Below are 144179 nucleotides of genomic sequence, written 5' to 3' on the forward strand. Positions count from 1 at the left end.
CCGGGGCTCAGCCTGGGCTGGGGCTGCCCGCACACTTGGTCACTTGAATTTGAAAACAGCAATTTTTAATTTTTAAAAGCAGTGTTTAGAATCGGCTGCCCCTTAGATTTTGTGGACTCGTTTGTATAAACATGGGCTATCAGTATAAATACCTGACACCGAGATTCCTGGGGCTCTTCTGGAGAAACACTGGCCCCCAGAAATTGATCATCCGAGGCCCCGCGGGCCTCCTTCCTTCGGCCCAGCGTGTAGGCACATCCTTCTCAGAGAAGTCAAGTTCAGGCTCTGCACAAAACACGTGCTAAGTGGTTTGCCTACATTATTAGCTTATGTCCCCAAGTCTTACAGGGGTTAAACAATGGTCCAGCTGTCACTCACGGGGGCATGGCAGGGCCAGCTTCCAATACAAGTAGGTGGGCCTCATGTTGCGCGCGGGGTGTACGCTCCCAACCCGCCAGCTTGCTGTGACAAGCGCCTGGCCATTCCTGGGAACCACAAAGAAGAAAGAGCCCCGCCAGGCACTCAGAATCCAGTAGCAAGAACTTTTATATTTAAAAATAATAATAATAGAAAAAGGGGAGAATGCAACCTAATACTACCCTCTCAGTTCAACAGATAAGGAGTAGAAGATGATTTCTTTAAAAAGGGCAAACTTTTCATGTGCGCACTGTGCTTTCGCCAAGAGCCTAGGGAAGAGCGGAAACCACATCGCGGACGCCGAGACGGGCAGCCTGCCAAGCATCACAGCGACTTCTGTGGAAAAGCAGAGCCAAGACCGGGGGGGGGGGGGGGGGGGGGGGGGAGCGCAGGAAGTCAGTGGCCCGGTGGGTTTAAAACTCGTTCTGTGCATCTGGAGATAAAGGGCCCAGAAGGTCCGAGCGAAGATTAATGACCCACGTGGCAGTCACCTCCCAAGACTGGCGAGTGGCGGCTGCCGTGGGGAGGACTCGGACGCTGAGAAGTCGAGAAGGAACCACTAACACCAGAGGGCCCTTGAAGGCTGCGACCTTCTCTGGGTTCATTTAGTTTTGCTGTAAATCATTTACTTAATAAACGGTCATTCTTAGGACAGTACATTCTATCCTCATTTATGACTATCGGGTTGAGAGAGAAAACAGAAAGTTTGTATACAAGAGAAAAGAAAAATATCTCCCAAATTTCAGGTATCTGACTGTGTGTGGTAAATCAATGCTAAGACTCACTTTTGGAGGGTTGTGCTAACTCGTTGTGCTAACTCCGACTGCTTTTAGACGACTCCAAACCCCAGTCAAATAGGCAATGGTGTGGTCTCCCTCTCCATCCCCACCAATAACCGACTTTTCACAAATGTCTATCCATTTTGACTTTACCGTGTATTCAGCAGTTTGGGAAGAACGCAGTGGCATGGTGGGGGAGCTGTAAGAACTTGAACTTGACCCTCCCCAATATATGTTCATCAAAGATGCTGGTTTTTGTTTTTTTTTAAACAGGAGGACATTTATTCTGCCAGTTCAGCCTCTGCGTGCAATCATACCTCTTAGTTGGGACACTCCATGGGATGGGAAAATGCATTAATACTTTCTCAGAAAAAAGAGTTTGTACTACATTCAACCCTTAAAGGTTATTTGGTTGTGTTTATCTTTCTCCCAAACAATCTTTTTTTTTTTTTTTGTATTTTTCTGAAGCTGGAAATGGGGAGGCAGTCAGACAGAGTCCCGCATGCGCCCGACTGGGATCCACCCGGCATGCCCACCAGGGGGCGATGCTCTGCCCATCTGGGGCACCGCTCTGTTGCAATCAGAGCCATTCTAGCGCCTGAGGCAGAGGCCATGGAGCCATCCTCAGTGCCCGGGCCAACTTTGCTCCAATGGAGCCTTGGCTGCGGGAGAGGAAGAGAGAGACAGAGAGGAAGGAGAGGGGGGAGGGGTGGAGAACTCCCAAACAATCTTGCTAGAACTGCGGAGTCCTAACCGAAATTGGTGTGGAGCCATCAGACAACGGCAAGCAGGAGGGAAAAACAGCGAGTGACTTTGAAGAGTATTAGCATACATTCCAGCACATTCCAAGCAGGGAAAGGCATTCCGTGGGATCTGAGGGAAAGAAACACTTCATGGTACTACTCCGCGTAGAGAACGGGAGCAGACATTGCAGGCTCAGACACAGTGTTCGTGGACGACCCCGTGAGAGAGAAGGGCAAACATCCACCAAATGGCTACTTCTCGTAAGAACATGCCTTGCAATTTGAGCATTTTTTGAGCTTGCAGTGGAATTTTAAAGCCATCCAGAAACAACAGATGTTTGAACCCAAATGATCCAACTTTCGATGCCAAAACGAGGGCTCCGAAGAGGAATGTTAGAGTTGTAACATATGAAGAACAACTCCAGTAACCCTTCTCCAGGCAAGGAGCTGAAAGAGATTTATTCTGTGGCTGGCTGACCTATCCTTTTATCTGTGCCCATCCATATTCTTGGCGATAAAAATTTCTGTCAAGTGGAAATATTAATGACGAAAATGCAAGCCTCTTTTCCAGGTCTGACTCCAACCTCCTTCCTGTCCCCTTGGCGCACTCCACCTCTAAACTGAATTATGAAACCAGGAGGAGGAACCTCCCGAACATGATTTATCCCCAGACCCTTACATGTGAAAACAAACCAGCAATAGGTTATGCTCGAACCCACCCAGCACGGAATTATCCAGCTCGTTTAACAGCTGTAAGCAGCAAACCAGGTATTTCAAGGAAGCAAACAAAAACCAGCCAATGCCAACTCCCACCAACAATAAATAAACACTCAACTTTGCAAGCTACCGCGCCCTCCCCCCACCCCCCGGATTAAATACAGTAGGCAACAAGATAAATGGTGAATCTCGGCTTTACTTGGTTGAAACGGTATATACCAAGGTTGTTGCTTAATTCTAAAATTGGGTTTCTTTTCATTAACTTGTCAGATTAACTGTCCACCCCCACCCTCCCTCCACCCTGCCTCTCTGTTAAACATATCAATGCAACTGAGACATCAAAGCACTTTATTCACTTTTCAAAGAAATTTCTTGTGCATCTCATTTCGCAAATAGACTTCTCAGCAAGGAAGCAAGGGTTATTGGCTGTTGACATTTAATTGTCCCCGCTTTCAGCCCAGGAATACTGCGAACCAGCGCCTGCGAGGACAAAGTGGCAGTATGGTCATGGGTTTAGAAGGAAGCCTGGAACTCGAACTGTAACTGCACTTTAAAAATAGCACCGCAGCTATGATTATAATTTAGCTCTCCAGCACGTAAGCGCGGTATGGACAGGAAATGGGAGGACATCTTCTGAGCCTGATAAGATTCTCTAATGTAAGACATATGTTCTGTTTCTCAGCTGAAGGGCTAGGCCCAGCCAGAAAGAAGACAAGCATTTTTATGTTTATCTTTAACCCAAAGACCAAGCTTACCAACCTTGGAAGACGTTTCGAAGTGCTATTGAATTAAGTGATGCAGTCGATTCAAATGTGGGAGAAAAGTACCCTCATTGGAAAAATTAAAATTCGAAATACCTTGCAGAGGAGAATGAATTGAGTAATCCATGCATCTCTCTGGCCTGTGTTATCTCAAGGCAGCCTCCCGGCCCTGAGGGAAATCAGGGCTAATCAAGGGGACATTCCTGACAAAAGAATAGCTATTGTCCATAGAAGGCCAAAGTTGAATCCACCAAGGATCGTATGTTTGGAGAACATTCTACAGAATCAGCAATTTTTCATAATTCTACTTATAGGACAAATAGAAACGTGACAACGTGCCCTCTAGACCACCCTTATATTTTAGGTAAGGGACTTATGGTTCATCCATTTCCAGGTTAGTGTTTAGAGAAAGTGTGATAGAGCAACATGGCTCAGCAATGGAGACGTGACAGTATCATGTCACCTAATTTTATAGTTCACATTCGGGACAATGAATTTGGAAACAGGAATATACCCTGTGCTACTGGCAATAAAAGTGAGCTAAGATACCTGTGAGTCTTTTGAAAGAGCACTGTGAATTAGGGGGAAGTGTTTATACTTATCAGGTGTCAAACACTCAGAGAAGTTTCTTAACTTGCCCAATGTCAGATAGCGAGTCAGTGGTTAAGCCAGAATTTGAGTCCGGCCAATCTGACTCTAGCATGTAGGCCATTAATCTTTACACTGTGAATTGTATTATTTATTCACCCCTCTGCCACTCAATGATATAATGTTGTAACCATCTGATGAATACATCCTATCAACCTAGCATTGAAAGAAAAACTGTATTTCCAGTAGCAGCCAAATTCTTGGGGGGAAAAAAAGTGATGCCACCTTCATATCAATGTTCCTTATTATTTTTTAATTTTTTTAAATGAAAATTTTGTTTAAATTAAAATTTTGTTTCTTACAATTTTCATATGTTTAATAGTCATACTATAGATTTGCCCCATTTTATCAAAGCTCTTTTTTTTCGGAGTAGGGAAGTATAAGGTGAGTCCGGCTCACCTTGTGATGCCGAGACAGTGAGGATGTGCTCAGAAAACAATGACAGCACATCAACGAGCCATCCAGGCCAACCAGAAAGTGCTCCCAGTGGCCATGCTGGACCAGCTGGAACAAGAGGTAAGTAACAATCGCATCGGGCTACAACCCACACTGTAAAACAAAATATCCGTGAACCGTACTGATATTAATAAATATGTAACTGAATTAAAAATAAATGGGGGAGAAAAGACAGTCCATCTTGCATAAAAACGCAGTGAGTAAATGTGGGAGAAATGAGGGAAACAGGAAACCGCAGACAGAGCACACAGACAGTTGTTGTAAGTGGGATGCATCAGTGGACGCTAAAAGCAATAGAATAGGAGAGGGCATTTTCACAATCTCAGAGTGTCTTCCCCAAGTGTTTATTAATTATACCAGTGCAAGAAGTCACGTTAGAGTGGAGAAACTTGACAAACAGCATCTTAACCGAGTGATGGGCGTCAGTACCACTAGTCATAAGATACAATATTGTGAACTGGATTATGATGTCCTGAGGAGGACAGACACATCACTTCTGTGCGTTCTGGTCAAAATACATATGCTCAGTTTAATCACGAGAAAACAGCGAGCACAGCACATCCTACAAAACCTGGACCAGTACTCTTTAAAAGTGTCTAAGTCATCAAAGACTGAAGGATGGTCCACGTCGTCAAACATGAAAGGGACCTGACAATGAAATGAATGCAAGGCCTTGGCCAGTTGGCTCAGTGGTAGAGTGTTGGCCCAGTGTATGGACGTCCCAGGTTCAATTCCCAGTCAGGACACACAGGAGAAGCGACTATCTGATTTTCCATCCCTCCCTCTCTCATTTTTCTCTCTCTCTATCTCTCTTTGCCTCCCATAGCCATGGCTCAGTTGGAGTAAGCTGGCCCGGAGTGCTGAGGATGGCTCAATAGCCTCATCTCAGGTACTAAAAATAACTCGGTTGCCAAGCAATGGAGCAACAGTCCCAGATGGGCAGAGCATTGCCCAGTAGGGGGCTTGCTGGGTGGATCCTGGTCGGGGCGCATGCGGGAGTCTGTCTCTCTGCCCTCCCACTTCTCACTTAAGAAAAGAAAAAAACGAAGAAATATAATGCAAGGCCCTGGATGGGAACGTGGAAAAGGCTGTTAGGGAGAACAGTGGACTCCAAACAAAGGCCGTAGATTAGTTCGTCACAGTTGTATACCAATGATCATTGTTAGCTTCCATCCCTACATCATGGGCAGGGAGCTGGGGCAGGGACTCTCTGTTCTATTTTTGTAATTTTTCTATAAATCTAGGAGTATTTCAGAATAAAAAGTTAAAAACAAAAGCCCTGATCCTGCATTGTTTTAAATAATTGTTTAAGCAATCTATTCTGATATTTCTCCTAACTCGGTCATTTAAATAACAATTTCAGGACCTTTGCCCAGCTGACCAACATTTCCTGATTCCTCACACTATTTTATAAGGGAAGAAATTGAGGCGCAATGTAATAAGCAACTAACTTAGGGTCACAGAACTGGCAGGTGACCAAACCAGGATTCCTCCTTAGGTAGTCTGATGCAGAATCTGCCTAAATTTCTTCCTAAATCCCTCCTGTGCCCAATACTGCTATTACCTGTATCATTATTTACTTACTAGCTTTTTAAAAACTGACCCCATTTATTTTCATCTTAAAAAAAAAATAATTAAACAAATAATAAACTATGTAATAAGGTCATCGGGATGGGGATTTTTGTTTTATCCATTGATGTACCACACATCTATTGAACAGTGCCCAGCACACAGAAGGTACTCAACCAACATTTATTGAATGAATGGATTCAAACTTTATTTATTTATTTATTTTTAAACAGTTATTTTTAAATTTATTTATTCTTTTTTTTTTTTTGGTTTTTTTTTTTAAACACTTATTTTTAAATTTATTTATTCTTTTTTTTTTTTTTTTTAGAGAGGAGAGAGAGAGAGAGACAGAAAGAGAGAGCAAGGAGAGAGAGACAGAGAGAGAGAGAAGAGGGGAGGAGCTGGAAGCATCAACTCCCATATGTGCCTTGACCAGGCAAGCCCAGGGTTTCAAACCGGCGACCTCAGCATTTCCAGGTTAACACTTTATCCACTGTGCCACCACAGGTCAGGCCAGAATTCAAACTTTACATCAGAACTGACTGTAAATGAAAAGCCAGCATCATTTGCCAGAAATAGAAAGTAATCTTCAAAATAATTACAATTGAAATAATAGAGTCTATTAAATGCTTTTGCTTCCTGAATGCTCTGAGGCTCAATATCTCTATATTTAAAAAGTAATGCAAATGTTAGAAGATACATATTAAAAAAAAAGATATCGCCTGACCTGTGGTGGCGCAGTGGATAAAGCGTCGACCTGGAAATGCTGAGGTCGCCGGTTCGAAACCCTGGGCTTGCCTGGTCAAGGCACATATGGGGGTTGATGCTTCCTGCTCCTCCCCCTTCTCTCTCTCTGTCTCTCCTCTCTCTCTCTCTCTCTCTCTCTCTCTCTCTGTCTCTCCCTCTCCTCTCTAAAATGAATAAATAAAAAAAATTAAAAAAAAAGATATCAGTTACATTTTCCTTGATTTAATCACAAGGATTTAAAGGGAATAATTTTCCAATCCAAGTAAATCGGTTTTATTTAAAGTTGCGTCATGTATCAGTAGGCCACCTAAATTATCACATGAAAGACAAACAACATCAGGTGCCCTTCTCTGGGGAGATAAATGACCAACTGAACCACTCAGGTAAGATCAGACAGGTCGGTCCCTCTCTGTCTTCCGCGCTGCTCAGAGGTCATCTCACCTTTTCTGTAACCTCTGTCTCCTCTCGCACTCCCCTCACTCCTGTCTCCAGAGCCCTGCAGAGTGACTCCTCAGAGGTCACCTCACCTTGTCTGTGACCTCTGTCTCCTCTCGCACTCCTCTCACTTCTCTCTCCAGAGCCCTGCAGTGACTCCTCAGAGGTCACCTCACCTTGTCTGTGACCTCTGTCTCCTCTCGCACTCCCCTCACTCCTCTCCCCAGAGCCCTGCAGAGTGACTCCTCAGAGGTCACCTCACCTTTTCTGTGACCTCTGTCTCCTCTCGCACTCCCCTCACTCCTCTCCCCAGAGCCCTGCAGAGTGACTCCTCAGAGGTCACCTCACCTTGTCTGTAACCTCTGTCTCCTCTCGCACTCCCCTCACTCCTCTCCCCAGAGCCCTGCAGAGTGACTCCTCAGAGGTCACCTCACCTTTTCTGTGACCTCTGTCTCCTCTCGCACTCCCCTCACTCCTCTCCCCAGAGCCCTGCAGAGTGACTCCTCAGAGGTCACCTCACCTTGTCTGTGACCTCTGTCTCCTCTCGCACTCCTCTCACTCCTCTCCCCAGAGCCCTGCAGAGTGACTCTTCAGAGGTCACCTCACCTTGTCTGTGACCTCTGTCTCCTCTCGCACTCCCCTCACTCCTGTCTCCAGAGCCCTGCAGAGTGACTCCTCAGAGGTCACCTCACCTTGTCTGTGACCTCTGTCTCCTCTCGCACTCCCCTCACTCCTCTCTCCAGAGCCCTGCAGTGACTCCTCAGAGGTCACCTCACCTTGTCTGTGACCTCTGTCTCCTCTCGCACTCCCCTCACTCCTCTCTCCAGAGCCCTGCAGAGTGACTCCTCAGAGGTCACCTCACCTTGTCTGTGACCTCTGTCTCCTCTCGCACTCCCCTCACTCCTGTCTCCAGAGCCCTGCAGAGTGACTCCTCAGAGGTCACCTCACCTTGTCTGTGACCTCTGTCTCCTCTCGCACTCCCCTCACTCCTCTCTCCAGAGCCCTGCAGAGTGACTCGTGGTCCCAGGAACACTTCCTTGTGCACAGCACTCAGAACATAAATCCATCTGCATTTTCTCTAAGTCTGTCTCCCGCACTTAAATTATAATTATATAGGATGTCAGGGAGTGTGCCATGGTTTGTTTATATCCCCAGAGCTCTTACCAGAATTTAACAAGATGGTAGGCCCATAATAAACTGTAGAATTATTAAATTAAGGAAATTACAGAAGTTAGAAGAATTGTGTGATTTCCCCCATCTCTGAAGCTGTGATGTTGTCAGCACCTGTGTTTAAAAAGCTTATTCTTGAGATCATTAATTAGATCTTCCCAAACACACATGAGGGCTCTTTGTGAAGACGGAAAAGTAGACAACTACTGCTTCCTTCAAAATCTCTCAGGATTAATTTGCTTCCTAGAGCAATTATAATGCATCATTCTTCCTTTGCAGAATAAATGTAAAAACCTGGATTGATGCCTCCCTTGTAGACACTGCTGCCACATTTCTGTGCTTTGCTGATAAACTGAGGATGGTGCTGAGGTCACTTCTCTATACTTGGACGATGAGCCCTGCTGTCCACAGAAAGCACGATGGATCAACACAGCTCCTAGGTTACGAAGGGCTAAGATGGCAAAGAAAAGACACTGCAGAACATTCTTACTGAAAGTCAGAAATGTCACCTGCCCTGAACATCTCTTGAGATGGTTAACAACAGTTTCTTAGGAGTGTGTTGTTATGTCTAGATAGAAACCAACCTATTCAGTATTGCATTTGAGAATAGAATTCAATATGAGCACAAGATCTAACGTCGAGGCATACGACAAGCATTCCTGGGCTGAAATAATATCTAACTCATGAAATTATTAGACCAAAATCAATAGTGTTATATACATGAAAAATGCTTCGGAACTATAACTGAAGAACATCTATTGACAGGAAGCAATTATATATATATATGTTATATATATATGTTATATATATAATAATTCATCCTCATTTATAATAAATGTTATTAAAAACTTGCTGAGATACCAATTTTCTCCCATCAGACAGGTAAAAACCCGAAAGTTTTACAACACACTCCGTTGGCAAAGCTGTCAGGAAACAGGCACTCTCCTACATACAGTATAAACTGACACAGTTCTTAAGGAAGGCAATTTGGCAATGGTGTCAAAACTACGACTGCATTTCCCATTTAACCTGCCAATGCCAAGTGTGGGCAGTTGTGTTTTATGTGAAGCGGCTGGTGGCCGCATCCCAAAGGCAACATGGGAGGTGCGCTGTTACTCCCTGGAGCATTCAATTCGGAGAAAACGCAAGCATTTGTTTAAAGACGTCTTTGTGAAAAATATGTTTGGACAAAAATTAATTGAATAAATCTCAATGGAGGGACATTGTACAAAATACCTGATCAGCACTCCTCAAAACTGTCAAGGTCAACAAAACCAAGGAGTGTCTAAGAAACTGTTAGAGCCGAGAGGAGCCTAAGGAAAACATGGTGAGTACTAGCATGGGATTGGCTGAAACAGAAAACAGTAAAGCTAAAGCAATCTGAACAGGATATAGACTTCAGTTAATGACGACATAGGAATATTGGTTCAATAACTGTAACAAGTGGACCATACTGGAATCAAATGTTAATATAGGGGGAATCAGGTGTGTTGGAATTCTCTATACTATCTTCACAACGTTTCATTTATGTTATAAATTTAAAACACTTCTTAAGAAATAAAACTTAGTAAAAATACTGTATAGAATAGCCATATAATGGAAGAGTTCTATGCAATGTTCAAGAAAAAATAAAGAAGCTCTCTGAATTAATAAGGAAAGATTTGCAAGGCTGTTAACCGAAAAAAAAAAACAACAACAACAACCAACAGTCGTACAAGAACCTATATTTACCTAAAGAAACCTGCATGCACACACAAGCACCTAATAACAGTGGTCATCTAGCAGGGTTAGAGCGGGAAAAGCAGAGTGATGGAGAGTAGGCTGGGAAGAAAACAAAACCACACACACACATAGTAACTAATTTTGTTAACTTCTACCTATTGGACCCTCTATGAATAAGCAATGACATGGACCCCTGGAGTAAAATGTGATCACTGTTGAAAAACAACCCTCTTCCACAAATGATGACTTTTTCTGTGCCCTACATTGCTGTGGATTCATTTAAAAAATGACTACAAAATGAAAACCCAGCTGGTGTCAGCCTGCCAAACTTCTGTGGACCGAAAGCCCTAAACGCCTTTGCCTGAGAGATCACGCGATCCTTCCACAGTCCTGCCAGCTTCCTTTCTGGTGAAATGAGGATAGGGATAGGGCGAAATAAAGTTTTCTGTTCTGGGAAACTCTTATTATTGACTGTAAAAGATAATTGATGGATAGGGAAGTGCAGAAGGAGAGAGCCATAAAAAAACTGAAATAATAGGCAAGTTTTGAGAGTTTGCTATTTTCAAAGATTAATAAAGTCGATTTATGTTCTACCTCTTGTAAGAGAACCCGTCACTGCATGTTTCAAAAGTAGTTGTGTGAGTGGGGCAGACCGATTTGAAATTGGAAGTTATCCACTTAAAAAACAGCCTTTGTGCTTTGAAGAGTTGGATTCATTTTGCCTCTATTTCAAAGAACTGTTAGAAACCATTTAAATGGAAAGGCATTTAACTATATGAACTTCAAATTTCATTAAATCAGGCCTACCTCCTAACATTTGAGGCAGCCCAGGTCAAAAGTACGTATTGAAGTCAACATACCATATAGCTAAATATTCTAAAGCTATAACTCAAGTTAACAAATTGTTAATTAAGTATTTAAATCCTCCTATCTTGACATCTTTATTAACAACCTAAAAGCTTAGAGTTGAATCTAGATTTCTCAGATTCTTCAGGGTTCCATTCATATAAGAAACTGGCCCCCAGCCCGTGGCCTCCCCGTCCTTGTGAGAAAGGAGATGGGGAAAAAGCCATGGCGGTTGCCTGAACCATGTGAGCTAAGAATTCATCCTTCTATCCAGGTTACGCCAGGTACGGTCTGGTAGAAGACACACAGGCTCTGAGTGGGCATCTTACCCATGGGCAGGGCAGGGCCAAAGGAAGGCCTGAGTAGGATCCTCAAAGTTTCCGGGCCGGAATGAGGGACCTTTCTCATCTGGTCTAAGGCAGAGCCCGCTGAGAAGTGATTGATCGATCGATCATCAGAGGAGGGAACAGGAGGTAGGCCTTTCATTCTTCTGGGTCCTTTGGAATAACACTTTTGGAGACCCTTTAAATGATGATATTAATTGACAAATGGAGAAAAATCTAAAGATGTAATGATTTGTCTTGGGCTTCATGCACCATTGGGGTTTTCTCAAATTCAAGGCCATATATGAAATAAAGTGGAATTGGTTGATTTTTATTACTTTTATTTTTTTCATAGCATGTGATTCAAAAGGTAATCTCTAGAGAGGAGGAGTGGTGTTAGGGAGAAAGGATAAGACTTTTACTCTTCAGTTGGCACCAGTCTTTTTGTTTTTTTAAATTTATTGATTGAGTTTAGAGAGAGAGGAAAGAAGGGGAGAGAGAGAAAGAAACATCCATTTGCTGTTCCACTTACTTATACATTCATTGTTTGGTTTGTGTATGTGCCCTGACCCAGGTTCAAACCTGCAACCCTGACTTATTAGAACGAAGTTCTAACCAACTGAGCTACCTGGTCAGGGCCCAGTTGGCACCATTCTTAACTGTTGGATTTTTATTTTTACCATATCGATATGTTGCATTTACATTAAAACAACAACAGAAAAGGGAAGGATCTTCTGATAGTCCCTTAAGCAAATACAGATGTGTAAACGTTGGATTTAATTATCACGCATGGGTCTTTTGGCCCCACATGAGGTTCTGCCAACACAACATATTAGGTAATGTGATAAATACAGAAACTCTTATTTTTTTCTTAATGGCAACATTCACATTTGAAGCAAGCTGTCAGTAGCAAACAGCTTGGTCCGAGTTGCCTGGTGTAGCAGATGTCTTTGTTAGGAATGTGACAATTATCACCATTATTTATCTCACTGAATATCAAGCGGTACAGAAGGAAGCCAAGTCCTCAACAATAATGCACGTGGCTAATTATGTCACGCTATTTCCCCACGTGTCTCATTCTTTATTATTTGCTCTTGAAATGATCACAAAAAGACATATTTGACTGACTTAAAATTGAATGCAGTTCAAAGTTGGTACCGGCTGTCACACAAAACGTAGGCTACGTTGGAAAACGCACATTGTTTCTTGGCGCCCCTTTACTTGGTGTATAGTAACATTAGGTAACATTTACTGAGTGCTTAGTCTGTACCGAAGAATGAGTAAGCGTTTTACGTACATTTTCTCTTAACTATAATCAGAAACTCCCATGATGTTTGCATCTGTTCTTTCACCTGCACGGTGCCCTCTTCTTAGCGTGTTATTATTTGTTATGTTAACCAGTGACTTATTTTGATATGATGAATATCGCGCATTTTTGTCCACTGAATAATTCCTACTATACAAGTTCTACTATGAATGGGAAATTTATAACAGTAGAGACCAAATCATTAAGGAGAACAACATAAAAATCTTGCTCCCCACCATAACCTAAATTTTATTCTTAACTCTTAATTAAATTAAGACAACTCGATATAAAATTCAACAATTTGATAATAAAACGCCTATGATGGGCATGCTTTACATTCACTGGGTTGGCCACAAAAATGAATTCAACTCTGTCCCTCTCTTCTACGTGATTGATCTGATGGAAAAGAGAAACAGATCACTGGATGCCAAGACAGACTGTGGTCCAGATATCAACCAAGTATTTAATAACGTGGGGAGCCTCTTGTTCCAACTCTGGTTTCGAAGAGTGATCTGAACTGAACAAGAGCTGACCCGGACGGAAGGGCACCTTGACAAGGAGGCAATAGTTTAAGAAAAGGCACTGAGCCTGACCAGGCGGTGGCGCAGCGGATAGAGCATCGGACTGGGATGCGGAGGACCCACGTTTGAGACCTCGAGGTCGCCAGCTTGAGCGCGGGCTCATCTGGTTTGATCAAAAGCTCACCAGCTTGGACCCAAGGTCGCTGGCTCAAGCAAGGGGTTACTTGGTCTGCTGAAGGCCCACGGTCAAGGCACATATGAGAAAGCAATCAATGAATAACTAAGGTTTCGCAACAAAAAACTGATGATTGATGCTTCTCATCTCTCTCTGTTCCTGCCTGTCCCTATCTATCCCTCTCTCTGACTCTCTCTCTGTCCCTGTAAAAAAAAAAAAAAACAAAAAAAGAAAAGGCACCGAGCACAGGGCCTGTTTGGGAGGACTTGTCGGAGACCAGGCCGCAAGAATGGAGTGGGGGACAATGCTAAGACGATGGTTTGGACCAAATCCTGGAAGGTTGGAGTATAGAAGGCAATGGGTAGGAAAGAAAAGTCTTTGAACTTGAAGCGATGTGCCCAAATCTGGGCCTTTGAAAGGTGACTCCAGCAGTAATGTTCAGAAAAGCCAACATTTAAGGTATTGAGGTATTGGCAGGAAAAGACAATGAAATAAGCCAAAGAAGGGGATTTTTTTTTTAAATAGTCAAAAAGTTTTAAAATATTTTTTATTTGAGAGAAAGAGAGAGAGAGAGAGAGCTGCTGCTCCACTCAGTTGTGCACTCATTGTTTGCTTCTTGTATGTGTCCTGACCAGGTCGCTCAGCTGGTCAGGGCATCATCCCAATATGCCAAGGTTGCAGAAAAGAGTTTTTATTTATTTATTTATTAATGTAAAAGCACTTATGTGAATAGCAAACTTGATTATTCTACCAAATGGAGAAAAGCCCAAGTTATTACAGGAAGACCAGTTAGGAGACTATAGAATGGTCCATGCAAGAGTTAATGAGTTTTTGTGGGGTTTTTTGTTTGTTTGTTTGTTTGTTTTTACTCATTTTAGAGAGGAGAGAGAAAGGGAGAGAGAGAGACAGAGAGGGAGAGAGAGAGAAGGTGAGGAGGAGCTGGAAGCATCAACTCTCATATGTGCCTTGACCAGGTAAGCCCAGGGTTTCAAACTGGCGACCTCAGCATTTCCAGGTCGACACTTTATCTACTGTGCCACCACAGGTCAGGCCGAGTTAATGAGTTTTGAAGCAGGGGAGTGAACTGCTGGAGATGGACTTGAAAGATAATGGTAGGGGAGACCACTGGATTGGTTAGCCGGGATCAGACACACAGCAGTGAAAGGTGGGGAGTCTCATTTAGATCAGAGTTCAAGGTGTCTGCAATATATCTGCGTGGGATGCTCAGCACGTAGTTAGGAACGGGGTCTGATTATGGAAAGACAGGGTAAAGGTACAGGGCTGGGAGTCACTCTCACTAAAGGAGTAACTAGACAAGAGTAAGCTGGAAGGTAGGGGGAGATTACCAAGGGACTCTCAGGAGGTAAAACAGGACGGAATACGGAATCTTCAGAAATCTTATATCAAAAGGGCTTGTTTTAAGGGTGTAGCAATGTAAGGATTCTGGACGGAAGCTAAACAGATATTGTCCATGAGGCAGTAGAAGCTCACATGGGCTCCAGTGGAGGGGAGTTCTAGTAAGAAGATGGTGAATGTTCAAATTCTGCTGAAAACGTAATTTGGGCAGAAGGTTTGGGAAGAGGTTTTTTGGCATTAGGACTTTCCATAGGCTGATGGTGCAGAGGATCGAGAGGGAGACGAAAAAGGTCAAGTTTGAGGATGAGGAGGAAGGAGAGAGACAGAAGTAACACTACCAAAACTTAGAATCAAAGTAGAGTATTCAAACAGGAGAGGATAGGTTTGCAGGCATCAAGGAAGGGACATGAAGGGCGGAGGGCCAGAAAATGGAAGGGAAGTAGACAAAGGGGACAAGACGGACGGGGAGTGAAGTCAAGGAGGACATGGAGTTGGGGGGGGAGTAGCTGGGAACACTGGTCTGGAAGGAAGTCAGAAACATTCTTCAGAGACTAGAGGAAAGATCAAGGGAATGGGTGATAATCTACAGAGTGAAATCTGTACAGCACTCCTATCAAATGATCTCCAGCCTCTTGTGAAACAGGTAGCAGAAAAGGGGGGAGACAGGCCTAGAAATTAAATGGGGGCACAGAAGACTGGGGCGACGGCTCTGTGCATTTTAACAGTGAGCTGAAGAGGAGTGAGCAAAGGACTTGCCAGCGCTCTTGGGTCCCCCGGAAAAATCGGAAGGAATACATTGCAGAGCGTCCAACGCACCTGGTTATGCTCCTTTGTCCAGAAATGCTCAGCTGCCTAAGAAGGAAAAGAAGAAGCAGATGGTTGTTTTAACCAGGGCTGGAGCTGGGCGGGACAGATGTGACAGGAGGTCAGGGAGGAGAGGGTCAGTAGGATCCAGTCAGTGTGAGCAGTGGGGACAACTGTCCCCGAGATCTGGGATGTGCCCGGGATGTCCCGAGAGGCCAGGAAGGTTGGCGGATGGAGGAGCAGAGGGCCTGGGTCCACAAAGGGAGGAGGGTGTCAGACATGAGGTGACAGGAGAGGCAGACAGATAGGTTGTGGTTGGAGAAAACTTGACTGAGTATGATGATGAAAACTAAGGTGTGGCTACACTCAGAGGATCTGAGGGAAATGAGATGGAGTCATGGAGACCTAGGTAAGAAACTGAGAGTTGAAAATAGGACAGAGCTGAAAATAGGTCAGAGAGCTGAAGAGATGACCAGCGTGGATTCTGCATCCCAAAGAAGAATACACTAGTTCTAAATGAGATTATTTTTATGTGACTAAACCCATGTCATTTTAAAATATATGAGTAGAAAACACTCAGAAGGGAGACACTCCACCTTGTACTTCTGACAAATACATATTGAGCTATGTGCTTAATGTGAAACTGCATTTGGTAATCATGTTATAGCGGATTCCTCTCAAATAATAGTTTGATATTAATATCTTCCCACTGTCAGAGGGGGCAACTTAGCACCTGATGACCTTGTACAAAAAGTAGGAAATAAAACTGGACACTTGGAAGAAAAAAAATGATAGGAAAGCTAAACCTAGAAGTGTCCCCATGTACTTAAGTGAATGGTTGGACCAAGTAAATAATAGTGATTCCCAGTAACTGCTTGTATTCAGTGTGAAGCCACGAATCCCTGCCTAATGTCTGCCCTAACAGTGCAGACTTGCCCACGTGGAGACTCTTTCTGCGGGCAGCGAACCAGACCATCAGCCTGGCTCCCTCAGCCGCCCTCTGGACCGACAGAAGGTCACCTTGGGGTTGGCACATCTGGAGCCATCGAACACTGGACTCACTGGTCCTCTGTAACCCAGATGGAGACAGTCACAATTTTCTAAAGTTCTAAACATAAATAAGTTGTTTTTCCAAGGACAAGTACAGTGACTCTATTATCTACACTCAACAGGAGACTGCACAGGGTTTGGGATGTGCCAATCGTCCGACTCAAAGAGGAATTGTTAGTCAGATGTGGAAAAGATCTGTAAACGGGCCCTGGGAGTACAGGCCATCTCTAAACCGTCCCAGAGAATGCTGCCCTGGTCCCACAGCATTTATTTACACATTCTTTTCAAACAATTTTAACGGTAAACTTAGAAGCCCTATTTTGCATCCCATAGGTTGGTCCAATTCAGGCAAAATGCTGATTATTGTTGAAGCTGTACAACAGAGAGGAGGGTTTATAACACTATTCGCTCTACTTGGTATATGTTTGAAATTTTCCCTAATACAGAGAAAAGAAAAGGAGATGTCTCCTTATTGTGCTTGTCTAGCTGGGAGTGATGAGAACCATTTCCCGCTTGTCTCTTTCCTGGGGACATGCACAGTGGCCTTTGAGAACTTGCAGACCCGAGCTCCCTCTTCTCCAGAGCAAGTTAGAATGTCCTGACACTAGTAGGTGGATGGTATGACATCATTATTATTCTACATGACCCATCATGCGTCACAGAAGTCTTCCATATGCTGTCATTTCATTTACTTCTGTGGATTCCCACAGGCACTCTCCCAAGTAGTTGTTCACCCCCACCCTCCCAAATGTGCCCCAAAACAAAACAGGTTTTGTTTTGTTTTTTTAAGATTTTATGCATTAATTTTTAGAAAGGAGAAAGAGAGAGAGAGAGAGAGAGAGAGAGAGAGAGAGAGAAGGGAGGGGGGAGGAGCAGGAAGCATCAACTCCTATATGTACCCTGACCAGGCAAGCCCCGGGTTTCAAACCAGCGACCTCAGCATTCCACTGCACCACCACCGGTCAGTCTAACAAAACAGGCTTTAATCATTCATGAACCAATCTTTATTTAAAAACTAGTATGTGCTATTATTTTAATGCTATTTTAAAATTCCATAGCTAAATAGCTTTGTAAGGCAAAAAAAGAAAATAGTAACAACTAACAGAAAGCCTTCATTTGCTCAATAAACATTTATTAAGCACCCAGAGCGTTTACAAAGTAGATGCTGGGGTCTTCGTCACACAGCATGCAGGGAACTTCTGCACAGAAGCAAGAATGAGTCAAGACTCTGGAGCGGCCCCTGCAGTGAGGGAAGGGGAGCTTTCACAACTGCAGATTCTCGGGCTCCGTCCCCAGAGGGGTCAGGTCCGGCGTGGTCCCAGGAAGGGACCATGGTTAACAATCGGTCTAAGTTACCAAGTCTCGGGGCACCAGAGCTGCCCCTAGTCTGACTGAGCTGGCACGGCCATCCATGGGAGGCGGTTGGTGGGTGAAAGGCAGGCAGGATGCGTGTTTGGAGCTGCATCCTGATGGCGGAAAGGATGGGAAAATGGCCCAAGAGGAAGGATTCAGCAGGAACTGGGCAAGCGGTCAGGCCTGGGAGCTGACTGGGCTGAAGTTCAAGGCGGGCCTTCGGTCCTGGCGAAGCTCTCGGCAGGGACCTAGAACGGACTGACTGTAGGACGCCGGGTCCCTTTGTGCAGCAGGCGCTGTGCAGAGCCCTTCGCTTACAGTCCCACTTCATCCTCGCGACAGCCTGCGAGGCGGCACGGCCCCCCGAGGTCGGACGGCCAGGAAGTGGCTGAGCAGCTGCTAACCCTCTCTATTCTGACGCAGAGCCTGTACTCCCTCTGACCTCCACGGTGCCGCCAGGGGTTGGGGCAAAAGCCTGGCAGGCTCACGGTGGGGGTGGGGTGCTAGTGAGGAGGACCATCGAGTATCAGGGCTCTGCCCACATGAGGTGCCAGGCAGCCACTTCCACACTCCGTCACTGGGGACCCTGACGGACAAGGTCCTCCCTCTTCCCAGCGGTATGTCCCAGGAAACAGTGCAATTGCCAGGTTGGCCTCCGTGCCCCCAGCCTCCCCAACTTGACCCGTTTCTGCCACAGTCCCTGAGGACGGGCCCACTGTCACCTCTTCACCTCCAGTCACACCAGGTAACACGTGTCTGAAGGCAGGTCAAAGCACTGTGTTTTCCCCACTGCTTCTGCAGAGTGGACGCTTAGAGGAACGAATGGATGCCCAAGGCGGGAGCTAGGGAGGAGAGTGGGAGACGTGCCACATTCCCCGAAGTCGCCCCTGCAGACTGGCGGCAGCACCTTCCACCTTCCAACGGGCCCTCTTGCTATCTGGAGAGGAACAATCAAGTATCAGGACATAGGATGACCAAGAGTCCTGCTGCGTGAGATTCTCCTGAAGTGGTTTCCAGGCCGCCATTCCAGCCTCTCTGTACAAAGCCCTTGTGCTCACAGGGAACAATGTGCATGCCTGTGCTTCCAGAGATGGTAATCGGAGGGCACAACCCATCAAAGCTTCTTTCTTTTGATGACTGAGCTTACAGACCCAGACACTGCTATGTTAGTATTCCAAACACCAGGACTGCCGACCCTACAATAAACAGAGTAAACAAGAGCAACTGTCCTCACCCCCGCCCCCACCCATCATTCAGTGAGCATTCAAGACCATGGAATTTCCCCCCACTTATCAAAATCATTTGTAAGTTCAAAATTGTCCTGGCAAATACTTCTGATTAGTGGCTATGAAATAAGATAGATAGATAGACATAGATTTAGACTTAGGTTTTAGAGGTGCTGAGAGGATACAGTAATAACCTGTAACAGTAACTCCAACATGTCAAACTGGACAACAGTCTTCCATATCCTGCACACACAGCAGTTTCACAAGGCAGCACGGTAGAGCAGACCAAAGGCTTGGCTTTGCTGATTAACTGTGCAACTTTTGCAAATTACTTGATTTCCCTGAGTCTTGTTTTCTGCCATAAAAAATTAACACAGTAAAACTTGCCTTGAGAAATTTTTTCAAGGACTGGGTGTAATGTATGTGAAGCACCTAATAGTGCCTGGGATATAGAGGCCCCAAAATGTTTGTTGAATGAATAAGTTGTAAATGCTCAATAGTGATAGCTTTTATTACTTATTACAGTATTTGTCAAACTTTATGGGCTTTAAACCTGTCTACCCCGTGTTCTTCAGGGAATACATTTAAAAATTGATGGCTTCATTTTTAGTTATTAAACCAAACACATCTGTTTCAAAAATTCAAATTATGTGAGTACACAAATAAAAATGGAAAGGCCCTACTACAAAGCCCAGATCATAGATGTAACCACTGTTAACAGTTTGATATACACCCTTTCAGGCCTCTTTCTAGGCCTGTACAGCCAATTAAGTTACTGTTTTTTGCTATTTCAGCTTGGGCTACAATAAATATCCTTATGTAAAAATCACTTGGCATATATGCTGGTTATTTTCCTAGGCTAGAGTTAGGAATAGCCAAGTCAAAGGGGACAATTACATATATAACTAGACTCTGTCAACCTGCAGGGAGAGCGTAATGAGCTGAATTGTGTCCCCTCAAAATTCGTATGTTGGCACAGTGAATAGAGCGTTGGACTGGGATGCAGAGGACCCAGGTTCAATATGGCAAGGTTGCTGACTTGAGTGCAGGCTCACCTGGCTTGAGCACAGGGTCGCAGGCTTGAGCGCAGGGTCGCAGGCTTGAGTGTGGGATCATAGACATGACCCCATGGTCGCTGGCTTGAGCAAGGGATCACTTGGTCTGCTGTAGCCCCCCCCTCCCAGGTCAAGGCACAGCAATCAATGAGAAAGCAATCAATGAACAAGTAAGGTGCTGCAACGAAGAATTGATGCTTCTCATTTCTCTCCCTTCCTGTCTGTCCCTGTCTCTCTCTCTGTCTTTGTCACAAAAAAATGACACATACTAGAAGTAACTACGAGTTGCTTCCCACTCTTCCCCACTTTCTCTTTCTTTCCTCTCTAAAAATAAATAAAATCTTATTAAAAAAAATTCGTATGTTGAGGCCCTAACCGCCAGCACCTTAGAATGTGATGGTATTTGGAGATAAGGCCATTAAAGGGGTGATTAAGTTAAAATGATGCCATTACAGGGGCCTAATCCAATTTGACTGATGTCCTTGTAAGAAGAGGTCTGGACACATAAAGACACCAGAAAAGAAAAGAGAGAGAGAGAGACAGACAGACAGACAGCAGGGGTGCGTGCACAGAGGAAAGACCATGTGAAGGACAGAGGTGATATCTGCAGAGAGCTCTCAGGAGAAACCAAACCTGCTGACCCCTTGGTCTTGGACTTGGACCCTCAGAACCAGGAGAGAGAAATTGTTGTTGTTGAAGCCACCCAGGCAGCGTGGTATTTTGTGATGGGAGCCCCAGCACACTAATACAGAGGGGTTCTTCTCAAAGCCTTGGTGGCCCTCGGGCTTTGAGTTGAGGTCCACCTGGTATTCCAGTCACTTGCTCCCCACTGACTTGACGCCATGCTCTCCCTGTCCTTCTCCACTGTCCTTCCCTCCTCGCTCACTGCAGTTTACTTGATAAGGTGTTCACTGTGAATGCTGGCGAATCTCACGGACATTTGGATGCGTGTGAACATTTGTTTTCTGATGTATCTCATTCTGGCCCCACATCTGACAACAAGGAGAAGCAATTATGGTACTTAGCATGGAAGTAATATTTTCATTATGTGGACCATGAAACAACAAGAGGAAAGTCTTTCCCACATCGTTTCTCTCACGTTTCTTGCACTGATCAAGAGCCAGCCAACACACCCCTCGCAGCTGTGCTGTAGCACACTCCCCCTGACCACCGTGTCCCTCAGCCTTGGGTAACGCGATGTCTGTGCCTTGCGAGGAAGGGCGTGAAGGAAATCTGAACTTACTTGGCCATCTTCATTCTGCTCGGCTGCCATCCTCAGTAACCTTCACATGCTTGACATTCCTCTGATTTCCTGGAGGAGTGACTCGCCCAGAAGTACACAGCCACAGGAGCTGGAATAGACGGTCTCTCGGTCTCCTGATATTTTCTCTTCCTTCAGCAGCTCTTTTTACTTGTGAGGTGAAAGACTGTTTGCTGGAGAAGGCTGCATGTTGGCAAGAAAAGGAAAGGAAGAGGGAGCGTGTCAGCCAGTGATTGACAAGAGGGCTTGACTGTTTGAGTCTCTTCCCTCTTTGTTTTCTTTCCTGGAGTTCACTTCGGTCGTTTAAACACCATAGATCTGCAGAGCCTTCTGCTTACTTTTCCCCAACAGGTTAGCACATCTTGGGAGGAGGAGAGTCAGGCTGGCCTCTTACCTAGCACCTGTCAGGAGGGAGGGAGGGCAGCAGCAGCTGGGCTGAGACCAGGGAAGGAGGACCCGCTCTCTCCTCCCCCCCTCCTGCCAGAGGCATTACCAGCTGAGCCTCTCCTGGGACTGTCGAGGTGCTGCCAACCACCCTCCACCGCCCCGGTAAACCTGCTCTCTCCTCCCCCATCCTGCCAGAGGCATTATCAGCTGAGCCTCTCCTGGGACTGTCGAGGTGCTGCCAACCACCCTCCCACCGCCCCGGTAAACACAGAGTTCTCAAGGCGATGCTAAAGAAACAAAGAGATCTCTGACTTTGAAATGGGGGGGTTGTATAGGAAAGGCCCCCACCCCACTATTTTCCCCAATGTGCTTGGATGTATGTGTGTGTAATAGAAGTTAGAAATAAATTAAGGAGCAAATATGAAGATAAAATAATAATCTCTTCGTATTTGCAATACTCAAGTTTCTTTTTTTCCCCTTTTACCCTTTTTTGGTGTTCCTTTTTTATACTCTAGTTTTCTAAGCTACGGATGAAACATAAAGGTGTATACAATTATTTCCAAAAAATATCTGGGTGCCTACTTCATGCCAGGCATTATGCTAGGTTTGAACAAGATGAAAGATATCCAAGGATTTGGTTCACCTTCAAGGTCTGCAGTCTCGTAGCCAAGGCAAATCCACGGTCATGCTTGCTCACAAATTTGCAAAAACAGCTAAACTGTACTGGAGGAAACATTTCAATTGTCTAGTGCTCACTGAGAGCATCTAAATATCACTGACATTTAGCTCAAACCAAAAACATATTTTGAAATAACAAGCAATTAAATGAACACTTTTATCATAAACAAGGACTTCAGAAAAGTCTGTTCAGTTCTGTGCCATAAATTGTAAAAAGGAGAGTGACACCCATACCATATGTGAACTATGGGGCTCTAAAGTAATATAGTATCATCTGCAGCACATCTGCTTCGTTTAAGTTCAAATTTTAACAGTTAGTTTTAATAGTTGGTATTGTGGCCTTATACACGACATGAAAAAATAATATTTGAGAGTTTGAATGTGGCAGGTAGCTGATTTAGAGTTATAAAGTCTCTTCCAACTCTTAAAATACTAGATTCTATTAGGACACAAGCGTAGCCTTTTGGACTCCAGGGGGAAGTATTCATAGCTTAACATTAGTAACATTAGTCTTTAGTGCTATATTCCTACCATGTGGCATGATAAAGATGGCTATTATTTTGGTTTCACAAAATCTATTTATCTGTTTATAGTGGTTGACTGGCAAGTTGTTATCATTTACTGTCAAATTTCTGGAAGCAAATCAAGAAAGAAAAAAAAAAGAGTATCAACTAAAAACCATAAATAAATCTCAATCACAATTCCTTTCATGAAATGGACCACATCATGGGTGACAATTAACATCACCATTATTTACTTTTTTTTTTTTATCAAATGCTTAACTATCTCCCTAAAACAGGATCCAATCAATGTCAAATAATTAGAGATACAGTGCAAGGAGTCTGTGAGTTGTCGTGAGCCTCACAAAGGAAGGGAGTAGTAACATACTATCTTAACTATTACTGAGCCTTTGTCCTCCACCAGTCAGTCTCCATGGTAATCCAATGATATTGCTTCGCCTACAGCAAGCACATTCGTGTGGCACAGGCCTTCGCTTCCTCTCTAAACTTCCTGTTTTCCTAGATGTTAGGTTCTCTGAGGTGCGCTTTCAGAAAGCAGTCAAAGGTCTGCTAGGAAGAGCGGCTTGGAGGTGGGGGGTCAGCTGCGCGCTAACATGCTAGCCTGGCCCCAACCTAAGGCACACCATCTACAAAGTTCCATCAGTTCGGTTCAACTCCCTTTCATCCGCCTCTTCTATAGCAGGAGGTATTCAATCATTGCCAAAGTCAATACATTGTCTGGTTGTTGAAGGCAGCTGGTTTCCCATAGAACCATGTGTCCCCATTTCCTATTTCAGTTACTTTCTGATTCAGTGGTAGAAAATGCCAAAGGGAGTTGGCAACAATGGCCTTTTCCACTTACAATAGATTTTCTTTTATGTACTTTGAATTCTTCTCCAGGATTGTGCTCAGTGCTATTTTTACTGTGTAATCAGATTGGACAGCTGTACAACAAGGTGCTGATTGGCAAGAAAACCTCAAGGTAAATGGCTTCCTCTTTTCCCTCAGGCCCAGAGGAGACTCTGCCACCACTCCATCACCAAGAACACGGGTCCTCAGAGGGAAGCAGGGCTCTCCTCTCTGCAAGAACTGTTTCCAGGACAGCCCTGGAATTTGAGAATTCCTTGAGCCTCCAGTGATAAGTGGAGATAAATCAGGCCTCCTGGGCAGTCAGGGTTCAGACTCTGCTCTCCCCCCACTCCCTCCGTGGCTGGTGGGGAAAAGAAAAATCCCTCCTTCTAAGGTAAAGAATTTAAGAATGAGAGTTATTATTTCAATAGCTATGTCTGGTTAAATCTCTGGTCTTCAAGATGCATGGTTCTCTCATTTTCTTTTGTTATTACTACTGTGTCTTTTGGCTTCCCTTCCTCTGTGGGGTGAAGTTTGATCTTACAAAGGAAGAGGAAGTAGCAGGCTTTTACTTTTTCTCATTTTTGTTCATTAGTTGTATAACCTTGCAAATGTCATTCAACTTCCTGGACCATATAGATTCTTAATCTATAAAAAGGCATGTCAATATATATTCCCTGTCATTTGTAGAACATTAACACTGCCAGATATTTTAGTTACATTCTATGATCTCAACAGAACTTTCTCTAATAACTATGTTACCTAATTATGATTTAATACCAGAATGCCCTGTTTTCAAATATTTAAAAGTTAAATACAAAACCATACTTAGCTTGATTTCCTGTATTTGTATTTCATGACACTTAAAAGAAATATTGTGGATGGTAGAATATTTTTCTTCAGCAGTATCTTGAATTCTGAGGTTTCATATTCTAAATTTGATGTGAACAAAATAGACTCCAATATTTATTCTATGAAACTAGTTTTAGCCTTTCAGTAAGTTATAGATTTTTCAGTTTCATGAGAGAAAATTTTAGTTAATGGCTATTTTCCACATCATTTCTTAATCTTCTCCTGCAGCCCTTCAGAGGAGGAAGAAAAGGTACTTCAGGGCTCTTTAGACATTTGACTATTACTGTTAACAGGGAAATATTGTAGGTTGCCAAACCTACTTCATAAAATACACACCTGAAATCTCAATCTCCACCCAACCTGATTATGTCTGCTAAGTTTTGTAATTGTAGAAAACAGGACAGACTTGTTCCATAGTGCTGTCTCATTTATATTGTCAGTCGTGAGTTGGCCCTCAAAGAAACCTTCATATAGACCTAATACTATCCATATGTCCTTCTGCTTACACTTAAGGTAAAAGTTCTTGAAAACTGTAACAATCATCTTCCCCTTTCACTAGACCAATGTCTACCGAATGAGGACAGGATTCAGGACAACAGAGGAACCAATCTCTTTACCTGAGGTCTTATCTACTTCTTAAAATTGTTATATGGATTAAATCAGAGTGATATGACATGGCTGGCTATAAAAATTCTCATCTTCAAGTCAACTATCTAATATTAATAGGTAATTCTGGTTCTACCACAAAAGCTTGAATGTTGGTCCATATTTATCATAGAAAAATCACCAGAAAGTAGAATTTGTAAACATACCATGGTTTATAAAGCACATTCACCTAGAATACTTTCACTGGCCCTGGTTGGCTGGCTCAGTGGTAGAGTGACGGCCTAGCATGTGGATGTCCTGGTTAAATTACTGGTCAGGGCACATAGGAGAAGCGACCATCTGCTTCTCCCCGCCTCTCCCTCTTTTCCTCTCTCTTTCCCCCTCCTGCAGCCATTGCTCCATTGGTTCAAGCAAGTTGGCTAGGTGGTGGCTCCATGCAAAAGTGGCTCAGTTGCCAAGCAACAAAGTAATGGCCCAGATTGGCGGCATGGCCCAGTAGGGGGCTTGCTGGGTGGATCTTGGATGGGGCACCTACCTACGGGAGTCTGTCTTTCTGCCTCCTCTCCTCTCACTTAATAAAAAAAGAAAAGAATACTTTCACTTATGCATATTTAGATATTAAGGATATTTTTGTTTTTGCCTATTCAGATATTCTGGGCATTGTGGGGGAAGTTTTAAGAAACAGAGTTTTGGCAACCTGACATTAATTATTTACCACATTGACAATGGACACACACATATTATGTGCTAGTGCAGCAACCTTCAAACATGTGGGCTCAGAACCCTTTTACATTCTTACAAATTAAACCCCAAAGAGTTTTTGTTTATGTGGAATATATCTATTGATACTTACTAGAAATTAAAAAGGAAAAAGTTTAAAAATATTATTCATTAAAAAATAAATAAATTCACTACATGATGACATAACACATTTTTATGAAAAATAATTGTATCTTCCAAACCAAAAATAAGAAGTTAGTTTGAAGAGTGCCACTGTGTTACATTTTGGCAAATCCTTTTAATGTCTGGCTTAATATTAGTTGAATTATTTATGTTTCTGCATTCAATCTGTTCCACTTACCACACTTCAGGTAGTCTCTGGGAAACTCAACTATATGCTCATGAAAGAATGAGAATCCAAAAGATTTTTAAAAAGTCTTAGTGTTAGAATGAAGAAAATTTTGACTTCACGGATCCCCTCGCTCTCAGAGACCTCTCCCAAGGGTCTCCCATTCCACACATCAACCCCTGTGCTAGTGCCTCACCTCGTAGCCAGTTATGACTCGAGAAATATTTGCTGCATGAGGTAATGAGGCCCAGGCCCTGGGTTAGGTGCTAGGTGGGGATCCACATTTGAACGAGACAAGAGTCCCTGCTTTTAAGGAGTTTAGACTCAATGAGAGAGACAAGACAAGTATGTACAAAGCTGTGCTACCACAGGAGTATACAAGATACTAAGGGCGGTGGCTGGTAGGTAAGAGGGTACCTTGCCCAAACTTGGGAGATCAAGAAAGGCTTTTAGAGAAAACAGTGGCTGAGTTGAGACTCAAAGGAGAAAACCAGGGAAGGAATGCAAGTATAAAAAGGAAGCGCAGTGTCCCAGACAGAGGGAGCAGCAAGGCTTGCTAGAGCTTATAGAGAGAACAGGGCATGGCGGACCGGCCAGAAACGGGGAAATGTATCACGTCAGCTTCCTTAGGGGAAGTCTGAAATCTGAAGACTTCAAACAGGAGGCTGACACACAAAGTTCAAGTTTGGAAAGGTCACTCTGGGTGCAATGTGAAGAATGAGTCGGAGCAGAACCAGGCAGAAAGGAGCAAGGAAGATGATGCTGGCCTGCTAGCTCAGGAATAGTGGAGACGGAGAGAAAGGAAGGGATGCGACAGATATATATGAGAAAGAAACACGGGTGGGACGTTCTGATGGCTGTCTACAGTGGGGGCGGGGGACCGAGTACAAAACCCACACTTCTCGCTGAGGCATCTGGGCTGATGATGATGCCATCTAGAAACTGAGAAAAAAGAAATGAGTATAATGAAAATAAGGATTTAATTTGGGATACATTGTTGAGATATCTCGGAACATGAGTCTATGTATCTTGGGGGTAGTCGGGTATGCAGATGTGTAGTAAGGAGAGAGAACTAGAAATTGATATGTAGGAGTCATTAGCATAGAGATGATCACTGAATCCATGGAAGTGAATGAGATCACTAAAGGAGAACATAAAAAGTGAGATAGCAATGAACCAACTAGGATACAACTCTGAGGTACGTGGATGTTCAAGTGACAGGCCCAAGATGGAGGTTCTGGAAGTTAAAATACCGAAGCATAAGGAAGCCAGAGGAAAACTAGGAAAGTGTGGTTTTACCAAGCAAGGGCCGTAAATGCCACAGGCGATGATCACTAGTATCAAATGCTGCAGAGAGGTTCAGTAAAATAAGGAAACGGGACCACTGGGCTGAACAGAGAGGTTGTTCTTGACTTTGTTTAGAATCTCAGTGGAGTGGTAGGGAGAGAACCCAGAAACAGGAAATAAATAATCTATTAAATGAAGTTCTTGGGAAGACAGGGGGAGACGGAATCCAGAGGACTGGCACCGAGACATAAAATAGAACACGTGGAAATCTGGGCCTCGGATGGGGCAAATACCTGATCCACTGGGATGTCTGCCAGGATGGGTGTGGGTGCAGGGAAGCTAATGAATTCGGAGACACGAAGCTGTTGGAGTTCCTTCCTCTCTGATGGGTTCTACTTCCCACGGAGTAGTGAGGGAGCAAATGAAGACTCAGGAAACGGGGGCTATTAAGATGCAAAACAAGCTGTTTCCTTATGTGAAAAGTCCTTCATTAAAAAAAAAAATTACTTGGAAACATTTCAAGAATAGAGAACAGGGCCTGACCTGTGGTGGCGCAGTGGGATAAAGCGTCGACCTGGAAATGCTGAGGTTGCCGGTTCGAAACCCTGGGCTTGCCTGGTCAAGGCACATATGGGAATTGATGAGTTGATGCTTCCAGCTCCTCCCCCCTGTCTCTCTCTCTGTCTCTCTCTCTCTCCTAAAATGAGTAAATTAAAAAAAAAATTAAAAAAAAAAGATTTAAATAGAAGGGGTTTATTTAAAAAAAAAGGAAAGAGAACAGAATAGAAAATAATTACAGTTTAATATTCATGTATCCTCCACCTAGCTTTAAGGGTTTGCGACTTTCTGCAAATCACTTTTGGTGGAAAATAAAACACTATAGAGACAACTGAATCTTCTCTATGACATTCCCTTCTCTTCCATTCTGTTAGTAACCATTATTCCGAATTTGCTGTCTATCTTCTTTTTTACTTTCCCAGTTTTTGAACTCTTACTTATTGTATACCATCTACGTCTTCCTGCAACCTGCGTTTCCCCTCTCAATAGCATGTTAATGAACTGTGAGTTAACACTAGTCACTTTATTTAGCTCATTACTATTGGTTGGTATTCTGTATATTTTGTGTCCAACAGTGTAACTTTATCACCTATTCTCCCGTGATGGACATTTAAATGGTTTCGTTCATATAAGCAATGCTGCTATGCACACATCCGTATGCCAGCTCACGACTATATATATTCATATGTGTATATATATGTGATTCCATAACATGCAACTTAACGAGGAAAATACATGTGCATGAACTATATGAGAAAGACAGCCATCAGTTTTCAAGAAAGGCACAGAAGCCCATGGATTGCTCTGATGTTCGCAGTAAAGTGAAGCTACTCTCACTAGAAAGCATCTGGAGATGGCTGCAGTGACCGAGGGCCATTCGCTGCTCCAGCAGACCAATGCCAGCCCGTGATTCCTTTCCCCGTCACCCAGTCGTCCCCACGTGTGCCCGTTTATTCCCTCAATCCGAGTGTGAGCAACACGAGGACCACGAGGCGAGGCAACAGCGTGACCGCGCGGAGTCCAGCAGCAGCAGCAACCGACCTCCTCGCGGTGCCAGGCCACCGAAGTGACAGCACCAGGGGCACGTGGGGGCCACAGGGGTCTAAGCTCACTTCCTCCCCCGAGTCAAGGCAGCTGAGGAGCCGGGGATGGACGGGGGCACAGACACTTGCCTCTTAGTGCCTCCTCACTGTCTCTGACAATGCCGTCAGGTTGGTGGCCGAGAGCTCGGGCGTGGACAAGACCCCGCCCCGAACGCCGCTCCCCACCCAGTCTGGCCTCTTTCCGCAGCACCTCCCCGCTTTACGCCAACTCCGTAAGGAGGCGCGCAGGCCCGCCCCGCGGCACCGCCGCTCCCAAACCTGACGTGCAACAGCGCGGGGCGGCTCTCCCAGCCGCCATCTTTAATTCGGGCAAAGCCCCACCCTCGCACCCCACCGGCCACTCCCTCTCGCCCTCCCCAGGCTTTTCACCGACAAACGGAACGCGGTTTAACCTTAGAGGCGGTGTCGAAGAAACAGGCACAGAGGGCCTGACTACCCATGCCCCGGGAGGTGCCAAATCCCGCCAATTTAAACATGGCCGCGGCCCCCGAGCAGCAAAAGCGCGCCGACGCCAGGGAAGTCATGCTCGCAATGGAGCAGGGCGGCGAGGCAGGGAGGGAGTAATCTCGCGAGATCGAGGCCAGCCCCCGTTCGGCCCGGAAGCCTCTTCTGAGGGGGCGGGAGGCGGAGGAGGGGGCGGGAGTCGGGCGAGAGCCGGAGGAGGAGTCCGTCTGCTGTCGGCTGCGTAAGCGGAGCAGCGACGCCGGGCGGCTACGCCGCGGAATCGGCGTAGGCGGCTTTGGAGAATCGGCGGGCTGCGCCGCTCCCGGGCTGGTCGCGGAGGGGGAGGGGATGTCGGTCAGTGCGAGATCCGCTGCTGCCGAGGAGAGGAGCGTCAACAGCAGCACCATGGGTGAGTCTCAGCTTCGGGCCGCCGCGGCTCAGGTCGGCGGCCCGGGACGAGGGGCAGCTGTGCGGCCGCGGGCCCGGGCTGGGGGAACGCCCCGAGGCGCAGCGGGGGTCGCAGCGAGGGGAGGTGGGCTGGGGGCGCCGGCGGGCCCGGGGCGCGGCGGCCCGGGGGGAGGGGCGGCGGCGGTGACAGTTTGAATTGAATGTGAGCAGAGCCGAGGCGGCGGCATTTCCTGTGCCGCGGCGGGCGGGCCGGGGCCGGGGCTGGGGCGACGGGAGCCGCGGACTCCGGCGCCGCGGTCGGAGCGGCCCAAGGGGTCGTCTGTGCCCGGCCCGGCCCGCCCGGCGGCCCCGCGGCCCTGCTTCCCCGGCGGCGGCGGCGGGACGCAGCCCACAGCCCCGCGGCGGGCTCCCCTCGTGCGGCGCGGGCCCGGCGGGCGGAGGAAGGATGCACCAGGCGGGCGGGAGGAGGGACGATGCGCCGGGCTGCAGCTGCGCTGGAGGCGGCGGCGGGCGGGAGGAGGAAGGATGGATGCACCGGGCTGCAGCTGCGCTGGAGGCGGCGGCCGCTGCAGCGTCCCGCTCCCCGCGCCGCCCGCCCGCCGCCCGGGCTCTCCTCTCCCAGGCGCGGCCCCAGAGCCCGGGGGTGGCGGGCCAGGCTGGAGGACGGAGCAGAAGGAGCCTGGTTTGGGCTCAGCTTTTAAGGAAAGGGAGAAAAGAACGTCCGGGAAGGGCGCCCTCCCGAGGAACGAAAAGGTGGGAAGGGTCGCTGGGAAAGGGAGGGACCCTCTTGGCCACACGTCCTAGTGATGTTTAAGGGAATTGCGTTTTGAAAGTATTTCAATGTCCTTAGTTATTCTCTTCAGCCCTTTCATTTCCTTTCCTCCCCCACGTATTGGAAAAAGAGCAGGGCCATTTCATTCACATTTTCCACTGCCGAGTTCCATTTCGTACCGTGTGTCTAGTTAGGACTAAGCTACTCAGATTGTCCCAGCACATTTTCGCTTGCTGTGTTACATTGCGAGAGTACATTGTTTCAAATCTAGGTTTTTCAAGTGTGAGGAAATACTTTGTGACATCTAGGTGCTTGCTTAGTTGCTTAACTTACTCTTGCGAGTGTATTGTTGTAGTTTCAACTTGAAGATTTCTTTTGGCTTTATTTTGATGAAAAGAAAGAGTATGTTACTGAATGCCCTTGGGAACCTAAAGGAACAGGTAGTCTAGATTCAAAAGCACAGTTGTTTTGCATATTGATGTGCATGCAAGTGATGAATATGGTTAGCACCCCTCACATCCCCAAGCAAGTTGAGAAGGAAACTTTGTAGGCATGAACTGTACAGATACGGATGAAATGAAATTTATGGAATTCCAGTAAACCGAAGGACGGTACTTTAAGCAGGATATAAACAGTTACAGAGCTAGTTACTGCCGCCCGGATCCCTAGTTCCTCCAAATAGCTAGGGAAAGGGCAGAGGAGGAGGGCAGGAAACAATCTTTCATCCCACCCAGCTGTTCAGTGGGTGGGGCTAGAGGGGAGAGGATTGCGTGGAGCTATGAAATAAATGTGGACGCTGAGGATCAGATGGTTTATATGGGGACTTCGTGTCAGTCTGTGATGGGACAATATGATGGGGCCAGGTCCTCAACACAGTTATTAAAAATATCAAATGTACTCTTAGGCTACAGAATTGGAAGTTCACAACTGATTATAAAAATGTGTTTGTCAAGTAGATTTTAATTAACAAAAAGGATATATACGGTACTTGCAATTTAGGTAAGAATTTTTGGGCCCTGACTGAGTAGCGCAGTGTATTAGAGAGCACAGTCCCAACATGCTGAGGTCTCCAATTCGATCCCTGGTCAGGACACATATGAGAAGCAACCAATGAATGTAGAACTAAATGTAACAATGGGTTGATACCCTCCCTCCCCCCCAAATTAATGGAAATATATAAAATGAATTTTTTTGGTTTTCTGGTTTTGTTTTGGAGAGAAGGTATTCAATATGTTAATTATATGAAAGGTAGTGTTATTAATAGAGTATGTTTCAAAGTTTTGTTATAAAATTGGTTGTTTGGATTTGTGGATTTTCTCATAGACATAATCTTAAATAAGTCCATGCCAGAACTTTTGAGCTAGTTTGAGACAAGTTCGGACTCTTGACAGACCTCAAAGCAATTGTAGAGAGTTAACAACATACCGTAACCAGACCTCCACTGCAGAACCTGCCCTCCAAAAAAAAAAAAAAAAAAAGCTTGGAGGAGGGAGGAGGAAGATCTGTGGTCAGTCAGAGTGCAGATGGTGGTAGAGCAGGTTGGCTTCAGACTTGTTACAATTTGATAGTATACATATTAACTCTATTCTCTACTCTGGGTTTTGTCAGTCAAGTATTGTTAAATACTAAATTACCAGTTGAGAACCATGTTTCACATTTTGAGCTAATAAGCTATCTTCAATTTTTGATTGGAGGTTGAAATTTTTTATTTTAGTATTTATGCATTTTACTGAATTTTAAGATGAAACTTTGGCATGTTCTTTTTTAATGTACTAAGTTTCAACTGTAGATGACAGATTAATTGTACAGTGAAACTGATGTAGAAAAAAATCTGTTTTTGCAGAGTAGAATTTTAAGGTAGCATGATTATAGATTAGGTGTGCCAGATGAGGCATACTGTTAAATGTGGACTGTTGGTCCCTACAGTGATGTTTGCAGACTGCAAGTTGAGACCTCTTAGTTAATTTTGAAATCAATTTTGTAGATTTCTAGTAATGCTTTTTAGAAAGTAGGAAAGAAATAGAAAATAGCAATATATGGCATTTAGTATACATTTTTGGGGGATTAAATTTTGTTTTGGATATAACGTTTCTTTTTATAAAGATTCTGGTAAAAAAGATTGTAAAAACACTTGGAATGTGTAGTATGGATGTGCATTATGGGGGAAGTACAGTATGTGCAAGAGGTTGGAAGCCTTGGTGTGAAGGGGGAAGACTAACTGCAGTTAAGTCCACGTGGCTTTTTCTTCTTTGGATTCATTTATTCTGTACTCCATATAGCTAGTGTGGTTGGAGAGAGCCGGGCCTACCTGATGAGAGGAGCACATCCAAAGCCAGAGGGAGAACCACTGCACTGGGTGTGAAGCCCTTGAAGGCTCATAGATAGGAAATAGAGAAGGAAGAAGTCTTTCTTAATTATCTAGTCCATAATTCTTCCTTCTGGAACTCCTACCACTCTAATACTTAGTATTTTTCAAACTTGGGAATGAGAAACACCTAGGTTGCTTGTGTGTGTGTGTGTGTGTGTGTGTGTGTGTGTGTGTGTGTGTAAGTTTATCATTTAATTAATGAATTTTTGCAAACCCTGATCAGTAATTACTGGGCATATATCATTATACTAGGTCATTATTGCCCAAAGTATAATTGATGAATCTCATGTATGAATCTATCAGGGCCCTTATATAAGTGCCCTCTAGACATTTTTAATCTTTTAACACCATTTTTACTGTAATTTTCCTATGTTTAGATATTTAGAACCATAAATACTTACCATTGGGTTATTGCCTACAATATTTAGTACAGTAAGCTACTGTACAAGTTTGTAACCTAGGAGCAATCGGCTAAACCATATAGCTTAGGTGTGTAGTAGGCTGTACCATCTAGGTTTATGTAAATACACTGATGTTCTCATGATGACAAAATTGCTTAACTTCATTTCTCAGGATATTTCTCCATTGTTAAGTAGTACATAACAATATATGGATATGGTGTGATTTATTTAATGTCTCCTTCTGATAGACATTTATTTGCAATATTTTGCTATAAACAATGACATGATGAGCAACTTGGGTCGATCTTTTCACATGTGTTAGTATCACAGAGCCATTGAACTCTGACTCCAGGCACTGCCAGTTAAAGCAGTAGCGTTGATAATGTTAATTCATTACTAGCTTAGGACTTCAACACTCAAGTTCATTTATTTAACAAATACATGTCTTGTGCCTGCTGTTTGCCAGGCACTAGGGAAAGTGAGTTAAATACTGTAACAGTAGAAATGGAAGGCATGGTGATTAAGAGATTAGGTTTTAGAGTCAGGCCTAGATTCACGTCCCTAAAACTTAACTGAACTCTGGGCAAATAACAGAACTTTTTCTGTTTCTTTCTCTGTAAAGTAGGACTCTAAAATTATTGGAAAATTAAGTAAAAATTAAATGAGATAATACACGGCAAGCAAGTTCTTAACCTGGCATATATAATAAGCACACAGATCTTAGCTTTGAAAATAAGGTATCAAACTATATGGCAATTAACTATTTATTTTTCTGCCTTCATTGTAGGTTTCTTAAAGTCAAGGTCTGTGTTTGTTCACTTTTGTATTCCCAATCTGGCATTTACTTAGTACATCATTTGTGATATTATTTAAAGGTACGCATACAGTGGGAGTAGAGAGAAGGATTCCTTTCTCAGACTGGAGAAGATGAATCTTAAAGGTGGATATGAGTGATTATGCGATAATTCCAGTAGGGAAAGACAGAGCACCAAGGTGGGCCATTGAACTGAAGACGGTTAATGTAGCAGTCCTAGGACTAAATGAGGAAGGACATTGGCAGAAGGCGTGAAGTATAGGGGATGGTTGTTCAGTATGTGAGGAGAAGTAGGTTGTGAGTAGTATATCCAGAACTGTCTGAGTTTTCTGGAGTGTATGGGTGATGAGTAGGTACTATTTCTTGAAATAGGTAATTTAGTTTTTATTTTTATTCATTGATTTGAGAGAGAGAGAGAGAGAGAGAAACATCAGTTTTTTGTTCCACTTATTTATGCATTCATTAGTTGATTCTTGTATGTTCCCTGACCGGGGATTGAACCAGCAACCTTGATGCGTTGGGATGATGCCCTAACCAACTGAGCTACCAGGCTAGGGCCTTGATATAGGTAATTTAAAACATAAAATTGAGAGGCTTGGAATGGGCCTATCTGGTAGTCTCAATATTAGAGATCTTGGATAGAAAAATAAACATTTTAAGATTATTATAAATTTATTCATTTGTGCTTTGAATTTTTATGTTTAGTAATTGTACCTGCCATATTGAACAAAAGCCACATTGTAGTTTGGTCAATAAATTGTTAGTAATGGTTTTTCTTTCTTTCTTTTTAAGATTTGGTTGGTATTTGTGCTTTGGTGAGCTGAGTTGCAGGAAATTGAATGAAATGATTTGTGTGAGACTGTGTTCTTCAAAGTTAGACCGACTGAAGTCACCATTTTTTCTCTCTTCTTTTTGAGGGAGTGAGGAAGAGAGATGAGAAGCATCAACTCCTAGTTGTGTCACTTTAATGAATTGTTCATTGATTGTTTCTCCCACATTCCTTGACTGGGTGGTGCGGGGGAGTCCAGCCCAGCCAGTGGCCCTTTGCTCAAGCCAGAGACCATGGGGATCATATCAGTGATCCTCGCTCAAGCCGTTAACCCCACGCTCAAGCTGGTGAGCCCACACTCAAGCTGGCGACCTTGAGGTTCTGGACCTGGGACCTCAGGCACCAATTTCTTGAGTAGTACTAAAATGTTTACTTATTTAAAATTTCTACTGATATGTTTCACAGCAGTATGTGTTTCAAATTAAAGGTCATACTTAGTTTGAAAGATACGTGTTTCTTTACACAATGACATTTTGTATCCTTATGTATTCAAATTGTCCATTCAGGTTGTAATCAGAGTTCTTTCTTTTTGAGGAAGATTTTGGTATAGATTAGCAATCAGGTTTAGAGAGGACTGTAAATACTTTGAGTGAGATCATTATTTGCTAAGAGGAGGCAGAATCTTCATAGTAATTTTATCCTAGTGCTTTCTTTTATATTGTTACTAAAATGACCAGGATACCTCTTCATTTGTTACATGTAGCATTTTGGGGTGTGAGGTGATCTAAACAGGAAAAATTTTTTTCAGTAACTAATATACCTTCAAGAGTCAACTTTTTTTTTTTTTTCTTTTTTAAGCAAGAGAGCAGAGAGACAGTGAGAGGGAGAGAGATGAAAAGCATTAAGTTGTAGTCTGTCACTTTAGCTGTTAATTGATTGCTTCTGATATGGGTCTTGACTGGGGTGGGGGGGCTCCAGCTGAGCTAGTGACCTTTGGTTCAAGTCAGTGACCTTGGACTTCAAGCTAGCAACCTTTTGGGCTCATGCCAGCGACCATGGGATCCTATTGATGATCCCATGCTCAAGCTGGCCAGTGCTCAAGCTGATGACTTTGGGGGTTTTGAACCTGGGACCTCAGCATTCCCTGGTCAGCACTATCCACTGAGCCACCCACAGTCAGGCTCAAGCATCGACATTTCAAACTATTTTTTTCTTTTTCTTTTTTAAATTTTTTTAAAGACTTTATTCATTTTAGAGAGAAGAAAGAGAGAGGGAGGGAAGAGGGGGGGAGGAGCAGGATGCATCAACTCCCATATGTGCCTTGACCAGGCAACCCAGGGTTTTGAACCGGCAACCTCAGTGTTCTAGATTGACGCTTTATCCACTGCGCCACCACAGGTCAGGCCTATTTTTTTCTTTTTAATTTTTAAAAGTTTCACAGGTATACTTAGTTCCTTTTATGATAAATTTAAATTAACCAGGAAGGGGGAAAAAGCCATTAAGTTATTTCAATCACTAAAAGTTAATTTGTGGTTTTTTTTTTAATTACATATATTTTTTAATGGTTGTAATTAGTGGTATATTAGTGGTTAGTGGTTCTTAACCCTGGTTAGGTATTGGAAACACTTCCAATACTTAACACTTGGAGACTGATTAACTCACTAGATACAGAGATTCAAAATGTGCATTTTCAGTATTTTAGTTAGTTCTGATAAACCATCAGCGTTGATAACCTCTGGGGTGAATTATATATTATGAGGTACTATATGGAAATATACTCTGTAAATTCTTAAATTTTATATAAAACCAAGATGTTATTCACTTAATGTGTAATATAGTTTTTGTTGTATCAGCCTATATGAATTAAATATGTATTAAATATGTATATGGTGTTCCAGGGATGATACTCTAATTTGCCTAGTCATTTTATTATTTTGTAGTTTCAGTATTTTAAATTTTTAAGAACTATCTTAAACAGAATCTTTATACAAACTTCTGTCGTTCGTATTTTCCTTGAGTATTTGTTAGTTTGGTACAAATAAACTTGTTTTATGTTTTTTATATTACTGAAGAGAGATTTGTTATTTATAAACTGATTAGCTTCCCTGTTTTTATTAGAATATACTGAACTTAAAATAATTTCTGTTGATTGATTTTAGAGAGGAAGAGAGAGAGAGAGGGATTTGTTGTTCTATTTATTTATTCATTCATTGGTTGATTCTTGTTTGTGCCCTGACTGAGAATCTAACCCACAACGTTAGTGTACCGGGACGACACTCTAACCAACTGAGCCTACCCAGCCGGGGTACACTGAACTTCTTAAAATCACCATCAGCAATATTTGGTTTTGTGCTGTGACATATAATATGGGACTAGTAAGTAATACAATGTGATAGTTGGTTTTGCTTTTTAACTATATGTACTTTGCTTTTCACATTTTTCTGCTCTATGGATATACCTACCTTCTTCTGTCTTTGAAGTTTGTATCTATCTAGTTTGCTTTTACTAATCTTTGTGTTTTAATTGCTCAGCTTTTATTTCCTGGTTCACTTCTGTATTGAAGGTCTGCTACCTATTAAATGTTGAGTTAGATTTCAGTTTTTGTGTAGTTACGCTGAGTGAAAATGAAATACAGTGGAAGTGGTTTGTGTTTTATGGGTATATAAAATAATGTGCAAATAGAAAAGAACCTAAAAAACCAAAGTATGTAGGCATCGTATAATTTGCAAGGACTGTACATACTTAGAAGACAACTGGTAGTCTTTTAGTTTCCTTGTTTCTGGGAAGGGTGAATCTAGTAAAACATATCTCCAGCTTAAGTTTGGAAACATGAGAACATGGCAGAAAGGATGAAATTGGTAATCCTAGATAGAACTCTAGTCAGTTCTGTCTTGGGTTTTGTATTAGAATATAAAAGTTGGTCTATTAAGAATAACTAGGAGTTGCACTATGAGATGATTCATTCACTGTGAGCCTGGAAGGTAACTAGAATTACTTGGCTGGCAAGTGGACTTACCAAAAGTAGTGAAGTTTGTGTTAGATAGACCATGGTGCTGTGCTCTTAGAAAGATAATTATATAGATGTAGTTTCTTTTATTTTTTCTTTTTTGAAATTAGGAATAATTTTAGACTTGCTGAAAAGTTGCAGCCCCTATCTTTACGAAAGTTAAGCATTTGGTCAATATGGAGGAAACACATAAGTCATACCACACACTTGCAGATACACCATGTCATACGAGATAAATGCACCATGAACATTAGTACTGTCCTGGAGTAAGACAGTAAGGCTGGAGTTTTATGCTTGATGGAAACTATTTAAATCTATGTTAGACATTTCTGGGTAGAGCTGAGAGATTACATTGATTTTTTATGGCTTTATTTATTCATTTTAGAGAGAGAGAGAAAGGAGGAGGAGCAGGAAGCATCAACTCCCACATGTGCCTTGATCAGACAATCCCAGGGCTTCGAACTGGTGACCTTAGCTTTCCGGGTCAAGTCTTTATTCACTGCGCCACCACAGTTCAGGCATTAATTGAAGGGTGAGTGTTCTAAGAGTAGTCAATCACTCCTAGTAGATTCCATTTAACAAATGAGAATCTAACCAAGAGGAATAAAGGTCTGTCTTTCCTATTGAGTAATTTCCTCATTGGTTTTATTGCTTCCAGTTTTTTCCCACCTCATTTAATAAATTGTTGTACGATTTTTGTACCCCAAATAGTACTTTCACAATTGACGTATTATAGAACTTTAAATTAATATCTTTCCATTTTTAGTATAGTTGTCTAAGGTTCTTGTTAAAAATATTGTTTCTGGTCCTGGCTGGGTTGCTCGGTGGGTATATTATTGTCCTGGCAAAAGGAGGTGGCAAATTTGATCCCTAGTCAGGGCACATTCGAGAAGCCACCAGTGAATGCACAATGGAACAACTAAGTGGAACAAGGAGTTGATGCCTCTTTCTCTCCCCCTCTCCCTTCTTTCCTCTCTTCCCTCCTCTCTCCCTCACTCCCCTTTTCTTCCCTTTCTCCCTCCCTCCCTCTCTCCCACACCACTCCTCCTCCTTCTTCTTCCTCTCCTCTCCTCTCCCTCCTTTCCTCTCTTTCCTTCTCTTTCCCTCTCTCTCCCTTCCCTCCTTTCTTTCCTTTCCTCTGTCAAATCAATAAAAAAATTTTTTTTAAATAATACTGTTTCCTGGGCCCTACCAGCAAGATTCTGTTTCTCTATTTCTAGGTGAGGGCAACGTATCTTGTTATAAAGCTCTCCAGATGCTGCTGATTACATCCAGAATTGGGAATCACTTACTGCAACTTAAAAGCCCAGAGTTCTTAATAATTGCACATTGAACTTACTGTGTGTGTAGTGGTAAATATTTCATATATACCTTACAGTAATCTGAGAGACCTTATCCCATGTAAGGCCCAGAAAAGTTCTCTAACTTACCCACCAGAACATAGCTCTAAGTTCCATACTGGAATTCACATTTCTAGCTGTCCTTATACTGCCTTATGATTCTGTGTTCCTTCATTATAAACTTAGGCGGTCATTTCAGGTCCTTCTTGGTTTGGCTTTTTCCTTCTATTCAAATCAAATCATGTTTTGTATTCTTGCTTATGGTATGCTTATTTATCTTTAAGTCCTGTCATCTGTTAAGGAAGACCTAAACTACTCATTCTGGAGAACTTGCACCAACTATCGGAGTCTTCCCTTATCTTGAACTCCTTGCAGACCACACTCTTAGTAGATAGGCTGTCAATTTTTTGTGTATGATCAGTTATTATTTGTTTAATATTACAAACATTGTTTATGAAATAGTATTGCAATATTGTAATAGTTGGCTTTTTTTTTTTTAAGTTTCCCCCACTAATCTCTAGCTTTATTATATATAGCACAGATGTTGAGTGAAATGTTTTTTTTTTAAATGAAATATAAGTTGGAGACCTTGGTTATAGATAAAATTAGAATTGGCAGTTTTGAGATAGCAACTTATTTTGGTTACTTTAGTAGCTCAGCAAGATAGACTTACCAAGTCTTTGGTTGTAAATTTATAAACATATATAAATAAACATTTATCATAGTTTATTAATAATTTTAACAACCATATAATTTGGTTTGCAGTAGGTATAAGAGTACTTTCTTAGGAACTGTATTAGTCTGCTCAGGCTGCTATAAAAGAAGACTACAGATTGGATTGCTTAAATAACAGACATTTGTTTTCTCGTAGTTCTGAGGGCTGGAAATCCAAGATGAAGATGCCAGCAAGTTTGGTTTCTAGTAATGTATCTTCCTGGCTTGCATACGGCTGGCCATCTTCTCATTGTGTCCTCACATGGCCTTTATTCTGCATATGTGGAGAGAGAAGGAGAGATGTCTTAGTGTCTTTTTCTCTTTTAAGAATACCAGTTCCATGGGCTTTGGACTCTACTTTTTAAAACCTAAATATCTCACCCTGGCCAGTTAGCTCAGTTCAGTTTGCTCTAGCATAGTCCCAAAGCACCGAGGTGGCAGGTTCAGTACCCGGTCAGGGCGCGTATGGGAAGCAACCAGAGTACACAACTAAGTGGGACAACAAATGAATACTTCTCGTTCTCCCCTCCTCAAATCAATCAGTAAATTTAAAAAAATCATGAAATATATTACAAAGTTTTATATTGATTGCATGCTGAAATAATGTTATGGGCATAGTAAGTTAAAGAAAATATATTATTACAATTAATTTTACTGGTTTCTTTTTGCTTTTTTAAATGTGACTAGAAAAATTTTAATTACATGTGTAGCTTTTATTATATTTCTGATGGACGGAGCTTGTCTGGCATATGTAGGAAACTCACTACCTTCTGAGGAAGTATATTACATCTTTGAGGAGCTGTCAGTCAATGTTTTTCTTTCTATTTTTGTATGTATCAGAAGTTTAACAAATTTGTATTCAGAAGTTCTCATTTACTCCTTGAGACCAAAACATTAAATCTAATTTTTATTTTTTAAACTATTATTAATAGTTTAAAAACAGCTTTCTCTGAGTCTTATGTGAGACTTCTAGTCTTTCCATTTCCTCTAACAACATTTGTATGGTAGAGTTATATTGTTCTGACCATTGCTGATACTCCCTCTGAACTTTTCTTTAAAGATTTTATGTAGGACCTGACCAGTTGGCTCAGTGGTAGAACATTGGCCCAGCTTGTGGCTGTGCTGGGTTTGATTCCTGGTCAGGGCACACAGGAGAAGTGCCCATCTGCTTTTCCACCCCTCCCTCTCTCACTTCTCTCTGCCTCTCTCTCTCTCTTTTCCTTCTGCAGCCATGGCTCAATTGAAGCAAGTTGGCCCAAGGCACTGAGGATGGCTCCATGGCGCCTCTCAGGCGCTAAGAAGAGCTCAATTGCTGAGCAATGGAGCAACACCCACATGGGCAGAGCATCACCCCCGAGTGGGCTTGCCAGGTGGATCCCGGTCACTGCCTCCCCTCCTCTTACTGAATAAAGGGGAAAAAAAGATTTTATCTATTGATTGTTACAGAGTGAGAAGAGAGGAGTGGAGAGAGTGAGAAATATCAACTCATAGTTACTTCACTTTAGTTGTTCATAGATTACGTGTCCTTTGAGCCTTGACCAGGCAAGCCCAGGGTCTCGAACTGGTGATGTCAGCATTCAAGGTTGACACTTTATCCACTGGACCACTACAGGCCAGGCTGAAATATTTGGTACATATCCCTGTTAACACCAAGAATTTGGTAACATGTGTCCTATCTTTTATTTCGTTCTACTTGCTATGTATGTCTGTTAATGAGACCTAAAGTTAAGTTATCTTTTAGGGCAGCTGTTGATTTGTGGACCATAATGTCAGCTCAGCTAAGATATTGCTGCTTTTTCCTCTTAGGTTGCTATTGTTTTATCTTCACTTTTTTTTTTTTTGGTAATTAGAGAAACTTGTTGATTGGATGGCTGAAAAATGTCTTACCACCTTCTTATTTTGGAGTCTCATTTTATGGTTCTGATTTTTACTGGAAGTTTATCCTTCATATTCTGGTTGGGGGTGAGAAAAAGGACATGGTTTAGATCAGTGGTAGTCAACCTGGTCCCTACCGCCCACTAGTGGGCGTTCTAGCTTTCATGGTGGGCCGTAGTGGAGAAATCAAAGTATAAATAAAAAGATAGATTTAACTATAGTAAGTGATTTTATAAAGATTTATTCTGCCAAACTTAGTGAAAATCTGGCATAAAGTATTTGGTAAGTAATTGTTATATGCTTTAACTTGCTGTAACTCTGCTTGATAAATTTTATAAAATAAAGTTACTTCCCTACTTTATAAATCACCATTACTGTGTAACCGGTGGGCAGTTAAAAAATGTTACTATTAACAGAGATACAAAAGTGGGCGGTAGGTATATAAAGGTTGACTATTCCTGGTTTAGATCCTCATATTTCCATGTTAGATTTTATGTGGGTTCTGAGTATGTCGTATAGTTTCTGTTACCTTTTCAGCTTTTATCTGCCAGTTTGACAAATATATCTTTCATATTTTTAATCAAAGTATTGAATGATGTTATCTGTGGTTTTCTATTTCTGTTGTGCTATATTTAGTTAAGGATGGATCCTTGTGGTGTATAATTCTGTTGAATTTGACATACAGCTAACCAGCTAATAATACATCTTATTTTATAGTTTTCCAGCCTTTTCTATACCTTGCTTTATGCACATCATTATTGAAATCTTGTCAGAATTACCTCCTATAATCTTTTTGCAGTTACTGAACTTGTTGGAATTGGAAAATAAAGGACATCTGATTTATCTCTTAAAGAAACATACTTGTGGTGAACATGAATTCATTTTCTTTTCTTTCTTTGTGATTCTTTAAAAAATATATGTTTTTAATGGAAATGCTTCACTTTTTTAATAACTTGGAAAATGGGAAATAGGAGACTGACTTATCTCCAAGTCCAGTTAGCAAAATACAACCAATGTTAAAATTTGAATATATTTTCTTTACAACTTGTTTTGGTGTACTGTTTTCAAAGCAGTCATTGGGGTGGCACATGATTACACTTTTCTTGGTTACTTAAGTTAAGTCGTAGGGAGATACATGTATAACTTTCTCAGAAATTGCCCCATTATTCTCCAACATAGTTGTGATATTTTACATTTCCATCACCTGTGAGTTGCTTCACATACTCATCAGCACTGAGGTGGTCACTCAGTTTTAGCTATTGTAGTAGAATTGTACAGATAACTCAGTGTCATTTTAATTTGCATTTTCCTGATGACTAATGGTATTAGGGACCTTAATCATGTGCTTGTTTGACAGCCATATCTTTGGTGGTCTATTGAAATGTTTGGTCCGTTTTGAAGTTTGGTTATTTGTCATTTTGAGTTGTATGCTGTAGATACTAGTCTTTTGTTGAACTATTCAAATAACTTGTTTCTCATCATACTTTTATCCACTGTCAGTAATTCTCCTGTCACAATTATTACTGTGCTGTTTGCCTTAATAGTGGTTTTCTGTTTCTGTTGTGCTACATTTAAAAAAAGGGCTTTTGTAATGAAGAGCTGGTCTGTTTTATATAGTCTTCATTCATTCAAATATTTAGTATTGGTATAATCAAATGAATATTTATTTTACCAAATTGACCTGGATTTGACCCTTGAGAGCTATTTCTCTTTTTAAAATTTTTATTTATTGATTTATTTTAGAGAGAAAAGAAGGGGAAGAGAGAGTGAGAGAGAAAAGATCAATTTGTTGTTTCATCTATTTATGCATTTCTTGGTTGAGTCTTGTATGTGCCTTAACCAGGGATTGAACCACAACCTTTGCATATCGGGATCACAGTCTAATCCACTGCGCTATACCCAGCCAGGACCAAGAGCTGTTTCAAGTTGACTCGTATTCATCTTTTTAATATGCACATCGGTTGTTTTTGGAGTACTTTCTTACTTTCTGGTTCATCTCGTATTTTTCTTTCCTAAGCCCAGGAATCAGTCATTTCTCCATGAGGTGCAGATTCTTTTTATTTGAGAATGGTATTTAGAACGCAAGATCTGAGCACTAGAAATGGTTATTGCTCTTGAGATACCATTGCTTCTAGGTGTCTTTAGCAGATAGATCTAGGAAATTATGTAATTATACACATTCAGACATCTTATTTCTATATGTATTTAACTATGTATAAAAACTATATATGTATATGAATGTTGATGTGTAAAAATCATGAATTCATACTGATACACTAATTCCAATCCACTAACACTAAGTTCAGCCTTGTCTTTCTCTTTTCCTTATTTTGTAACTCTTTTCTCTAACAGTGAAAAACACTGCTGTCATTCACAATTTATTTACATACTAGTTTTTTTATTTATTTATTTTTTTATTTTTACTTTTTTAGCTTAGTTTTTTTATTTTTTATTCATTTTAGAGAGAAGAGGGAGAGACACAGAGAGAGGGGGGGGGAGAGAGAGAGAGAGAGAAGGGGGGGAGGAGCTGGAAGCATCAACTCCCATATGTGCCTTGACCAGGCAAGCCCAGGGTTTCGAACCGGCGACCTCAGCATTTCCAGGTCAACGCTTTATCCACTGCACCACCACAGGTCAGGCCTATTTACGTACTTGTTTAATTCTGGTATATATCATACATAAATATAGTTTCAGAATTGCTGTTTTAAATATATTGATTTACTAGTGTATAGTATTTATATATACTTTTTAGTCTTACACAGTCAAAATACTGTTTTCAATGTTATGTTTTTCTTTCCCCCTTTATTAAGTATGGTTATGTTACTGATTTGAAATACAGTTAGCTTCATTTGTTACTTCTTTTATAGTTCACATTATGTTCTTCTCACACCCTGGCTGATTTGGTTGTTTTCTTGTTGTAATATGTAAAACATTACTCGGGTGTTACTAGTCAACCCTGAAACAGTTATGTTCAGAAGTCTCCCTCACAACGTACGTCTCTTTTTTATTCTCTTCTGATCCCCCTTACTATCACAGTTTCACCCATCAGTATGGGTGATCAGTCTTGTTAGTTTCTGGTTTAGTTTCTAGTTCCTATATTTTTGCATAAATGAGAAAATAATATGTAAGAAAGGAGATATAAAAAATACTGTATTAGTGAAAGGTAGTATACAGTTGTTTCCTTGTTTATCTTCTGTCTAGTGTTTTTATCCATTTTTGAAAGATATGAAATCCAGTTATTGAATTGTCTTATTTTTCCCTTTCACTTTCTTAGTCTTTATGTATTTTTGGGCTTAGCTGTTAGGAGCATATTTGTTTATTATTGTTATGACTTCTTGATAAATACATATTTTAATCAGCACAAAAAATTCTTTGTGTGTTCAAGTCTGTGTTGTAGCTTCTCTAACTCTCTTTTTGTTACTTTTCCTAAACTTTTTCTTTCAAGCTGTTGTGTCTGTGATTCTAAAATATTTCTTTTGGGCACCATACAGTTGAATCATGGTTTGTAAAAATCCATTCATCCAGTCTTTGCCTTTTGATTGGAATGTTTAATCCTGTTAATTCAGTCTGACTACACTGAAAGGTAAGACACCTGTCAAGTTGTGAAGTTTCATTTCAGTTATTGTACTTTTCAACTTAAGAATTTTTATTTGGTTCTTTTTAATATTCTGTCTCTTTACTGATATGCTCTCTATTGGCAAATTTAGTTTTTCAGACATGTTTCCCATTAGTTTTTTGAACATTTAAAAGAATAGATTGAAAGTCTTTGCTGAATGTCTGAGTTTTCTTGGGAATCATTTTTTTTCTTTTTTTTTCTTCTTTTTTTTTGTATTTTTCTGAAGCTGGAAACGGGGAGGCAGTCAGACAGACTCCCGCATGCGCCCGACCGGGATCCACCCGGCACGCCCACCAGGGGGCAGTGCTCTGCCCATCTGGGGTGTCGCTCTGTTGCGACCAGAGCCAGTCTAGCGCCTGAGGCAGAGGCCACAGAGCCATCCCCAGCGCCCGGATCAACTTTGCTCCAGTGGAGCCTTGGCTGCGGGAGGGGAAGAGAGAGACAGAGAGGAAGGAGGGGGGGGGTGGAGAGGCAGATGGGCACCTCTCCTGTGTGGGAATCGAACCCGAGATTTCCGCACGCCAGGCCGACGCTCTACCACTAAGCCAACTGGCCAGGGCTCTTGGGAATCATTTTTATTTACTTATTAAAAAATTTTTTTTCTTCTTTTCCAAGTGAGAGGAGGACAGATAGACTCCCACATTCACCCAGGATCCACCCAACATCCCCCATCTGGGACTGATGCCCTGCCCATCTAAGGCCATGCTCACAACTGAACTATTTTTAGCACCTGAGGTGGAGGCTCCAAGGAGCCATCCTCAGTGCCTGGAGCCGATGTGCTCAAACCAATTGAGCCATGGCTGCAGGAGGAGAAGAGGGAGAAAGAGAGAGGAGAGAGAGAGAGGGTAGAGAAGAAGATGGTTGCTTCTCATGTGTGCACTGACTGGGAATCAAACCTAGGACATCCACATTCCAGGCCGATGCTCTACCACTGAGCCAACCGGCCAAGGCCAGGATCATTTTTATTGATTGTTTTCTCTACTATATATGAACCATACATTTTTGTGGGTTTTTTTATTTTGTTGTTTGAATTTCTCATAATTTTTAAAAAAAATAATACAGTATGGCAACTCTGGTAAGATTCTCCCTCCTTCCCACCCCACAGGGCTTTTTGTTGCTGTTTGTTGTTTGGTTAGTGACTTTTGGGGGGAACTCGTTCTGTCAAGTCTGTTTTCTTCGCTATGTGTTGTCTCGAAGTCTGGTTATCTCAGTTGGTTAGGTTGTCTTGTTGGATCTGCCAGGGAACCACAAGACAGGTGACGTAATGGCGGTTCTTTGGGAATGGGGCTTTGACGGAGCCTGTTCTGTCTCCTCCAGTGGCTGAGAGGCTGCTGTTTTTTGCCATTGCATGTTGTTGGTTTTTAAGGCTACTGTGGAGCTGGGGAGGGGAGATGAGAACGCGCAAGTAAAAATGCAACAGGAGCTGCTGTTTTTGATGAGATTCAGCCTGTTTTTTATTGAATAAACACACTGTTGCAAGCCTTTTGTTAATATCCAGGGTTCTGAAGAAGTTGATTGTGATAATTCTGCAGTTTTCTCATAGTTTGTAACAGAGAATTTTCTGAGATCTTTACTCTACCAGTTTCTTTAATGCCATTTCAGTCTATATCCTTTTGATTGTTTTCTAGTGTATGCACAAGAAATGTTTAAGGGTCTGTAATACTGTGCCAGCTAATGCAGGTTTCCTCTGCTCCCTGAAAGTAGAGGTTCCTGTGAAACCTTGTATAAACCAAAATGTATAAAGCAAAGAAATAGTTACATTATTTATATGGAAAAATTTTTGAATGTTTCCAGGCCCCCAAAATAACCTAAGAAATCAGTGTACTTAATTACATCTGGTTTTACACTAAGCTTAACACCCTTATGAGCTCTCTTTGGTTTTTCTGATAACCCTAGGACACATCTTGCTAACAGATGCAAAAAATAAATTGAGATAAAGTACATTTACTAACAGACACAGCTCAAGGTTATGGCCTCTTGATGTTGATTAGTAAGTGTGGTTCCAGGGCAGGAGCTTCCTGGTGCCACTCTTGCAGCTTGGGGGGGGGGGTGCACTGCACTGTAACAAACTGAATGCTAGGACCCCTTTGCAGCATGGGAGAGTGTGCACTGCACTGCCCTGTAACAAACACTGAATGCTAGGACCCCTTTGCAGCATGGGAGAGTGTGCACTGCACTGCCCTGTAGCAAACACTGAATGCTAGGACCCCTTTGCAGCATGGGAGAGTGTGTCCTGCACTGCCCTGTAGCAAACACTGAATGCTAGGACCCCTTTGCAGCATGGGGGAGTGTCCACTGCACTGCACTGTAACAAACACTGAATGCTAGGACCCCTTTGTTTCTCCCCTAAAGTGAAAACCCTGTGGATTTCTTTTAGTTAGTGAAAACAGGTACTAATGTAGGTCTCTTACAAAAGCGAAGTGGCAGAATGTGAAATTTCAGGAAATGGGGAACACCTGTAATAGTTTTCCCATTCAGTGCATTGTTATTTGTCCAATCTTGCTGAATTTTAATGACTATGACATTTTAACATATGGGAGTATCCTAATATCCTAATATATTATCTGTTTACTTGTTTTGGGAGCTTGATTTTTACAGTTTTTCATTGTTGAATATTCTTTTATCTAAAGCTTACATACTCCCTGGATTTTACATTTATAGAAATGGAATTTGTTGATTATGGGAGCATGGAAACTTAAGCTTTTGTTCTTTTTTCTTTTTCTTTTTTTTTTTTTTTTTTTTTTTTTTTTATTATCCCGAAGCTGGAAACGGGGAGAGACAGACTCCCGCATGCGCCCGACCGGGATCCACCCAGAATGCCCACCAGGGGCGACGCTCTGCCCACCAGGGGGCGATGCTCTGCCCCTCCGGGGTGTCGCTCTGCTGCGACCAGAGCCACTCTAGCGCCTGGGGCAGAGGCCAAGGAGCCATCCTCAGCGCCCGGGCCATCTTTGCTCCAATGGAGCCTTGGCTGCAGGAGGGGAAGAGACAGACAGAGAGGAAGGAGAGAGGGGGGGTGGAGAGGCAGATGGGCGCCTCTCCTGTGTGCCCTGGCCAGGAATCGAACCCGGGTCCCTTGCACGCCAGGCCGACGCTCCACCGCTGAGCCAACCAGCCAGGGCCAAGCTTTTGTTCTTCATGGAAGTGTTTTAAATTTTATTCCAACAGTCATGTGGTCGAGTTCCTATTTCCCCGCTTCCTCACCCAATACTTCCTGTTCATGTCACTTTGCACTCCTGAATAGTACTTTCTGCATTGATGACAGTGTTCCATATTTATGACATGTATATTTAGTATGATGGTTGCTAACCACACGTGGTTCTTGAGTGCTTGAAATGTGACCATATCTAAATGAGCTGTGCTGTATTTCAAAGATTACAAAAGAAAAGAATGCAGAATAATAATTAAAATGAATCATAATTTTTATATTGATTACATGTTGGAATGATCTTGGATATATGCATTGGATTAAATAATATACATTATTAAACTTAATTTCATGTTTTAATCTTACTTCCTTAATGTGCCTTGTTGGGGAAATAAAATGTATTATGCTCACTTTGTTAAAGTGGAGCTGCCCACGTGGAGGCTGTTGCCAAGGTGATATTAATGTGTTTGTAGCCTGGGACTCGGTTTTGGGATTAAGCCTTTCCCACCCGTTTTGATGCGGGGTGGTACAATCCAATCATGCCTCAGAGAAGTGACTTTGTATTAGAGACTTCCCTATTTTGTATATTGGATTAAGGGTTTGGATTTCTACACTATAAAATGGGGACGGAGCGGGAGCTTGCGCTCTTGGTTCCTGGAATGATTAGCATGAGAGAGCAGAGGGAGCAGAGCAGAGAGCAGAAAGAGGCCATGTGGCCAGGAGAAGCAGCCAAGATGGCGGAGTGCTGAGTGAGATGCCAGTTTGTGTAGTGTTTATATCTGGGATAAGGAAGGAGATGGGGAACTGAGGAGAATAAGGCTGGTGAGCTAGAAACCTTTGATTCTAGGAAACTCGGATAAGTCAGTAGCTTTGTGAGCACTGAATGTGAGTGGGTTTTGGAGCCCAGTGTGTATTTTTTACTTGCCCGCCGGGTGCAAGCTAGGATTAAAGACTATGGCCCACCAGTTTTTGGCTCCGTTGTTTCTTTACCGACTATCCGAATCCAATGCGAACCTGCATGGGCCAGAAAGCTGCTGTGATGGTGGCCCTGGCTGTGGCTGCTGGCTTTACATGCCTACTAGAATATTTACAATCATATATGTGATTCACCTTATATTTGTATCAGACAGCATTGGTTTAGACTCTAGACCAGTGATTTTAACTGCCAGTTGATGAACCAGTGCCTGTCTGCCAGAGATTTTGTGCTAGTGCATTAAAGAGTTAACCATCCTGATGTTGTATGAAGATTGAGGTTCCCTGGCCAGCTTTTGAAAAACTATTCTAGAACATTCTCCCATTAAAAAGCCCTGCTTCTTTGAAGCCTATGCTTTTCTCAGTCTTAAATTTGTCAGTTACCATATCTTTGTTTTCTCTTTATTCATTAAAGATGGCACTGAACACTCAGTTTTCTTTCTGCCACAAGTTCCGTCATCATGCTGGCACCTTTTTAAGAAAAGTGCTCATTTGTAAAACTTGTTCGATAAGCTAGCCTCACAGCTTTTGGACTGTGCTTGAGCCATCATTTTAATGGCTCCCTTTTGTCATCTGGAACTTCTGTTTCACTTCTAAAATCTTAATTATTTTATGGACCATTGTAACCACAGTTTCACATTATTTTAGCTATCTCACTTTCTTACTTCGTACCTTTCCTTGACCCTCTTCATTTTTGTTTCCTGAATGCTTCAATTATGCTTGTCGATTCCCTTCATCTCTTGTACTTTTGTGTACCCTTTCTGAAAAATGTTTCAAAATGCATCCTACAGCGTATTTGCTTGTACTTGAGTTACGAATTGCTACCGGGGAAAAAGATCCCGTGTATAAATTCATACAGATTTGTGGTCTTCAGCCTTAACTACTGGACAGAATTGCTTGACTGCCTGCTATGTATCCCTGGTTTTGTGGTTGCTGATTCAGATCTTTACCTCTTAAAATTCTCTGTCTCCCCTCTCCATTCAGGATTAACAGCTGATTTTATCTCTGGTGCTTACAAAAACTCAGTCCTTCACCTCAGAACATTATCCTAATTTACCTTCCCTTTTTTAACCACTTGTCTACTTGATCTTTTCTATTGGCATTTAAACAAACGCAACAATTTTTTTCATTCTTAAAACCCTGCCTTGACCCTGTGTTATCCTGTAGCTTCCACCTCTTGCTCTTCTTTTTACAGATAAGCGTTCAGAAACAATTGTACAGAAACAATGAGTGTACTCACTGGGTAGAGTCACTCACTGCTTATGTATGAACACTTCCAGCCTGCCTTCTTCCCGTATCTTTGCACTGCTCAGTGATCCCGCATAATATTTAGAGTCTTACGTATCTTTATACTGATGAGTCCAGAGCATTTGATACAGTTAGCACCTCCTACAGAAAGAGGCCACTACAGTTGACCTTGAACCTCCTCTATGAACTAACTACTTCATTCTCCCTTCTCACTTTCTCCTAGGCTTGAGTAGGTGGTGGGATTTTGTTGTTGATTCTGGCCAGCTTCCTACCTTGTGTACGGTATTTGGATTTATGCCCTTGACCTTTGTACCATTTAAATGTTGATTAGTTAAAATACTATATCAATATCTGTCTAACTTAGACATATTTAGAAATTCTAACTTTTATATACACAGCTACCTACGAGACCCTTGTCTCCCCCAAATCTAGTTAACACCTTAAACTAAGGTGATCCCAGCCTTTAATAATTGATACCATCTTTAATCCAGTTGCTTATACCTATGTTTAGAAACCTATATCTTACCCTCCCCTCAAGTTAGTTGCAAAGACCTGTCAGTTCATCTAAGTATATAACCCAGCATTGTTAGTTTCCAATAGAAACTAATGCAAGTCACATGGGTAGTTCAAGCTTTTCTAGTAACCATATTTTAAAAATAAGAAATTGGTGATATTAACTTTAGTATTACGGTATATTTTATATAATCCAGTATATCTAAAAAATTTTAAACATACAATTAATATAAAAAAAGATTTTAAAATTTTTTTCTTTTTTTGTAAGTCTTCAAAGTCTGGCACATACTTTTACACTTACAGTGTATCTCAGTTCAGACTAGCTAAATTTGAAATGTTCAATAGACACATGTAGTTAGTAGCTACCTTGTTGGACATTGGGATTCTAACTTATATTTCCCTTCGTCCCTGCTGCTTCTAGCTTGGTTTAAGCCTTAATTTAATTTCTTGTTTGGGTAACTACTGCAAACTCTTAGAATTGTTCTCATTCTCTCTTCCAGTTCATCTTTGATATTTTTTCAGTGGTAATTTTCTAAAATATGAATGTGACTGCATATGAATTAGTGTAATTGTGCATTCTTCTGCTTCAAGTCCTAAATGCTGTTCATAAGGTTTCAAGATGAAGTCTAATCTAATATAAGTTCCTTAGTGTAGCTAACAAAGTCCTTCATGATCTGGCTTTTGCTTAAGTTTCCTACACTTTATTTAGGCCTAGGCCCTGAAAATAAGTTAGCTGTCTTGAACTGGATGTAATTCCTGTAAAGAACCATGCCCTCCTCTTGCTTTTGGGCCTTTGTCGTTAGTTACCAACCAGCCTGCTGGAGAGCCGTGTTCTCTAGCATCTGCCCTCACTCCTCATCGGACCACTCCTGCTGGGCCTCCAGGATCCCTGTCCTTTTTTGCTTTCATTGCCATCTTTTCTGTGCTTGCCTACATCAGTTGTGTTTATCACTGTGTTATTATAATTGCCTTCTAACTTGCCTGACCTTAGATTCTTAGTTTCATAAGCAGGGACCTTGTTTTTATTCACTTTTACATCTCTAATTGCTAGTATATACATTGTAAGGGTCCAGTAACTCCGTTGAATGAATGTAAGAGTATGGTCAGTAATTCTATAAGTAGAAATCTTTAAAAGCATTTATTTATTTATTTATTTATTCGTTTTAGAGAGGAGAGGGAGAGAGAGAAAGGAGAGACAGAGAGAGAGACGGGGAGGAGCTGGAAGCATCAACTCCCATATGTGCCTTGACCAGGCAAGCCCAGGGTTTCGAACCGGCAACCTCAGCATTTCCAGGTTGACGCTCTATCCACTGTGCCACCACAAGTCAGGCCCAAGTAGAAATCTTAACTCCAGGTTCAAGGAAAAAATATATAAATTTTAAGTTATCTCATTCTGACATGTGTTGATAGAATTATTAAATTTTTTGAACAGATTAACCAATACTCCCAGATAGAAGAAGTAAGACAATAAAAGTACACAATTACTCATCTTAGTAAAAGGGGAGGAACCAGGACATTCTAACCAAGACATGAACTTTTAAAATATTGAAGGAGAGGAGACATCAAAGCCAACATTTAGGACATGCCTGTGTAATCTTGTAACATCTTAGTGTTCTTATTACAGTAAATCTAGAATGTAAGTATTTTTATACCAGTTATGTTTAAAATATTTAAAACATTTACATGGTGAAGTTCTTTACCTTTTGGAGGGGATTGTGTAAGAGATGGTAGGAATTTAAGCAAGTGCTAGACACATATATGTGTGTATGATGTAAGGCCCTTTGTTAAGAATACTAAGTAGTAGGCAAGTAAATTTATGAATAAATATACTTTTCTTTTTAGTGTGTAGTTTTGTTTTTTTTGTTTGTTTTTTTTTTGTATTTAGAATTACCTAAATTTTAGGAGAAAGAAATGAAATTATTTTTGTCAGTGTGTAAAACAATATACAGTATATCTGTTTTAAAACCTAAATGGTAACAGATTGAACTTGAAGTTCTTTAGGAAAGACTAAATGTTTATTTTTGAAATTTAAAGTTATTGTTATAAACCTTATATTTTTGTAGCCTGATTTCTTTTTAAAATGCAGTTCTTAAGGGGAGAAATAGAATTCTGGTCCTAGTAAGGTAATTTGGGCTGAACTTTTTATTTTGTAAAGATAGGGGGGATAGTGAAGAGTTTTTAGTAGGTCCTACCGGGAATATATCTTAATTTTCCTCAGATTCTGATTTTGTCGGGCTTCCAATTTGTTACAGCATCCCTTGATCAATTTTGTTGTTAATGAAAAGCATATTTAGCAGTTTCCAAAATAGGTTGCGGCTTTTCTCTTTGGGACATTTTATTAAAGCAGATATTAACATTCAAACCCTTAGAATTATAATGAGATTTTAGATGTCAAGATTTTGGTAATTTTATTCTTTGGAATAAAAACAAATGGCAAGAGACTTTAAAGAATTGTTAGGGGTTCCAATAATATACCCATTGGAACTTGTTTGAAACATCTTGTTTTTCAAATATAATTGGTTTCTAGATATAAGGTTAAGTAAGTTTAACGCTAAAATTATTGGATATTGGTGTTTATGCTGACTTTTCCACAGGCAGTGAAACAACAAGCAATGGAGCTGTAGTTTGATTTTCTTAAATATAATTTTTGACATAGACACTTGATATCTCTGTTTAACTAAAAGATTTTGTAAATATATGCTTATAAAAATATACTTTGATAACTGTTTCTTGTTATGTAACTGATGTTTGAAATCACATAATACTCTTAATGGTATTTTAGTAGATGTACTTTCATCTGTGTTCACATGCTTATAAGTGTCACAGTTATATCACTCACACCTAAAAATAATGTTCCTTTATCTAGAGATTATATTTCACACTGGCACTGTGAACATTTCATTTGTGCAGGAAAAGCAGTGGTGGGTGGTTAGGCCTTGTGAATTACAGATTGTGGTTGATTTGAGAATTGGGGTAAGGAAAGCTTATGACCTGTGAAAGGTCTTTATGTCTGCCTTTTCTCTTTGGGCACAGTTTCTTCCTGTGAAAGTGTAGTGTAGTTTTCAGCTTTTACTATCTCCTCTGTATTAGCATTTTGTTAGGACTATAGGAATTGAGTGTGACATGGTTCTCTCCCTCCGAAAATTCAGTCATGTGCGCAGACTGACAGTAACATGTTTAATTTTTAAGTAATTTAAAATGTAAAGTTATTTTAAATGTCATAACAGGGATGTCCAAATTGATTACTCTCAACCTAGTCACTCTTCTTCCTCACTATGTTTCTGAGACTGCTTTTATCCAAAGTTAACAGTTAACCTTATTTCCAAATTTTATGGTCACGTCTTTGGTATTTTATTTGACCTTTTTGGTAGCGTTTAATACAGGTGAGTGGTCTTGAGCCGATGCTTGCTCCTTCACATTGACTGATTTTTCTCGCTCTTTCTCTAACATCTCAAGGTTGAAGTGTTTCAGGATTCCGTCTAGACTCCCTTTTAAATGTAGTCTCTCCTTGGGAATTCAGTCCTCCCCTAAGACTATATGCTTAGGATTCCAAAATCTGTATTTCAGCACCAACCAACCATAGAATTTCTGGATTCATCTATTTAACTGTCAGCTGAACACCTGTTCTTGCATATATAATAGAAACCTCAAACTGAACACATTTGAGGTTGTCTTTGATTTTGGCAACTTTGGCTGTCACCTCCCAGCCTCTTCTTTCTCAATTGTTTTCTATTCCCCTAAGAGATATAACTAACCTTGGAGTTATCTCTGGTCTCTTTTTCCTTCACCAATCAAATGCAGTCCATCAACACTGTATCTTCAAAACATTTTGAACCCTTCTTATCTCTTCTTGCTTCTACACCATCTAAATTCAGTGTGCCCATTCTTCCCCGGACTAGTGCAGTAGGTCCCTTACTAATTTCCGTACTTTCACTCTTTCTCCTCGCAGTGAGAGCTCTCTTTAAAACTCAAATCAGGTCAGGTCACTCGCCTGTGTGAAACCCTCCAGTGGCTTCCCATCATTCTTAAAATAACATCCAACTTTCTTTTGTCTGGATCCCACATGGTGTGCGGCCCCTGGCTGCCCCCGACCTCATTTTCTGTCCCTTATCTCCTGGTCACTACTTCACATCATTCTAGTTCATGTAGTTCTTTTTGTTCCTGGAAATAGTAAGTTTATCCCCACTTTTAGGGTCCACCACTTTGCCTAGAATACTTCGTCCCTTTTCTGAATTCAGTCCTCAAATTATACATATGCTGAAGACTGTTGTAAGATTTGAGGGAAGACAGGGGCAAAATCAGAGCCATTTTTATTATGACTTTTTCCCTGTGGGTTTCTTGAATATGTACCCTATAGTATATTCTCTGAAACTTCAGCTCTCTCAGACGGCTTTTTGTTTTCTGATGCCACAATTTATATAATTTATTCATCTCTACCTTGATGGAGCTTATATTCTAATTGAAGGTGGGTTGGTGTGGAGATGGCAGTGAGGTGAGTACAGTGTGTGTTAGGTGGGGGTAAGTGCTAAGTGTAAATCATGAAGCAGAGTGCTGACTGAGAGGATGAGTGGGAATGTCATTTAGATCAGGTGGTCAGGGTGGGCCTGGTTGTGAAGGGGACACATGAAAAGTCAGCACCATTATCATCATGTCAGGTTGTGACAGAACTCAGATTCCTGTCGGTATAAAGATGCACACTCTCCACAGACACTGTGTCCAAGGCCAGTCTGCTTTCTTTGTGCCCCGTTAGTTGTCTTTCAGTTTTCACAGTTTGCATTTACTTCACTTTCCCATTTGCTACTAATGTCATCTTTAGCGTCCTTTCCTTTCGTGTGTCCATCCATAAGCTTGCATTTCTTCCAGTTCTGAACTTGAATTAAGAGAACTTGAAATACAGCACTGTGTAAATATTTTATATAAAACATTTGTCTTTACCTGATCTGGGCTGTCTTAATCTAGTGACTGACAAAGCAAAATGTATGCTTTTTTTCTTACTGAGATTTAAACTTGGTCCCTGTATACCTTTCTGAAACTTCATACTTTACAGCTTTCCCACCATTTCTTGGAAAGCTTCAGGTGCAGGGCATAGTAATTGCTTTTATAAAAAGGTAGGAGGTCTTTTGTTGTATATTTTATCAGGAGAACTGCTGAAAATGAATTATACTCATTGGGCCTTGTAATCCCTCCAACCCCACCAATATTATTGGCATGTGTAGCAGAAAGATTTGTTGAGTTCCATGTAATTAACTTTGATTTTTCCTTATCTTTTGCTATGTTCCCATGGATTTCCTCTTCTGTTTGGATTAAATGCGCCACGTACAATTTTGGAATTGCTTGTTTACTGTCGCTTTGTGGGTCTGTTCTGCTGGAATCTGGAACACTGGAATGATGGAAATGCGTTCTTTACAAAGTAGCCGTGAGTATACTTGATAATTTACACAGAGACTTTTTGCAGTCTAACTTAAATTTAATTTACAGTTGGGTAAAATATGAACTGAGGAAGCCTTAAATTTAATACATATTTTTAACTTTCCACATAGTAGGCTTCCAGATACTTGATTTTAAAATACTATATTCAGATCAGTATCCTAATTATTATATTTAAAATTAGCTTTTCAATTTAATTGGCTTGTTTATCTTAAAATTTGGCTTAAAATTAGTTTATATTAATGAAAAAAAGGGTAAAAGGTTATGGATGGGATATTTAGCTACATGTGATACTGGTGAGGAATGTAGATTATTTGTTAAATCCAAATGTGTTGAATTAATGCTTTAACCTCATATGAGTTTTTTAAAATGAGGATATAAATGTGACAAAATCTTTTAAGAGAAATAAGTACCTTTTAGGAATACTTTGCCTTCTATTTTAATGATGAATAAGATCTACCTCTACATAAGATTAACTAGTAAAACTCTATTCAGATGGTATGAACTGTGGGCAGTTTTTCTCAACAATGGTTAAGTTAAAAATTAGATTTATTGATTACACCAACTTAGAAATAGGTGTCTTTGAATTACTCATGAAGCAACTGTTGAGATCATTAAAGAGTCAAAAACCATACAGAAAACTGAATTCTCATTTAAAACTGGGTCAATTTGATGTCCCCGATAATGGAGGCATCAGGTTCATGTGAAACCTTGAAGTGACATTGGACTTGGTATAATAGATGAAAGATACTCTTTATTGATTAACAGTGATCATGAGAGCTTTCAAGAATTTATGGAAAAATTGCTGTAACCTCAACATTTTGAATCTACTTAATGAATCAGAAGACAAATTTCAAGAAACCTCATACCTGTGGTAGTCAGTATGAACAAAGGGGTAATTAGAAGAGTTATTGATATAATTTTAAGGGGATTTTTTTTTATTGTGAATAGTTTTAAGGTTGATCAGAATCTTACTGTTACTAACTATAAATTGAAATCTTTGCTCTGAGGCAGGTTTTAAAAAAATTTTCTTTCCTTGAATTTTTATAATTGATTATTAATTGTCAGTCAACTCATGCTTAATTTATTTTGGCCATAGCGGTAATTTACTAATGCTTTTATTGGTACTATTATAAAATCAGTTTGATTTGCATGAATTATAGTTTGTATACGTTTCTAAAATAAATTAATGAAGGGAATTTGAAATGTGTGACAGAAGAGTTTTGTTGATTCGTGAATCACCTGGCCCTTTGTTCTTTTCTCAGCAACAGAAGAACCTTGAAGGCTATGTGGGGTTTGCAAATCTCCCAAATCAAGTATACAGAAAATCAGTGAAGAGAGGGTTTGAATTCACACTTATGGTCGTGGGTAAGAGATGATTTCTCACTAAAATTGAATTTTGATAGAATTTTAAACTGTTAATCAACTCTGAATGAATTTAAGAAAACAGGAGGCCAAATAACTGCAGGGCTTATGCCTCATGTTTTCTCTTATTATGTGAGTACATTTACATTTGAGAATTTAGCTTGATGATGTAATGGGATTTATATATTTTCTTGTCTCCTTTTTTAAGGTGGCACAATTTTGGAAACTGAAGTGAAAGTTAAGCAGTAGTGGGGATGGGTGGGTGGTGGACTAGAACACTAGAGGAGTTCTCTTCAATTGGTAATGCTAAAGAAGGAAATAGCATCTGGTAATTACTTATTTCTCCAGGATGATTTCTTTTATGTGGCTTATATACTAGGCAGTGGCGCAGCACATGAGCATTTAACTTAAATATATATTTATGTACTTCCAATTTTAGAAAGAAGGCTGGGGTAGAAATGATCGTAATCATGCAAACGATTCCCTCAGGAATTCATTCATTGACAATAAGCCCCAGAGTGAGTGCAGTATGACTCCCCTTGTTCTCTAACTCAGTCTCATTTTCCCTGTGCTTTCTGCTTTGAGTACCTTCCCCTGCCCCTGCCTGGAGTCCATTTTAAGAGATTTTCAAGAGTTATTTTGACTGTTGGCAATGTCATCATTATATATGAAGAAACACATTACCATATATAAAATTAGTAATCTTAAATGACAATCTTAATCTTAAGTGACTATAATATTTTCACTTTATATAAGGTTGACTTTAGAACTTAAATCCTAAGTATGATGAAACTTTATTGTAATTCTCTATATTACTTTTTTTAAATTTATTGATTTCAGAAAGAGAGAGGAAGAGTGAGAGGGAGAAAGAGTGAGAGGCATTGATTTGTTGTTTCACTTATTTATGCATTCCTTGGTTGATTTTTGTGTGTGCCCTGACTGGGGATTGAACCTGCAACCTTCACATATCAGAATGATGCTCTAACCCAGTGGTCCCCAACCCCCGGGCCACGGACTGGTACCGGTCCATGGGCCATTTGACACCGGTTCGCAGAGAAAGAATAAATAACTTACATTATTTCTGTTTTATTTATATTTAAATCTGAACGATGTTTTAATTTTAAAAAATGACCAGATTCTAATACATCCGTCTAAGACTCACTCTTGACGCTTGTCTTGGTCACATGATACATTTATCCGTCCCACCCTAAAGGCGGGTCCGTAAAAATATTTTCTGACATTAAACCGGTCCGTGGCCCAAGAAAGGTTGGGGACCACTGCTCTAACCAACTGAGCTACTGGGCCAGAGCCTACTTGTCTTTTCATTCAGGGACAGACAGACAGGAAGGGAGACAGCTGAGAAGCATCAACTTGTTGCGGCCACCTCTGTATGAAAGACCTTTTTTTTATATATTCATACCTATGATGAAGTTTAATTCATAAATTAGGCACAGCAAGACATTAACAATGATAACTAATAATAAAATAAAATAGTTATAATAATATAGTAAAAGTTATATAATTGGGAGCATGTGGCATTGATTTATAGTAATTTTTGTGCTGAAATAATGTTTTGATTTTGAAACAATGATAAAAACAAGTTACAAGTTTAGAACTTTAAAAAAAAAACCATTTGACATGCATGATACTGTTACCCCTAATATTTGTGTTTCCCTTCCTCAAGGATGGATATTCTACATAACTATAAGACAGCATCCGAATCAGAAAATAAATGCTTGTTTACATACAAATAGATGTATGGACATACGCACATATATGCACATACACATTTACGTCTATAGACATCTGTATCTAGCTAGATATAGTATATTGAAAACCATTAAGTTCACACCGATATCTCCAGTTTCAGTTTATTACCCAGTGGTCATTCTGCTTTATATCTTGTCTGTAGTTGTAATGTCCTTCCGTGGTGAGAAGCCGTTATCTTATCTTAGTGTTTACTTATTTGATCAATCCCCTGTATATAACTGATCTTCTGCCATATTTCCCACACTCCTCCTTTCCACTCCCTGGCAGCGGCCTTGCTCACCCCTTTCAAGTGCTGTGACACCCACGTTGGGCACTGTTCTCACGCAGATGCCCCCGCTTCCGTTTGGGGTTCAGGTCTCCTCCCAGACCCCCTTGCACCTTTCATCTTGCAGGCCTGACATCCTGCTCGGGCCCCTGAGGCTCTTCTTCCCAGTGTGTTCACTTGCCTTTTTCAGCCCCAGATAATGAGTTTTGAACTGAATATTTAGGAAGGGAAGTAGAAGAGAAAGAGCTAAAATAATTTTGAGGGGTTTAAAAATTAATGGAATTAACTAACATCTGAATAGAAGAAATCTGTTTTTGCTTTTCTTTTTAATGTTTATATAAAGTAGAAAAATTGGTGAAATTGTAATTTGGGGCTGCCATTCAGAAACTGACTAATGAAACTAAAGTTCAAACATTTTGATTTGGAAGTGAAAATGATTTATTTGCAGGTGTGTGTAGTGTTGTAGAGAGAGGTTGCATTTACATGACTTTTGACAAACGAGTTTGGCAAACTTCTGGATAGCCTCCAAATTTATTAACAATTGAGACATATAGGTTAAGTTAATATTTAGAAGGAAGAAAGCTTCAGACTTTAGGGTCTTCTGTTCTTGCACTGTCTAGATCTCTCAAGTAGATGATGAACACAAGGAAATTGCATATCAAAGAATCAATTATGAATCATGATTTGTAGTTCATTCTGAATTCAGGTTTTTATGATAGAATATAAATTTATTATGTTATAGGAGGCCATAGTCACAGTAATAACATAATGATGAGATTTCTATAGTATTCTTGTCATGGTCCTGAGGTTTAGATTTTAATCAAATGATTAGTAATTCAGATGACATAGCTGATCAGGGGTCAAATGCTGGGAATTGTGAACTAAGCTGATGTTATAAAAAGAAAGCGACCACTTCAATACTCAAAGGAATTTCCAGGGAAACACATACTACTAATTACAATTTAATAATTACTTTAGTAGAGTTTGTTTAAGGTATAAAGAGTCAGAGTTATTATTTGGGTTTATTGGAGTTAACATCTTAATAACTTATTTGCCTGATGGGATAGATTAGAGTCCTGAAACCAGTAACTCTTGTGCTGAAATTTCAAACGTATAATATAGTTTGGCAATTTTGTAAAAGAACTAGTTATATACATATGCTTTTTATTTGTTTTTAACATGCCACAAAAATCAGCCTTATATTTAAACTAACAAATCTATTATATATAATACTAAATTAGTATAGTGGTGTTACAAAAAGAATATACTTAGCCTATTTTTAATCTCTAATTTCTGCCACAAATGAGCATTCTGACCTTTGACAGATCACTTTCGGTCTCAATTTCCTTATCACAACAAACATTTACCTCGTCTTCTTAAGCCAGAAACTGCACTGAGATTAATACCAAGAGCCACAGCCCTAAGAACCTGAGGAAATGGGGTGGTGGTGGGGTGGAGACACTTGGATAATAATATCATCTATTTTGTATAAGTACCACTACCCAGAGGGCGTGAGATAATTGTGTATATGAATGTACCTTGTATAAATGCTGTCTATATAAAGTGCCTAGTAAACCTGTAAACTAAAATATTAATCTAACTATTATTTATTATTATATTTTTATGACTTAGTTGAAAGATCCAAACACCAGAGTTGAAGAGAAGACAAAGATCAGAGATGGTTGAGAATGATACGGCAGCTAATATGCTAGATACTTGATTAACCCTTCCTTTGGACTTCTACTTTGTTGAACTGCTTTGGTTACACACATTTCAGGACACACATGTGCCCTTACTTTGCAGTTCAGTGTAGATGGCTGCGCAAAGCTCTTTTTTTGATGAATTTTTGATGAATTAGCTAATTTGAAACATGGTCAAAGATTTATTCTTCCCCCATTATAAATATGATTTAGCTGGGAAACTTGCATTCTTGGTAACAAAATATAATTTTATACTTGCCTATCCTGTGTATTTCAATAAATACATTTAAGTTTAAGTATTTTGCTCAAGTTACTTTGAGACATCACTAATTAGTCTTAAGGGTACACTTGCTTTATAGTTGCTATAATAATGCTTTTTACAGACCTGTTGAGTATCTTATTTTCCCTTGGGTGTGTCAGGTACTTAATGTCAGTGATAGAAAGACTCTTAGGGACTGTTTTAAAGACTCTTAGGGACTGATAGTAGATTTTAATTTTGAGTATCGAAGTTAAATTTTTCATATAGGATAGTGTTTGCTTTTGTTATTGAATCATATTTCAATAAAATCAGATTTAATGTCATTTAGCAGTTAACAGTATTTCTTGGTTTAAGCCATCATTATAAATAACTGATCTAAGAAGTAAACTATAAAATTTTAGTCATCTAAAAGGACAAATGATCAAAGAAATTCAATGAACTACATCTTGATTAATCTAAGTTTGTGTTTACCTGAACTATTTAACCAATTAATTTAATTAATTAATTTAGAGAAATGGGGTGGGGGAGAAGTGGGAAGCATCCTCATAGTAGTTGCTTCCCATATGTATGTGTCTTAACCAGGCAAGCCCAGGGTTTTGAACCAGTGACCTCAGTGTTCCATGTCAATGCTTTATCCACTGCGCCACCACAGGTCAGCAACCCTGAACTTTTTAATCAGAATTACCTGGACTACCTTTTCAAGATGTGTGACCCAGGAATGTGGGAATCTGCATTTTGACGAGAGCTGTCCCTTAACCTCCATTCTATAGTGATTTTAGTCAAATTTGCATATGCTCGCCTGACTTGTGGTGGTGCAGTGGATAAAGCGTTGACCTGGAAATGCTGAGGTTGCCGGTTTGAAACCCTGGGCTTGCCTGGTCAAGGCACATATGGGAGTTGATGCTTCCAGCTCCTCCCCCCCTTCTCCCTCTCTGTCTCTCTCTCTCCCTTTCTTTCCTCTCTAAAAATGAATAAATAAATAAATAAATTTTAAAAAAATTGCATATGATCAGAGTGATTGCCACTTAGCAGCCTTTATCATCAATGCAAATACTATTGAGGTTGTTTTAGATATCTTTGTAGCCTGTAGTCTCATTCAAACAAGTTTTTGTACTGTGCAGAGCATTTTACAAATCGCGCAATAGACAAAAAACATTCGAACAGACTTACGTGGTATCCTATGCGTTGTACATGAGGAATTTAGAAATCAAGCATCAGCTTGTACCATGTTACATTGTTAAGCATGGTAAGATAAAACTTTATTTGTTGCGTGTTTCAGGTTCCAGCTGGCTAGGTCCCTAGTCCCTAAGTGTTAAAAAGTTGAAAACCACTGCTCTAATGGATTCTTTTAATGTTGAGAGATAGGAATAGAATTATGCATCTCTTTGAAATATAGTTGTTGTTGTTTTGGTAACTCAAATATCTTTTGATATTCATGTATTTTTTTAGAAGAAATACAGATTCACGCAATCAACAGTATGGTTCACACAACCCACCACTGGTCTTAGGGTGGATATAAATTTTACTATGTGAGATTTATAGAACTTGAAAAAAATTTGTGAATTGTATAGTTCTAAAGATCACAGTCAACCCAGTTCACCACTGATGAATTACCTGGACTACCAGGTAATTAGATCACCTGGTATACAATTCAATCTGTAGATTGAAAGGCACTCCTTAACAATCCAGTAGAATTTGCTCTCTGCTGAAGAATAAATGAATTCAATTTCTTGCTTCCCCTCTTCTGTGCAAGTGAAATCCGTTTCCTTGTTGCACCCTGCTTTCCTCTCCTGGTCCTCTCTGTCCTTTCCCTCTGGTGTGGCCACCGGCCTCTAGCTGCCCTCTAATTTGAAATCATGAAAAAATTTCCCAGGAGACATTGAGATTTTTCTGGTAACATGGAATTAAAAAATAAATAAGGTAATTATCCTCTTGAACTGGGCTATAAAAAGAGTATTTTTATCTGAGTATAGCAAGAAATATTATAAACATCCTCCTTAAGACCTCCTAACTTCAAATGCATGGCAAGTGAAAACTTCCTAACTTGATGAAGGGGAGGTCATTATTGAGTGGCTAGTTGGAATGTTCGCTACTAGCTGCACAGCAGAATTATTACTTAGCTCTTACTGCTGGTGGTCAGTTACTGTAATTAGGATAAGTAAACCTTGTTTAAATAATTGCAGAAGCAGGTCATAAGGAACCTGTTTAGCTTGCATTTTAGAATTAGCATGTACATCAGTCTGTATGTTGAAGGATACCCCAATAGATTTTTGAGGATGTGAAATAATCTATAGTAAATCCCAGGCCACATATGTATGAAAGACCTCGGAAATAATCAGCATCTAATATAGTCTAGTGGTAGTCAACCTGGTCCCTACCACCCACTAGTGGGCGTTCCAGCTTTCATGGTGGGCGGTAGCGGAGCAACCAAAGTACAAATAAAAAGATAGATTTAACTATAGTGAGTTGTTTTATAAAGATTTATTCTGCCAAATTTAGCAAAAATCCAACATAAAGTACTTGGTAAGCAATTATGATTATATGCTTTAACTTGCTGTAACTCTGCTTTATAAATTTTATAAAGTAAAGTTACTTTCCTACTTTATAAATCACCATTACTGTGGAACTGGTTGGCAGTTAGAAAATTTTACTAGTAACAGAGATACTAAAGTGGGCGGTAGGTATAAAAAGGTTGACTACCCCTGATCTAGACTGTTGGATTAAATCTTCAGAGATAAAATTATTAAAAAGCAAGACAAAGAATAGCACCTTTCCTGGATAACATTTTTATCTACCTTGTGGGTGGTGTCTTCTCTATATGTTACTGAATGAATCTATGCTTTTAGATTTCCATTTATTACTTAACTCCTCACCATTTGACTTCTTAATATAAAATTGCTTTTATTAAATGTCAGTAAAAGGCCCTTGATCAGTTTTTCTTTAACCTCTCATTTGGTATTATGCATTACTTTTCTTTGCAGTTCTTTCTCCCCTTTTTTTTTTTTTTTCTGTATTTTTCTGAAGCTGGAAACGGGGAGAGACAGTCAGACAGACTCCCACATGCGCCCGACCAGGATCCACCCGGCACGCCCACCAGTGGGCGACGCTCTGCCCACCAGGGGCGATGCTCTGCCACTCCGGGGGGAGGGGTCGCTCTGTTGCGACCAGAGCCACTCTAGCGCCTGGGGCAGAGGCCGAGGAGCCATCCCCAGCGCCCGGGCCATCTTTGCTCCAGTGGAGCCTCGGCTGCGGGAGGGGAAGAGAGAGACAGAGAGGAAGGAGAGGGGGAGGGGTGGAGAAGCAGATGGGCACTTCTCCTGTGTGCCCTAGCCGGGAATCGAACCCGGGACTTCTGCACGCCAGGCCGACGCTCTACCACTGAGCCAACCGGCCAGGGCCTTTCTCACTTTTTGTGATGCTGTCTCTTGGTTTATCTGGTTGTTTAGTTTCCTTTCCCCTGGCCATCTTCAAATGTTGGTGTAACTATTATAATTATTGGTGTGACTTTCTTCAAAATCTCATAAACAAACATTTCATGAATGTTTTATTCTTAGAGTTGAAATGTAGCATTCTTGCATAGTGATGGAATATGCATGGCTTTCATGGGCTAGACCTCAAAGATAAGGAGAAAAAGGGTTGTATTAACCCACATATAATGTTCAAGTACGGGTGTAGCATTACAGACTCTAGTTACTATTATTTTATAATTTATATTAACTAATATCTTAAATTGTAAGTATTACACTATGTTGTTTTAACAAGGACAGAAAAAAATTAAATCCAGTTATTTCCCTGTAAAATCCAGTAAAACGAGGAATGCTGGCCTTGTTGCAGAAGGTATACAGGAAGTCCCCAGGTTGAATGAGATAGGTTCTGTAGGTTCTTAAGTTGAATTTGTATGTAAGTTGGAACAGGTACATTTACCTATTAAATGCAAGTTAGATGTTTGTCTTAACACAGTATTTTTACCTTTCTGTGCATATCAACACTTAAAAATTTTCAAATACAACCTTACACGATCTTGGGTGATGCAGAGGATGATGGACATGTTGGAGAGGATGGGACTGGTGTTCGAGAGTCAGGGTTGGATTCTGTTGCTGGAGTCACTTTCTTGAAGTAGGTGTTAAGGGACATTCGTTCAGACCCTTTCTTTTTCTCATCGTTAACGGCCCTGTAGCAGCTCAGGCCTTCAGTAACTGTGTGGTAAACTTTGGTAAGCCTCTCTGTGGCAGGATCTGGCTCCTCTAACTTCCTCATTTCTGCTTCAGTGAGACGAAAAGCATCAGCTAACTCTTTCGTAGCAGACTTTTTCAGTTCTGGTAGTTCTAGGTCCCTGTTTTCTTCCCTAAATGCTCTCATCTGCTGCTCTCATCTAGTTCTGTAAGGTCTTCATTGGTTAGTTTTTTGCCATGAGAGTTGAGTAATTCTGTGATAACATTTTCACTGATGTCCATCTGCAGTTAATTACCAATAGCCCTTATGGTGCTCTGTTTGTAAGTACGAGTTGTGCATAAGTCAGATGTTTGTAGCTCAGGGACTTACTGTAGTATATTTTCTAATGTCATTTTCTTATCTCACCAAGAAGTACTTGGATAAAGCAAGTTTGATTATAGCATTGGTTGAATATTGAAGTTGGTAACATGGCTGAATTTAACAGGTTTTTCTCCCCTCCCTGTTTCTTTTAGGTGAATCTGGACTGGGAAAGTCAACGTTAATCAATTCATTATTTCTCACAGATTTGTATTCTGCAGAGTATCCAGGTCCTTCTCATAGAATAAAAAAGACTGTGCAGGTACGCATTTTAGTATTGTTCATTCATAAGCTGGAGTGGTGTTAACACACAGACCACACACTGGAACTTCCATTGTGCTTCCCTAGAGGTCGGGTTCAGAGTTGGCCTCAGCCAGTGTAAAGCGGTAGACTCACTGATCGTTGAGAAAGAAGTGTAGCCAATTAGAGGAATTATCTTGATTAAAACCTTCTAAATTTGTCTTGAAGACCCTAATAGAGATTGCGCTGTGATAATTATAGGAGTAAATAATAGTCTTAGAATTACACTGTAATAAGGTAGCTACTTGCCATATGTGGCTATTTAAGTTTGAATGAGCTAAAGTAAATAAAAATTTAGTTTCTCATTTGCTACAACAGTCACATTTTATGTGCTCAGTAGCCATATGTGACCAACAACTACATTTAGGCTGTGGGATATATTTCACTATTGCAGAAAGTTCTGTTGGACAGTCACATAAAGGCATAGAGAAAACATGACGCTTAGAAAAGCCATTAATAGTAAATAAAGTACTATGTTGAATGGCAGTAGCAACTTGTAAGGCTTCCAAGCTATGTGTGGTTTAATTGAGTACTTTTCAATCTTGCGTGTGCATTCAGATCTCTTGGGGAGCTTGGTAAAACTGAGTTTGGTTCTCGTAGGTGGGTCTCAGGTGGGCTGGCTGGCTGCGTTTCTAGCAGAATCCCAGATGATGGCAGTGCTGCTGGCCTGTAGGCTGGGCTTCGTGTAGATTCTAGAGCTGCATTGTCCAGGGCAGGAGCTGGTAGCCACGTGTGACTGTTGAGCTGTTAAAATATGGGCAGTCCCAATTGAGATGTTATGCAAGTATAAAATACATCTCTGTGTTTGAAGACCTAGTATGTAAAAAAGAGTTCAAAGTGTCTAATAATGTTTCTTATATTGATTGCATTTTTCAGTGATAATATTTTGGTTATATTGGGATAAATAAAATACATTAGCCCTGGCTGGTTGGCTCAGCGGTAGAGCGTCGGCCTAGCGTGCGGAGGACCCGGGTTCGATTCCCGGCCAGGGCACATAGGAGAAGCGCCCATTTGCTTCTCCACCCCTCTGCCGCGCCTTCCTCTCTGTCTCTCCCTTCCCCTCCCGCAGCCAAGGCTCCATTGGAGCAAGGATGGCCCGGGCGCTGGGGATGGCTCTGTGGCCTCTGCCCCAGGCGCTAGAGTGGCTCTGGTCGCAACATGGCGACGCCCAGGATGGGCAGAGCATCACCCCCTGGTGGGCAGAGCGTGGCCCCATGGTGGGCGTGCCGGGTGGATCCCGGTCGGGCGCATGCGGGAGTCTGTCTGACTGTCTCTCCCTGTTTCCAGCTTCAGAAAAATGCAAAAAAAATAAATAAATAAATAAATAAATAAAATACATTAATCTCACGTTACTACTTTTTAAAGTGGCTACTGAAAATTTTTAAATGACCTTTGTGGCTTACATTCCATTTTTGTTAGGCAGCACTGCTCTAAACTGTTGATTGAAAAAATTGTTGGTGGAGTTTCACAGCGCACGAGCAGGGTGGTGCGGTCCAGTTGTGGCTGGAGCAGGCACCCCTGAGGCGGGGGTGCTGGTGCTGGACTCGAAGGGTTGGCAGAGACGATCCCCTGCACAGTTTGGAAGGACAGTCGGGAACATCGGGGCAGCGGCACATGCCAGGCTGCAGGCTCAGTGTAGGTCCCTGAAGTAGTTCTGGGGCAAGAGTATTTCACTTCTCCTTTTTAAAGCTTTACTCTACTAGGAATATTTTTGTATCCCTCATAGAGCTTGAGATTTCGAATTTGTGTACCTGCAAAAGTGTCTTCTAAAAACTTGCTACTACATTGCTTATTTATTTTGTGATTAATATTGGATACTTGGACAAGAAGTTAAACTTTTTTTTTTTTTTTTTTTTTTTTTACAGGGACAGGGAGAGAGTCAGAAAGAGGGATAGACAAGAACATACAGACAGGAAAAGATAGATGAGAAGCATCAATCATTAGTTTTTCGTTGCGCATTGCAACACTTTAGTTCTTCATTAATTGCTTTCTCATATGTGCCTTGACTGTGGGCCTTCAGCAGACCGAGTAACCCCTTGCTCGAGCCAGTGACCTTGGGTCCAAGCTGGTGAGCTTTTGCTCAAACCAGATGAGCCTGTGCTCAAGCTGGCGACCTCGGGGTCTTGAACCTGGGTCCTCGGCATCCCAGTCCAATGCTCTATCCACTGTGCCACCGCCTGGTCAGGCAAGAAGTTAAACTTTTAACTTTTTTAATGTAGGTATTTAAATTCAAGATTAGTAAGTGAATCATGTAGAAATGTTAAAGGAACCCTAGTGTAGATTCCTAAGTTTGGGGATGTTTAGTGTATGTAAACTATCTGTTAGCTGTTACTGTTCATGTACCTACCAGTAGTGCTCTAGGTGACCAGTGCTAGTGAGGAAGTCTGAATGCTCCAGCACCTAACCGAGTGCCAGGCCTGCATTAATAATCAAACAGCACAAAGTGAGCCATACCACCTTCTAGGTACTGCTCCAGCTACCTCAGATGTATTACTTATTTTATTTTTTATGAGGTAAATGGTATTGTCTAAGAACTTTATGAGATGAGTGGCTAATGTTGCCCCCATCTTACAGCTGTGAACGTGGAGGCACAGAGATGGTGATAAACTGAGGTCATGGACAGTGACAGAGCGAGGCTGCGGATCTCAGCAGTCTGGCCTAGCCTGTGTTCTGTCGACCTGTGCTCGCTCTCTGTTGTAGTAATCCATGCTAGTTTAATAGATGAATCTATTCTTAATAAGTGGGTTAGCTTCTCTTTTCTACATCTCCCCATTTTTAATAATGTTTGGTCCAACAAATTGTTTTCTTTTGACTTATTTCACCTTTTCCTTTAAAAATCTGACAAACGGGTAAATTCTCCCAATTAGGCAATTGAAAATAAACACAGAATGGTGTATGTTTTAAAATTTTTTGTAATAGTACACACATGGTATTCGCTGTTGCTTCTTAGGTTTGAAATCATAAGATGGACTTGGGAGGATATTGGCTTTCATTTAAGTAGTAGGTTTGAAGTTCTAGATGGATGATGAAAGCCACTTAACTCATGGTAGTTTTGTACCTTACCATGTTTTATTTTACTTTGTTTAATAAACACAAAAGAATAATATTTCTAGCTCTCTTGATTTTCCCTGTGCAGTGATTTTTACTAGTGTCTGAACACATGAGAGTGTCGTCACATGCCATCTCAGGAATGCAACACCCAGAAATTTAGTTTGACATACTCTGCAATGAAGTATTTGCCCAATGAAAGATTGTAATGTAGTTGTAGCTATGCTTACTCTGTAACAGTCCATGCAGTACAAAAAAGTAAAGTGTATTAAGTAGGATTTATGTCCAGTTGTCATCAGTGATTTTCCACATTATGAAACTGAATATTTTTTCTTATTATTATATCATCTCAATTTTAAACAGTGAGCATGCTTTTATAGTTAAAAAACAAAAAGCCTTTTAAAAAGAAAACAAGACCCTGGCTGGTTGGCTCAGTGGTAGAGCGTCGGCCTGGCGTGTAGAAGTCCTGGGTTCGATTCCCGGCCAGGACACACAGGAGAAGCGCCCATCTGCTTCTCCACCCCTCCCCCTCTTCTTCCTCTCTGTCTCTCTCTTCCCCTCCTGAAGCCAGGGCTCCACTGGAGCAAAGTTGGCCTGGGCACTGGGGATGGCTCTATGGCCTCTGCCTCAGGCGCTAGAATGGCTCTGGTTGCAACAGAGCAATGCCCCAGATGGGCAGAGCATTGCCCCCTGGTGGGCGTGCCGGGTGGATCTGGTCGGGCGCATGTGGGAGTCTGTCTGACTGCCTCCCCATTTCCAACTTCAGGAAAAAAAAAAAAGAAAAAAGAAAACAATACCAAAAGAGAAAAAATAGTTATGCCGTAAAATTCATATTAAGAATTGGTTCTAGCCTGACCAGGCAGTGGTGCAGTGGATAGAGCGTCGGACTGGGATGCAGAGGACCCAGGTTCGAGACCCCAAGGTCGCCAGCTTGAGCGTGGGCTCATCTGGTTTGAGCAAAAGCCCACCAGCTTGAACCCAAGGTCGCTGGCTCCAGCAAGGGGTTACTCGGTCTGCTGAAGGCCTGCGGTCAAGGCACATATGAGAAAGCAATCAATGAACTACTAAGGTGTCACAACGCAATGAGGAACTGATGATTGATGTTTCTCATCTCTCCATTCCTGTCTGTCTGTCCCCGTCTGTCCCTCTCTCTGACTCTGTCTCTGTAAAAAATAATAATAATAATAAATAATAATAATAAAAAAATAAAAAAAAGAATTGGTTCTAGGTTAGTTCAACGAAGCATGTCCTCTTCTGGTAGTTCTTATGTCCAAAATAAATTTGCCAAACAAATCAATCAATGTATAAAAATATCTATAGATATCTATAGGCCATATGGTCCAGTTCACCCTAAACCAGCTGCTTTCCCTGCAGATGTTTCCATTTCACTGTCAGCTCTACCTTTCCAGTGGCTCAGACCAAGAAACTTGGAACCATCCTCAACTCCTTTCTTCTAACTCCAGACGCAGTTTATCAACAAATCCCGTCACCTCTGCTTTCACAGCGAATCCAGAATCCTGCCGCCGTCCCCACTTTCCTAGTCCCACTCGTGTCCATGGTTCTGTCGTCTCTCTTCCGGGGTTATTGCAGTCGCCCCTTAGCTCACCTCCGTGGCTCCTACCCCAGTCTCTAACACAGCAGTGGGTTTACAGCATGGATCAGAACGTGCTGCCGTCTGCTCAGAACTCTTCAGAGGCTTCCTGTCTCACTGTAAGCAAGGCCAGGCCCCCTCAGCAGCCTGTTTCCTACGCTTACTTGCTTTGGCTTACTCTGCTCTGGCCAAATAACTGCCTTGTTTTTTGAGAGGGCTAATTCTATTTCCTCCCCAGAGCCCTTCCTCTTCCTCATGGTTTCCCCTCTAGTTTTCTTCAGTTCTCTGAAGTTGCTTTCTTTGTCAGGCCTTTTCTGACCAACCTGTGAGGGTTGGGCCTGGATTTCTTTTCCTTGCTGTCAGCTCCATTCCTAGAACTGCACCTGTCATGCTATCATCCAGTATTCACTGAATGATTGGACAATTTAAGAAATTTATGAGTAAGTGTTTAGTGGAGGTATTTTAAAATATGAAAATATTTAAAGTTTTGTATTTTGTTTCTTGGTTGGTGAAGTACTGTTATTCACTGTTGTAGATTAAATGGAATAGGTTGTTTTTAAAGATTTTATTTATTGATTTGAGAGGGGGTGGGGATCAGGAAGCATCAGCTTGTACTGGTTGCTTTTCATATGTGCAAGCCCGTGACTGAGCAAGTCCAGGGCTTCTAACCAAAGACCTCAGCATTCCCGGTCGGTGCTTCATCCACTGTGCCACCACGGGTCAGGCTGGAATAAATGGAGGGTCTTTATTAAAGTTTTATTATTTTCATTTTGTTTTGAGCAACATTTTTGCAAAGTTAATTTTTAATTGTGTGTCTTGTATACTGAAGTACCTGTACACAAATTTAAGCATAGAGCTTGATGAATTTTTGGTGTATTTTGGTATCCACGTAACCGCCACCCAGGTTAAGATACACATTTGTAGCACCTCAGAAGGCTTCCTTGGGCCTGCTCTCACTCAGTGTTACACCCACCCCTAAATACCACCCTTTAACTGCTCTCTTTATAGATGTTCATTTAAATATACTCTTTGATCTAGTTTCTTTCACTGAGGGTTATGTCTGTGTATTTATTTGTCTTGTGTAGCAGAGGTTTTTTCATTGCTGTATAATATTCCATTGTAGGAATATATCACAGCATATTCTTTCTACTGTAGGTGAGCATTTGTATTTTCAGGTTTGACTAATATGAATATTCTTGTACATATGTTTTGGTGGACATAGCACTCATTTCTCTTGTGAACATTGTGTGTGAGTGTGTGCATCTGCATAAAGATACAAAGGTATTTCATAGTTTCATTTTTTAAAATAATATCTTACAAGATTGAACATGTCTTTTATATTCATTAAGTGTTCAGGTATCACTAAAGTGCTTTGACCATCTTAATATTTCCAGCCTTTCCCTCCTTGATCTGGAGGAGTTCCTTATCTAGATAAGATTACATTTCAGAAGTTGCAGATAATTTCTTCCAGGCTAGTATCTGTTAAAGAAATTGGGAGAGCCTGACCAGGCGGTGGCACAGTAGATAGAGCATCAGACTGGGATGCGGAAGACCCAGGTTCAAGACCCCGAGGTTGCCAGTTTGAGCGCGGGCTCATCTGGCTTGAGCAAAAAGCTCGCCAGCTTGGATCCAAGGTCGCTGGCTCGAGCAAGGGGTTATTCGGTCTGCTGAAGGCCCACGGTCAAGGCACATATGAGAAAGCAATCAATGAACAACTAAGGTGTCGCAATGTGCAACAAAAAACTAATGATTGATGCTTCTCATCTCTCCGTTCCTGTCTGTCTGTCCCTGTCTATCCCTCACTCTGACTCTCTCTCTGTCTCTGTAAAAAAATAAAAAATAAATATTTAAAGAAATTGGGAGAGGTTCTCAATTTAATTTGTTAGAATTCTTTTTGCATTGACCTTTCTCCAAGATAATCCAGTCTAAACTCACTTGATTTTCCTTGGAGGTAACACTTCAAAAGTGTTCTCTTTTATTGTGAATATCTTCCTGACTCTTTGTTTTGAAAAACAAATTGCTGTGCTGTTTGGTTACCACCCACCATGAAACTGGAACCCCACTACTGGGTGGGAGGGACCAGGTTGACCAGCACTGCAAAAGTGGGCAGTTTTTATAAAAAGGTTCACCATCACAGCCTTAGGCTATAAGGACCCTGCCTGCTTACAGCCTGTCTCCCACACACCCAAAGCTAGCAAACATATACATCATATTTACAAACTTAACTTGACCAACAACTAGTCTGGACTGGTGGTTGAAAAACATTTTGAAGTCATTCCAGATTTTTAGAGACTAGAATGTAATTTTCTTTTTCAGTTGACTGGCTCTTCACCAAGACCAGTAATCGAGATGATCAGCTCTTGGAAGCTCATAAGTGCTCTCAGTAGAGAGTGGCCGGAATTATTATATCTCAGCTTAAACATATTAGACCAGGAGAAACATACAGTCCTGAATTTCAAAAGGCAAATGTCTGCCGTTTCCCTGACCTGAAGGTTTTCTGAAATACTTCCAACTGTTGAAAATAAAAATAGGAAGAGGAAAGAAAAATTCTGTGTTGTGGCCACATAGGGAGTGAAATTTTAATGAAGACCACAATTTCCTAATCTCCTCCCTGAGCACTGTTTATTTACAAGAGACGTATCTTAGAAAGAAATTCCTTCACAGTCACAGTCTTGGAAGGAAAGAGTTCTCTACACCGAACAGAGATGATTCTGAGCTTCCTGTTGCACATTATATTGTCTGATATGAGTGACATTTTCAGTACTAGATAGAAGTCTCTGAGATTGATTCTGACTTCTTATCTTGGGCCTTTTGCCTGGGAGCTGTGCAGTTCTGAATGTGAGCTCACACTCGGGTCCTGGCGCTTCTGTACCCTTGGTTTTCAGACCTGAGTGTGCATCACAGCCACCTGGAAGGCTTGCTAAGGCAGATTGCTGAGTCTCCACCCACCCCAGAGCTTGCTGTTTTTTAGGTTTGAGGTCGCCCAAATAATTTGCATTGCTAATAAGTTGCCAGACTTTGCAGGTGCAGGGCTGGGCCCTGCACTCTTAGAACCACTGCTCTGTTAGTGTGTATTTCTGCCTGCTGCAGTCTGGTTTCATCCTGTCTCTACAGGGAAATGGAAGAGAGTGAACTGGTTTTCCTTAGTTCTTTTAGAATACACTTATTTCAGGCTCAATTAAGTAGGCGTCATTTTACTTCTGTTTTCATTTATATATGTGTATTTCTCCAACAGACTGATTAAAATGAATTAACAGAAACATTGAACGCTTGTACTCCGCTTCATGTTCCAGTCTCAAATATAGATCTTCAGATTAACAATATTTTTAAGAAAAATATGTATGATAGTAAATAATTTTGTTATATTTAAAATATTTTACATCTTCATGATGGTGAAAGGTTGCCATCTATCTGCTAGGGAAAGACTGTTCTTTATTCTGAGACTTAAATTCATTTTAATTTCTTTTGTGAAATGACCATGTGAGGGTTTTTTTTTTTAGTTCTTGGTTGCAAACCTTATGCTGGTCCCTTTTAAAACTTATTTCTTGGTCTGTGAAGTCCTGTAAATCACTGTTGTAGGTGAAATAAATGGGCACAAAAAGTTTGGAGATGAGAAAAAATTAAAACAGGGGTCCTCAAACTACGGCCCGCGGGCTACATGTGGCCCCCTGAAGCCATTTATCCGGCCCCCCGCCGCACTTCCGGAAGGGGCACCTCTTTCATTGGTGGTCAGTGAGAGGAGCACAAGATGCATCTCCTGGAAGACTGTATGTGGAGGTGCCGCAAAGCGCAGCTTCGCTCACGTACAGTACTACTTCCGTTTTGTTTTTTTTACTTTAAAATAAGATATGTGCAGCGTGCATAGGGATTTGTTCATAGTTTTTTTTATAGTCCGGCCCTCCAACAGTCTGAGGGACAGTGAACTGGACCCTTGTGTAAAAAGTTTGGGAACCCCTGGGGTTCGACAGAATAATGAATTCTGTCCCGAAGATAACATGATACTCTCTCTCTCGGAAATGTTTTTATTGACTTCAATTAGAAAACTCTCCTGTTGATGTTGCTCTGATTTTGATATTTTTTTGAACCAGTCACAGAACAGACATTTGAATGCTTGTCTGAGACCAGGTTTTGAGGCTACAGTGATGATAGTCACAATCAAAATTCTCAAGGCTCTCACAGTCAAGGGAGGGGTGTAACACACAGTTATGGTTAGTGCTGGGTGCTGTCGAGGCGACCTTGGCAGGGTAGGTTTTAGGGAAGCGGTAAGACTGGAGAGCAAGATGGCAGTAGGAGAAAGGGCGTGGGCAGGGCGGCACTGCCCACGGGGAGCTGTGAAGGAGAGGAGTACCTAGAGGTTGAGTGTAGGGATCTGAGTGAGTCATTTGGTATTTATTTCTAAAAAAGATCTGAAGATGTTTGTATCTTATGGAGAATCAGTCCCTAAGGGATGAGAAGTTGAAGATACAGGGGAAATAGTCCAAACAGCTGTCAAGAAATTAGACTTAGGAAAAAGGGATCTGTTCCACTGAATAAGAGGGAATATTCAGTGTTGTTTCAGACAAACGGGGAGTGCTCTTGTTCAGAAAGCTGTAAGGTACTTTTCCGAGCACGGTGGCCGAGATAGTCGGGTAGAGAGAGCATGGGGAGAGCCACACTGGGAGGTGGGAGAGCCGTGAGACAAAGGAGAACATAAGAGGGCATCAGACAGCAGGGAAATTCTTTTTGAGGTTGCAGTTTATGAATATTGTGAAACAACATTGCCTGAGCTGGAAAGAAATACAACATTTGGGGAGGGGGCTGCTAATAGCAAATGAAAGAGACAAGGGACTTAAGATCTCAGAAGGAGGAGAATGGGAATGGTGTTGTAGTGGTTGAGAGAGTAGAAGGCAGAATTAGTATCTTTATATCAACTTCTCAAGAAACTGGTTCTGGCTGTTGATGAGAAGGAAGTAATCTTAAGGCACAACTATTGGTCTTTTCTTATGGAACATAATGAAGTATTGAAGATGGTGTTTGTCTTTTGAGCCATTAAATAACTAAAATATTGTGTTTGAGCTAAGTGAAATATCTCAGGCGCAGCATGTTGAAGTTTCCGCAGAGCTTTGTCTGAAATGCCGAGCAAGTGTAGGTAGAGATAAGCTCTTGACAGAAGATTCTTTTTTTTTTTTTTTCTCATTTTTCCGAAGCTGGAAATGGGGAGATTGTCAGACAGACTCCCCGCATGCGCCCGACCGGGATCCACCCGGCATGCCCACCAGGGGGCGATGCTCTGCCCATCTGGGGCATCACTCTGTTGTATCCAGAGCCATCCTAGCACCTGAGGCAGAGGCCACAGAGTCATCCTCAGTGCCCAGGCCAACTTTGCTCCAATGGAGCCTCGGCTGTGGGAGGGGAAGAGAGAGACAGAGAGGAAGGAGAGGGGGAGGGGTGGAGAAGCAGACAGAAGATTCTAATCCTTTCCTCAAAACTTAATATCGTTAATGAAGGTTCACTTGTTATTTATCATAACAAATGGCTCTTAAACATTAGGTTAGGACAGTTTAGTATATTTTACAGCCTTTTGAAAATAATAGAAATGAAGTGGTATAGACATGGAAGGTTTGATTTTTCCATCAGATTGAAAACCAGAACAATATCAGAAAACAGTGCCTTGGCTTTCTGGAATCTTGGAGTCCAAAAGAGGCCTCAATAAATTAATTATACGTAAACAATATAAGGGCTTTAGTTTTATTGTTCAGAGAGGAACGGAGTTGAAAATGCCCTTGATTCATTCCTTCAGTATTAAATGATGTGTTTAATCTTGGAGAGCTCTAAGCGAGGCCATAAAACATGCCTGTGTGACCTGCCCAAGTCAAGTGCATGGGAAAGTGGCCATTTGGAATAGATTTGTTAAGAAAAGTTTGAAATTCCTGGACTTGAACTGATTTGTTTTCCATGGATCCCATGAGGACACTTGCAGAATCAGATGATAAGATTCAGTTGGATCCTGTGAAGGGGACTCATTTACAGCTATGTTTTCTGGATTTCTTCCATATGTTGCCGTCTTTGTGTTGACCATGTATGGATACACAGAATTTCATAGGCCAGACGGGAAAAGCTTTCAAAACAGACTCTTTAAAGTATGTAAAATACAGACCTTCATTTTTCTTATCATGTCAATAAACAACTTGTTTTGCTGATTTTTAAAACTTAAAAACAAGGAAACAAAGATATTAAAATTTAAGCTCTTAGGATGTTTGATTAGTATATAATTTATTACAGAAGATAGAAAGGGACTTTATTAGTAACTAGAGAATCAGAAATGGTTTGAAGTAAAATTGGGAGATGATTCGTATAGAACAATTATATTTTTGCATCAGTTTCTAATATACAGTATTATGTCATTTAAAAGAAGTATTAGGTAAAGGGGTAGTGTGATTACTTTGGATATTTCTGCTTCAGTGGCAGTCCCCTAGATGAATGCTCTGTTATTATGAAGGAGATGGGGAGTGAAGTCAAGGTATATTGAGATACTAGATTTGACTAGATTATTCTGTCTTAAGAAAAATTGAGATATAATTTGCATAACCAGGTTACCCTTTGACTTGACCATCGGGTGTATGAAATATGAACTTCCTAAGCCCTGTGAGGTTAATATCACTTAGTGTTTTTAGTTTGCTCATCTAACTGATGAGTCTGCTTATAGTCTCAGTTATTTTGCCTCCCTTATGTTATTAGAGTAACCTGGTAGGAGATAAGCTGTACTGTCTCGGCTATGGGGCATGAATCAGTGGTCCTCCAGGTGATGTCATCCATTGTTGATACTGAAGATAAGCAAAAAATATAAATACTAGAATCTTTATATGTTGATGTTTACTTTTTAATCTACAGAAAAATTAATAACTTAATATTTAATGTTCAGATTGCCAATTATATATATATATTTGGTAAATAAATAAGTATACTTATATTTGGGATGTCCAGATTTTTCATTGAGAGTTTATATCAGAATCAGAGAATCCTGAAGACAATTGGTTTAAAAGATAAGACCTTTGACTCTTGTCTAAAAATTAAAAGCTCCTCCATAGACTTGCATGTCCAAGTATCAGGAAGTGTTTTTAGTTTTAACAAGTTCCTTTTGTGAAAATACTCTTAACAAAATAAGTTTTGATTGCTATATACCTGCATGTTCCAATTCAGTAGTCACTAAGCCAAATGTGGTTGTTGACATTTAAATTAATATGAAATAAAATTAAACGTTTTGTTCCTCAGTTACTGTGGCCACGTTTCAAGGGTTAAGTCGGCAGTGGGCACAGGCGCTGTACTGGACGTGCAGGGATAGCTGTGCCGTGGGCGGAAAGCTGTCTGGGCTGGCTGCCACAGCGCGTGCGCAGCACTGTTTCATCCCCCCCAGTCTCCGTGCAGCGCGAGCATCTGTGAGAAACGCCAGAGGAAAGGGAAAGACGCCGTTTCTGTAATCTGTACAGATGCACCAAAGTCTCTTACCCAGAAATTAGTCATTTTTCCCCAAACTCTATTAATCAACATAAATAGTTGAAGTTGCTTTTCACATCTCTGTGATTACATTTTCCCCTAAGTCTGATAGTACTTAATCTGTACCATATTATGGCACTTAACATTCAAAGTTTTAATATAGTTCTTGGCCTCTTAAATTAGCGTTTATGCGTATCTGGAGTCTTTAGTTTTAGGAAGAACTTGATATAAATGTACAGTGAATAGGGGAATTCTTCTTTTCTGTTTAAATCGGTGTTCACTTCATGTAGCAGCAGCATATGCCCAAGGTGAATGATTTACACACCGTGATACAGAGCTTGGGGTGACAGAAATTCTGATATTGTGGGAGGAACTGTTGTTATTTAAATCCAATACCCTTTCTCAAATAGAATGTCTTTACAAATTCCACAGAGAACTGAAGATTTTACTCGGAGTTAGCAGAGTTTTTACCCTACCAGAATACATTTTTTTTCAATACCTGGACCTTTGTTGATTGCTTTGGCCTAAATGTGTAATGTCACATTTGAGAAGAGAACTGGATCTTGGCCATAATGTAAACACGAGTGTAAATAATTACAGACATGCTGAGAAAGATTTGGGAATGGGAATAAGTTCACTTGAGTAATTGGTTTGGACCCAAGTAGATGGAGATCGTCCAGGAAAACATTTACTGTAAGTGGTAGATTAGATGCACTTGTCTGCTTAATCACATTACTGAATCATGGGAGCACACTCTTTATTTGTATCATTAAATGTGTGTTTGTATTACTATTTATCAGTTCCTTCTTCATACCAACTGAGAGCTATAAACTCACTATTTATATTGTGCTTTTCTTTCAAGTAACCAGGACTTCAGTGTTCACAGTAACTGATTCTAAAGAAAATGTGGGGATGGCTAGATTTAGTTTGCAAAAAGGTTCTCCGTTGGTTTTGATTACTGCTCCTTTGTTTGCTGCTTACCTTGTAGAAACCACAGGTGTAATGTATGGTATTAATATCTGCACCAATTACTCTCACAGGTGGAACAGTCCAAAGTTTTAATAAAGGAAGGTGGGGTTCAGCTGCTGCTCACAATAGTGGATACCCCAGGATTTGGAGATGCTGTGGATAATAGTAATTGGTAAGGAGGGTGTGATACCATTGATTTCCATCGTATTTGGGGTACAGGGTGGTTAGACTCTTCCTGCTTAACATTTTACAATTGCCTATCTTAGCAAAGGCCACTACGCTGTGAGAGCTAAGCCTGTTTTGTACACCAGCTTGGCCACTTACTTAGTACCAAGGTTGCTTTACATCATTGAACTGATTCTTTTCTTTGTAAAATGGAGATAATACCTATCCTAGAAGTATTTTGGAGACAAATTCTAAAACATGATACAAGAATTCTCATTATGAAAAATTTAAATTTTTTCATTCTTTACTATAATTTTATCTGTTTTTATACATTATTTTTTTATCACATTCTCGTTTAAACCTTACTTAAGACCTTCAGCTTTCTATGTGACATAAATGAAGAAAATATCCATGACATTTTAGCTGGAAATAATATCTTAACATCTTATAAATAATATTTTAATTATTTTTCGAGTTTCACTTTTTTTTTTTTTTTTACAGAGATAGAGAGTCAGAGAGAGGGATAGATAGGGACAGACAGACAGGAACGGAGACAGATGAGAAGCATCAATCATTAGTTTTTTGTTGCGACACCTTAGTTGTTCATTGATTGCTTTCTCATATGTGCCTTGACTGTGGGGCTATAGCAGACCGAGTGACCACTTGCTTGAGCCAGCAACCTTGGGTCCAAGCTGGTGAGCTTTTGCTCAAACCAGGTGAGCCCGCGCTCAAGCTGGCAACCTCAGGGTCTCGAACCTGGGTCCTTCGCATCCCAGTCCGACGCTTTATCCACTGCACCACCGCCTGGTCAGGCCACTTTTTTTTGAAGTAAATTTCTGTCAACTTCTATACTACCCAAATACATTCATCATGAGGTTTCTGTATTTAATTTTTTTATTTAAAATGTAAAACTCTGGTCCTGGCTAGTTTGCTTAGTGGTAGAGCATCAACCTAGAATGTGGAAATCCCAAGTTTGATTCCCGGTCAGGGCACACAGGAGAAGCAGTCTGCTTCTCCACCCTTTCCCCTTCTCTCTCTCTCTTTCTCTCTCTCTATCTTTCTTTATCTCTCTCTTTCTCTCCTCCCCCCCTCCTGCAGCCATGGCTTGATTGATTTGAGTACGTTAGCCCTGGGTGCTGAGGACGGCTCTGTTGAGCCTCTGCCTAAGGTACTAAAAATAGCTTGGTTGCAAGCCTGGCCCCAGACGGGTGGGCAGAGCATCAGCCCCAGATGGGGGTCGCTGGGTGGATCCCAGTCGGGGCGCATGCAGTAGTTTGTCTATCTCCCCTCTTCTCTTAAAAAAAGAAGAAAAAGTAAAGCTTGGATACTATAACTTGTCTTAGCTTTGGTATATTTTTTGGTGCAAATGATAGGATAATAATTTAGTTATGTTTTGATTCTATATAATTTTCTTTCATTTAGAAGTTTAGAAATAATGAATCAATTTATTCAACATAATTTATGCCTGTTTTTAAATGTTTATGTAGAATAATTTGAGATATCTTCTACTAGTTAGATTGGTTTTGCCTATTTAAAAATATTGACTGTAGCCCTTTAACAGTCATCAGTTGTATATTTATATATAGAATTGCAACTTACTTGTTTTATTTATCTGTATTCTGTAGCTGGCAGCCTGTTATTGACTACATTGATAGTAAATTTGAGGACTACCTGAATGCGGAGTCTCGAGTGAACAGACGGCAGATGCCCGATAACAGAGTGCAGTGTTGTTTATACTTCATTGCGCCTTCAGGACACGGGTCAGTACCTAATGCTTCTCATCACCATTTTTTGTTGTTTATTACTCAACTTTGGGTTTATATTTTAGTCATCCTTCTGTGGTATACATTTACTTCTAGCAGTTGTAAAGTCCCAGATTCCATATAAAAATGGCTTATAAAAAATGTAAGTCCTAGGAAAGCTAACAATAGATTTACTTTCTAGTTTCTTGTGTATAGGCTTTTTTACCTGCTTCATGGAAAGGAACAGTTTCAACCATGGTTATATATCTCAGTGTGGCTATTTTAACTTTTTATTTTTTAAAGATTTTATTTATTGATTTTACAGGTTGGGGGGGGTAGAAACGAGAAGTAGTTGCTTCAGTCTAGCTGTTCATTGGCTGCCTGTTGTACATGCCTTGACTGAGCAAGCCCAGGGTTTTGAACCAGCAACCTCAGCATTCAGGTTGACACTATCCACTGTGCCACCACAGGCCAAGCTAATTTAACTTTCTTTTTAACTACTCTGCCACTAACTGAACTGCCCAATGAGGAGAAATAGCCATAACCATTAGCTTAGATTTGTTCTGAGAAACCCCAAAGATGTTATTTACAGTAGATATGATTAGAGAAAGTTACAGAAAAAGGTACCAAAGTCCTCAGGTACCATTTCTTTTTCACTAAATGGATTTAGCCGCTGTTTCACCTTATCCAGCACAGTCTTACTGAAGTATTATGCCATCAGTGCTAACCTTCTATGTCTAGGAGTTAAGAAATAAGTATCTAGACATTCATCTGGTGTGATTGCTCTGTTTGTTAGTAGGGCCAGCCTGTACTCCCTCTTGTTGTTTATACTGCCTCTGTCTTTTTGAGTAGATATATGTGTCTTTGGCAACTGCAGATGTTTGTAATTACTCTTTAATCTTGTTTCTTTGGGTAAATGACTTGGTATAACTCAGTCACTTGATGATTGTACCCCTACCACCTCTCCACCTAAAGGAACTGGACTGTTATATAGTATCAGACTAGATAATCCAACACCCAGATTACAGTAGTGCAGACCCGTTCCTCATTCGAGCGCCTTTCCTCCTATTTCCTGCTTCTTTGCCCACCTTTGCCCGTTGTCACTGTCCTGGTGCTGGGCATTATCACTGCATAAAGCTTAATTATGCTGTTGACCATTTTTTGCACTGTCAAACCATAGTGTTGCAAATGTTCCTTTATTGCTAATATTTGTCTACAATCAGTAAAGCACAAAATTAACTCATTTCAAAGGCTCAAAAAATAACCTTAAAAATACAGCACACTCTATGGCCTTTTATGAGTTCTTTGTTAGCTTTTCCCTAAATTTGCATATTTTTTAATTATTCAAGCTTAAGTGGTTAGAACTTTTTTCTGGATACCAGCAGAGTAAAATCTTACTCTGCAGTGAAGGCAATAGAAATTGGTCAGTTTATATCCAGTTTTATTATTTTAAATCTTTTGGACCCTTTCCAAGATTTAGTAATTCTCATGAAACCACATTTCTTCTGTCCCCCGAGGGAAAATAGATTTCTTAAAATTGCATGGGAAATAAGATTTTGTAAGCAAAAATTTTTGATATGGGTCAAATAATGTGTAGTGGCTTTGAGGCATTTATTGTTACAAGAAGTGGGGGTTCAACATTTTTATTTCCGGTGTGTAAAAGCGTACTTTTGAATATTTTCTCAGCCTATTTTTGGAACTGGAATAAAATTTTGTCTATTTGTATGTGTTACTATGCAGTAAGTGAAGGAATATGACACTGATCTTATGTCGAGAGGTGCAGGTTCCCTGCTCGTTGCAGACTGAAATCCCAGGCAATCCGGCAGAGGATCAGGGCCTCCCTGTGGTGTTTGAGCGGTCCTGGGTTCCTCTCAGAGGGGTTCTGTTTCTGGGGAGTCATGAACTGTTCCAGCAGTGTGCTTGCATGCCCCCACCTCCTCACCACGTGTCCTCGCTGAACACACACGGTTCATTCATAACTTCAGTTTTTGTTGCTTTGTTTTCTTTGTTCAGTGGGTGGCAGTTGCTATTAAAATAAAAAACTGACTTGAAATTTGAATTTTAAAATGATGTTTGTACCCTTTTGAATATTATTGTTACTTAAAAATAATCAGTGAGTTTCATACAGGTCTTTTTCCTTAGATACATGTATGTATTTATTGTAAATATTTGTCATTTGCCCTTTATTTATTTTGCTGTTGGCTTTGAGGTTAAATAGCCTCTTCCCTCTAATGTGTATTTATCTTCTACAAATTCTATAAAGGACTTTCTATTGTTTAAAAACAGCATTTAAAAACTAATTTATTTGAAAAAATGAACTGAAATAAAACTAATGTGGGCAGAGGATAAATTTCAACCAGAATATAATCTGTGTGTGAACAGTCTTCTGCTGTTGACATTTTATAAGCTTATGAAATTTGTATTCTAATTTAAAAGGGCAAAAGGGTTTTATAGGGTTTTTATAAAAGGTTTTACCTTTTTTCTGAAGTTTAATTTTTTAATTGATTTAACTATTTTTTGGCCTTGTCATTTGATATTTTAAAAGTTGACTTTCCCAGCTTGTCATGGTTATTTTTAAGGGTTGTTTTATTTAAAAGTTGCAATTATAGAATAAACATTCAGCAAGTACTGTTTGACTTTTTAAGTGTAAAATCATGTTACATTAGATTTTTGACTTTAATATTTTATATTAAATGCTCTTAAGATTTATTAAAATTTTAGATTAAGTGAATTCTTTTCTGTCACTAGTTTAGAAAGATGATGGTTATAGTAATTAAATTTGTCATTAGTATAATCTGGAAAGTGGACCATAAAAATTTACAAATCTAAATTTGAGTAAGTCATAGCTCTTATATATAATGTTGTAATGATTACTAAAAAGAAGCAAAACTTAAATTTTTTTCAAAGAAAAAGAGGTTCTTTCAGTTAGCACTGGTTTAGGCGAGGGTGCCATTTGCAGATAATGTAGTGGTATTCCAGTCGTTTCTTTTCTGTACTATTCCCTGTTCTCTGAATGCCAGTAGCAAATTCCAAAGGATCCGAGATAAGGAGACTTAGAGTAGGAGGCAGCTAACTCAGTTCTCCTATTGCCCCCTCTGCTCCTTACCCCCATCTTTTGCCAGTCAGCTTACTAATGCTAGGAGATACAATATTGTTTGTTAGTTCAAAAGGAATCTCACTAGTCTTTGGCCCCAAACTCCCAACTAAATGAACTATAGTGCTTTTTAAAAGAACCCTAACAAGGGCTTTCTCTTTATTTTAAAATATTATTCAATAAAAAAGTTCATAACAAAATTAGATCTTTATTTCATTTTTCTCCTGGTTTTATAAAAGTTAAGGAATACCACTTTAAAATGATTTTTGTACAAAATACTCCCATTATTTTTTTTATTTTTATATAATATTTTTAATCTACAATATATTCTCGGTGTGAGGAATTTCTTTGGTTTTCATTTAGAGTTATTCAAGGACATAAGGAAAATCACAGTTTACTTTTTTGATCAGTAAATGTTTGGGTGCCTTGTCAAGTGCTGACACTGGACTAGGCATTGGAGATACAGATGAATGTGAGACTGAGCGCTTGCTCTTAGGGCCTAGTGGGAAATGGGAAAATAAAACACACAAACAGGCAGCTACAGTGTGGTAGATTAAGTATCGTGACCCTGTGAATGCTGCCTACCTAGTCTTAAATTAGAGGAGGGTTTCCAGATGAAACGAGAATGGGCCTGGCCTGTGGTGGCGCAGTGGATAAAGCGTTGACCTGGAACGCCGAGGTTGCCGGTTTGAAACCCCGGGTTTTCCCAGTGAAGGCACACACCAGGAGCAACTACTGCGGATTGATGTTTCCCGCTCCTATTTCGCTTTCTCTCTCTCTCTCTCTCCTCTCTCTAAAATCAATCTTTTTTTTTTTTAATTAAAGAAATAGAATTGTAAGCCCCATCCTAAAGACAAATAAGAATTAGGCAGACCGAGGAGAAAGAGGGCTGGGAGTGGAGCAGGCCCCAGTTCCGAAGGTCAGCTTGGCTGGCGTATTGGATAGGGGGTGGCAGAGATGCCCGGGAATGCCTAGAGAGGCGGGCAGCGCAGAGGTTATTTCTTCCCAGGCCTCAGGCCATAGCGGCTAAGGAATCTATCTGGTAAGAATTTCAGTCAGGGAATAGCTTGATCAAATTTGGATTTTATTATTTGTTTTAATTAAATTTACTAGGGTGATATTGGTTAATGTGATTATGTAGGCTTCAAGTGTGCATGCAGTTCTGTGACACATGATCTGTATATTGCATTGTGTGCCCACCACTCAGAACCAGATCACCTTCCAGACTTGGATTTTAGAAAGATATTCTGACTGCAGTGTGCACGGTTTGATGGGAAACCAGAGGGATTCTCTATCACCCGTTACGTCTGACCTGAAGCAGACTGACGGACATGGAGAAAACCTATGCTAGAGTTACTGGTCAGCAGGGTGTAGTGGACCTCTGGAAGCAGGAGTTGGAGGAAGGAGAGTCTGGGTCTGCCTTGAGGGGTTGGGTGGGTGGGTTGCAGTGCCGTCACTGAGATAGAAAGATGGGGGGGGGTTGGGCTTCAGATGAGCTTTTGATTTCGAGGTCCCACACTGGGATGCCAAGTAGTATTGCTGGTGGGTGAACACAACTCTGAAGCCCAAGAGCTAGATCTGGGCTGGCTGTGAAGATCTGGAAGTCACTGACCCCTAGTGGGTGATAGAAATGAAGCATACAGAAGGCAAAGTAAGAAGAGAAGGCCTAGCAGAGAATTTTGAGTAACATCCTCTTAAGGGACTAGCTTGCAAAGAGGGTCCTGAAAAGTGCCCGAAGGGAACAGCTCGCGAGGGAGTAATGCCCAGTGCTGCAGAATGAGCGCGTTAGAGTAACGGTAAGCACATCTGTTTATCAGTTAGCAGCAGGAAGCATCTGCTGACCTTTACATGAGAAACAGTGTCAAAGTGGAGGCAGCAGCCAGATTGCGGTGGGTAAAGGGGTGAAGAAGAAGATGCCCTTTTGAGCCTTTTCTCTGAGGAATATGGTTGGTAGCGAGAACTGAATATGGGGTTCAAAGAGGACTACCATTTTCACTTAAAAACAAAGATTTCTCAGGTTTTGAGTATCAAGTATATGTGAGGAGTCTTTCTGGGTTTTTCTGATTACTCTTTAGGACCAAAATGCTAATGACCAGGACAGGAGTCAAAGCCTCCTCATTCACTCCAGCGTTTGAAGTCCTGGTCTACCTAACCATTGCTATCCCAGCACATCCTCAGAGAGTGTTTCTGATAACTGAGTAACGCAGTTCCGATGTACAGTGGTACCTTGAGATACGAATTTAATTCGATCTGTAACCAAGCTCGTAAGTCAGTCAACTCGTATATCAAACTGCCAATACTGGACCCGTGCGCCAATGCGCCAACTAGCAGCAGCTTCCCAAATCACGACTCTTGTTTCGGAATTTCGCTCTGATCTCGAACAAAAATACAGACAGAGTCGCAGCTTGTATTTTAAAAAATTCGTTTATTGGTCTGTTTGTATCTCAAGGTACCACTGTATTTATTTTCTTCTAGTGTTTTAAAATAGACTAGTTTATTTTACTTATTCTTTTTTTAATTTATTGATTTTAGAGCAGGGGTCGGGAACCTATGGCTCGCGAGCCAGATGTGGCTCTTTTGATGGCTGCATCTGGCTCGCAGACAAATCTTTAATAAAAAAAATAATGTTAAAAATATAAAACATTCTCATGTATTACAATCCATTCATTTCCTACCGCTCATGTTCATGGTCGTGGGTGGCTGGAGCCAATCACAGCTGTCCTCCGGGACAACACCAAATTTTTATTGGATAATGCTTAACGTACACAGATCATTGTATGGCTTTCACGGAATTCCATTTTAAAATATGTGGCGTTCATGGCTCTCTCAGCCAAAAAGTTTCCCGACCCTTGTTTTAGAGGAAGGGAGAAAGAAAGAGAAACATCTGTTTGTTGTTCCACATATGCATTCATTGTTTGATTTCTTGTATGTGCCCTGACCAGGGATCGAACCTGCAACCATGGCATGCAGGGATGACACTCTCTACCAGGCCAGGGCTCTAATATATTTAATTTAGCAGTGGATGGTGTGAAGAATCTGTTTTTCCAAACTTATCATTTCAGTCATATTAAATATTGTGTATTTCAGACTTAAACCGTTGGATATTGAGTTTATGAAGCGTTTGCATGAAAAAGTGAACATCATCCCACTTATTGCCAAAGCAGACACACTCACACCAGAGGAATGCCAACAGTTTAAGAAACAGGTGGGCTGAGCTGGAACCCTTGGGTTTCTTACCCATTCATGTAATGGGCAGTTTTTAATATTTCAGTATAGTGTGTTATAATGTATTTCTCTTGCTACTTTTCTGTGTGGTTGTGTATATTATATTACAGATAACTCTCGAAAACAATCTTCTGCCTTAGTTTTCTCCTTAATACTCATATCTGTCATTAGAGTCCCCTTAACCCTTGTCACTGAAGGCTATTGTAGATGTTTCTGTAGCGCCTCCACCAGTGCCCTCCCCACACATCCTTCTTAACGCTTCAGCTTCTGAATTTCCAAGCGCGTGTTTTCCCAGGGCTTGCCCGATCTTGTATCTGTTGCTCCTTGATTTGTGTGTGTGCACATGTACATGCAAGGATATTTTCTGATAATATAAAAATTTTTCTCCTGAAGCCAGTGCTGTACTTCGTTTTATTTACCTTAGCCAAATTCTACTAAAAATTTCAGGTAAGTTTAAACTCTGTTCATTCAACTGAATGAAACAGAGAAGGCTATTATCTGTAGAAGGAATCTCAGTGATTATAAATAAATAACCTAAAGATAATATAGTGGAAATCAACTAGAAAAAGCCCTTTCTAGAATCTTAGTGATGTTTATTAGAACTCTTTTGGTGGTATAACCACATGACTTGAAGACTTCTGAAAGTAATTGCATTTCAGCAATGGTACTTCTTTCTTTCTTTCTTTCTTTTTTTCTTTTCTTTTCTTTTCTTTCTTTCTTTCTTTCTTTCTTTCTTTCTTTCTTTCTTTCTTTCAGAAACAGAGACAGGAAGGGAGAGAGATGAAAAGCATCAACTTGTAGTTGCATCACTTTAGTTGTTCATTGATTGCTTCTCATATGTGCCTTGACTGGGTGGCTCCAGACAAGACAGTGACCCCTTGCTTAAGCCAACGACCTTGGTGTCATGTCAGTGATCCTAGGCTTAAGCCAATGACCCCACGCTCAAGCTGCTGAGCCCGCTCTCCGGCTGGTGACCTCGGGGTTTCGAATATGGGACCTTAGCATCCCAGGTTGACACTCTATCCACTCTCCAGTGGTCAGCAAACTCATTAGTCAGCAGAGCCAAATATCAACAGTACAATGATTGAAATTTCTTTTGAAAGCCAAATTTTTTAAACGTAAACGATATAGGTAGGTACATTGTTATTAACTTAATTAGGGTACTCCTAAGCTGGCCAAAGAGACACATGTGGCCAGTTTGCCACTTAACTATATATATCACCACTAGTCAGGCCTGGTGTTAATACTTCAACTTTATAGTTTTTTAAAGACCAGCATAGTACCTTGTTTTTAGATTGCAGTTTTTACATCATTGAAAAACAGTAAAGGCCCTCAAGCTGAGGGCCTGTAGGAATTGAAGACTGTAATAAAAACACAGCTGATGTCCTGATTATGTGCGCTTCCTTCTTCCGTTTCAGATAATGAAAGAAATCCAAGAACATAAAATTAAAATATACGAATTTCCAGAGACAGATGATGAAGAAGAAAATAAGCTTGTTAAAAAGATAAAGGTAGGTTCATTCCCATACATATACTAAAATGTTTTGGGGCCTTAAAAACATTATGATATCCACTCGAAAAACCAAAAATATTATTAGAGTGTTTAAGTCGTTCACTTACAACATGAATTGGGGGATTATTCATTGTTGAATTCAGGTTTCAGTTAATTTTGTTGAATGACTATTATATGTAAATAAGGCATTGGGTGGAATAGAGAGATGAATAATAAAATTCCAGTCTTCATATGGTTTTTAATGGACCTGGTTTCGTATAATTTCCCTCTTAAAAAACAGTGAGAAGGGAGAGGATTTTTTTCTTAAGCACTGTTATGCTCAATCTTTGTTTCAGGCAGAAATTTGTGTTTTTTTGTCCTTTTATAAAAACGAACCACCAATCTATACCAACATAATTTTGTTAATTTAATTTATAGTGGTTTCCTGGGAAGCCTGGACCTAAATATGGTGTATTTATTAATGGCATTATATAAGCAAATTACCTTGAAGTAATGACATACTTAAACCTTACCAAAAAGAATTTCTGAGATTCTATAAAATAGCCATATATTTTATATATTTTTTTTACCTGGGAGCTCTTAAGAATTTTGAAAGGCTGTATTTGGATTTAGTCCAGATGAATACAAATCCAGTCCCCTGGGTCTGGACCGTCAAGGTAGGGCTAGCGAGCATGGCATTCCATACTTCCGGGCTGTTAGGGCTGCTTTGTGATTGGTAGAGATGGGCTAGTTACAAGCTTCATTATTTCCCCTCTATATACGTGTCTTTTTTACCCTTTAAAATTTTTTCAATATGGGATAGCTTTTTGGGATGATTTTTTAACAAATAATTTGATCATTATATGCCTTAGAATTGTAAAATTTTTTAGAAAAAAATACCATATTTTTTGCTTCATAAGACATACCTAGTGTTTTAAGGAGGAAAATAAGAAAATAATATTCTGGACCAAATGGTGTGTTAAAATACTTAATAAAATACTGTATTTTCACTCCATAAGATGCACGGGCATTTTCCCCTCCACTTTTTGGGGGAAAAAAATGCATCTTACGGAGTGAAAAATACGGTAGTTTTATTCACTGTTTGGTGAGATACCATGTCATGGCAATTTACTGAACAGTGATTGAATGCCCTGTAAAAGTGAATGTAGAGACTCATTTTTTTTGCTAATCTGTTGAGTAATGTAACTTTTTTATTCTTGAATGTGTGAGACTACAGAGATGTGTTTGAACAAGAATACTTTGTTTTATAGGACCGTTTACCTCTTGCTGTGGTAGGTAGTAATACTATCATTGAAGTTAATGGCAAAAGGGTCAGAGGAAGGCAGTATCCTTGGGGTGTTGCTGAAGGTAAGGTTTTCTTTAGTGAACAGCTTTCTATAAGAGCTCAAAAATGTGATCGGTTGTATTTATAGTATGTATAGTACAGTATACTCACTGTATTGATATATTCAAGATTTTCAAAGGTAGTTGTGAATTCAGTGTCACTTTGTTTCATTTTCTCAAACATTCCAGTTTCGCAGTTATTGTGCCCTGCTAAGTCAGGCAAGCCTGTGCTAATGCTAACGCTGGAACACTGGAAAAGTCGCTGTCCTTCCCCAGCCTCCCACCCCCACCTCGTCATCAGCCCTGTTTCTGTTTTCTCTTTTGAAAACATAGTTAAACTGAAGGGATGCTTTACCTGGGATCCAAAGAATGCTTCTAAGAGAGCTAATAAACTTTCTGAGGTTGAAACAGTCTTGGAGCAAGGCTGTCTGACCTGCGTCTGAGTCTCAGATGGATCTGGGACCCTGAGGACGGTTGAGAACGACGGTCATGGGCCCGGCTCCAGCTCTCCGTCTGCTTTCCTGACCAAAGTTTCCTTTTTTTAGCATCAAATCTTTAGAGTAAAATAAGTCACTAAGAGGTCCTTTATTAATCTTATAAGGAGTTTTAAACATCAATAAAATCTTAGCTATAACATCAGATGTCAGAAGTCTGCTGGCAATATAGATGTGTATTTTATTGGTTTAATTGGTTTAACCTAATAAAAAGGTTAAGATCTTCTGTGTTATTGTAACTTGGAACCGAGATTGAGTCAGGATCTGTGTTATCTATTTGTTATTACTCTGGAAAATTCCGTAATTTTTAGATTATCATTTCAACTGACGGTCCTTATCAGTGACTCCTTACCAGTGACAGCGGGCTCATTCAGCGTTGTCGTCCCGGGCAACCTTCAGTTGCTGAGCTGAGGCTTCAGAACTTGTACTACTCTTGAAATCTGCACTGAAGAATTTGCTTTATATCCCTAGTTTTTGGTCTCCCCCCCAAAAGGGGGTTCCTATAAGTGATACATTTTTGAAAAATAAAGAACTTAAAGTTCTTGGCTTACTTTTCAGTTACCGTAAGGAAGGCGATTCTCCTCATACCCGCTCCCAACACTAAACTTCTAAAATGCATTTTATTATGGAGTATTCTCTACCAATAGAGGAAAAAGTTAAGACCACCTCTTTCAAAATGTCAAAAGTGTTACTCTGAAGCACTTATTTTGTTAGATAGATAGATAGATAGATAGATATTATCACTGAGGATTAAATGACAATAAAGCAATATTTTTGTATACTTGCCTGGCACAGCCTTCAATTAAGTACCGTGTTACAGTGTTAGACCTTAATGAAAAATTAATTTGAGCTATTTTGCATATTTTATCGTTGTTACCCCACTTTCCTGTGAAATTTCCTTTGGAAGGACTGGGGTTAATGGAAATAATGTATGTGATCTATTTTTTTTTTATAGTTGAAAATGGTGAACATTGTGACTTCACAATTCTAAGAAATATGTTGATAAGGTAAGTGTAAGTAATGAAAAAAATAACCATTTCTTTCCCTGAAAAAGGCCGAGTGGGGCAGATTTGCTTTTGCCTTCTGTAAATGCAGCTACTCTGCAGTGGCATCTTCATTCTGGCCCCGAAGTGAGCCGGGCACGGAGACAGCCTGGAGGGTTTCTCCAGGGCTGGAAAGTCACTTGCAGAAATAAAATAGGCTGTGTGGCTAGGCTGTACAGGAAAAACTTTGTCATGTTCTTTCTGTTGAGGTTTTAACACTGACGGGGGCATGGGAAGGAGAAAGGGAAAGGCTTTTCACGCTTCTTTGATGTGAGAGGCTTGGGAAACGCGAAGGGATACTAGGTTTTGCCGACGTTTCTTTTGAGGGAGCTTACAGTTGAAGAGGTTATGTGGTATCACCTGTAACATACACTGGTGCCAAAAAAACCTGAGTGACAACCAAGGAGAGATTGTCATAGTAAGAGTGTCTTGACTTAAAGGCTGAGAAGAGAAGGTCCCCAGCATTGGAGAACCAGTGACAAATTAGCATATTTTCTCGCAGCCACTGGCTGTGTGGGGTTAAGGAGCTGCCTGACTTGCTTGAGTGGGGAGCGTAGGGCAGTAGGTGTAACTGGTGGCCAGGAGAAGCCAGGTTCATCCAGGGGCAGAGTATCAAGAGAGGAAAGACACTTACAGAAAACCCAGGCTTGTCACGAGGAGTGAAACTGTCTATCACAGAGCTGCATGAAAATGTCAGCAGTAGGAACTGAGTCAGTAACTGAACTTCACTTCCATTCAGAGGGAAGTAGTGCATGCCAGGAAGGAAGGGCGAGGACAGAGCGCAGCTTTGTGTCCCTCTCCCAGAGGGAGTTCTGGTGGAGTGGTGGAGACGGCAGGCGCGGGAGTGAGCGGAGAGGGAAGGAGGGATCAAAGGATAGAGTGCTGCCCACCACGCGTGTCTGAGACCTGCCTCAGAGGGAGCGTGCAGCAGCTCGGTGTCGTTAGTATCTCGGGTCACTGAGGAGTGACCATCTTCTATATTGTGCAGTGTATTTTATATTGGTTTTATATTATGGAAATGCTATGAGCAAACATTCATTTAACCACAAACCACATTCACTGGACAGTTTGAACAGAAATTTACTCTAAATTAAATCCTCAGTTTGAATTCAACTTGATGCGATCTAAAGTGTCCCTGTAAATTTATTACCCTAGTAAAAATTCAAATATGAATCCTGCTAAAATAAAAGAAATTTTTTGAGGTTTTCTAAGCTTCAGTAGAAGCTAATTTATTTTCCCTTTTTTAGTAAAATAAAATATATACAGCACATCCTCTAATAATGTCATTTTGGTCAATGTCATTTTATTATAGTGTTGTTAAAGTCGCAGAATGATGTTAAGTGAGGACTTACTGTATAAAAATAAATATTCTTCTGTAGAACTGTCATCCCTAGTAACTGCTTTGAGGGGCTTTGTGGCTCTTAAATTCTCACTTGGAACCTAAATTTCCATTGGTGTCAAGTTGGTGCATTGTATGTATCTTGCTCTGCCTTTCCGTAGAAGCAAACTCTTGCTCTGTTATTTACTTACGACAGAACACATATGCAGGATTTGAAAGACGTCACTAATAATGTACACTATGAGAACTACCGGAGCAGGAAACTGGCAGCTGTGACTTATAATGGAGTTGATAATAACAAGAATAAAGGGCAGCTTACTAAGTAAGTATACATCGTTTCCTTAAGAAAAGGTATTATTTATGGGGGACATAATTATATTGTTTCATTTTCATCAAGTTTCTTTTGGCTACTCAGTAGAAAATTGGGCTATTGATACATAACAACAGAACTTTATATTGTTATTTTGGCAGATTTTTATTTTACTAATTGTTGGAGGAAATGTTTTATTACCTTGTTTCTTAAGAGAAAGTCTTGCATTACTCCCTTTTGGTCATTGGCCACCATCTTTATTATCTGTACAGCACACTGTTAATAGATCCCCAACTAGAAATCAAATAGCTCCTTCAGAAAATGCTTTTTTTTTTTTAAGGGAACAGTTACTATCCAGATCTCTTAACCCATTTTTACTTGTAAGATAAACATCTCACTGCCTCTTTAAGGAGACTAAACATAGAGTTTCTTATACTGTGTCTTTTTTAAATAAACATTTCTGATAGAGTTTTCACTAAGAGATTATATAGAAACAAGGGACAGGATCAAACAAACGGAATATTTAGATGAATGTAGTATTGGTTACCTTCTGTACTTTCTCTGTTCCTATTGTATATTTACGCAAGTAAATTAGAAAGAGTTAGGATTTTTTCTGTGAGGGCAGCGTGAGTAACTACACAGTGGGTAGCTTCAGGGGACCCTGTGAGGATTTCAGGCCGTGGTGGGTTCATGACGGGATGGGAGAGCGAAGTATGAGGTCACCGGGGGATCGGCTGGTGTTCTTGGTAACAGTGTCTGTGCCCTGTGTTTTGTTTACTTGGGGTTGTTGAGGATCATAAGTTAGATCAGTGGTCAGCAAACCACAGCTTGCGAGCCACATGATGGCTCTTTGGCCCTTTGAGTGTGGCTCAAAGGCCAGCTTAGGAGTACCCTAGTTAGGTTAATAACAATGTACCTACCTATATAGTTTTTTTTTTCTAAGCACATATTTAATTTCAAAAATCTTTTATTAGCATAAAAATGAGATTTGTAATTAAATTGGCACCAAATAATTCACTTAAGTGGTATTACATAAGTATTAGGGGTCAAAATCTATTTTATTTCTCTTTGCTGTTGTCCCCTTCTGCCCACTTTCCTGGGTGTTGGGGGAGCTCGCTGACAACAGTCACAAATCCAGCGACCTGATGGGATAGCACCAAGGCCCACACAAAAAGTGTGATAGCCTCTGTCACACACATCACAGAACATCATTTCCTCTTCACGGTGGGGCTGTCCGCAAATAATGCAAGTTTCACAGTCCATACATTGCCATGGGCAGGTCTTAATGACAGAAACAAGCTCCTTGGTCATGTCCAGGCAAGAGGGATGGCCACTGTTTTCACGCTGGGAGCAGTGTGTGAGAGGTTCAGGCTTCCCTTTCTCGTTGGACTCCTTACCCTTCAGACAAGTTCCACATAGAGCATTTGGAATGACCTCTGGCTTGTACCCAGGAACTGACTTGGACAGTACAGAGCGTCTCGAAGTGTCCTTCCGAGGCGTGGTGACTTTGTCCTTGGGCCTCTGTCTCCCCGGGAAGGCCTCCTCCTGGCCGTCGGGAAGCCCTCTCCCTCGGACACGTTGCCGGAGGAGCTGTCCGAAGTGCCTGTATTTCTCCTTTTCTTGTCCCCTCGACCGTCCTCAGCATCATCTGAGTCACTGTCACTGTCGAGAGCAGGGAGCTCAGGGTCCAGAGGGGGCTCATACAGTGCCGTGTTTAATGGCAAGTAGCACGGTTAGTCCGGCGAGTACCTTTTGTAATATTCCTGGAACTGTCCGGGGATGAGGGCCACTGGGTAGGAGCTGACCTTGGTCTGCTCTATGGGTAGCACTCTGTACTCCCCTTGCGGCACCTGAGTGACGTGTGTCTGCAGGTGGAAGTCAGCGCGTCTCCTCCATGCGCTCCCTGCTCAGGTTGCTGTTCAGCTCAGCTGCTTGTCTGGCAGCTTTCTTCATGTACTCAGGCACTTTGCTGGCTTCTGCTTTCTGTGTATTCTGTTGTTGCATTTGAGAACACTCCTTATTGTGATCTGTAATTCACTGACGTTCGTTCTCTTGTAGAATAACAGAATATTCAGCATGCTTGGCAGGGTATTCTTTAATCATTAAATCAGTCACTTCATCACTGCGCAATGCTGTTAAACCCAGAGTGCACTGAGTTTCTGGAATGACACTTAACTCTCTCAGGTAGACTTTCTCCTTATGAGACAAATCTTGTTGCTCTGAATCTGGATACTTTCATTTAAAGGAGGTCACACCCAAATATTCACTAACTTGTTCTTGAAGCATGTAGTATTCTCCTGTCTCATCCGGTGGCCACTTGTACTCTATCAAGTTTTCTGCTGGAGAGGAGCTAACGCTGAGATCCTGATTTGAAGTGTCACAGCTCCTAGAACTGACTCCTGAGCCCATTCGCCTCCTTTTAGATGGTTGGGTCCCATCGTGTGAATTATCTTCATTATCATCCTTCTGCTAGAGAGATAAAACCGTTATCTTTCCTAGTACTTGATGGAATACAGTGACATGGAAACAATTATCCGCTGACACTGACACTCAGGGCCGCGTGTTAGGACCGCCGCCTCGGCCACAGGTCACATCGCCTGTCAGAGCCAGAGGTTCCCGCATCTGACTGCGTGTGGCGGGCGCCTCCCACGCTTCGAGCGAGACTCCCACAGCCAGACGGGTCCTTAGCCTGCGCGGCGTGCAGAGCGGCCCGCAGAGTCACCCACAGCGGGACCCGTGGCCTCGGGGACCTCACGCTGCGGCCAGAGTCGCGACCCCGCCTCTATATAGTTTGAGTTAAAAAAATTTGGCTCTCGAAAGAAATTTTAATCGTTGTACTGTTGATATTTGGCCCTGTTGACTAATGAGTTTGCTGACCGCTGAGTTAGATGAAAACCATTTTAACAATGTTGACGCATTTGTAGCCGGGTGTTATCTACCATTAAAGGATACTCCTGAAGGATCATCTGTCTGTACAACTAAGGAGAAAGGCAAGTTCTCAGAGTAGCAATATGGTGTTTGTAGTGGCCAACATCCCTCATAGTGGAAAAGAAGATGTCCCCCTCCCCCTTTTTGGAGCCATGTCTCCACACGGCCTGTACAGTGCACAAGAAAGCACACAGGCATTACTAGTCTTTGGCAAAGGCACAAGCCGTTCTCATTTAAAACCGATCTTAGACCTAACTCTTATGTTTAGTTGTTTCCATATTTTTCTAATGATGTTGGGGTCATAGAAGCAGAAAGTGATTTTAGTAATGTCATACAGTATCTCATCTGCTTTCATCACTCAGAGTTTGGTGTTAACATTTATTTCTGGACGTGTAATGATTCTTCTTCATATCCGTAACAGGAGCCCTCTGGCACAAATGGAAGAAGAGAGAAGGGAGCATGTAGCTAAGATGAAGAAGATGGAGATGGAGATGGAACAGGTGTTTGAGATGAAGGTCAAAGAAAAGGTTCAGAAACTGAAGGACTCGGAAGCTGAGGTAATTAACTTTATTATTGCCACTTACGGACACAACACCCCTTTTCAGAATAATATCGTTAATAAAATTCATAGATAATATAACCTTTCTATAAATATTTTTCCAAATTAAATGTAACATTCAAATGTTAAATGCAGAAATAAAAGTAAGCACTGTGTTTATAATAAAATACATACTTTATTATGTAAGTGGACACAAGTATATTTGTTTGAAAGACATAATAGTCAGAATACTTATAATGAATTAGTAAGTTATAAAAAATGAAATTGCCCTGGCCAGTGGCTCAGTGGATAGAGTGTTGGCCCAGTATATGGACATCCCAGCTTTGATTTTTGGTCAGGGCACACAGAAGTGACCATCTGCTTCTCTCCCATCCCTCCTTCTCTTCCCATCCTTCCCCCCTTCCCCTCTCATAGCCAGTACTTCATTAGTTCGAGCATGGCTCCATACACTGAGGATAGCTTGGTTGGTCTGAGCATGTCATCTTCCAGCACTAAAAATAGCTTGCTACTTGAGCATCGGCCCCAGACAGGGTTGCCAGGTGGATCCTGGTTGGGGCGCATGTGGGAATCTGCCTATCTCCCCACCTTTCACCTAAAAATAAATAAATAAAATGAGATTATAAGACATTCTATATATTCTGAATAAGAAAGGTAAAGATCAGAGTTTTGAGTTTTGAGTGGATGTAAAAATAAAAAGTAATGTTAGATCAAACTTGTTTGCATGTGTGTGAGAAAGAAGAGCCATCCCTCATTGAACTAAGGATGAGAGGGGTAAGTTACAGTCAAAGGGGAGAAAATGAAGGAATGTGACACTCTTGTAAAGAACTCGTGGGTTAATACAAAATAGATCATTGATTTCAGTGTGGAGTTTTCTTAGTACAGATTGGTTATTGTGTTCAAAATTATTTATTTATCTTTTTATAGAGACAGAGTCAGAGAAAGGGATAGATAGGGACAGACAGACAGGAGCGGAGAGAGATGAGAAACATCAATCATTTTTTCGTTGCAACAACTTAGTTGTTCATTGATTGCTTTCTCATATGTGCCTTGATGGGGGTTGGGGGGGTGGAGGCTACAGCAGACCGAGTAACCCCTTGCTCGAGCCAGCGACCTTGGGTCCAAGCTGGTGAGCTTTGCTCAAACCAGATGAGCCCGCGCTCATGCTGGCGACCTTGGGGTCTCGAACCTGGGTCCTCCACATCCCAGTCTGATGCTCTATCCACTGTGCCACCGCTTAGTTAGACCAAAATTATTTTTAAATATATGAGATGACATTAATATGAAATATTTAAGGAACTTTAGATCTATTTTGTTACATCTTTATAGATGGTCCGGATGCAGAGTTTAAAATAATGATTGTTAGGATGCTCAAAGATCTTAGAACAACAATAGATGGTCATTACGAACATTCTCATTGCTTTTTTAATTACTGCATAACACGTACTGAAACGCTCGTTGACTTAATACATAAGCAACAGTCTGGTTCATTGAGTGGATGGGGGATGCGTGGAGTGAGGAGAGGATTCAGTAATTCTGCGGAAATGCTTTTGTCCCACATTAGAATTCTCTTAGGTGACTGGGCGTCAGCCTGTTCTTCCATCTGTCCCTCTGCGTCTGTCCAGGCACTGAGCTGTACATCTAGATCAGAAGGGAGATAGCAGCAGGAAGAACCACAAGTGTCTTCTCCGCCTAGATCTTCCGTTGAAAATCTAAAAGTAGTTTCATTTACGTTTCATACAGAAATATTATAGGACCTGCTCCCAAGAGTAAGTAGAAACAATCCTGAGATTATAGCCGGAGAAACCCTCCAGAGTGTTTAGGACTGTTGTGAAGGGTGAAACAGGGTTTGGAGAAACTCAGTCTTTGGAGGGATGAGATCTTTCTTCGCATTGAAAGGAGCTCCCTGCAGAGATCTGGGCTGTTTCTCCCAGTGCTGTAAGCCTTAGACACAGCAGATGTATAGGGGAAGAAGCTTTCTTAACCTTGTTTAATACCGTTTCTTCTCAAGTTCATTTGTACTAGAACTATGTGGAGCAAGCTGCTAACGTCCAGCGGCACAGTGCACCAGGCACAGTTCTAAACGCCTTTCTCCGTCAGTCAGTCAGTGCACACCACAGCGCTGTTCAGCAGACCCTCGTGTGCAGCGCCCTTCTCTCCGTGAGAGGACGGTAGATTAACTCGGTCAGTGCTGCTTAGTTGTCAGCCATTGTTCGAACCCACTTAGTTCTTTGTTGGCTCTTAGTCACTAAAAATCTGCAATCATGTGTCCACAATTTCAATCCTAAAGTGCTCTGAACACTGAAACCAGACATAGAACTAATACTTTTATTTCGCTTGATTTGAATTATTTATATTTATATATTTTTCTGCAAAATATAGTAATGTGTTTGATTATAGGCACTACCTTAGATAGCACAGGAGGTGTTCTGTAAATATAGTATAGACACCTTTTAAGTAGTATTTCCTCTCTACAATCTGAGAAATTATGAATTTTTAAATACATCCTATCTAAGGGTTTTTTGAGAGTGAGGTACTTGTACTTTTTATACACGTGCAATTAACAGAAGAGATACTTTGTAAGAGAAATGTAAAGGTGAGGAATGATGAGCACCTGTGAATAAAATAAGGCTCATCGGTGTTGATCTGCCTTCCTCCTGGAGGTAACTATTCTGAATTGTTTATTTGATTCCCTTGCAGTTTTTTTAAGTAGCCAGAGGCATTTTCTTTTTTTCCTGTTTTCTGATATTTTCTTAGTAACTCATTTGCTATCGTCAGGAAAGTGTTATTTCAAATTTGCTTAAATTGATCTTAGATGGTTTTGTTTTAGAGGAATTACATGAAATATGTGCAGTAGGACTGAATATGAAGTCACTTTGTGGGTTTACAAAATAATTAAGAAGAAAAATTGTATGCAGAATTATATTATCCAAATGCAAGATGTTAACTCACCAATGTAATACATAATTTCTGCACCTCTGAAGGTTTGCGTAGTTCTTAGGTATTCGGTCTAGGTTATCCTGATATTTTTGTACGGCTTTCTGGAGAAGCAGGCTGACTGGGTAAGCCAGCAGTAAGCCCTTTGTTTCTGCAGCCGCTCTGCGTGAGTGTCCCCACCCGCAGCCTGTGCTCGTGACCGCGTCACTGCTCAGTGCGGGAGAGCGCCCGCGTGCAGTCCCCGGGCCATCGCAGTGCGGCCTCCTGCATAACCCCTGGAGGTTGAAAGCAGTTAGGTGGGCTCTAGCATTCTCTTTTTAACAAGCATTCCAGGTGATTTGTATGAAGACTAACATTGGAAAACTGTGTTCAAAAGAATCAGGAGACCTTACCATGATCTTGTAATTCTTATCTCCCTGCTTTTTTCCACTGGTCTCAACTTTCTGAACTTGGAATTAGGAGACGGGTTCAAATCCTGGATACCTGCCACTTTTTAGCTAATGATCATTGCAAGTGACTTAAACCAATGTTTTTCAACAACTGGTCTGCCAGAAATTTTGTGCCTGTCTGCAAAAGAGTTAACTACTCTGATGTTGTATGAAGAGTATAGACCCAGTGATATTAGTTGAATTCACTTATGCTCAGGGTGATTTCTGCCTTAGCGGTCCCCAAAATGATTCTCCTATTTCCACCTGCTCCAAAGTGTATGAAGGTTGAAAACCATGACTTAAGCTCTAAGCCATTGGCTCATCTGCACAGTGGGAGGGAGCAGTGGTGTCTTCCCTGCTGAGCTTCCCACATGTTTGTGAGGAATGGAAAATGCAATAGGCTATGTCTGTTCAAAAGTGCTACACAGGGTAAGTTTGCTGCACTTGTTTCTCCTCTCTTCAGATTCATCTCTTGGGTCAGTGCCCTCCTTTGGGGGTGGCAGGTCCTACAGAAGAGGAATCTTAGTGCTTTCCAGGGGGTTCTCTGACTGTGTGTATAGCACGAGAATGCCGTGCTCACACTGTTAGCGGTGGGGTGGCTGAGACATCCTCTGCCTCCTGAGCCCTTAACCAGTTGTGTGTTATATGTTGGGCTGCGGTTTAGCTCCAGAGGCGCCATGAGCAGATGAAAAAGAATTTGGAAGCACAGCACAAAGAGCTAGAGGAGAAACGTCGCCAGTTTGAAGACGAGAAAGCAAACTGGGAAGCCCAGCAGCGTATTTTAGAACAACAGAACTCTTCAAGGTAACTAATACCAGGTTCTTGAGAAATGTGTATGTTAATGTCTTAAAGAATTATTTTAAAACCATTAGGATAACATTTTAAAAGGCATCACCCATTATCTTGCATCCTCATCACAGTTATTTTCATGGATGATATTTTTATGTAGGTAAATATAATCTGCCTAAGATAGCAGTAATACTTTTTAGCTACAGACATTTTCCATGACTTAACAGTCTTTATAACTAGAATGTGGTCGCTTCGTAACATTCTCCGTGACTCATCAGGGTCAGTTTCTTGTCCCCTCCCTCCAGTGGTTGGGCATAATGGCTGTGCTCAGTTTGGGCGAGCATTGAGAACACTGCTGTAAGATCTTGTATACATTTAGAGGGATCTTTTAAATGTGTTGAATTGTTTCTTTAGGATAAAAATTTTAAGATAAAAATAAGTTGCTCATTTCTCACTTGTAAAAACTCAGAAAACTCAGTAATGTTTGTGCAGTGGCTCCCTCCACCCCCGCTCAGTGTCCGTGTAAAACTGAAGAAGTTGAATTGCTGTAAAGATTGTATAATTTACCCTCACTGCTAAACGTTCTCAGATCAGACATTTGTTCTGTTAACTTTTCCCCCAAGGACGAGGAAAATATGTTTATAAAAACAACAGCATACAGACTCCAGTAGGAAAAAAGGATACCCAGTTAGATGTCAGTGGAGTTTTTTTTTATTTATTTGCACTATTTTATTTGAGAATTGTTCTCTTATATTTACTGTATTTATTCTGGAACTTTCTCAAATGTTTGAGTGTCTAAAAAAGTAGTATGGAGTAGCACTGTCCTCATTGTTTACTTCTGCATCTGTACATTTTTCCATGGGAAAGTACTGGCCAGTCCAACACAGCTGTTGTGGGGTTAGCTGTTGCTACTGTGTGTTGTTGATTATGTTTGTAACATAGCCTGCCATTTTGATTCTTCTCCTTTTGACATTTAGAACCTTGGAAAAGAACAAGAAGAAAGGGAAGATCTTTTAAACCCTCTGCTGACCACCAGTTCCATATTAGTTGCCAATATGCCAGCTTGGACATCAGTGTTTGTTGGATCCGTTTGGCCAATTTGCACCAGTTTTATCTGTAATGATGGATTTAACAGCATGACAAAAATTATTCTTATTTTTTTGTTCTTGATGGAGATTAAGATGCCTTGAATTGTCTAAGGTGTTGTGTACTTAGAAACTAACAGCTCTAAGTACCTTTCCTACATTTTGTTTTTATTATTATTAAACAGATGTCTTCAATTTAATGCAAGAAAACACTTGACTATTGTACAATCATGTTCTGGTGGTTTGACTGTTTACAGGATATTCCAAACTGAAAGGACTCGGACAGGTTTTCATTGAGGATCAATTGCCATAATATGATGCAAACTATGCTTCTCTATGATAATTATAATACAAGGTTCCATCCAGTGCAGCGTATACAATAATGTAATTTAGTCTAACACAGTTGACCCTATTTTTTGACACTTCCATTGTTTAAAAATACACATGGAAAAAAAACCTATATGCTTACAATGCACCTAGAGCTTTTTTATAACAGCCTTTTGTTTGTTTGTTTGTTTTGGATTCTTTAAATATATATTATTCTCATTTAGTGCCCTCTTTAGCCAGAATCTCATTACTGCTTCATTCTTGTAATAACGTTTAATTTAGGTATTTTCCATATATTGGCCCTGCTAAAATAGAGGATAGCATCTTTCATACGGTAGGAACCAACAGCAACTTCCCTGTAATTCCCTTTTTACACTTTATGGTAAGTAGCAGGGGGAAATGCGTTTATAGATCATTTCTAGGCAAAATTGTGGAGCTAACGACCAACCTGTTTCTACCCATGTGCAGTCTCTTTATTTTATTAGAAATGGGAATCATGGCCTCTTGAAAAGAAAAGAAAAAGTCAACATTCTGCATTTAGCTGTATTCATATTATTGCATTTCTGTATTTTTTTGTTTGTATTGTAAAAAATTCACATAATAAACAATGTTGTGATGTAATGGCGTGCGGGTCTGAAATATTCTAGAGTCGCTGCACAAGACTAGGCTGTGTTTGGGGAGAGACTGTTCAGCAGAACTGGCCTGCTCCGCCATGGCAGCGCCTGTCTTCCTGTTGTCCGCTCACTCAGCATTCTGTGAGGGGGACTTTCTCTCGAGGCTCAGTGCCTCCCTATTTCTTATTGTCACCCATCAATATGTTATTGCTCTGAGAACAAATCCCAGCTCATTCACTAAGTAAACTCTAGTCTCTGGAAACTGAAATTTTTTTTATGCAGGAGGAGGATAGTATAATTTCCTTTCACCGATGTTGGATTACATCAATTTTAACCTAATGCTTTATGGTGTGTTAAGTATAATGAATGCAGACCAATTCATTACCTTACAGAGTTTCACCATGTCTGCTACTTTTTCAAATTAAGGATCCAAGCAGTAGGAACTCTGCTTGGATAATTCTGATTAGTTAATATCTTTGTTTACTTCAGAGACTGAAGGATTTAAATAAATCAGTATGAGTGAAAGATCATGTTGGTATAGATTCTAAAATGTAAACTATATATCAGGAAGCTTATTCACATCGTGAATCCTGCCTTTGCACATATGTTCACTCAGGGCACTATTTTTAAAGCAGATCTCATAGGGCATTAAAAACACAATTTAGGGATGCTGCAGTAAACATTTATCTTGACTTGATGGTCATCACTAGCTAAAAATTGTCTTGGAAAATTTTTTTTTACCTAAAATGCCTTTTGCCGTTGGACAGCATAACATGGTACATGTGGCTTTTTAAAAATAAATTGGCTGTTATTCCAAATCTAGAATCAGATATTCAGGAATAACTGCAGTACATATTGAGGGATTTCCTTTGTTCGCGGTTGTTCTCGTGCTAGGAGAGATTGGGTTAATATCTAACGAAGCTTTGGTTTTAGGGAGTAGCGGACAACGTACTGAATCTGGTGAATGCAAGCTGCGAAGTTTCCAGAGACGGCCCCTAACTGGTGAAGCAGGACTGGCCCCTAACTGGTGAAGCAGGACTGCTTCTGAACACAGGGCCTCCTGGCTGCCATTGGAAACGGTGTCTTCTGAGACCTGCTCTTGATTCTGCCTCCTCGGGAAAACTTTCCCAAGTCTCTGCCACGTCCTGCCTGCCGTTTCTCTTGAACCTGATACAGGAGCTGAGCAGCTTGGCTGGGCCTTTGATTGACTTCAGCCTTTTTGAGCTGACTGAGGGCTGTTTTGGCCATAGGCTTGCGGATTTCTGAGCACCACTAACATTCAGGAAAGCATAAGGAAAGGTCAGCAGATGGGCTGTGCCTGGTCCTTTTTGTCAGAGACATTATCTAGTTGAGGCAGCTCACTAACCACTATCATTATTGGGAGTAACCTAGTAAGTACTAGTCCTAGTGCAGGGTGGGCACCTCGCGGTAGGGTTTTACTGCCACCTAGTGGAACGAGGTCTAATTGTTTCATCATCAAGTTCACAAGAACAGGGGAAGTTGCTAATGACTTGGACGGATGGGTTATTTCTGTGTGGCTCGTTTTGTCACCTTGGAAGCTGAAGAGATGCAGACCCGCCCGCCCGCCCCGCCCCCCCGCCTCTCAGGGCCATTTGCTTTATCACACGTTAACCACCTTCACTTTCTGACTCCCCAGCCGTTCATGACTCTAAAATCCGCTTGCAGAAACTGACCTTAGAATGTAGGGGTGAGGGGTTAGACGAGAAAAAAGAAGGGAGAGGCGGCCCGGTCCTGCATCAAGAGCAAAAAGGGGGGGGTTCAGCGCTTCCCACAACCCCAGCGACCTCCCTGGCGCGTCCCAAGGTGGATGCCATTGGTGGAGGCAGTGTGTAGGTCTGGTGACATTCAGTTCATTCTCAAGGACAGCCGGCCTAGTGAAGACTGTTGTGTGTCCTCCCTGATGTGAGAGGGGAAAGATTGTCTGCCACTCCAGCAAGCGGAAGTCCTTCCTAGTGAAAAGCTTGCAGAGGTAACCCAAAGTCAGTGTATCCCATTAAGGGTTTACCCCTGCTCCTTTTGTGGTAATAGCAACTGTCCGGCTGTTGAACATTTGCTCTGTTCCAGACAGTGAGCTAGATCGTTTTTATGTGCGTTATCTTCATTTAATCAACTCAGAATGATACCAGATGCCCATCTCTTCCTTTTCAGAGTGGAGACAGGGTTGGGGCTGTCAGTGACATCTCAGCTTCTCCAGCAGGCAGGTAGGTGGTGACTGGTGACGCTGACGTGTGTCACCAGGGCCTGCGTGCATCAGACATACACTGTGCGACCACTGGGGTGCGCTAGGCCACGCTGAACCGTAGTCCCTGGGTTCAAACCCCAGCTCTGTGTGAATTGCGTGTGTGACCTCTCCTGAACATTCGCTCCGTCAGCTGTAGCATAGGGCCACATCTCCCTCGCTGGTCTGGGGGGAAGACTACTTCTGACCGCACGTGCGAAGGTGTCTGGACACAGAATGTTGCTGAGTGGCCAGGCGGGGCCGTTACAGGTCAGGTCAGGAGTTTTGTTTTCCCAGTTTTAGGTGATGTTTTGTTCTCACTAAGAATAGTGATAGGCTTGTAACCTGCCTCTCTGTATGCAGAGAGAGCCTGTTGGAGCTACTACCTGAGGAATGTTTACAACCAAAGGACACACCGTGGAAATATGGTAATTTGGGGGGAAAGCAGGGTGTTTTGGGGAAGTTATAAAATGTTGTTCTTTCTAAATAATGCTGAGATGGTTTATCAGCGTGTCTCTGATGAAAACATTGCTGCTTTTCAAGCAAATCTGGTTCCCATGATTTGGGGTCAATCCATAGAATGTTCAAAGTTTAATGTCAGCTGTTTACAGCAGAAAATAGGGGCTGACAGTTTCCTGTGTTCTTGAGAAGCTTTTCAGAGCTTCATGGGAAGAATGAAGACTATTCTTGGCCTGAACATTTGCCCCATGGGGTGCTGGGCCCCGCCAAACAGGCTTGTGTGAGCAGAGGAGGGTCCAGTGAAAGGGGACCTTGTTCCGTGCCCGGCTGGCTCTCCAGGGCAGCCCGCGACCCCGCGGCCGCACAGGACGGCTGTTGGAGACGCGGTGTTTGTGGACCTGCTGGAATCGAACGCCGCTGGGCTCTGGGAAACCCTTCGGGACGGGAAGAGGGAGTGGTTGACGCCCCTGCCAAGGGACCTCTGAGGATGAGGCAGAAGACGGGGCTGGTGGGAGGCGGTGATGAGACTGCCACCCCCTCTTCAGAGGGGGCACGGGGGTGCTGAGCTTCCTGGCCTGCTGCCAGGAGCCGCTGTCCACCCCGGGTGTTTACAAGGAGCAGCAAACCGCAGGAGCCCCACGGGCGCGGCGCGGGGCTGGCTCCCCCAGCTGGGGACGACCAACTAACTCGGTTAGCTAGCGGACTTTTCCCTGGGTTCCTGCTCTTGTCTTTGAACTTCACTGATGCCTTTCATGTTGAAATGCAGGCTCCATTGCACCTCAGGCACAGACAGTGTCCTGTGTTTTGGATGAGCCAGTAATTGAAGCAACTTGGCAAATGCCGGGTGAGGTGGTGGGTGCCCAGGCCCAGACCTGGAGTTGATGGGAGCTTTCCTCACTGAACTTTTCACAAGCCAGGGTCGCTGCTTGGTCGGGTTGGGAGTCAGAGAGCTGTCGATTCCCCCCTCCCCCGCCCCAGGGACAAACCCCACATGTGACTGTACACCTCTGTGGCTTACTGTGGTTTACTTTCAAAACAAGCAAAGTAAAAAAGCATTGAAATGAACATTTCAGCAACACAGTTCTTTCACTCAGACACCAAAATAAAATCCTCCTCAGGCCTTTAGATGGCTGGTAATAAAAATAGTGCCTGCCACCTCCCCACTCAGACCAGGTGTCCCCACAGGCCCGACCCACGGAACTGAGGTTGGCATTTTCTCTCTTGGGCGTCTACTTTATTTGAGCCTAAGTAGACCCCATCCCTCCTAGTCGGGTGCTTGGAAAATGGAGTCGAGGCCCCTGAGACCAGCTGCCGGCCTGTGACCTTGCCTCGGGTGGGGTCGGCCTAGTTACTGAGGGTGTCCTGAGGGGGGGGGGGCTTTCTCTCCAGCCAGTGCTGTGAGGAGCAGCGGGCGCATCCTACCAGATGTGCGCCTTCGGACAGCGTCCACACTGGGCGCGCACTGCCGAGGGAGAGCACTGGCTGGAAACTGAGGGCCAGAGCGACGGCCAGAGCAGGGCAGAGCCGGCACGGGTTGGGTACCCCAGAGTTCCGTAGGTCCTTAGCTTCCAGAGTTCTGTGGTGGTGCCAGTGTGACCGCTGTTTGGGGACGAGCAGACTAAGATTGCACCGGGTGCTCATCTACCACTGGTGTCCGCTATCCGTTGCTGCGTGCCGAGCGGCAAACGCCCCTAACCGTAGTAACACAGGCTGTAGTGCTGGCATTAGTCACCTTAGTTTCCTCAGGCGGGAACTCGCCTGCAGGTTCCGGCTGGGACTGGCGTTCAGGACGCTGGCGTGGGGCTGCGTCATCCGTGGGCTTGACGGGGCCGGAGGGCCTGCTTCACCTGGGTCGCGGGCACGTTGATGGCAAAAGGCCTCAGTCCTTTGCTGCCTCTCTGTCGGACTGCTTGAGTGTCCTGTGACATGGCGGCTGGCTGTCTCCCAGGACAGTGGATCTAAGAGAGAGCAAGGTGCAAGCCAGTGTCTTTTATGACCGTGCCTTGGAAGTCTCGGTGTCACTTGTGTAGTATGCGATTACTGATTGCTCGTACAGCGCAGTCCTCTTCCGTGTGGGGGGCGGTTGCCCACGACCTGGGGTTCCGGAGGCTGCTCTCACTGCACCCCTTTTCTGGTTCAGGGGCAGTTTTGTATTCTTGCAGACAGGGCTGCGGGGAGCATTTCTGTGCATCCCTTCCTGCACAGGCACGCACGCTTCTGGCGGTTTGTGGATCAGCCTCAGCGAAGTCAGATCTGTGGCTTGTAGCTTCTTAAGCCTCTGTCACGGCTTCTGGGGGGCGTTGTACAGAATAAAAATAGTGCCTGCCACCTCCCCACTCAGGCCAGGTGTCCCCACAGGCCCGACCCACTGCCTTTAGGCCTGCATCCTCCCCACTCAGACCAGGTGTCCCCACAGGCCCCACCCACGGCCTTCAGGCCTGCATCCTCCCCACTCAGACCAGGTGTCCCCACAGGCCCGACCCACGGCCTTCAGGCCTGCCTCCTCCCCACTCAGACCAGGTGTCCCCATAGGCCTGACCCACAGCCTTCAGGCCTGCCACCTCCCCACTCAGACCAGGTGTCCCCACAGGCCCGACCCACGGCCTTCAGACTTGCATCCTCCCCACTCAGACCAGGTGTCCCCACGGGCCCGACCCACGGCCTTCAGGCCTGCCACCTCCCCACTCAGACCAGGTGTCCCCACGGGCCCGACCCACGGCCTTCAGGCCTGCCACCTCCCCACTCAGACCAGGTGTCCCCACGGGCCCGACCCACGGCCTTCAGGCCTGCCACCTCCCCACTCAGACCAGATGTCCCCACGGGCCCGACCCACGGCCTTCAGGCCTGCCACCTCCCCACTCAGACCAGGTGTCCCCACGGGCCCGACCCACGGCCTTCAGGCCTGCCACCTCCCCACTCAGACCAGGTGTCCCCACGGGCCCGACCCACGGCCTTCAGGCCTGCCACCTCCCCACTCAGACCAGGTGTCCCCACGGGCCCGACCCACGGCCTTCAGGCCTGCCACCTCCCCACTCAGACCAGGTGTCCCCACGGGCCCAACCCACGGCCTTCAGGCCTGCATCCTCCCCACTCAGACCAGGTGTCCCCACAGGCCACGGCCTTCAGGCCTGCCACCTCCCCACTCAGACCAGGTGTCCCCACAGGCCCGACGCACGGCCTTCAGGCCTGCATCCTATGGTCTGGACCAGAGAAGAAGGTGGCATCTCTCCTGCTGTTTTAGAGTTTGGGAAACTCTGGGAGGGCCGCAGCAGGCCCAGTATGGTGAGTGGCACAGACGTGATCACAGGAACCACGTGAGCCAGACACCCTGCCCCCCAGCAACATCGCCCCTTGGGCATTATGGGTAAGTGCAGCGCCACCTCTGCAGCCAGCCGGGGCCTCTGCATCAGCTTCACTCCCCCAGGCCACCCTGCAGCTCGGCGCCCAGCGGGGGGCCGTCCTGGGGCTCTGCCTGTGCTGGCCGTGTGGGTCGTCGCCCTGCCTGCCACTCTGTTCCGTGCACCAGGAAGCCCTGGGCCTTGCTCCTCATGGGACTGCCCCTCCCTCCCCCCGGCTGCCGGCCCTGGGTGTGAGTTCACCGGCCCCTGCCCCACGGGTCCTGGGTGCACCCAAGGCCACATCCCCACGCCAGCCCCCCCAGGGCTGGCTTCCTGCGGACACCCCCCCAACAGGGTGTCAGATACCCCCTCCTAGTCATAAGTTCTTAATGAACTTTTTTTCTAGTTTTTAATTTTGGCAAAAAGTACTTTTTTCTGAACCATTTTGGAGCCATTTCCAGCCCCCTAGCCCTCACATATTAAATACAGGGAGTCCTCAACAGCCTCGACATCCGACGTTTCAAGTGTACAACACTCACTCCCGTAAAAACTTAAAGTTCAGAAGTGAGTGTTTCGGCTTATACCGTTAGCGTCGTACTTATGGGCTAGCGTGGAACGATTCTTCAAGAAGGGAGAGAGGCCTGCAGCAGATCCTGCACCCCCTCCGTCAACTGCTTCTCGAGATGAAACACCTGTCATACAGGTGGAATCATCTCCAGCGTCTCCTGCATGTTCCTTAGCAATCCTGATTCCCCTGTCCCAGTCTCTCCAGCACCTTCTGCAGGTGCTCCCGCCTCCAGCTTCCTCCTCCCAATAATCTCTCTCTCCCACCTTGCAGTGCCCCTTCCGGGGTGCAAGCCAACCACAGGAATAGAAAGGGAAGGGATTGTCTTCACACTCGCTTTTTCTGTTCCTACAGTACAGTGTACAGTGCGGTATGTTTATGTCCTTTTCCTGTTTCTGTGGCTTAGTTGTGTTTTTATGTTCTAGATTATGATTTTAACAGCTGTGTTAGGATCGGCAAGTGTCTTAGGCTAAGGCAGGGGTTGGGAACCTATGGCTCGCGAGCCAGGTGTGGCTCTTGATGGCTGCATATGGCTCACAGACAAATCTTTAATTAAAAAAAAATAACGTTAAAAATATGAAACATTCTCATGTATTACAATCCATTCATTTTCTACCGCTCATGTTCATGGTTGCGGGTGGCTGAAGCCAATCACAGCTGACCTCCGGGACAACAACAAATTTTTATTGGATAATGCATAATGTACACGGGTTGCTGTGAGGTCAGGAAGTAAACTTCTTTCCTTTTAATCAAATAGTCAGCTAGCTAATTGCAGAAACCCTTTTGATGAAGAAGATGGCTAAAAGAAAAAAAGATGAGGAGTATTGTACTTTTCAGCAGGAATGGACAGAGGAATTTGCCTTTGTGGAGAGAGCAGGTTCTGCAGTGTAACTGCATCAATGAAACGGTCAAATATAAAGCGGCACTTCAACACATGCCATACTACATTTGCATCAAAATATCTAGTGGGAGACAGCAGGAAGAAAGCATGTCAAGAGCTTCTGTGCAGAGTGCAAGCTAGTCAGCAGCAACTCCGTGTTTGGACCCAACAAGGTGACTGGAATTCAGCTAGCTTTGCTAGTGCTTTAGCAATTGTGAGAAACGGAAAGCCATTCACAGATGGGGAGTATGCCAAAACATTCATGCTTGATGTTGCCAGTGAACTTTTTGACAACTTTTCGGATAAAGACAAGATAATAAAATGAATAAAAGACATGCCTCTGTCGGCAAGAACTGTTCACGATCATACACCATCATGATGGCAAATCAAATTGAGGCAACACAAGTGAAGGACATAAATGTAGCACCATTCTTTTCTCTCGCTTTGGATGAGTCAACAGACGTAAGCCATTTATCCCAGTTCAGCGTGATTGCAAGGAATGCTGTCAGTGACACACTACGTGAGGAAAGTCTTGCTGTTTTGCCTATGAAAGAGACAACAAGAGGGGAGGATTTATTCAAGTTTTTCACTGAGTTCGCTAAAGAAAAAAATCTACTGATGGATAAACTTATTTTGGTGTGTACTGATGGTGCTTTATGCATGGTGGGAAAACAGAGGATTCGTAGCGCTTCTTCGTGAACATGAAGAGAGACCCATCCTAAGTTTTCACTGCATCCTACATCAGGAGGCACTTTGTGCTCAGATGTGTGGCGAGCAGCTTGGTGAGGTGATGTCACTGGTCATTCGAGTGGTCAACTTGATTGTTGCCCGAGCTTTAAATGATCACCAGTTTAAAACACTGCTGGATTAAGTTGGGAATAATTTTCCTGGTCTGCTTCTGCACAGCAATGTGCATTGGTTGTCAAGAGGGAAGGTGCTCAGCCGTTTTGCAGCTTGTCTGAGTGAAATCCGGACTTTTCTTGAAATGAAAAACGTCGAGCATCCTGAGTTAGCTAACACTGAGTGGCTCCTTCTACTATCTCGTGGACATGACTGAACATCTGGACCAGCTCAATGTAAAAATGCAAGGCATTGGAAATACAGTCTTTCAACAAGCAGTGTTTGCATTTGAAAACAAGCTGGAACTCTTCATTGCTGACATTGAAACAGGTCATTTACTACACTTTGAAAAACTGGGAGAGTTTAAAGATGCAAGCACAGCAAGTGACCCTGCTCAACATCTTGATCTCCAGCAGCTAGCGGGCTTCACATCTAATCTCCTGCAGTCATTCAAAGTGCGCTTTGGAGAATTTCGTGAGTGCACTCGTCTTTTTAAGTTCATCACCCATCCACTCGAGTGTACAGTGGACAGCGCCGACCTGAGTTACATCCCCGGTGTTTCTGTCAGAGATTTTGAGCTACAAGCTGCTGACCCGAAGGCCTCAGACATGTGGGTGAATAAGTTCAAGTCACTGAATGAAGATTTGGAAAGACTTGCAGGACAGCAAGCAGAGTTGGCGAGCAAACACAAGTGGGGAGAAATGAAAAAACCTCAACCCGCGGACCAGCTGATTGTCAAAACTTGGAACGCGCTTCCTGTCACATATCTGTGTGGGAATTTCTGTGCTGACAATGTTTGGTTCTACGTACGCATGTGAGCAGTCTTTCTCACATCTAAAGAACGTTAAGACCAACCTATGATCATGTTTAATGGATGGAAGTCTCAACGCCTGCATGAAGCTTAACCTCACCACGTATCAACCAGACTACAAAGCCATCAACAAAACCATGCAGCACCTGAAGTTGCATTAATGGTAAGAAGTACTTTATTCATCATTGGTTAGCAACAGCATAACAGCATTATTAAAAATAATTCAGAAACTTATTGTACTTTAAAAGTGTTGGTCTTACATAAAATGCTCACATTTACTTGTATTTAGTGTTAGATATATTATATGGCTCTCATGGAATTACATTTTAAAATATGTGGCGTTCATGGCTCTCTCAGCCAAAAAAGTTCTTGACCCCTGGGCAAGGGTATGTTTCGACTTACAGCAAAATTCCAGTTACATCACTGTTGTAGGAACGGAACTGTGTCGTAACCCAAGGACCCCCTGTACTTGCATGTGTATTTCCTGGAAACAAGGAAATTCTCATATAACGGCAATACCCAATCCGGATATGTACGAAAGGTAAGGAGCTCGTAGTGACACTTGACATACAGCGGTTCTCTTTGCTCCATACCAAGTGCATGTTTATGTGCTCAGCTTATATACGTTGCACTCTGCGTTGCGGTACAAAACTCCCAATTCTGGCTGAGTGCTTTCATTTTCCTTCAATTAAACTTAAAAGGGATCAGCTCACACCCCTGGGCTTTGGCCTGCTTCTGGGCCAGGAAACCCTGTGGGCTGACTGGACAGAGTCAGTGTGGACTGACAGGAGTGTATTGTCCGGCCTCCCAGTTCACGTCTCTGCGCAGTAGGGCTGACTCCATCCCTCCCACCCCATCCCTCCCATCCTATCCCATCCCCCCTCCCTCCCCCTGGCCTCCCAGCATGGTCCTGATCGTGGTCCTCCGCTGGGACAGGTTGAAAATACTGGTTCCGAATGGCTAAGACCCTCAGGCGCCCCTCCCCCGTGTCTTAGGGGCAGTCCCAGCCCCGTGCTGTGACTTCCTGCAGCCCCCTGTGGGCGCGGGCTTTCAGTGGATGGAGGGGGCTCTGGGTGGTGGCCCAGACCTGGGGAGGGAGGCCTGGCGGAGATGGGGGGGGCTCCTCTGCACCTCCTGGTGGTCGTCGGGCCCTTCCTTGTCGGACCTCCCACCTTTCGGGGTTGGGGGAGCTGGGATACAGGGGACAGCCCTTCCTCACTCCCACAGGGTGCCATTGGAGAGCGCCGTGGGCGGGAGGTGGCCCTGGGACCGAAGGTGGCAGCCCCCCCAGCACGCTGCTCCCCTGCGCTGGCAGGTGGCTTTCCTGGGGGCGTCCCAGGAGCTGTGTCTGCTCCCGGGTTCCACGCCACTCAGAAGTCGGATTTCATGCTGCCTCAGACCTTCTCCAGTTCCTTCTGTTTTTATCTAGTTCGAGAAATGTTAACGTAGGCTCTTTTGAAACATCGTTACAATCAAAATACAAACGCAAAGCAAACAAAGCAAACTGTAACAGTTCAGCGGTTCCTCTCAAAGGGAGACAATTCCCACAGGACCCAGCCTGACATTTGGCTGCATGCGGCCCAGCACCCAGGCCAGCCCACTGCCCAGGGCCGGCAGTGGAAGGCAGTCCGGCAGAGACTTGAGCTCTGGCTCTGCCCGGCTGCCGACACAGTGGAATCACGCAGGAGAAGCACACGGCTGGAAACAACCCACGCTGTATGACACCGTTACATGAGGTAGCTAGAAAGACAAGTGTGCAGGGACACCTGCTGTCCACCAGGAGTGACTGGATGCGGGGGGGGGGGGGGGGACAGGGAGTTGCTGCCTAACTGGTACACAGTTTCTTTTTGGGGTGTTGAAAATTTTTAAAAATAGATAGTGCTGTTGGCTGTGCCACGCTGAATGGAATGTCACTGAATTTTACTTAAAAATAGTTAAAATGACAAGTTCAGTGTTATATGTATTTTACCATACTACTTTAAATAGGAAAACCATTGAGCTTACCTCTCTGCCCACCATGCCATCCCCCCGGGGCTGGGGCCAGTTGGGCGACTTAGCGGGGGTCTGAGCTGTGTCCCTGGGCAGGTCGTATCTGAGCGGACAGCGCCTGGGGCAGCCAGAGGCCGGGGAGGGCTGCCCCCACCCGCACTCCCCCTGTGAGCACCGTCCATCAGTCCTCCCTCCTCCATCTGCTCTCCGGAGGGCCCTGGTCTGGGCTGGAGTGTGCCGGCCCCGCTCCCGAGACGGGGGCGGTGACTGTTCTAGAGCCCGGGGCGGCTGGTTCAAAGCCCAGGCCGGCCAGCAGGAGGGAGGCCGGATGGGCTGCCCAGAGCTCCTCTGTCCTCAGGTCCGGGGAGCCACCATGGCCACCCATCTCCCGGGTCCTTCCGCTCCCCCCTGCCCTCCAGAAGCTCCCTCGCCCCGCCCATCGCTGTCTCTGCCTCCTCCTGTTCCTGACCTCAGAGGTGCCAGGGCCTGGGCCCGCACTGCCACCCCTCTGGCCCTTCCCCGGCCCTCCCCCTACCCCTCCGTCCCCAAGGCCCCTGCCTGTCCTCCCCCATCCCTCCCCTGGCCCTCCCCCACCCCTCCATCCCCAGGGACCCTCGGGTCCTCCCCCATCCCTCCCCTGGCCCTCCCCCACCCCTCCGTCCCCAGGGACCCTCCGGTCCTCCCCCCATCCCTCCCCTGGCCCTTCCCCCACCCCTCCGTCCCCTGGCCCTTCCCCCACCCCTCTGTCCCCAAGGCCCCTCGGGTCCTCCCCCCACCCCTCCGTCCCCTGGCCCCTCCCCCACCCCTCCGTCCCCAAGGCCCCTCCAGTCCTCCCCCATCCCTCCCCTGGCCCTTCCCCACCCCTCCGTCCCCAGGGCCCCTCGGGTCCTCCCCCCATCCCTCCCCTGGCCCTTCCCCCACCCCTCCGTCCCCAAGGCCCCTCTAGTCCTCCCCCATCCCTCCCCTGGCCCTTCCCCACCCCTCTGTCCCCAGGGCCCCTCGGGTCCTCCCCCCATCCCTCCCCTGGCCCTTCCCCCACCCCTCTGTCCCCAGGGCCCCTCCGGTCCTCCCCCCCCCTCCCCTGGCCCTCCCCCCCCTCCCCGCCCCATCAGCTCTGCCCAGCCGGCTCAGCACACTTTTGTGTCCCCACTCTCCCGAGAAAGTGTGAAGTGGGACACCAGTTCCCTGCTATCCAGAAGTAGGCGGTTCCTACGAAATCCTTTCATGAGAAAAAGTGACATAAAGTGAAGCAGGGACCTCAGGACACGTCTTGCTAACAGATGCCCCCCGACAGCTGGAGATGAAGCCCAGATGCTCACAGACATGCTCAGAGCCTGGCAGCCGGGGGCTGAGCGGCTGGTGTGTTCCTGGGGGGGGGGCAGGAGCACGGGACCAGCCCCCTGCCCCTGGGTGCGGTCTCTGTCCCGGGGCTGCAGCCGACACACTGTGTGCCAGCCTCACGTTCAGTCCATTGTGGACAAGTGGAAGTCCTCTTTGAAGTGGCATCATGGGAACTCCTCGTGAAGCGGGCGATGCCTGTAGTTTAAAGACGCCAAGTTACTTACCACGGGAAAGGAGGATTTTGTTGGAATCGGGGATTGGGTAGCCCGTTTGCGGTTTACATGGCCTTTCCTTCTGAGTTGGATGGATGCGTGGTGGGGATGCTCGACTTGAAGGGTTCGCACCCCCTCTGAATCGTGACCTGGCCCTGCTGCCCAGCCCACCTGGGGTGGGTCTTCTCCCTCCAGATGTTCACCCCCTCCTGGGCAGCTGGGCAGCACAGGGAGGAGGCTAGGAGACCCAGGGGCAGGTTCACCAAGGGTTTGGCTGCCTGTGGGTGGGGGCCGGCACAGCCCCAGTGCCCAGTGGGCATGCTCAGGACGGTCCAGGAGAAGCGAGGGGTGCATCCGGGGGAGAAGGATCACCCTATTAAGAAAAAGAAAAAGAATGATCACCCTGTAGGTATCCATTTGGGGCAGTGATCAAAAACAGAGGGCATCAGCCCCCTGCTGGCTGATGGGGGGAGACACCATCCCCGCTGGGCAAGTCTGTCCAGGTAGCCTGGGGCACTGGGACGAGGACTCCCCAGTGACCTCACCATGTCCTCAGTAGGTGGGGGACCTCTCTGGGAAAAGGACTGGACAGACACTGGTGAGTGGAGGCCTGCCTGCGCCCGCCTCGTGCCCTGCCCACACCTTAGAAGAAGAGGAAGGGAGAAGGCCAGTGGGCCGGGCCCCGGGCTTGGGAGAGCTGGGAACACTACTCCAAGTGGGCACCAGGGGGCAGCACGACCCGAGTGTCAGGCTCCTTCCAGGGTAACCCTTCCTGCTTCAGGGACTGCCAGGCATGAAGTTCCTGGGCTGTATTAACATGCTTGGATTTTAAGAAGTAAAAGGCATGGCAGGGCCATGACCTTGGTGCAGCTCCGTACAGCAGCGAGTGGGAACACTTGGTCTGGGGACAAAGCAGGAGACCAGGTCCTGCCCTCTCATTCTGGAGAGAAGCGAGTCTTTCATCCTCCGCCTTAGCATCTCCATCTGTCGGACTGGGGCCATCTCTTCCCACCTTCGGCTGAAGGAACTCGTGCTGGAAGGGGGCTCACTGTGAAATGCCTTCCTCGTGCTCAAGGCCGTGGGCCGAGGGCGAGGGGCGTTCCCGCGGTGAGGAAATGTCACCCCTTGATAAAGGAACTCGCAGGTCCACCCTTTGGGACTGGTTTTCCCTGTGGCAGGTGAGTGACGCTTTCCTGCTTCTACAGATGAGCGCGACCACGGCTGGGCCGGCACAGCCTTCGAATGGTATGCGAACCCAGAGAGTCCAGGTCACCCCTGTCCAGTGGGACACCTCGCAGCTTTGGGGACTGTCTTGGGGGGAGTGTGGGGGGCGGTTTATGGCACCCACTGGGCAGCCAGTTCCAGAGCCTCCCCCTCACCAAAGAGAAACAGTCCCCCGAAAGGGAGAGGGGAGAGCAGGAGACAGAGGTCTGTGTGGCCGAACATCTGGTCGACCTTTCCTGAGAGCCTGTCCCCTGCTCAAGCCCAGGAAGGCAGGGAGGCGGGGACCACACAAGACCCAGCGGGGTGAATTCTGGGAGCTCTGACAGAGCCAGGTGTTGATATCCCCTGGGAGGGGCAGGCAGAACGTGCCAGAACAATCCGGCCAGGCCAGGCTCGCTTCCTCAGCCCTTCGCTTTAACCAGAGGAAGGCGCTGCAGGTGGCATGAAGGTTTAAGAAAGAACAGGTTGTAAAAGTCCGTTCGCCCAGGGTATTTACACAGGTCCCAACCGCGGGTGCCAGGTGGGGCCGGCTGGCGCTCTCCTTGAGCCTGAGCACGTTTGCTGACTTCTGGGAAGGTCTCCCGTCCCTCATTGAGAACACGGAGACTGTGACCTCCACCTCACAGCGCTGGCGTGAAGACCCAGCCATCACTTCCGTCCTGCACCCAGCGGAGCATCTGGAGCGGTCCGTGCAGGAAATAGCAGTGATCAGGGGCAGAGCCAGAGGGCAGGAATTGTGGTTGTTGAGTTTTGTGGATGTTTTTGTTCATCCTTGGGGGAGGGGGCAGAGTGGGCTCTTGGCTGATGAGGGAAAAATGGAAGGTATTTGCTCCTTCTAGAAGGAGAACAAGACATTACTATCCTTGAGCCCTTGAGCTACCTTATATCTGGGAAACCGCGGTGGTTTTAAAGCCGATGCCCTGTCGTTGGCACAAAGGGGCTGAACGGGTGTGTTGTGTTCTGGAGCCTTGAACAGAGCCTGCCACCAATCTTGCAGGAACTGGGAGCACGAGCCTCGAGCTCACCTGTGTGAGGGGTGTGGCTGCAGCTCACCTGGGGATGGCGCTGGGCACACCTGGTGGGAGGGCGTGGAGTTGCCCTGGAGATCGGCTCCTCAGCAGGGCCCTGCCTGGGAGAGGGTGGAGACCAGGGCCTGTATGCTGTGGAATGAGGCCACAGCGCTGCCTGGACCTGAACACCTAGAGGACCTCACTGGGGCTGTGTGACCCCCCCACTCCCACCCAGAATTTTTGTGGGAACCAAAGGAAGAGTACTGAAACCCCTGATTTTATTTATTTATTTATTTTGTATTTTTCCAAAGTTAGAAGCAGGGAGGCAGACAGACAGACTCCTGCATGTGCCCAACCGGGATCCACCCAGCATGCCCACCAGGGGGCAATGCCCCCCATCTGGGGTGTTGCTTCGTTGTGACTGGAGCCATTCTAGCACCTGAGGCAGAGGCCATGGAGCCATCCTCAGCGCCCGGGCCAACTTTGCTCCAATGGAGCCTTGGCTGCGGGAGGGGAAGAGAGAGACAGAGAGGAAGGAGAGGGAGAGGGGTGGAGAAGCAGATGGGCGCTTCTTCTGTGTGCCCTGGCTGGGAATCAAACCCGGGACTTCCACACGCTGGGCTGATGCTCTACCTCTAAGCCAACTGGCCAGGGCAACCCCTGATTTTAAATACCTCTCAATCCCAGTGCGTGGTTCCCATTAAATCAGAGGGGAAAATCTGATGCTGCTTGGACCTCGAGAATAATTTCTTGTGCATGAAATGCCAAGATTACACAGATTGCATGTTCTTGGGTCATGGCCCCGTGGCCAGTGGCCCAAGACAAAACCACTGACGTGTCCTTTCCCTCAGGTGGTTTTGTTTTTCTTGACTCCACAGTCAAGATAGGCCAGCCCCTGCCCTGGCAGTGGTGACCGGGCCCTGATGCTGAGGGTCTGACCACACAAGCCCCCCAAAGAGGTGGGAGACAGGCAAAAACGATGGGCACTGAGCACAGGGGTTCTGTCGGAGACGCCATCAAACCTGCAGGCGATGCCCCGAGGCCTCTGGGAATTTGCTAACACACAGGGAATGCACAGGGGTTGGGGGAAGGCTGCCCTTCCATTCATTCTAAGTGTCCAGCATGGACTCACTCTGACGGCAGCCCCCGGTGGACCTCAGTGGCGTCACCTGGCAACATTTCAGGTTCAGGTAAACACAAACAGCCTGTGAAAGACAGGAATTTCCTCTTTGATTTCTTTCAGAATTGGCGTTAAAAGTAAGTTGGTCTATTGGCATAAAGTGTTGCACCCGGACGCACCCCAGTGAGAGAGAACTCTATTACCGAGGCCTGCGGTCCATCGGGCCGTGTGGGTTTTACAGGAGAACCAGAACCGAGGGCCAGGCCACCCCCTGGCCGCGGGCTGCTAGGTGAAGGGAGTCGTCTGTGGATCGTCCTTGCTGGGGAGATGGGCGGTCACTATAGTGCTGGTCACCAGCGCTGGTGACACCCCGCTCTATCCAGAGATACGTCAGGAAGTTTGTGTGTCCCCCCCCCAAGAGATCCTAGCCTCTCTGGTATCACCAGGCATCTATGAAAATTTCTACTTTTTGAAGCATCCTTGTTGCCATGGGGGATGCTGACATCCCACCCACTCAGGACAGGCCAGTGCCTCAGCCGCAGGACGCCGGCTGTGGCCAGAGAGGAGCCGCACAGGCTGGCCACAGCGAGTCTACTGGAAATAACTCCCTTTGGCAGAAGAAAACGGTGTCCGTTCCATAGCTAACTGTTCCGCTTTTCAGACCTCGCCAGCCAGAAGGGACGACTCCAGGATCCCCAACTTCAAGACTGTGGGGCTCAGCGTGTCCCGAGCACAGGGGGGAGGCCTTACCCGGCAAACCGCTGGTGACCACCTGGATCTGGGGTTGGGGGGGGGATGGGCACCCCCTTTGGGGACAACAGCGCTTGATGAAGGACCATGGAAACAACATTGGCCATGCGGTTACAAGACCGGGATCTAAACCGTGGTTTGGAATGTAGTCTGTCAACTTGAACTGATGCCGGCAACTTTTATGAGCTTCAGTCTCCTCCTCCGTTGAGTGAGTGGGGTGACGCTGCTGATCCGTCAGACCAGGGGGTGAAACCGAATAAGGACTATGCTCGGAGCCTTCTCCCTCCCGTAGATGTCCAGCTCTGCGTGCCAAGCAGGTGCAGGGCACTGCGGAATCCAGCCCCTGCTAGGAGCTCGGAAACAGGCTGCCTGGGCTCTGGGTCTAAGAGGGTTGTGGGAGGTTTCGCCTCAAGGCAAGGGACAAGGAGGGGCGAGGGGGGCAGACAAGGAAGGAGCAGCGTCTGCCCCCTCCAGCTCCCAGGTATTCAAGAAAGCCATCAGAATGTTCCAAAAGGTCACCCTCTGTCTTGTTCTGTCCTGTCCGAGTGGGTCATGTCAGTAGTGGCTGTTCTGTGCTACAGTGGGTAAATTGATATTTAATAGTTTTTCATTTCAGAGTCTTATGAGGGCACATTAGAGAAATGTAACACACACATACACATGCACACACACACGCACACGCACACACGCACTTCAAAAACAATGCTTGTTTCTTTCTGAGGTGGAGTCTGGTAGCCAGGCTGCCTGCTGCAGTCATGGCATGGCGTTCTAGGAACAAGCAGAAAGGGTCTTGGCTTGCAGGAGGGATGATGGCTCTTGGTTACTTGGTGGCTGGTCATCCTGTTTATAAAGATGGTTGTTTCTCTGTCCTCCTTCCGTCCTTTTCTCTTCCAGTTCTCTCTGTGAACATACCCTGCGAAGAAGAGGAAAGGAGGAAAGATGAAAAAAATTATATAAATGATACAAGCATCACCTCCAGCAAGGATGAGATGAGATAAAGGGCTTGGAATCCTCGGGGACGACCTATACAAGTCAGTTATTTGTATCACTCAGGTCCCCGCTGGGACGGAAAATGCCGAGGTAGCTCGTGTTGAATCCTGGCAATTCAGGGGAATGATACTCCGCACAGCCTGCGCCCTGGACGGCTCACGGTCCCTGGGAGAGAGCCAGGAGTTAGTCTGGCGCAGTATTCCTGACCGTGACCTGGTTTTGTTTTTGGCTCGAATGAATAACTTACTCACCAGTGCTTGACCGTTTGAACATGGTCAGTCCTCCCCACAGCGAGCTCACCCCCAGGTGTCTGCTCCAGGGGTCCCAGGCACGCACCTGCACTTTGGGGGCATCCCAGGAGGCTCAAAGACTTGGGTCCGTACTCTGTTTTCCATCCAGTATCTGGTTGGGGGACACAGTTTGGGTGATTGGCTTGGATGTTCTGTGACTAATGGACTTAATCTTTTTGTTCTCAGGGCTCTGTAGATGTGGGTGACCTTTGCAGGGGAAGTTGTGGGGTTTTTCTATCAATTCTGGGTCTACAGCTTCCTCAAAGATTCAGCTAAGTGTCTACCCCCCCCCCTTTTTATTCACCAGCTGGTGCAGGGGGAGCCAACACATGATTTTTTTTTTTTTAAATGAGAAAACACATCCCATGACGCCCGACAAACAGCCATGCCAGACGGCTCGTCACTGGAAAGACATGGCAACTTTCATCCCCCTAGCACAGGGGTCCCCAAACTACAGCCTGCAGGCCGCATGTGGCCCCCTGAGGCCATTTATCCGGACCCCGCTGCACTTCCAGAAGGGGCACCTCTTTCTTAAGTGGTCAGTGAGAGGAGCATAGTTCCTATTGAAATACTGTTCAGTTTGTTGATTTAAATTTACTTGTTCTTTATTTTAAATATTGTATTTGTTCCCATTTTGTTTTTTTACTTTAAAATAAGATATGTGCAGTGTGCATAGGGATTTGTTCATAGTTTTTTTTATAGTCCGGCCCTCCAACGGTCTGAGGGACAGTGAACTGGCCCCCTGTGTAAAAAGTTTGGGGACCCCTGCCCTAGCATAACCCAGAGGGTGGCTGGAGTCTCAGGGCCTGCTGACATCGAGCTGAGCTTGGTTCAGACCTTTCCCACTGATGGGGGGGGGGAGTGCAGGGCCCCCGCAAGGCGCCTCCGAATCCCTGACTGCTTTTCACGATCGCCGTCCGCCCCGTTCGTCTCTCTGCCGAGTGCTCCTCCCCTGCCTCTTGCGGCTGCCCGTCCTTCCCTACGGCGCCTCTGAGCCAGACCACGGGCAGAGACTTCTCCCATTTTCTCACGGAAAACAAACGGTTGTCTGTCCGCCTGCCCTTTCTCTCTCGCTGACTCCCTGCCCTTTCCCTCCCCTCTCTCTGCTGCTTTGCTCCGTCCCGGGAACAAATGACCAACATTCATAACAGCTCCACCCACTTTTTTTTTTTTTAAAGCTTTCCCCATGAGTCTTTTAAGAGTCTCACTCTCTGACCCCACCAGAGGCAGCTTTTCTTTGGAGAAGCAGAGCTTCAGCTGAAGGGACCCTAACTGCTTGGATTCCAGCTCCTACTCTACCTCTTCCCACCTGCTCGACTCGAGGCGGGTCCCTTCACTTCTCTGTGCCCCAGTTTCTTGTACTGTAAAAAATATAATAAAAAAGAAGTCCTCGTAGGGTTGTGGAGAAGACGAAATGAGTTAATAATATCTGGGCCATCGATGGATGGATGGATGGATGGATGGATGGATGGATAAACACATGGTGGTATATCTATACAATGGAATTTATTCAGTCCTGAAAAAGGAATTTAGCACTGGTAGCTGCTATAACTTGGATGACCCTCAAAATACACGACAGGAAAGGAGCCAGACTAAAATGTGACACTTCGTATGATTCTTTTGATAAGGTATATCCAGAATGGGCAAATCTGTAGGGACAGAAGACGGATTCATGGTTATCAGGGGACAGAGGGACAGGCAATGGGAAGTGACTGCTTAACGGAGTGAGGTGTCCATCTGGGGCAGTGGAAAAGCTTTAGGGAGGTGATGGTTGTACGTGTGAGAATGCACTGGAAGCCACTGAATGACACATTTTTAAATGGTTCATGGTGGATGAATCTGTAAAAATAAATAAGTGGAAAACAATCTTTGTATTTCCTGGCATTATCAAAATACTATTACTACTCACCCCCCCCCCCCCCCGCCCCACTCCAGCCAGCCTAGAAGACCGTTCATCTCAGCTGTTTTCAAAATAAGGAAAAATCTCAATAGCGAGCAGCAGTATGAGGGAGCCTCAGACCCAGGGAGAGTCTTCCTGAGGACTGCCCATCACACAACTAACCGTAAGATGTAACACTTTCACCTTGTTGCAAGGAGGGCAAATCGGAACCAGGTCATAGAATAAAACTGGTCATTCTTGGAGAGCCTCTGGGCTCATGATCGTGGTTCTGGGAACTACAGGTCGGAAGAGTATCCGTCCCGTTGATGAAATATCTCTGGTGTCCATACTCCTTCCCATCCCCATTCTTGCTGCTGTAGCGAAGGCCCTCATTGTCTGTATTTTTATTGAGGTGTAATGCACATGGCCTACACTCAACCCTTCAAAGTGTCACCCGCGCGTCAGTGGTGCATTCCTAGAGGCGTTGCCTTTTGCTTGGACGGTCCCGGTGGCTTCAGCAGTGACCTTCCTCCTGTACACTTTCTAGGTGGGGCTTCCAACCTCTGACCTTCTAGAGCAGTGATCCCCAACCTTGTTGGGGCCATGGACCAGTTTAATGTCAGAAAATAGTTTCACGGACCAGCCTTTAAGGGTGGGATGGATAAATGCACAAAATAAAATTATGTGGCCGGTGTAAAAACTGTGGTATTTTTAAATATAATTGTCAAACATATGAGAAAAGCGTCAAGAGTGAGTCTTAGACGGATGTAACAGGGAATCTGGTCATTTTTAAAAAAAATAAAACATCGTTCAGACTTAAATATAAATAAGGTAAAAATAATGTAAGTTATTTATTCTTTCTCTGCGGACTGGTACCAAATGGCCCACGGACCAGTACCGATCCATCACCCGGCGTTTGGGGACCACTGTTCTAGAACACAAACCCAATCCTGTTCCCTCCCCTCTACCCACCTGACTTAAAGTCCCGCACAAGCTCCCCGCCCCCCAGCAGAGTGGCTTCCCAGCGTGCCCTCCGCCTCCCTCGCCCACTGCCCCCAGCGCCCTGGGCTGGCCATCAGGACCCCCTGCAGTCACACACACACACACACACCCCAGGACCCCTGCAGTCACACCACACACACACACACACACCAGGACCCCTGCAGTCACACACACACACACACACCAGGACCCCTGCAGTCACACAACACACACACACACACACACACACACCAGGACCCCTGTAGTCACACACACACACACACACACACACACCAGGACCCCTGCGGTCACACAAACACACACACACACCAGGACCCCTGTAGTCACACACACACACACACACCAGGACCCCTGCAGTCACACACACACACACACACACACACCACACACCACACACCAGGACCCCCTGCAGTCACACACACACACACACCAGGACCCCCTGCAGTCTCACACACACACACACACACACACACACACCACCAGGACCCCTGCAGTCACACACACACATACACACACACACACCAGGACCCCTGCAGTCACACACACACCAGGACCCCTGCAGTCTCACACACACACCACACACACACACACACACACACACCAGGACCCCTGCAGTCTCACACACACACACCACACACACACACACACACACACCAGGACCCCTGCAGTCTCACACACACACACCAGGACCCCTGCAGTCACACACACACACACACACACACACACACACACACACACCTCGTGCTTGGTGGCTGAGCTCCGTCCGGCTGTGACTGCTCTGCAGCTCTGAAGGGCCCATCCCCTCTCCTGTCCCTTCCTTGCTGCAGGCTCCCCTTCGGACAGGCCCTGATGAAGCCGCCAGGGGCCTTGCACGCCCCATTTGGTGTTGCCCTTTGCCCTGGAGAGCTCTGGAAGTGCCGGCCTGCCCGTGTGCAGCCACTTGCCTTGGCTCCTGCCCTGGGCAGCAGGCCCAGGCCCCCGACTGCCACTTACCACCTGGGCGACGGAGCGAGCTCTCTGAGCGGCCCCAGGAAAGCCCTGCTCCCAGAGTCTGGGGCCCAGGCTCCCAGGCACCCAGGAGAGAGGTGGGCCCAGCACACGGCAGCTCCGCCCACGTCTTCTTCAAGAAATCCCGCTCCGTCACCACCAGCCTGCCCTTTCCACTAGCAGTCTGCGGGTCTTGGAATGAGGGTGTGGGTGTTTCCTCTGCATATTTGCCTCTCAGACTGGCACCCCACTTTGGACTGCCATCACCACGGTGTCTTGTTCAAATATGGGGCAGTTAGGACCCGCAATGGACAGTGATCGTTGTTGCCAGGTCCTGGCTTAAACCTGGAGTTGATCATCTCTTTGTTTTCGATTAGCTGAAGGACTACAGAGTGGGAGACAGGAGTGGCCCGAGGGAAAGGGAAGCGTGAGGAGGAACGGGGAGAACAACCTGGTTTGTGAACAGGACTTTGGTGAATGCCCAGCGACTCAGCGAAGGGAAATCTCACGGTTTCCAACATTTAGTTTCATTGTTTTATAATGAATTCCTTAATTGATTGCAGCATTGCGTTCTTGGATTGTCTCAACGGATACTTCTTTACTATTTTGAGCTGAGAGCTTAAGAAGGGGGCGCCCCGTCTCCCAAGCGTCACACAGAGGTACCAGTGGGATGTTAGTGGGGCGTTCATAACCCATGGTTATTTATTTACATCTTTATAATTAGTTGTTACTGCAACTGCGGCAGGATGCTCAGACCAGCCAGGAATGGGCCCCAACGGAACGCAACCACCCCCTTCCTCATTTGCTGTCTCTAAATATATAGGACGTCTTCATCACCATGGTGATCGGGCAACTTCGGCCTCCAAACACATTCCCTTGCAGCGCGTCGGTACCAGGGACAGAGGACGCCAGGGAGGCGGTGCGTCTGGCAAAGGAGGTGCGGAGCCCTCGGGCCTCGGGGGACCCAGAGCCTCTTTCAGCCGTGCACTGGGGACCTGGGACTCGGGAGTACCCGCTCAGACGCCCTGAGCCTGCTTCCAGGTCTGTGGCGCCTCCTCCCTGGGTCCACCTTCTCCCAGGATGCTGTGTACCAGCCGTGCCCCCTGAGTTTAGTCGTGCCCCCGACCAGCTGTCTGCAGGCTGGCGTGCAGAGGCTGGGCTGAGGCGTCCTCACACGGGCACACTCACGTGGCTATTATTGTTGGTAAGAGACAGAGGTGAGGGTTGAGGTGGGCCGGAGGCCAGCATTCTTCTTGTCTTGTGCCCACAGTTCTGAGGCCTGCCTGGCACCTGCCCCTCATCTTGGTTCTCCTCCCTTGAATGCATTGTTTCTCCGTGTCACCCTTCCTGTATATCACTGAGCCTGTATGCCCAGTGCCCCCTGCCAGCCATGCCCCCTCCTCAGCTGCCTCCTGGCTTCCTGCCAAGCCGTCCAGGCAAACTGTCCCTGGTCGCCCCTCCCTTCTCCGTGCCCCAGTCCTGCTGCTCGTCTGCTGACCCTGGTCTGGGACCAGTCACCCCAACCTGCACATGTGGGCGGAGCCTGTCATCTCTCCCGTACATGACTCCTCCCCCTCCCCTGCCCCCTGGCCCCTGGCCCCCAGCCCCTGGCCACCACACCTGGCACAGGAACACCTCATAAGGACTGGCCCATGTGCTGGATTGAGTCGTTCTGGTAATTTGGGAGGAAGGCTTTGGAGCCATCCCCTGATACTTTCTCCAAACTCTGGTTTCCGAACAACCCAAGGCTGGTTTGGAACAGAAGTGGATTTAATGGCGGGTGCACCAGGCGTGCGCCCTGGGCCCCAACTTTTGAAGGGCCCCGCAAAATCCCAACTTGACACTTTTTTCTAATGTAAGGGGTCCAATGTTTTCTTCTACGCCCAGGGCCTCAACCAACCTTAATCGGCCTCTGGTTCGGAAGGGTCAGATTCTGCCGTTGAAATGAGGGCCAGGGGTAGTGTTGACCTGCTCCGGTGATTCCAGCCTCTGAGCTGTCCTCGTGTGTGTGTGGGCACGCCCCACCCCCAACAACGTGGGGAAGGTCAGGCCGGGGGGAGGAGCGTGTGCTTGTGTGCTCACCTGAGTGTCTGCCCCACCCGTCACCAAGAAGGCAGGGAGCTCGGCCGCCCATGGAGGAGGTGACCGCGTGTCCTGGTTTGCCAGGGACAAGCCGTGTATTGTCCTGGAATGATTATTAATAGGGCCCCTTCACTCTCAAAAGTGTCCCATCAGTAAATAAGAGAAATGATATGGTTTTCCACACAGTGGAGTCTTGTATCCTGTTGCTGAGCTCATCAGCCTAAATATTTGCACTGGGGTTTGTTTTTGGTTTTTTTTGTTTAGTTTTTTGTGGGGTTTTGTTTTTTTTTTGTTTTTTTTTTTGAGTTCTGGGAATTCTCAGATCAACTGTATTCTTAGAAAGGTTGGCAGAAAAGCATGGGGGTTTCCATGGCCTCATTACGGATCCTAAACCCAGTAAAGCGGTTATAAATATTCCATCCAGCCCCGGGGCACTCGGGCCCCGCTCCCAGAGGACACTGACAGAGGAACCCGCAGGAGCCGTGGGGCGGCCGTCGCCGCGGCCCATGCGTGGCTCAGGGAAACTGTGAGTCAGTGGCTGGAATGGACTCAAGTTCAGCTTCTTTCCCAGCATGTCTTAACAGACACCTTTGGTAGCTGGTCTGACTTGTCAGCTGGCCAATAAACAGACACAAATGCCACGTGAGTATGAACTTTGAAAAATTCAAGCAAGTGTTTAATAACTTAAGTATTTTCATTTTTTAAAATTTTTGTTTATTGACTTGAGGGAAAGAGAGAGAGAGAGAGAGAGAGAGAAGCATCAATTTGTGGTTCCACTTATTTATGCAGCCATCGGTTGATTCCTCTATGTGCCCTGACCAGGGATCGGCCTTGAACCCTTGTTGTACCAGGTTGACGCTCTAACCCACTGAGCTATCCGGCCAGGGCTAATTTATGTATTTTTAATGAGGTGAGAAGTCCTTCATTCCTGGCACATGGTCGATCGTACTTTCATTTGGTAAAACTATTTGTGGTTTATGTGATAAGCCTTAACACCTCACAGTGATTGAGTATTCAGCTGATACTGTGGAGTCCTAACGCGTGCCAGGCGAGTGCTACACGAGTCGTAGACATTCTGTTTCATCCCTGAATGGACCCCACACGTATGTGGACAGGAAACTGGGGCTTTTGTGAAGGAGAAAACCTTCTCCAGGTCCCATGACTTCCAGGTGCTCTGCTGCCGGACCTCATCTGAATTCCCCTTTGAAATGTCCTAAATAATCATTATAGTCAGAGAAGCGGCTACCGTGTGACTTCGGCCCTTAGGCCATGATTCCACAGCAATTAGAGCTACAATGAAGTCATCTGAATTTTCCTTTTGACTCCGAGAAGACTTCTTCTTTTTCTCATTCGAGAGACAAGGTTAATAAATCTGGAAGAAGCTGAGGCTGCTGAATATTAAACACGCTGTGGCTAGTTTGCCTGGGGACCTCCCCGTGCGTGGGCTCAGCGCACTCTGTGCTGACAGGCTCCTGGGGTCGCATTTCATTTCTCCCTGACCCCTCGTCCCCATCTGCGTCTCTTAGCTTACAACGAGGAGAGCACTTGGGAATCGCAATCTGGTACTTAATAGGTGCTCAGTAAACATCGGTTTGGTGAATGACTGCATGAGTGCGCAAGCAATGGGGCGACATCACTTTCACCGAGACTGTGAGATGGAAGCTCCTGCATGTGGACAAAGCCCCTTGCTGTGAGTCTCTGGGTGACTGCCAGGAGGTGGAATCTCTGGTTAATTAAATGCAGGTGACTGCCTGGTTGTATAAAGGCTTTCCCTTGGTCCTATGACCTTATCAAGGCTATAGGACCCCTTTCTCGGGGCCACTGGAAGGTAGAGAGAGAGACATTACCTAGCTGTACTTTGCCAGCTGACCTTGCCCTTCATGGTTGCTTCTAAACTCACCACTGAGCCTTCCACCGCTGTGTGGGGGCAGACAAGCCTCCCTGTACACCCTATATTGTGGGACCTGGCATGTCATCGTCCCCAATAGGCAGAGTGCCATCTTGTCCCGCCCACCACTCACCTTTGCATTTGTCCTGGTCACAATGGGCTGCCGCATCCCATTTCTTCTGTTTCTGTTTCAGTGACTGGCAACAGGGCACCTGAGCCCGGAAGACCTGTCCTGCGTCCTGGCCATTGACGGGAGGACACGGGGGGTGGGGGGAGTGACCCAGCTGGGATGCTTTTCGTGTGTCAGCTGACAGTGAATACCTTCTTGTTGTTTTTGTTTATACTCGATTCCTACAGAGGTCACACTTTCTTTGATAGGTGTGTTGGCGATATACAGTTACTTTTTTTTATTTTTTACAGTACTATGTGTCTTTGGTCCATCGGGAGATATTAACGGTATCCTCATCGCTGATTTTTAAAAGCCCATGACAAAACCATCACTCATGGGTCGTATTTGTTGTAAAATGCTCCCAGTCTGACGTTTGCCTTTAAATTGTGTTTATAGTGTTTGTAGCATACGGAAATTATAAGGTTGTGTTCAAACTGACCTAAGTTCAGTTCTTTTTCCCCCAAATAATTCATAAATCATCTCAGCCTCATTTATTAAACAAACATCTCTTTCTTGCTATCCTTGGGTTAGGATACAATGAGGAGATGTGGTCCCGAACCTCAGGGTGTGCCCACGGGCAACCCTGGGTCACTCCCACACACCCTGTCCTGGAGGAGACCAGTCTTGCTGGCGTTTGGAGGACTGCCATCCTTTTGGCCAGAGGTGGGGAATAAAGTATTTATGCAGGAGGTAGGCATTCACTTATTTATTCATTCATTTTTTAAAAAAATATTTCTAGGCCCTGGCTGGTTGGCTCAGCGGTAGAGCGTCGGACTGGTGTGCGGGGGACCTGGGTTCGATTCCCGGCCAGGGCACATAGGAGAAGCGCTCATTTGCTTCTCCACCCCCACCCCCTCCTTCCTCTCTGTCTCTCTCTTCCCCTCCCGCAGCCAAGGCTCCATTGGAGCAAAGATGGCCCGGGCGCTGGGGATGGCTCCTTGGCCTCTGCCTCAGGCGCTAGAGTGGCTCTGGTCACGGCAGAGCGACGCCCCGGAGGAGCAGAGCATCGCCCCCTGGTGGGCAGAGCGTTGCCCCTGGTGGGTGTGCTGGGTGGATCCCGGTCGGGCGCATGCGGGAGTCTGTCTGACTGTCTCTCCCCGTTTCCAGCTTCAGAAAAATACCAAAAAAAAAAAAAATATATATATATATATATACACACACACACACACACACACACACACACACACACACATACACACTACCTCAGCTATGTGCTGATACTGGGCTAAGAGCCCGTTCTTGCCTCTAGAGAGCTCCCAGCCCTGGGAGAGTGGACAGTCAGCCGGTGCTGAAGGTCCGAGCTGATGCTGTTCTGTGTGACTTACAGGGGTCCTACTCGGGGGTGTGGGGGAGACTCACCTGAGCTGGCGTATTTCTCTGTCTCTCCCTGGGCCGTGAGCACCAGGGGGCAGGACGCAGCTGAGTGGTTTCTGTGTCCCCAGCAGGCCACCCAGGCCAGCACACAGTGGGGCCCAGGGAACATTTGAGAAATTGCAGTTAGTTGGGATGATAGCAGGTACAGCCGGGATTACCCACAGAACCAGACAGTGGGGACCCACCAAGAGACGGGCCTGCCTGGTGAGACAGAGGAGCCCTCAGTGCTCTTCTCATGTCAATTAAACATTCTCATTTAATTCCTTCTTCCTTTCTTTATTTTATTCAGTAAGAGGACGGGAGGCAGTGACAGACTCCGGTATGCACCCAACTGGGATCCACCCGGCATGCCCACTAGGAGGCGATGCTCTGCCCATCTGGGGCGTTGCTCCATTGCAACTGGAGCCATTTTTTAATTTTTTTAGCACCTGAGATGGAGGCCATGGAGCCATCCTCAGCACCCAGGGCCAACCTGCTTCAACCAAGCTATGGCTGTAGGAGGAGAGGAGAGAGAGAGAGAGAGAGAGAGAGAGAGAGAGAGAGAGAGAGAAGGGAGAGGGGGAGAAGCAGATGGTCCCTTCTCCTGTGGGCCCTGGCTGGTAATTGAACCCAGGACTTCCACACGCTGGGCTGACACTCTACCACTGAGCCAGCTGGCCAGGGCTCGTTTAATTCTTAAAACCTTCCTTTGCACACATTACTGTTTCCACATTACGGAGGAAGTCTTCAAGCTCAGAAAACCTGAAGTCACGTGTCCAGTGTGAAGGATGAGGAAGAGACCGAGCCAGATTTCCAGCCATTGTCTGGCTGTTGGCTCCCCACGGTCCGGGGTTTCGATACTATCCTGAGGCCTTGGGAATTGCTTCTCTGGAAATCTGGGTCCCTGCAGAAGCCGGAGCGAGAAGGGCCTGCCTGGCGGTGGCGTTGGGGGCCCACTGCCCAGGCAGCTGCGTGGAGGTGGATGGGGAGCTTGGAAATGAATCCGCTTCTTTGGAAATGCATCTTTCACTGGGGGGGGCGACAGTCTGGAGCATCACGGTGCTGCTCTGAGGAGCCAGGTACCAAAGGCGGGGCTGATGCAGGGACGTCCAGCAAACAGGCCAGGCGAGGTGCCCCATTGGCTCTGGGCAGGCAGGACCCTGGGGCCCCAAGCTGTGTGACCCTCCCGGGGCAGCGATTCTCATCACCGCGGGGAGCGGAGCGGCTGTGAAAGTTCCCTCCTCCCTCCCCCCCAGGCCCCGCCCCCAGGCCCCCCTACCCAGCCGAGCTGCAATCAGTGAGAGGTCTGACATTCCCATCCTGCGTCCCTCCTCCCTCCTCCCCGTGTAAATCCTGGGCCAATGACCAGCGACCCGAGTCCCTCAGCCCAGCCAAGGCGGCAGAAAGCCTGACTTTCTGAGCCCTGCGAAGAGCTGCCAGGCTGTTCCTGGGCTCCCGTCGGCGGGAGCATTGACAGGAGCTGGAAGAGGCGGCCTTTGGCCTGAGCTCCTCCTGCGGCCCCACAAAGGGCTCTTCTCTTTCCCAGGGAGATGAGACGAGCCGCTGCTCCCTCTGGCTGCCGGGCCCGGGGCTGCCGGCCACTTTCCCAGGCCTGGGCTGTTAGGAAAAGTGCAAGCAGCAAAAAAAATGCGCCTGGGCTTTGGCTGCGCTCCTTGAACTGGTGCCAGACAGCCTCTCGGTTCAAAATTACATCACTGTTGACCATCTGAGTCTTTTCTCTGTTTGACCATCTTGGAAGAATAGCTACCTTGGCAACAGATTGTTATCGGTTCCTCGATGATCCGCAGGGAGGAACAGCTTCCTTTATGCTGAAAACCAGGGGCCAGAAGGCGGGGTCTGGCCAGCCCCATCTCAGGTCTCCGCAGATCACCAGGCGCTGAGTGCTGGGGCTGGTTTGACGGGCTGCCAAATACAGTGGTCCTCTCACTGACCACCAATGAAAGAGGTGCCCCTTCCAGAAATGCAGTGGGGGCTGGATAAATGGCTTCAGGGGGCCGCATTGCAGCCCGCGGGCCGTAGTTTGGGGACGCCTGCTCTAAAGCAGGGGTCAGGAACCTTTCTGGCTGAGAGAGCCATGAACGCCACATATTTTAAAATGTAATCCCGTGAGAGCCATACAACGACCCATGTACCTTACGCATTATCCAATAAAAATTTGTTGTTGTCCCGGAGGACAGCTGTGATTGGCTCCAGCCACCCGCAACCATGAACGTGAGCGGTAGGAAATGAATGGATTGTAATACATGAGAATGTTTTATATTTTTAACGTTATTACCCTCTCGCTCGTTGTGCTAAGGTGGTCTGGGGGTTGCCTTCCCACTGAACCAGTCCAAGAGCCTGTGCTGATTTTGCAAGAATGGTTGTGGTGCAAATATATCTCTTGCTCAACTTTTCAGATCCGCAGATTTTGCCACACAACTGCTCCGACGCCAGGCATTCCATGGCCCCGGGCCTTCCTTTCACCCTCCGAGATTCTCAAGATAGTTCAGCCTCAGCGCCGGTTGCCAGGTTGACAACCTTACAAACAAGAGGTGAAACCCAATCTGGAAGGAGCCCGTGCCCGCCACCTATTTTTAGGGAAAAGATGATTCACCCACAGGGCCGGCTGGGAATAGACCCGAGGCTGGGGGTGGGGTGGGGGTGGGGCAGAGATTTAAAACGGCCTTGACCCTGAATCCCCTGCTCTCAAGGGGGGGGGGGGAGGTGGGTAGAAGGGACAGGAGTCGTTCTGGGTTCGAGGGGCGTGCGATGCCGAGTCTCCCCCAGAACCATCCAATGCTTTTGCAGAGTGATGAAAACAATCCTTCCTTCTAAAAATAACCCTGCTAGAAACCGGAGGCTTCGGTTTCATGGCCGTCACTAACTACTGAGCATGTACGGAGGTCCCGCGCCCGAGCTGGGTCTTCACAGACACTATCTGGCGGCTCCCTGATCCAGCCCCACGAAGCGGACATTTCCACTCCCACTAGGAAGCAAGCACACCGAGGGGCGCGGAGGGAATCCGGGGCTTGCGCCTCCCCCAGTCTGGACTGTTTTCACCTTCCTCAAATCTCCCGAGCTGTGTTACACATCAGAATAAACGGAGAAGCATATATATATATATATATATATATATATATATATATATAGAGAGAGAGAGAGAGAGAGAGAGAGAGAGAGAGAGAGAGATTCCTGAGATTTACCCCAGCCCTGCTGAATCAGCAGGGTTGGGCAGGGACAGAAATAGGACTTAAACTGCTGAGATGACTGGGATGCACAGGCTGGTCTGAGACGCAGAAGGGGACAGGGTGATCCCAGGAGCGCTCGGGGAATGCCACCCTCTTGTTCCTTCCACCTCGGGAGAAGTGTCCTCCAGCTCCTTGGACCTCTCTGGTTCCTCCACGGAGCCGAGTTCCCTGTGAAGTCAGAGCTTGCCCCTCCCATCTCAGCGCCCCTGTGGTCTGTCCCATGGGAAGCACCGGGAGACAGGACGAAGTCTGTTTCACTCACAGTGGTACCTCCTGGGCCTTCTGCCTCTGAGGGAGGAGGGGACACGGGGCCAGGCTGGGGCGATGCAGGGGCTGAGGGAGGAGAATGGGGTTCCGGCTCCGTGGTGTGCTGATTTGGGGCACAGCGGTGTGTGGAGTGACCCCTCCTGAGGGGCTGCCTTCTCCCCTGATAAAGGACAGGGCTGGATTCGACCCAGGGCGTCGGAGTGGCTTTGGGGAGCTTGTGGGAAGTCCAGGTCAGCCCTCACTTCAGCAGTCTGCCTTCTAAAGGAGCCCCCAAGATCCTGATGTCACCGGGCTGGGTGAATGCCGTGGTCCTCTCCAGCGATGACTTTGTGTAGTTTATTCAGTCATCCTGCAGTTCCTGAGGTCTGGGCGTGAGGAGGACTTCTCAGAGCCCGCACCCCTCCCATGGCTACCCAGCAATGCCATCCGGGGACCCGAGTGGACACCTCGGCGGCCACTTCCTCTGAAACTCCTCCTGCCTGGATCACCACTTCTTAACACCCGGAACACAATGCAATGCCTCCCGTGCTAGAAGTATCCTAGGTACATCAAAATGTCCTTAGAAGATTCCAGATATGGCTCAGGACCCCCCAGTGCAATGCGTGGAAGGCTATATAATTATCTCCCCCCCCCTTTAAAAAAGTGTAAGACAAAAGACATACAGAAAACCACACTGAATAAGTGGATAGCTTCATGAGTGACACGGTAAGCATCCCTTAATCGCTGCCCGCATTGTATAATGGTTTTGCGTCCCCTCCACACCCTGTCAACCCCTTCTTTCCCTGAGAAGTAAACACTCTCCTGACTTTTCAAGGTGATCACTTCTAGTGTTTCTTTCTGGTTCCATCACCTGGTATACATTCCTAGCCTCTATAGTTACATCCTGCCTTTTGAAAACGGGTGTCATGCCTTTGAAGTCTCATTAGATTTACAGGCCCCCCTCCCCCGTAAAGCAGAGGAGCCTTGAACCTGTGGAGGGTCTCGCAGTCTGGAGTGTGCTGACTGCACCCCAGGGCCCGGTCAGCGTGTCCCTCCGTGCTCCCTAGCACCTGAGAGCTGGCGGTGGAAGTCAGAGGCTCATCCGTGTCCCTCCTGGTGAGACTGGAGGGGTGGTGCGTTCTTTCCTCCAGAGGCACCTGTCCGCTTTTCTCTTCCTTTCTCCTCCTCCTCCTCCTCCTCCTCTTCCTCCTCCTCCTCCTCTTCCTCCTTCTCTTCCTCTTCCTCCTTCTCTTCCTCCTTCCTCCTTCTCTTCCTCTTCCTCCTCGTCTTCCTCCTCCTCCTCTTCCTCCTCTTCCTTCTCTTCCTCCTCCTCTTCCTCCTTCTCTTCCTCTTTCCTCCTTCTCTTCCTCTTCCTCCTTGTCCTCGTCCTCCTCTTCTTTCTCTTCCTCCTCCTCCTTCTCTTCCTCTTCCTCCTCATCCTCCTCTTCCTCCTCCTCCTCTTCCTCCTCCTCCTCCTTCTCTTCCTCTTCCTCCTCTTCCTCCTCTTCCTCCTCCTCCTTCTCTTCCTCTTTCTCCTCCTCCTCCTCTTCCTCCTCTTCCTCCTCTTCCTCCTTCTCTTCCTCTTCCTCCTTTCTCTTCCTCCTCCTCCTCCTCTTCCTTCTCTTTCTCTTCCTCCTCCTCCTCTTCCTCCTCCTCCTTCTCTTCCTCTTCCTCCTCCTCCTCCTCCTTCTCTTCCTCCTCCTCCTCCTCCTCTTTCTCCTCTTCCTTCTCCTTTTCCTCCTCCTCCTCCTCTTCCTCCTCTTCCTCCTCTTCCTCCTCCTCCTTCTCTTCCTCTCTCTTTCCCTCTCTCTATCTCTCCCTTCTCTTTTGTGCTGCTGTCCCACTATTGACATGGGTGATCAGGGCTTGGATCTATTCGCTCATTGGGAGCTGAAAATTGGTGGAAGTGTAATGCTGTCATTTCTTTCACGTAGGCGTGGAAACACGCTTAGGAAGAGAGGCCTCCCCTCACTTATCATTCGGCGACCGGCCGGTCCCCTTCCCACAGGAAGGCAAGATGAAGGCTTCACTCCTGTCCTCATACAGCGCTTTTCCTGTAATACTGGTTTGGGGTGATGAACTCCTTCTGCGTTTTGTTTGTTTGTTTTTGGTCTGGGAAGTTCTTTATTGCTCCTTTGATTCTAAATGATAGCTTTGCTGGGTAGAGCGGTCTGGGTTGTAGATCCTGGTTTTTCATCACTTGGAAAGTTCCGTGCTAATCCCCTCTGGCCTGTGAGTTTCTGTTGAGAAATCAGCTGACAGTCTTACAGGAGCTCTCCTGTGGAGAGCTGTTTTTCTCTCGCTGCTCTTGAAGGTTCTCTCTTTGTCTTCACACTCTGGCATTTCAGTTGCGATGTGTCTTGGTGCCACCCTCTGTGGGCTCACTTTGTTTGGGACTCTCTGTGCCTCCTGGGCGCGTATGTTTATTTCCTTCACCGGTGTAGGGACATCTTCCGTCCTTATCTCTTCAAACAGGTTTTCAACTCCTTACTGTCTAGTTCTCTGAGGACCCCATGATGCGAGTGTTGGTCCGCTTGACCTTGTCCCTGAGGTTCCCGTCACCTGTCCTCACTTTGTGTTTTGGATTCTTCTTTCTCTTTGCCGTTTCAGTTGGGTGTTTTCTCCTGCCTTGTCTTTCAAATTGCTGGTTCAATCCTCTGTTCATCCAGGCTGCAGCTGATTCCTTCTAGTGGAGCCTTCGTTTCAGACATCGTAGTCATTATTTCTGACTGGTTCTTTTTTATAGTTTCAATATCCTGTGTTTATGTTTCCCGTCTCTCTGTTGAAGTTTTCACTGGGGTTAGCTATGCTTCCCCTAGGTTCCTTGAGCATTGTGACCACTGTTTTGAACTGTATATCTGGTACGTTGCCTGCCTGCATTCCAGTTAGGTGTTGTTGTTTTTTTTCCTGGATTTTTCTCCTGTTCTTTTGTTTGGGTCATGTTTCTTTGTCTCCTCACTTTGGCTGCCTCTCTGTCTTGTGTCTATGTATTGAGTAGAGCTGCTCTGTCTCCCAGGCTTGGCAGGGTGGCCTTACATAGTGTCCTGTGGGCTCAGTGGCATAGTCTTTTTGGTCACTTGAGCTGGATGGCTTAGGAGCGTCCCTCGTGTGGGTTGTGTGTGCCTTCCTGTTGCAGTTGAGCATTGATAGCTGCTGGCGTGTCCGTGGGTGGAGTGGATCCCTGGGCTGACCAGCTATGAGGATTGGCCATGACCAGCTGCTCTGCAGAGAGATGACTCCACAAAGTAGGATTCGCTCCCAATCGCCCTTTGGATGTGCCATTTGTGGAGCTAATCGGGTGATGGTCTGTTGTGTTTCGAAGATGGCCATTGGGTGTGTTCATTCTGGGACCTCTTAGGAAGGGCTCCAGTGCAGGCCAAGATTGCCTGCTGTCTGTGTCCAGCCTGGGGCCACCTGGTAAGAGCCACAAAGCAATCCAAGGTAGGTAGCTGCCTGAGCTGGGTCCAGAGGTGCATGGCAGGGCCACGTGGTGACCCGAGGCTGGCTCCCACCGCTGCACATCAGGGGAAGCTGTCTTGGTTCTTTTTGGCAAGTGCTACCTTTGCGTTTCTTCATTTTTCATGGTAACTTTTCTGGGCCATCCTAATGGCCGGACCTCCGGGGCTGTGTAAGGCTGACTCTATCTTTATGTGCAGAACACAGAGTTGCAGTGAATGACAGGCATGTGACATTCACCCACCTGGGGCCTTTTAGGAGAGGACAGAGCAGCTAGCGGCCGCAACTTATCGTTGTGTGGCAAACAGACCAGCTCTGGCCATGTTGCACAAAATAAAAAATAAAAAAAACGGCTTCAGAGCCTCATCTGCATAAGAGTAACAAAATACATCCCTTTAAAAATTTAAATGTGTTTTCTATTTACTTCTTCTCTTCATTTTCACGATGATTGCTCTGCCATAGTCGCCTCACCACGATTCCAGCCCATCCCTGCCCACGGCCCACTGAAAGGAGCAACCTGCTTTAGTATCTCACGGAGCACAGCTGCCAAAACCGTTTGAACCGACCAGGATTCCAATGCTCGTGTTCTGACAGCGTGCTTACACCTCTCGGTTCCAGGCTGTGCTACATTATGGAAATATATTCAAGAAGTTGTTAAATGAAAGGATAGCATCTCTTACGCTGACATGCTCTAGTTAGACACCCATCATAAGAGTGGCCGACGGCTTTGAGTTTTGTGGTGTATTGGCAACCGGCATCACAGAAAAACCAGTTGAAGCACATTCATGCAAATGTGCTGGGGCCATAAAGAAATCAATACTCTAGACAGAAGGCCTCGGTCACTTACTCTACATAGACAGTACCATCCTCGCAGAAACTTCTGCAGCTCTGGGGTGGCTGGTGTCATCAATCTGTGACAACCCGTGACAAGTCTTCTATATGACACAAAGTGTTACATGGCTGTCAATTGGGTTTGACAAAGCTTCGCCGCACTTGGTGGTGACACATTCAGTTTTCAATTATGTCATTCCCATGGTGACATGGTTTAAATCAAGGCAACATAAAACAATTATTTTCATCTGAAAGTGTGTTGTATGGCTGTAATGCCAGTGGGCTTTAGAAAATGCTGCGCTTTTATCCAATGAGCGATGAGCTTAGAGGTGTTGTGATTTCTCTGGGAAAGTTGATCTAATACTCGGAGTAGAAGGTCGCTGCCTTCTAGGGACATGAACACATGGCTCCTGCCCCACACACCGTTGCTTCCTATGGCACTGACCCTTCGAGGCCGATCTCCAGGCCCTTCCCTCAGGGCAGAGTGGACCTCCTCTTCCCCGAACACTAGCAGCCCACCCCCCGCCCCCACTCCCCAAGCACCTGTCTTCAGAAAACAGACCTGAAGCCTTCATGTTACAATTCTTCACAATCCCCAGTCTCAGGTGACAATTCACCGGAGGGAGACGGAGCCACGAACTGAAATCATACATTTGTTTGAGATTTTCCAGACAGATACATGCCCCCTACCCCCACCGCACAAGAAAGAGTTACATGATGGAGGGACAGAACCAGATGTTATTTCTCAGGACAGTAGCAGCGTTGAGCGCTGAGCAAGCCCAGGATCTGGGGGCCCAGGACGCCCCAGGTGACTCTCAGGGACCAGGCTGCTACCCAGCTGCTCCACATCTGTATGTTTGATGCCCACGGCCTAACCACAGCGGAAATGCCTAATTAATGCCCAAAGCGTCCCCGTGGCCACAGAGACCAGTGCCCAGGGCCAGCCTGCCAGAGCGTCATTGTCATGATCTCTAGTGTTGGGCTATCCTTGTGCCTGAAGTTCTGCAATTGTAGATTCAACCTTTGTTCCCCCGTGGAAGGGTATTGTTGCTGAGAGGAAAGAGCCGTACGTGGGGTCATTCCTTTTATCCGGAGCCCCACCTCCTCGTCTTGCCGTCCACAAATCTGTCCTCAAATTCTATCTCCAAATTTTTATTCTTTTGAGTAACTCTAATCCCAAGATTTGGGAAACAGCTCAGCTAAGAGAGAAAGCCCCGGCCATAAAAAATGAAAATTAAAAAAAAAAAACCTAAAGCAATTAAAGCTTTAATTTTTCATGACCCATGTTTCTATAAATGCAAATGACTAATCAACATCATGAAACTTTAACCACGTCAGTAATCCAGGATTACGCAGGACGCCAAATTGCTCCCCGCTGTCAATGAAAAAGCTATCAGGCAACCGTTTCTGAAAACAAACATCAGCTTCCAAACGTCCCAGCAGGGGAGCGAGGGCTCATTTGTCATCAGGGCCGATTTTGCACAGTCTGGAAGGCTCTGCGGGCTTCCAGGGCCGGGCAGAGGAGAGAAGCACCCAGAAGGGTGCCAGGCGGCGCTCCAGGAAGCCTACCCGAGGTTGTGGTCTGCTGCAGCCTGGGCCTTGGCAGGCTGGGCACCTCTCACCACGATTCCCTTCTGGTGCCCGTGTGCATTCCTGTGTCAGAGCGGAGGCCCTGCTGGAGAGCACACCTGTTTTACAGCTTATTTATTTCTCTTCAGGGAAACAGGTTATGGGTTGTGTCACAATGTAGCGAAGGCTGTGGGTAGTCCTGGGGGTGTCAGAGTGGCCTCTGGAAGGGGAGTCTGGGAGGCTCTGGAAGTCACACGGCTTCCTACAGCGGTCAGACTCCTGGGAGAAAGGCGAGCTCACCTACAGAGAGGGGACCGGTGGCCCTGGTTCTCCACCACTTGGGGCCCCCTGGAGCGCCCCCTGGGAAGAGGTCGAGCCCTCGGAGCTGACGTGTTGGGAGCAGAGACTGGAGCAGCCTTGCTTGGCTCAGTGCTCAGGACGCGTGACTGTCTTCCCTCCAAGAACCTTCGTCCTGGACCGGCTTCCCAAAGGGGCTTCTCAGCCCGGGCGGCCAGGCTGCGGTCAGGGCACGACTCTTCGGCACCACGCCTGCGCTGGGGAGAAGCACCAGCAGAGCTGGCCGACGGGCTCTAGCCCTCACTCCCGCTGGTGTGTGGAAGCCGGGCCAGCCCACTTCCAGCGAGACTGGACGATTAGGGATGGAGTGGGAGGAGAGGCCTCAAGGGGGAAACGCTGGTTTTCTGATAATAGGGTATATGGGATGAACAATTTTTTTATGTGTGGCAGACACAGTTGTCTGCTGACCCAACAGTCTTTCTCTGGAAGAACCCACCTCCATGACAGAGACGTGAGGTGCCAAGTCCTCAGTCTTCCAGATGGTCTTGGTCTGTGGCCCGGTTTTGTCAGATGAGACTGTGAGATAGTTCACTAGGAGCCCGGGGGGGGGGGGGGGGATTGTTTCGTTCCTGATAAAAAGAAAGGGATAGGCAAGGGAAACCTGCCTCTTTCTTGTCTTAACCCCAGTTCCAGTGTGGATATGACATTTGGAGCTCTGATGACAACACCGTGACCGTGAGGGAAAGGCCAGGAGAATCACATTAAGTCAACCCAGAGCTCCGACCCTGCACAGCCACCAAACCCACCTGGGGACCACCTCCTTCAGGGCGCCCTGTTAGGTGAGAAAACACTCCCTTCCTTTCTAGGCTTTTTTTTGTTTGTTGGTTGGTTGGTTTTGTTTTGTTTTTTTTTAGTTGCATATTTTATTAGTTTTTATGGAAAACGTTTCCATTGATTAGTAATGTCTTTGGTTGTAAATGAGAGGAAATCCAGCTAATTGCAGCCTAAATCATAGGGAAATGTGCTACTTACTTAACAAGGGGTCTAAAGGTACATGGTCCTCACATTGGCTCACTGACTCAGCCACACCATCAAGAATGCAGACTCTTGGCCCTGGCCGGTTGGCTCAGCGGTAGAGCATCAGCCTGGCGTGCGGTGGACCCGGGTTCGATTCTCGGCCAGTGCACACAGGAGAAGCGCCCATTTGCTTCTCCACTCCCCCCACCTCCTTCCTCTCTGTCTCTCTCTTCCCCTCCCGCAGCCAAGGCTCCATTGGAGCAAAGATGGCCTGGGCGCTGGGGATGGCTCCTTGGCCTCTGCCCCAGGTGCTAGAGTGGCTCTGGTCGCGGCAGAGCAACGCCCCGGAGGGGCAGAGCATCGCCCCCTGGTGGGCAGAGCGTTGCCCCTGGTGGGCGTGCCGGGTGGATCCTGGTCGGGCGCATGCGGGAGTCTGTCTGTCTCTCCCCGTTTTCAGCTTCAGAAAAATACAAAAAAAAAAAAAAAAAAAAGAATGCAGACTCTTTCCAGTGGTTTCAATAGACGTTGACTTCTGGTGGTGGCCTCATTGTGACATAAAGGCTGCTGAAGCTCCCAACGTTTAATGCTGGTGGAAGATGGGAAAGGAAGAGGGGAGCAGAAAGGGATCCTTCTCCCCGGCTACCTTCTTATTTTCAGGGGAGAACATCTTCCCCAGGATCCCGTGCCATGAACAGAGCAATCGCTGGCAGGAAGGAACGAGACCTTCAGTCCTGACTTAAATCAGGTCCCAGTGGGCATCCGCTCCTTTCCTCCTCCTCTTCTGTGCTCAACATGCCCACCCCCTGGCTTGTGCCCTCCCAGTGGTGCCTTGGCGATGCTATATTCTTTGGGGTTTTGTTAAAAAGTGGAGCCTGTTTTCTACTCTGTCAGGTGGGCCCAAACCAGATTGTGGGTTCCCTGCAGCTACTGTTGGCTGATAGTTTTAAGGAAAAAAACTGAAGAACAAAAAACCAACTTGCAGGTACTGCTTCCTGCCTCCGTCCCCAGAGCCAGACCCTGGAGTTCTTAATAAGGGGCGACTGTGCACCCCCCCCCCAGTGGATATTGGGAAATGTCTGGAGGCATTTTCGGTTGCCACGCACGGCTGGGTGGATACATGGTAGTGCTACAATACTTAGTACTAGCCGGGGACGGGGCTGAACATCCTTCAATGCACAGGACAGCCCTCCCCCGACCCCCTCCCCAACCAAGAATTATCAAGACCGAAATATCAGCAGTGCCAAGGTTGAGACACTAGGCCCTGGAGGATGGGACCAGGCCAGAAAAGCCATCTTTTCTTCATGCCTTCTTGCTTTCACCGCAGGCCCTTAATAAATAAGGAGTGTCCATATTCTGGGTCTCACACCAAGGACAGTAACTTGTCCTTGGGCGGTAGCAGTGACCCAGCGAACCCCATGCAATTGTGTCAATTCTGTACTTGAATAAACTCATCTCTAAGAGTCGACCTCCCCCTTTGCAAAAAGCTGCAGCCCTGGGCGCATGACTTTTGTCCAAAATTACCGAGTGTTGCAGCATCGGTGGCAGTGTATCCGATTGCTCTTGCTTCAGAGACAGACACCGTGGGAGGAGTGTGACAGCTTCATTCCGCTCCTGTTCCTCTGCTTGGGAAGTGAGCGAAAGGGCAGTGGGGGGGGGGGGCGTGCTAAAATTAGGACTTGTGAACAGTTTCGATCGGATCCACTCATCCCTGCCCACTCCCAGCTTATTTCCACAGAGTGATGAAGTCACC

The 144179-nt window shown here is 44.4% G+C and overlaps 1 protein-coding gene, 1 long non-coding RNA gene and 1 pseudogene across 6 annotated transcripts; 1 reads left to right on the forward strand and 2 right to left on the reverse strand.

Moving 5' to 3' along the window:
• Positions 1-17623: 17623 nt before the first annotated feature.
• LOC136310720 (uncharacterized) lies at positions 17624-58535 on the reverse strand. Of its 5 annotated transcripts, none has more exons than XR_010726599.1 (5): positions 58435-58535; positions 29722-30188; positions 28212-28365; positions 21423-21623; positions 17624-18835 (listed from the first exon to the last, which is right to left on the reverse strand). It is a non-coding gene; the product is annotated as an uncharacterized lncRNA (long non-coding RNA). The 5 variants fall into 5 exon arrangements; XR_010726598.1 differs by having other exon boundaries at positions 17624-19094; XR_010726601.1 differs by lacking the exon at positions 17624-18835 and adding an exon at positions 19206-21171.
• On the forward strand, positions 58034-104354 carry SEPTIN7 (septin 7). The gene is made up of 13 exons (XM_066239584.1): positions 58034-58060; positions 58431-58533; positions 67210-67316; positions 80507-80607; positions 82226-82360; positions 88524-88641; positions 90080-90172; positions 91425-91521; positions 92947-92998; positions 94570-94695; positions 98033-98168; positions 102197-102336; positions 103299-104354. The coding sequence occupies exons 1-13, from the start codon at positions 58049-58051 to the stop codon at positions 103336-103338; spliced, it is 1260 nt and encodes a 419-aa protein (XP_066095681.1). The 5' UTR covers positions 58034-58048; the 3' UTR covers positions 103339-104354.
• LOC136310654 (PHD finger protein 10 pseudogene) lies at positions 95737-97092 on the reverse strand (annotated as a pseudogene).
• Positions 104355-144179: the final 39825 nt, after the last annotated feature.

Source organism: Saccopteryx bilineata, chromosome 7 (assembly GCF_036850765.1).
Source record: "Saccopteryx bilineata isolate mSacBil1 chromosome 7, mSacBil1_pri_phased_curated, whole genome shotgun sequence".
NCBI lineage: Eukaryota > Metazoa > Chordata > Mammalia > Chiroptera > Emballonuridae > Saccopteryx > Saccopteryx bilineata.

Excerpts from the sequence above, each read along its gene's own strand:
- SEPTIN7 (XM_066239584.1), top strand. Across the intron at positions 67,317-80,506 it reads GAATAAAAAAGACTGTGCAG|GTGGAACAGTCCAAAGTTTT; the intron begins GTACGCATTTTA and ends TTACTCTCACAG. Across the intron at positions 98,169-102,196 it reads TGAAGGACTCGGAAGCTGAG|CTCCAGAGGCGCCATGAGCA; the intron begins GTAATTAACTTT and ends GCTGCGGTTTAG.